The sequence below is a fragment of the Nerophis ophidion genome, linkage group LG06 (assembly GCF_033978795.1).
Source record: "Nerophis ophidion isolate RoL-2023_Sa linkage group LG06, RoL_Noph_v1.0, whole genome shotgun sequence".
Taxonomy (NCBI): Eukaryota; Metazoa; Chordata; class Actinopteri; order Syngnathiformes; family Syngnathidae; genus Nerophis; species Nerophis ophidion.
Genome location: NC_084616.1, coordinates 67,471,973 through 67,594,009, shown reverse-complemented (window position 1 = coordinate 67,594,009; position 122,037 = coordinate 67,471,973). Strand labels below are relative to the sequence as shown.

Below are 122,037 nucleotides of genomic sequence, written 5' to 3'. Positions count from 1 at the left end.
TGTTCCCTCTAATTTCTTTCCATCTGATTTGCAGGTGTGTAATTTGTTGTGGCCCTGCGATGAGGTGGCGACTTGTCCAGGGTGTACGCCGCCTTCCACCCGATTGTAGCTGAGATAGGCACCAGCGCCCTCCGCCACCTCAAAGGGAATAAGCGATAGAAAATGGATGGATGGATAATTTGTTGTGAGTACATGCACTGTGTTTGTGTTGTTCTTTGAACAAGGTTGCATGGTTAATTTTGTGCACTAGCAAAAAGAAAAAACAACAACTTTGTCTTGCATTTGAAAAAAAGACATTTTATTTTTCACTTAAGGCGCATATGAAACTTGTGGGGTTCGGTACCTCCAACAAGGTTAAAAACCACTGGATTAGATAGTACTTTATTTATTCCTTCAGGAAAGTTTGAATTTTCAGCACAATCCCATTCAAGATCAGACAAACATGATAGGGAGACAGAACAGGATCACTGACGGATCTGCTGGGTTCCAGCGCCCCTTACAAAAAAGGTGAGATACAGGTAAACAAGTGGGGGGGAGGAAAAAAAATAGAAGATTACAATAAAATAAAATAAAATAAAAAATCAGTCTAAGCCTGGGCCCTGGAGAGGGGATCCAGACTGAGGCCAAAGGAAAAAAAACAACAACAACTCATAGCCATAGTACACATCCGCTGTGAACGGGACTCTCGCTGCTGTGTTGGATCCGCTTTGGACTGGACTCTTGCGGCTGTGTTGGATCCATTATGGATTGAACTTTATCAGTATCATGTTAGACCCGCTCGACATCCATTGCTTTCCTCCTCTCCAAGGTTCTCATAGTCATCATTGTCACCGACGTCCCACTGGGTGTGAGTTTTCCTTGCCCTTATGTGGGCCTACCGAGGATGTCGTAGTGGTTTGTGCAGCCCTTTGAGACACTAATGATTTAGGGCTATATAAGTAAACATTGATTGATTGATTGATCCCTCTCACATGTGTGTAAGAGGGAAACATCAAAGAAGACAAAGGACATTGAAGACATTAAAGCAGCGTATTGTGAGGCAGACGCACTAACCCAGGGGTGTCAAACTCATTTTAGATGGGGGGCCACATGGAGAAAAATCTACTCCCAAGTGGGCCGAACTGGTAAAATCACGGCACGATAACTTAAAAACAAAGACAACCTCAGATTTCACTACAAAATTAAGAATAATAATGTGTTAATTCCACAACTGTATATATCGGTATCGGTTGATATCGAAATCGGTAATTAAGAGTTGGACAATATCGGAATAGGGGAGGGCGTGGCGAAGTTGGTAGAGGAACTCAAAGTAAAGCCGCTGCTCCTCCACATCGAGAGGAGCCAGATGGGGTGGTTTGGGCGTCTGGTCAGGATGCCACCCGAACGCCTCTCAAGACCCAGGACACGTTGGGAAGACTATGTCTCCCGGCTGGCCTGGGAACGCCTCGGGTTTCCCCGGGAAGAGCTAGACTAAGTGGCTGGGCAGAGGGAAGTCTGGGCTTCCCTGCTTAGGCTGCTGCCCCCGCGACCCAACCTCCGATAAGCAGAAGAAGATGGATGGATGGATGGACGAGAAAAAAACATGATATTGACGACGATGCATGTAAGCGTAATACTAGAGGGATGTGTACTATGGCTATGAGTTGTTTTTTTATTTATTTATTTATTTTTTTCCCCCTTGGCCTCAGTCTGCACCCCCACTCCAGGGCCTAGGCTAAGACCCCCCCCCCCCTTGTTTACCTGTATGTCATCTTTTTTGTAAGGGGCGCTGGAAGTAATCAAGTTACACCACTAGATGTCACTGTGTCACCTGCATTTATTACAACGTTAAATGAATTATACATGGATTTTGTCAATTGGATGTTTAGACGTTTGAACAATTGTGAGATTAAGATTTTTGAGAAGGAAACATCCTTTTTCTGTACTGTGTCCTTTCAGGGTCATCAGTGAGCTGCTAGAATGGCCTATCCCTGGGGTTCATTCTGGACTGGCCAATCAATCAATCAATCCATCAATCAATCAATCAATCAATCAATCAATCAATCCATCAATCAATCCATCAATTAATCAATCAATCAAAACCGTATCAACAGCACATTTCACACAATGGCAACAAAGTGTTTAAAGCAGTTTAAAGAAAAGAAAGAAAAAGTTTGGGATGCTGTATATCGAGCATCCCGGAAGTGTTAGTCCTGCAAGGAGTTCTGGGTATTTGTTCTGATGTGTTTATGTTGTGTTATGGTGCCGATGTTCTCCGGAAATGTGTTTGTTATCCTTCTTTGGTGTTGGTTCACAGTGTGGCGCTTATTTGTAACAGTGTTAAAGTTGTATATACGGCCACCCTCAGTGTGACCTGTATGGCTGTTGACCAAGTATGGGTGCATTCACTTGTGTGTGTAAAAAAGCCGCAGATTTTATGTGACTGGGCCCCCCACGTAAAAGCAGTGCCTTTAAGGAACGCCTCCAATACTGTTGTTTGGATGCAAATGGGGAGATTTTTGGGTGGGGCACTGAAATTTCGGGAGTCTCCCGGGAGGGTTGGCAAGTATGACTGGGAGACGCAACTGCTCTGTACTTCTCCCTAGGTCCGTGTACCACTCCGTAGAGCGGCATTTAAAAACCATCCATCCATTTTCTACCCCTTGTCCCTTTCGGGGTCACGGGGGACAGAGAGAGATAAAAAAAATACAATATACAGTTGATAGTATAAAAAATTATATAAATTAATAATATTAGCCGTAATAGTAATATAATTTAAATCAGGGGTGTCAAATCAAATACAGAGAGGGCCAAAATTTAAAACTGAACAAAGTCGCTGGCCAAGGTTGAACAAATTAACCTTTTAATGGGGACCCAAACAAGTTTTGCATTGAATATTAAACAAGCAAGGCTTATATAACTTTATAGTGAAATGCAAAATCGAGTTTCAAATAATAATATTAATACAAAAAAATTATCAATGGCATATCAAATACAATTTTAATAAAAATTGAATGCCTCTTTTCTATTTGCAGCCTTCTGAGGTAAATATCGAAATTAACTTTTTCCACAGGCTAACAATAAATTTGAAAATAAAATAACAATAATGAATGAATCAAACAGTCAAGCCTTGAAGTAGCAAGATAAAGTGCATGAATAAAATGTTAATTATTGCTCAGTTTGCTACACTGATATGCTTTAACACTGAGAATGGAACAAGCAACGCTTGTATAACCTAATAGTACAAAATCAACTTTCAAAAAACAAATGAAAAAACATCAATGGTATATTAAATAAAATGTAATTAAAAAAATGTGATGCCTCTTTTCTATTTGCAGCCTTCTGAAGTAAATATTTCCACAGGCTAATAAGTTTTTTTTTGGAAGGGTGGGGGGGGGGGGGGTTGTTGGTAGTGGGGGGTGTATTGTAGCGTCCCAGAAGAGTTAGTGCTGCAACGGGTTCTGGGTATTTGTTCTGTTGCATTTATGTTGTGTTACGGTGCGGATGTTCTCCCGAAATGTGTTTGTCATTCTTGTTTGGTGCGGGTTCACAGTGTGGTGCATATATGTAACAGTGTTAAAGTTGTTTAAGGGGGCCACCCTCAGTGTGACCTGTATGGCTGTTGACCAAGTATGCTTTGCATTCACCTATGTGTGTGTAGTAGCCGCATACAGTATATTACGTGACTGGGCAGGCATGCTGTTTGTAAGGAGGAAAAGCAGACGTGACGACAGGTTGTAGAGCATGGGTGTCAAACTCTGGCCCGCCGTGTAATTTAATTTGGCCCTTGAGGCAATATCAATTTAGCATTAGAGCTGGCCCGCGGGTGTTATACAGCGTCTGTGCCGCTGTAACACCGCATTCACCGCTAATACTCATACTTGCCAACCTTCCTAATTTTCCAGGTAGACTCCTGAAGTTCAGTAACCCTCCCGAAAATCTCCCAGGGCAACCATTCTCCCGAATTTCTACCGATTTCCACCTGGACAACTATATTGGGGGTGTGCATTTAAGGCACCGCCTTTAGCGTTCTCTACAACCTGTCGTCACGTCCGCTTTTCCTCCATACTAACAGCGTGTCACACAATATTTGTGGCTTTTACACACACACACACACACACACACACACACACACACACACACACACACACACACACACACACACACACACACACACACACACACACACACACACACACACACACACACACACGCACACACACACACGCACAAGTGAATGCAAGGCATACTTGGTCAACAGCCTTACAGGTCACACTGAGGGTGGCCGTATAAACAACTTTAGCACTGTTACAAATATGCGCCACACTGTGAACCCACACCAAACAAGAATGACAAACACATTTCGGGTGAACATCCTCACCGTAACACAACAGAATAAGTACCCAGAACCCCTTGCAGCACTAACTCTTCCGGGAAACTTCCAGCAAACTGACCAACAATGAACATTTTATTCATGCATTTTCTCTTGCTACTTCAAAGCTTGAATTTTTGGTTCATTCATTATTGTTATTTTATTTTCAAATTTATTATTGGCCTGTGGAAAAAAAATTATATTTACCTCAGAAGATTGCAAATTGAAAAAAAGGCATAACATTTTTATTTACATTTTATTTGATATTTTTTAAATTATTATTATTATCATTATTATTATTATTTGAAACTGGATTTTGCATGTCACTATAAAGTTATATAAGCCTTGCTTGTTCAATATTTAATGCAAAACTTGTTTGGGGTCCCTATTAAAAGATTAATTTGTTCAACCTAATTTGTTCTGTTTAAAATTTTGGCCCACTCTGTATTTGAGTTTGACACCCCTGTCGTAGAGGATGTTAAAAGCAGTACCTTTAAGGCACGCCTCCAATATTGTTGTCCAGGTGCAAATCTGGAGAAATTCAGCAGAATGGTTGCCTCGGGAAATTTTTCGGGAGGGGCACTGAAATTCGGTAGTCTCCCGGGAAAATCGTGAGGGTTGGCAAGTTTGAGTATTAGCGGCACCGCCGCTGTATAATTCCGGCGGGCCAGCTCTAATGTTGATTTGATATTGCCTCAAGGGCCAAATTAAATTACACGGCGGGCCAGAGTTTGACACCCATGATTTAAAATGTTCAATAAAAGGCCCTAGTGTGTGAATGTGAGTGTGAATGTTGTCTGTCTATCTGTGTTGGCCCTGCGATGAGGTGGCGACTTGTCCAGGGTGTACCCCGCCTTCCGCCCGATTGTAGCTGAGATAGGCGACAGCGCCCCCCGCGACCCCGAAAGGGAATAAGCGGTAGAAAATGGATGGATGGAATAAAAGGCCTAATTAATAAGGTATCCCTTTTAACTATATATTTGTTTTGCATATAAACACACTTTACTGTCCAGCTCTCAGGTAGGCTGTTCAGGCAGGTGGGGATAGTATCAAAAAGATAGATAGATATTGAAGTGTTTTGAGTACAACTTCCAGATACTGACAATGTTTTGTGTTTTGTCGTATTCGTACATGTAGAATGTAACCAGACAGTTAATATCCAACCTTGTTTCAAAAACACTGTTTATTGTATTTAAACATTCTCATCATGTCATATATGCTTTTGTGTAACAAGGAAGGGCATGGCCTAAAGTGAATAACGCCTCATGTTAGACCAGTGTTTTTCAACCACTGTGCCGCGGGATACAGTCTGGTGTGCCGCGGGAGATGAGCTAATTTCACCTATTTGTGGTAAAAATATTTTTTTGCAAACCAGTAATTATAGTCGGCAAATGATGTGTTGTTGTTGAGTGTCGGTGCTGTCTAGAGCTCGGCAGAGTAACCGTGTAATACTCTTCCATATCAGTAGGTGGCAGCCGGTAGCTATTTGCTTTGTAGATGTGAAGGTAAAAAGGTGTCTAATGCTTAAACCAAAAATAAACAAAAGGTGAGTGCCCCTTGGAAAAGTCATTGAAGCTTAGGGAAGGCTATGCAGAACGAAACTACAAATGAACTGGCTACGAAGTAAACAAAAACAGAATGCTGGACGACAGCAAAGACTTACTGTGGAGCAAATACAATGTACATCCCAACATGACATGACAATCAACAATGGCCCCACAAAAAAGGATCATAACAACTGAAATATTCTTGATTTCGGAAACAAAGTAGACGCGGGAATTGCCGCTCAAGGGAAGACATGAAACGGCTACAGAAAAATACCAAAATAAGAGAAAAAGCCACCAAAATAGGAGCGCAAGACAAGAAGTAAAACAGGACACACAGGAAAACAGCAGAAAAGTCCGAATAAGTCAGGGCGTGATGTGACAGGTGGTGACAGTACACCTACTCTGAGACAAGAGCTATAGTGATGCATGCTTGAATATGGTTTAACGACTTTTTACTGTCAACAGAGTTTTGTTTTTGAATAATTTCTGCGGGCAGTGTGCCTCCGCATTTTTTCAACGCAAAAAAATGTACCTTGGCTCAAACAAGGTTGAAAAACACTGCCTTAGACAACGTCCTTAAATCATGATGGAAAATAAATATATTCATACAAGTTGGAAGAGTACACATACAGACTGGTATCATTAAGTGTAAGCTTGTCGGGCATCTTCAGGTTGTAAAAATAAGCTTATAAATAGTCCAAAAATGTCATAATATTCTTTTTAACTGTTTCTCATACAAAATGTCACAGTACGCTTTTTGTCCTGACTTTTACACAGCATTGTGTCCACTGGTTCCTTTTTTGTGTTTCCTCTGCAGATACCTTTACTGCCGGTGGGGGGCGAGGCAACGAGGCACACTTGCAGACCTCTCCCAATTAGTAGGGTTTTAAACAGGGATTTTTAAAGGCCTACTGAAATGAGATTTTCTTATTTAAACGGGGATAGCAGGTCCATTCTATGTGTCATACTTGATCATTTTGCGACATTGCCAATATTTTTGCTGAAAGGATTTAGTAGAGAACATCCACGATAAAGTTTTCAGCTTTTGGTCGCTAACAAATAAGCTTTGCCTTTACCGGAAGTCGCAGACGATGACGTCACAAGTGTGGGGGCTCCTCACATATTCACATTGTTTTTAATGGTTCACCTCCAACAAAAAGTGCTATTCGGACCGAGAAAACGACAATTTCCCCATTAATTTGACCGAGGATGAAAGATTCGTGTTTGAGGATATTGATAGCGTCGGACTAGGAAAAAACAAACAAACAAAAAAAACGCGATTGCATTGGAACGGATTCCGATGTTTTTAGACACATTTACTAGGAAAAATCTGGGAAAATCCCTTATCTTTTTATTGTGTTGTTAGTGTTTAGTGAGTTTAATAGTACCTGATAGTCGGAGGGGTGTGTCCATGGGTGTCTTGACGCCAATGTCTCGAAGAAGCGACTTTTTAACCACAATTTTTCTCACCGAAACCTGCTGGTTGACATGTAGTCGGGATCCATGTTCGCTTGACCGCGCTCTGATCCATAGTAAAGCTTCACCTCCGGGAATTTTAAACAAGGAATCACCGTGTGTTTGTGTAGCTAATGGCTAAAGATTCCCAACTCCATCTTTCTACTTTGACTTCTCCAATATTAATTGAAAAAATTGCAAAAGATTCAGCAACACAGATCTCCAAAATACTGTGTAATTATGCCGTTGAAGCAGACGACTTTTAGCTGTGTGTGTGTGCAGCGCTCATACTTCCTAAAAACCCGTGACTTTTTGCGTACACGTCATCATTACGCGACGTTTTCAAGACGAAACTCCTGGGAAATTTAAAATTGCAATTTAGTAAACTAAAAAGGCCGTATTGGCATGTGTTGCAATGTCAATATTTCATCATTGATATATAAACTATCAGACTGCGTGGTGGGTAGTAGTGGGTTTCAGTAGGCCTTTAAACTCTAGGGTTCCTCTAGGGCAGGGGTGTCCAAACTTTTTCAACTGCGGGCCGCAGACTAAAAAATCAAAGTATGCAGGGGCCATTTTGATATTTTACTTTTTTAAAAGCAATACAATAGTTGTTGTGTTTTTTACCTTTATGGCTTTCCTCAAGTTTGGTCCCCGGATCTCAATCATAAAAATGTTAAAAAACTCTTGAATCTCGAGATCAACTTCCGGTCTGTCTGTCGTTATAAAAAAAAAATAATTTTGTTTTTTATGTTTATGGCCTTTTATTTCAAAACCCTTATTTATATGGCAAACACACAAACTATGCAACATTTCACCCCAAAATATTCCAAAGTGGAATATTTGACATGAAGTAATTGGATCCCTGAATAGGTCAATAATTCATAACAATAAAAAAAAGAATAAGTGTTGAAAAAAAGCCAAATGTGTATTTATATTTTTGTTACTTTTATTGCTTAAGTCTGAAGATCTCTTGATTATAAGATTTTATAATGTTTTTCATACTTTTTTTGTTTGTTTGATGCCCTTTTTGTGAAAGAAAACTTTGTTTCTCACAAAATATGCAATATTATCCCCCCAGAATTGTAATTGGAGCCTTCAACAGGTTATAAGTGTCAACATTCGAACTTTTTCTTGTTACATGTCACTGTTTACTCTTTTATTACACTCTTTTATGTCTTACATTTTTATTATAGTATTTTTTAGAATTGACCGGGGGCCATTAACAAATTAGCTGGGGGCCACAAATGGCCCTCGAGCCGCACTTTGCACATGCCTGCTCTAGTGGTACGCCAAATAATTATTTGATTAAAGTACAATGTTTCCTATATTTAAACACAGTGTTATAATTCAAACTGTGTGTAAAATATTGAATATACTTGTTAAATAAAACCTCTGGCTGGGGTTTAATGAATATTTAGGCCTATTACACTACAATATTTTATTGTTGGTCATTATAAATTTACTTGTTGAGCCAAGTATATTCTGAGGTGGTAAAGTTTGAGAACTGCTGGTTTAAAACCACAACGTCTGTGGCATAATATATTGGTGACTATTTTATTTCAGAAGTTATTTTTGTATCAGTTCAACTTAACAAATATATGTTGTTTTGGGCATAATAAAAAATAACCCGAGAAGCATATCTGAAATTGTGTCTTTGGTTATAGAAAGTATTTTGTTTGATACCAATTTTATATTACAGATGATGCATATTTTTAATGTGTTTGAATTATAAGGCATTTTTGAGCAAGCAGTGAGTATCATTTAAATATTTAATTGCAGGGCCGATTTGTCTTGGTTTTGGATCAGGAAAATGTGATCACCCTAACAATACCAAGAACTGAGTGCGCGCATTACTAATGGTATGCAGGCTGCTCCCGGGGATACGCCAAATAATCACTTGATTAAAGTACAGTGTTTTATTTTGCTATACTCAAACACAGTATTACTGTTCAAACTATGTGTTACGTTAAAGTGCCCAAAAGTATTCAATATGCTTGGCAAATAACTCATCTGCCTTGTTTCAATTTGATTGATTGATTGATTGAAACATTTATTGGTAGATTGCACAGTTCAGTACATATTCCGTACAATTGACCACAAAATGGTAACACCCCAATAAGTTTTTGAACTTGTTTAAGTCCACGTTAATCAATTCATGGTAAATACTTAAGCTTATTATGTTATTGTATTTTAATGTTGGTCATTATGGTGGCACTCGGAGAGCCACGTTTATTTCTGAGGTAAAAAAAAAGTTTCAGAACCACTCCTTGTCATTTTGTATACTAAGCAGAATGTTCGCACTTATTCTTTGTCTTCCATCTGTTCTTGATGTTTGGATTTTGTTAAATTTTTGATTTGGTAGCTTTAGGTTTGTCGTTTACATGCCGACGTGAGTTTTGATTGAATATCTTTAAATTCTGTCCGTGCATGCTTACACATACTCTGAAAAGTTTGATGTTGAATTTAATTGTCGGTTGACTGAGGACATCGTGATCAACAACAGTCAAACGAAACCTGAATAATGTCATTAACTACTGTGAGGATAACCGGACAGAGTGAGGATACAACACTTGTTTGCCATTAAGTACGCCACTTTCTCACCTTGCCTTTTATTTTGTATCATTTACCCCTATTGGTTCCTTTTTTGTGTTTCCTCTGCAGATGCCCACTTCCAAAGCAGTGTGAGGAAATGAGACACACTTGCTGCAGATTCCCAATCAGTCGCGTTGAAAAGCCCTAACTACCGACAGTAAGTTGAAGTTAATGTGCCAATGATTGTCACACACATACTAGATCAGGGGTCACCAACCTTTTTGAAACCAAGAGCTACTTCTTGGTTACTGATTAATGCGAAGGGCTACCAGTTTGATACACACTTAAATAAATTGTCAGAAATAGCCAATTTGCTCAATTTACCTTTAATAAATAAATAAATATATATATATATATAAATATATATGTAAAAAATGGGTGTTTCTGTCTGTCATTCCGTCATACATTTTTTTTCCTTTTACGAAAGGTTTTTGTAGAGAATAAATGATGAAAAAAAACAACACTTAATTGAACGGTTTAAAAAGGGAGAAAACACGAAAAAAATTTAATTTAAATTTTGAAACAGTTTATCTTCAATTTTGACTCTTTAAAATTCAAAATTCAACCGAAAAAAAATGAAGAGAAAAACTAGCTAATTCGAATCGTTTTGAAAAAATAAAAAATTGAATTTATGGAAGATCATTAGTCATTTTGCTTGATTAAGATTAATTTTTAGAATTTTGATGAAATGTTTTAAATAGGTTAAAATCCACTTTTGAAATAAGACTTAAATTTGATTCTTCAGATTTTCTAGATTTGCCAGCATAATTTTTTTGAATTTTAATCATAATAAGTTTGAAGAAATATTTCACAAATATTCTTCGTCGAAAAAACAGAAGCTAAAATGAAGAATTTATTTAAAATGTATTTATTATTCTTTACAATAAAAAAATAAATTTACTTGAACATTGATTGATTGGGACGGCGTGGCGCAGTGGGAGAGTGGCCGTGCGCAACCCGCGGGTCCCTGGTTCAAATCCCACCTAGTACCAACCTCGTCACGTCCGTTGTGTCCTGAGCAAGACACTTCACCCTTGCTCCTGATGGGTGCTGGTTAGCGCCTTGCATGGCAGCTCCCTCCATCAGTGTGTGAATGTGTGTGTGAATGGGTGAATGTGGAAGTAGTGTCAAAGCGCTTTGAGTACCTTGAAGGTAGAAAAGCGCTATACAAGTACAACCCATTTATCATTTATTTATGATTTAAATAGTCAGGAAAGAAGAGGAAGAAATTTAAAAGGTATAAAGGTATATGTGTTTAAAAATCCTAAAATCCTTTTTAAGGTTGTATTTTTTCTTGCTGAAAGTTATAGGAAGCAAAATAAAAAAATAAATGAATTTATTCAAACAAGTGAAGACCAAGTCTTTAAAATATTTTCTTGGATTTTCGAATTCTATTCGAGTTTTGTCTCTCTTAGAATTAAAAATGTCGAGCAAAGCGAGACCAGCTTGCTAGTAATGAAATAAAATTTAAAAAAAAATAAAGGCAGCTCACTGGTAAGTGCTGCTATTTGAGCTATTTTTTAGAACAGGCCAGCGGGCTACTCATCTGGTCCTTACGGGCTACCTGGTGCCCGCGGGCACTGCATTGGTGACCCCTGTGCTAGATAGATGTGGCGAAATTATTCTCTGCATTTGACCCATCACCCTTGATCACCCCCTGGGAGGTGAGGGGAGCAGTGGGGAGCAGCGGTGCCGCGCCCGGGAATCATTCTGTGGTCTCCCACTGTCTGCCAGTCGTCCTCGTTGCTCCGCTCCTCCTTTTTGCCAAGTAAATCTTGAAGTGGTAGTTCATAGTTAGTTTTTTTTTCTTCAATGCGTCACTTTTGGTCATCATTTTTTTATTCCTGTTAACTGTGAGTACCAGATTTTTATATTTTCGGGTGTGGGAATTTTTGACAATTCTGTCTTTGCAGTGCTACAAAAAACGTACTTTTACATCCATCCTTCAAATCATACGGCCGTACAAAAACAAAGAACATCTACAGTGTCACATGAAATAAAAGCACTAGCAGTGTGCGTTGATGAAAAGGTGCGTCCATCAGTAAGGTCTCCAAACGGCCTCGACGGCGGCCATGTTTGCAGGTGAGCTACTATGGCTGGACTCCACCTCCACACCCACCCCATTGTTTTGATTGGGCAGAGACGGGTGCAGGAGAGGCGAGCCGGTGGAAGCGTTGGTGCAAGGCGGCAGTATTCTCGGCGGGGAACGTGAGTCTCCTCCCCCCGCCATCATGGAGAACTGGTAGGAGCCGGTGGTGGTGGAGTAGTACACGTGGTACGGCGAGGTGGACTGAAAGGGCCTGTTTTGCGGCTGGTGCGGCGCGTTTGACGGGTATGGCGTTGGCAGGTAGGTGTGGTACCTTCCGGCGGGTGTGGTCGCCATGGCTGTTGCCATGGTGATGCCGAGCGTGCCGTTGGAGACGGGGTTGTGGGGGGGCGTGTAAGTGAAGGTGGCCGCCGTGGGAGGGTAATGTACACGCGGGTCGGAGAAGCGTGGGTCCGGCAAAGAGGGAAGAGAGGTGAAAGGTCGTTCCAATGTCATCCTTGGGTCACCAAAGGTCAGGTCGGATCCTGAATGAGAAAGAATTGTGGTCGGTGTTTAGTCCAGAAATGTATATACCGTATTTCCTTGAATAGCCGCCGGGGCGTTAATTAATTTAAAACCTCTTCATACTCTTGCACTTATTCAAGGCATGCGGTAAAAGTAAGCAGGCGCTAATAATTTTAAAACCTCTTCTCACCGCTACGCTTACCAATGGCATGCAGTAAAAAATTGAGTGTGATAAAAAAAACAAAAAATTCATAAAAAATTATTCTGCGGCCGCAGCCCGGTGGTTGGGGACCACTGCTCTACAACATGTCATCGCGACCGCCTTTACACAACGCTATCTGCGTACCGGCCGGACGGATGAATTTCACTGCTTCTCATATGAGATTGCAATGCATACTTGGTCAACAGCCATACCTTTTACACTGATGGTTGTGATATAAACTACTAACACTCTTACTAATATGTGCCACACTCTGTGAACCCACACCAAACACATTTCTGGAGAACATCGGCTCTGTAACACATTATAAACGCAACATAAGAATGACCCACAATGTCATGCATCCATGACTCTTGGCTATATTATACACGCGCCCCCAACCCCGCCCACCTCAACCGACGCACGGAGAGGGAAGGGGGGCGGGGGGTTGGTGCTAGCGGTGTGTATAATATAGCCAAGAGTCATGGATGCATGGCATTGTGGGTAATTCTTATGTTGCGTTTATAATGTGTTACAGAGCCGATGTCCTCCCGAAATGTGTTTGGTGTGGGTTCACAGAGTGTGGCACATATTAGTAGGAGTGTTAAAGTTGTTTTATATCACAACCATCAGTGTGATCTGTATGGCTGTGGAACAAGACCCCTGGTTTACACATAGTAAGGCTAAAAAAAAAAAAAAAACTCCTCCGCCATTTTGAAAATGACGACAGGGGAAGCGTCACTCATGACGTCACGAATTTGACCCGGCGGTAAAAGTAAGCATGCGCTAATGAATTTGGGGAGCGAGTTTGACCCGGTAATAATTCAAGGCAGGTGAATATTACATGCCCGGCGGCTGTTCAAGGAAATTGTGTATATGTGTGTGTGTGTGTGTGTGTGTGTTTTACCTGTAAGTCGTGAGGACAGATCACCCAGCGATGAGCGAGTTGGTGAAAGGGGATTGGCTGGGTGGACGCTGGGTGTGGCTATCTGGCCCAGGTATGGATAGGATTGGTCGTAGGACCACGATGGCGAGGACTGCAGTGGTCGAGCATCTAAGAGAAATTGAATTAAAGGGGAACATTATCACCAGACCTATGTAAGCGTCAATATATACCTTGATGTTGCAGAAAAAAGACCATATGTTTTTTTCAACCGATTTCCGAACTCTAAAAGGGTGAATTTGGCAATTGAAACGCCTTTCAATTGTTCGCCTGTCGGAGCAATGACCTTTCAGCCGTGACGTCACAACAGGAAGCAATCCGCCATTTTCTCAAACACATTACACACACCAAGTCAAATCAGCTCTGTTATTTTCCTTTTTTTTCGACTGTTTTCCGTACCCTGGAAACATTATGCCTCGTGGGTGTGTTGTCGGAGGGTGTAACAACACGAACAGAGACGGATTCAAGTTGACTTACGTGGAGTGTGCTAATCAGACATATCAATGGTCACGGCATGCTAATCGATGCTAACATGCTATTTAGGCTAGCTGGATGTACATATTGCATATTTGCATCCAGTCTTTCCCTCCACCCACATTCAATGCCAAACAAACACATACCGATCGACGGATTCAAGTTGCACCGCACCAGTGGTCAAAAGACGCGACAGTCCCTCGCACACTTTACCGACGACAGCTATGCTACGACAGAGATGGCAAGAATGTGTGGATATCCTGCGACACTCAAAGCAGATGCATTTCCAACGATAAAGTCAACAAAATCACAAAGGTGAGTTTTGTTGATGTTATTGACTTATGTGCTAATCAGACATATTTGGTCACGGCATGACAGCCAGCTAATCGATGCTAACATGCTATTTAGGCTAGCCACATGTACATATTGCATCATTATGCCTCATTTGTAGCTATTTTTGCATCCAGCCTTTCCCTCCACCCACATTAAATGCCAAACAAACACATACCAATCGACGGATTTAAGTTGCACCAGTTGTCAAAAGATGCAATCATTGGTTAGAAGGCGATCCCTGAATTTGTCCTCGTTGCTGCCGTCTGTCTCAATAGCTTCAGTTTCTTCTTCAATTTCGTTTTCGCTATCTGCCTCCACACTCCAACCATCCGTTTCAGTACATGCGTAATCTGTTAAATCGCTTAAGCCGCTGAAATCCGAGTCTGAATCCGAGCTAATGTCGCTATATCTTTCTATTCTATCCGCCATGTTTGTTTGTATTGGCATCACGCTGTGACGTCACAGGAAAATGGACAAGTGGATATAGCGATCGGGAAAATCAGGCACTTTGAAGCTTTTTTTCGGGATATTGCGTGATTGGTAAAATTTTGAAAAAAACTTCGAAAAATAAAATAAGCCACTGGGAACTGATTTTTATTGGTTTCAACCCTTCTGAAATTGTGATATTGTTTCCCTTTAAAGATCATTTTTAACCTAATTTTTTTATCGCAGTTGCAATCATTATTTTGAGCTGGGACAATGCCAGCTGACACTGAGAGGTGGGATACACCCCGGACCTGTCACCTGTCAATCACACACACTAGTACATCACTCAGTAGAGTACAGACCCTCGCACAGGTGGGCAGATTGTGGCCTGCATGTCGGATATAACGAAAACAAGTGTGTTGCACAACTTATTTCAATTGGCCTTTGACCTATTTTTAGGAACACATATCATGTATCACAACATCACAAAATATGTCAAGTGCCACACTGAAAATACAAATATTATTAATTTGAAAACATTCTCAATTTCAAAATGTAGGTATCTTTCACGATGAGGTGGTGACTTGTCCAGGGTGTACCCCGCCTTCCACCCGATTGTAGCTGAGATAGGCGCCAGCGCCCCCCGCGACCCCAAAAGGGAATAAGCGGTAGAAAATGGATGGATGGAAGGTATCTTTCACATTAAATTGCAAAGTAATCCAAAAAAAAAAAAGAATAATAACAAGAAAAGTGTTTGCTATGTTCCGTCCATCCATCCATTTCTACCGCTTATTCCCTTTGGGGTCGCGGGGGGCGCTAGTGCCTGGCTCAGCTACAATCGGGCGGAAGGCGGGGTACACCCTGGACAAGTCGCCACCTCATCGCAGTGATTGTTATGTTAAAAAATACTAATGTAACTATTAGGGGTGTGGGAAAAAATCGATTCGAATTTGAATCGCGATTCAGAATCAATTCTCATTTTTAAAAAATTGATTTAAAATTTTTTTTTTTTTTTTAAATTTTTCATATTTTTTTATCAATCCAACAAAACAATACACAGCAATCCAATTCCAAAACCAAACCTGACCCAGCAACACTCAGAACTGCAATAAACAGAGCAATTGAAAGGAGACACAAACACGACACATAACAAACCAAAAGTAGTGAAACAAAAATTAATATTATAAACAGTATCAAAATTAGTTATAATTTCAGCATAGAAGTGATTAAAAATCCCTCATTGACATTATCATTAGACATTTATAAAAATTGAAAAAAGAACAATAGTGTCACAGTGGCTTACACTTGCATCGCATCTCATAAGCTTGACAAACAAACTGTGTCCAATGTTTTCACGAAGATAAAATAAGTCATAGTTTTGGTTCGTTTAATAGTTAAAACAAATTTACATTATTGCAATCAGTTGATAAAACATTGTCCTTTACAATTATAAAAATTTTTTTTTTTAATCTACTACTCTGCTAAAATGTTAGCAGACTGGGGTAGATCCTGCTGAAATCCTATGTATTGAATAAATACAGAATCGTTCTGAATCGGAAAATACCTTTTTTGAATCGAGAATCGTGTTGAATCGAAAACATCGATTTATAATCGAATCGCGACCCCGAGAATCCATATTGAATCGAATCGTGGGACACCCAAAGATTCGTAGCCCTAGTAACTATATAATAACTAAAATAAAAAACAAATAATATATACATAATAAATACATCCATCCATCCATTTACTACCGCTTATTCCCTTTGGGGTTGCGGGTGGCGCTGGTGCCTATCTCAGCTACAATAAATACAATTATTATCTACTAAGTGTTTTAATTGGAGATCACAAAAAGTTTTCAACCTGTCTAGAAAATTTTAATAAGCAGGCAATGTAATAATGAATGCAAATATTGTTGCTGTATTAGCTTGTGTTTTGTGTGTAGTTCCTGCTTTGGATATACAGTACTGACCTACAATGTGTTGGCTTCATCACAAGTGAAGACTATCAAGGTGGCTTCACTCTGGTGAAAAATACATCCCTGATCTAAAGGATTCTTTTCAAGTGTAATGTTGTTAAATAGACCTTTAAACACAAAAACTAACTAACTAACTTACAATAAATGTTGCTATTGTGCAAAGTGGGAGTTATTAATAACTGCTAGGAAGGACTATAAGACACTTCTACGTGAGCAAGTACATGATAGACCTCAAGGATGATTTTTGAGCCGTTGTGGTTAATCGAAATAAGAATCAGCTTTATTTGCCAGGTGTGTTTAGCACACAAGGAACGTGACTTGGTAGACTGTGCCGTCTTTGTTCAATGTAATGATATCTTTGGCGGTCATGTACTAAAGATGCTTCGATCCTGGAAGAGTGCCTGACGACTAAGACTTACATTCAGCGTTACTAGCAAGGAATAAGAGGAAACAATATCATATTTCAGTGTCTCAGTGAGTCAGCAAGAAAAAAAGACCTCTCCTGATGATTGAGGGAACCCCTCATGAAACAGTTCTGTAGAGATAAAATAGTATTGCAAAATTTCCCACACATACAAATATATATATATATATATATATATATATATATATATATTACGGGTGGGCAAATTAATGCGTTAATTACGACTTAACTCATCAATCTATTAACGCCGACAATTATTTTATCGTGTATGTTGTTTACATGCTTTTACTTTGTTAACGCCGTTTCTTATAAAGATAGCGGCGCCCGCACGGGCTTCGGCATGGAGGGGCTGTTGGTAAAGATGGAACATTTGGCAAAAATACCGGACAATTCTGCAAATTTCATGGCTGGCTTACGGCGTGGTCACTCCGGGATCACTTACGACCGCCAGACAATTCTGGATGTGGACATATCGGGCCGTTTTGGACTGAATGACGCGTGCTTGCTAGACCGGCTAGTTAGCATGGGAATACTTTGCCGGCTACATCCAGCGGCCTGTGAAGCAGCGGAGTATATGTGTTGTCCGTCTATTTATGAATAATGCAGACGAGGAGTGTTGGCTGAGTTCTTAACGTTTGCTTTCAGAGCGTGCATATCACAACATACAAGATGCCGTCATGGCGACACAACCTATACCGGGCTACCACGCATGCTCGTCACTCCTGTTGCATGCTGGGTAGGGTAGTTCTTTTTTTCCCTGGCTCATAACATCACAATATAGTACCATGTATATGCGTTCAGTTTACCAAAGCACCAAGCAAACAATCGGAAAATTCCCATCATATCAATTCCTAGATATGGTCATAATTATTTCAAGTGTACTACGCATAATAAACACAACATTATTAATATTGCTACTACGGATAATTTAATCAAAAATTCCCTAAAACAGCCCACTACCTATAATATAGGTTTTTTAAACATAAGATCCCTGATAAAAAAAAATGTTCCTGCTGTTACCTCAGAAATTGCCTGTTCGGATGTTATGATTGTGGCTCAGAGATTTGTATGTAGATTATATTTATTTTCCATAACAAACAGGATAACTTAAATACCCTGGCAGTGGCAATAAGCTTAAATGTTTGTATTTACATTTTTTGAGTTGAGTTTGCACAACAAATGTTTTGGCGCTTTTGTTCATGTGGGAGAATATTCCAATAAAGGTGCACTACACACTACTTTTGAATTCATTATTGGGCTTTGCGTATACAATGCAGTTAATCGCGATTAATCAGAGAAAAAGTGCGATTAACTTCGATTAAAATTTTTAATCGTTGCCCAGCCCTAATATATATATATATATATCGTGGCGCAGTGGGAGAGTGGCCGTACGCAACCCGAGGGTCCCTGGTTCAAATCCCACCTAGTACCAACCTCGTCACGTCCGTTGTGTCCTGAGCAAGACACTTCACCCTTGCTCCTGATGGGTGCTGGTTGGCGCCTTGCAGGGCAGCTCCCTCCATCAGTGTGTGAATGTGTGTGTGAATGGGTAAATGTGGAAGTAGTGTCAAAGCGCTTTGAGTACCTTGAAGGTAGAAGGCGCTATACAAGTACAACCCATTTATTTATATATATATATATATATATATATATATATATATATATATATATATATATATATATATATATATATATATGTATATTAGGGCTGTGAATCTTTGGGTGTCCCACGATTCTATTCAATATCGATTCTTGGGGTCACGATTCGATAATATATCGAATTTTTTTTATTCGATTCTCGATTCAAAAACGATTTTTTCCCGGTTCAAAAGGATTCTGTATTCATTCAATACATAGAATTTCAGCAGGATCTACCCCAGTCTACTGACATGCTAGCAAGAGTAGTGGCGCAGTGGGAGAGTGGCCGTGCGCAACCCGAGGGTCCCTGGTTCAAATCCGACCTAGTACCAACTTCGTCACGTCCGTTGTGTCCTGAGCAAGACACTTCACCCTTGCTCCTGATGGGTGCTGGTTGGCGCCTTGCATGGCAGCTCCCTCCATCAGTGTGTGAATGTGTGTGTGAATGGGTAAATGTGGAAGTAGTGTCAAAGCGCTTTGAGTACCTTGAAGGTAGAAAAGCGCTATACAAGTACAACCCATTTATCATTTATTTATTTATAAACTGATTGCAATAATGTAAATTTGTTTTAACTATTAAACGAACCAAAAATATGACCAATTTTATCTTTGGACACAGTGTGTTGTCAAGCTTATGAGATGCGATGCAAGTGTAAGCCACTGTGACACTATTGTTCTTTATTTTTATTTTTTATAAATGTCTAATGATAATGTCAATGAGGGATTTTTAATCACTGCTATGCTGAAATTATAACTAATATTGATACTGTTGTTGATAATATTCCTTTTTACGTTTCACTACTTTGGTTTGTTCTGTGTCGTGTTTGTGTCTTCTCTCAATTGCTCTGTTTATTGCAGTTCTGAGTGTTGCTGGGTCAGGTTTGGTTTTGGAATTGGATTACATTGTCATGGTATTGCTGTTCAGTGGTTTGTTGGATTGATTTAAAAAAAAAAAAAATAATAATAATTTTAAAAATCGATTTAAAATTATTCGATTCATATTCGAATCGAATCATTTATGTTCCCACACCCCTAATATATATGTATATATATATATATATATATATATATATATATATATATATATATATATATATATATATATATATATATATATATATATATATATATATATATAAATTGCTAGTTTGTGAACCTATTCTCAAACAATGGCAAAAAAACTATTCTGATTCTGATTCTGATATATATATATATATATATATATATATATATATATATATATATATATATATATATATTACTGTCATGTTGAGTTCATTCAGTTCTTACCAGCAGACATTTGTGTGTGGGCGGGGCTGGAGAAGGTGGCGGAGTGCAAGGAGGCCGCAGCCGACTGGCGTGTGTTGCTGACGGAGGCCTGGTGATGGTGATGGTGGTGATGCTGATGATGGGGGTGATGATGATGGTGTGGGGGCGTTACTCTCATGGAGCTCCGCCTCAGTTGCTCCAGCTCGGTGAGCCTCTCGGAGAAGGCCAACGACCCGGGCTTGATGTCATCCATCTTTTGGCGATGACCTGAGAGAGGATTCATGACTGAGCTTGTTCTCTAACCTGACTTCCTCTTACACACACTTCCTCGTGCGTGTGTGTGTTTGTGTGTGTGTGTGTGTGTGGTCGTTACAGACGGTAATGCCTGAGCATAAGCCCGGAGAGGAAGTTATTGTTTGCATCAATGACTTTAGAAAGCTCCAAGTGTCTATGAAATACCGCTGACTGCAAACCAAAATGTTTGAACTTTAACTACTTTGTCAGTGACGTGCAGTCATGGAAAGAAAAAAAAAATGTAAAAAGAAAAAAAAAATAATGATATTGTTATATGTATCCAGTGATTATACTATAAAGTTATTTTTCATTTAACTTCACCAGTTTTAAATTTTTTTTTTTTTTCAAAATCGCTTAATTTTCACATTTGCCGTTCAAATACTGAGAATTACTTGCGGTGAGTCACAGCCAGCTGAGCCTCACCGTGGATTGCGCAATGACTCGGCTAACTGCTGGCTGCTGTGCAGTGAGACCGTATTGCTGTATAAATTATATTATACATTTCCAAGTTAGCTGAGGTATATAATGTACAGTCTATTTTGTCAACAACTGTATGCGTGTAACGTATTTCTTGTGCTGGGCAATCATAAAACTGCTGCGAAGACGCACAATGTGAGGCTCCTGTTCTCCGGCCTCCTGGTGGTAGAGGGCGCTAGTGATCCCAGAGATCATTCTTGCACTACTCGGCTAGGCCGAAGCCGGTATGTTTTAAAGTTTTCGTTTGCCTGCATATTGTAAAAACAACATTTTACAACTAATTGTAAACTTATAGGTGCCGACCATCAGGGCCGAGTTGCGACGAAAGAGTGTGTCGATGTTGAGCTATTACGCCGAGTTGGTAAGTGAATTTGTTTGCTAATAGTAGCTACTAGCCGTACCCATGTATTTTCTATGGGCGGTTAGCATCGGGTTTTAATCCCGTTTCCCCCAAAGTTTCTGATCCGATTGAATTTATATTTATGTCGAGTCTGTATTTTGTTTGGGTACTTAAATATGGTGACTGAATATTGTGGCGTTTTAAGGCCATCTGCATTTTTTATGCTACAATAAAGACAATGAATGAACACGGCCGCTGGAGCGCGGTTATACCTGTCATAGTGACAACACTGTGTACTGTCATGTTTGTTATTTTCTACTTACATGTGATTATTTAATACTGTTAATGTTAGCAGTATTATCGCTAATAATGATAATAATAAGTGTAATTTACTTATACTATACTATACTAGCTAAAGTACCTGCTACATTAAGTTAAAGTACCAATGACTGTCACACACACACGAAGTGTGGTGAAATTTGTCCTCTGCATTTGACCCATCCCCTTGTTCACACCCTGGGAGGTGAGGGGAGCAGTGAGCAGCAGGGGCCGGGAATCATTTTTGGTGATTTAACGGCCAATTCTAACCCTTGATGCTGAGTGCCAAGCAGGGAAGAATGCTGGTATGAGCTTTTAAACATAACCCGTTAACTGCTGCCAATCAAATGGTGAATAAGATACTCTATAGCAGGGGTCACCAACACGGTGCCCGCTGGCACCAGGTAGCCCGTAAGGACCAGATGAGTCGCCCGCTGGCCTGTTCTAAAAATAGCTCAAATAGCAGCACTTACCAGTGAGCTGCCTCTATTTTTTAAATTGTATTTATTTACTAGCAAGCCGGTCTCGCTTTGCTCGACATTTTTAATTCTAAGAGAGACAAAACTCAAATAGAATTTGAAAATCCAAGGAAATATTTTAAAGACTTGGTCTTCACTTGTTTAAATAAATTCATTTATTTTTTTTACTTTGCTTCTTATAACTTTCAGGAAAACAATTTCACAGAAAAAATACAACCTTAAAAATTATTTTAGGATTTTTAAACACACCTTTTTACTTTTTAAATTCCTTCCTCTTCTTTCCTGACAATTTAAATCAATGTTCAAGTAAATGTATTTTTTTTATTGTAAAGAACAATAAATACATTTTAATTTAATTCTTCATTTGAGCTTCTGTTTCTTCGACGAAGAATATTTGTGAAATATTTCTTCAAACTTTCTATGATTAAAATTAAAAAAAATTATTCTGGCAAATTTAGAAAATCTGTGGAATCAAATTTAAATCTTATTTCAAAGACTTTTGAATTTCTTTTAAAATGTTTGTTCTGGAAAACCTAGAAGAAATAATGATTTGTCTTTGTTAGAAATATAGCTTGGTCCAATTTGTTATATATTCTAACAAAGTGCAGATTGGATTTTAACCTATTTAAAACATGTCATCAAAATTCTAAAATTAATCTTAATCAGGAAAAATTACTAATGATGTTCCATAAATTATTTTTCTAATTTTTTCAAAAAGATTCAAATTAGCTAGTTTTTCTCTTAATTTTTTTTGGTTGAATTTTGAATTTTAAAGAGTCGAAATAAAATTTTCATATTTTTCGAGTTTTCTCCTCTTTTAAACTGTTCAATTTTGTGTTTTTTTCATCTTTTATTCTCTATAAAAAACCTTCCGTAAAAGGAAAAAAAAATGTGCGACGAAATAACAGACAGAAATACCCTTTTTTTTAATATATATATATAGATTTATTTATTAAAGGTAAATTGAGCAAATTGGCTATTTCTGGCAATTTATTTAAGTGTGTATCAAACTGGTAGCCCTTCGCATTAATCAGTACCCAAGAAGTAGCTCTTGGTTTCAAAAAGGTTGGCGACCCCTGGTCTATAGGGTTCAGATGTTTATAAATCTGACTGTGATGAAGTCAGTGCCTCACCAGCCATGAACCTCACCGCACGTCACTGTACTTTGTGTGTTCATAATTGACAATACATGTGTTCCAAATATTCCCTCAATCAACCCCATTATAGGTTGAGCTTCGCAAAAAGCCCTGCAGGACATCACATTTGATGCGTGACTCACGTCGTGGTTCTCTGGGACCGTCCACAGTGATTTTGATGGCTCTCTGGTAGGTCGCCACCTGGGGGGGGTTGGTGAACACTGTGATGGTCAACGTGAAACTCTTACCTGCCAGAAGAAGAGCGTAAAGAAGCCAAGAGATGATATTTAATACAAATATCAAATATTTACCACATCCATGATGACATGTAGCTTTTGTTTTTGTCCCTTGCTCAAAGTCTAACATATTTAAAATAGTGTGAAGGTAAAGTAGCTCTTGTTATGTTAGTCTTACTCTGTGTGTGGTTTATGCGCAAACTTTAGTCCACCCTTACATGATCTGAAAACGTTAGCATTCCACGGTAGTTTTGCTAGGATTAATCATGTCTTTATTGTCTCTGCAGCCCAACATATCGCATCCCAATACATGAAAGAAAAACGCAAGTTTAGTAGTTTATTAAAGGCCTACTGAAATGAGATTTTCTTATTTAAACGGGAATAGCAAGGACCATTTTATGTGTCATACTTGATCATTTCGCCATATTGCCATATTTTTGCTGAAAGGATTTAGTACAGAACATCCACGATAAAGTTTGCAACTTTTGGTCGCTAATAAAAAAGCCTTGCCTTTACCGGAAGTAGCAGACGATGTGCGCGTGACGTCACGGGTTGTAGGGCTCCTCACATCCTCACATTGTTTACAATCATAGCCACCAGTAGCTAGAGCGATTCGGACCGAGAAAAGTGACAATTTCCCCATTAATTTGAGCGAGGATGAAAGATTCGTGGATGAGGAAATTTAGAGTGAAGGACTAGAAGAAGAAAAAAAAGGCGATTGCAGTGGGAGCGATTCAGATGTTATTAGGCACAATTACTAGGACAATTCTGGGAAATCCCTTATCCACCTATTGTGTTGCAAGTGTTTTTGTGAGTTAAATAGTACCTGAAAGTTGGAGGGGTGTGTTGACGCCAGAGTCTCTGAGGGAAGTCACGGCAGCTGCAGCAGGACAGAAGCTCCGCTGATCTCCGGTAAGAGCCGACTTATTACCACAGTTTTCTCACCGAAAACTGCCGGTTGACCGCTCTGATCCATAGTAAAGCTTCACCTCCGGGAATTTTAAACAAGGAAACACATTGTGTTTGTGTGGCTAAAGGCTAAAAGCTTCCCACCTCCATCTTTCTAGTTTGACTTCTCCAATATTAATTGAACAAATTGCAAAAGATTCGGCAACACAGATGTCCAGAATACTGTGTAATTATGCGATTAAAGCAGACTACTTATAGCTTGGATCCGGCTGGAAAATAATGTCCACGACAACCCGAGACGTCAAACGCACGCGTCATCATACCGCAACGTTTTCAACACGACACTTCGCGGGAAATTTAAAATTGCAATTTAGTAAACTAAAAAGGCCGTATTGGCATGTGTTGCAATGTTAATATTTCATCATTGATATATAAACTATCAGACTGCGTGGTGGGTAGTAGTGGGTTTCAGTAGGCCTTTAATATACAGTAAATACTAGTTTTTACTGTATTTCTACCTTAGACAGACCACGGCCCGTGGGCCAATTACGGCCCCTTATGAATACGATTTTGAAACTGGCATGCCAGACGTTTACAAATAATCTTGTAGCTGCCTTTATGACGTGCGTTGCTGTTTTCCATTTACCGTACGTGAAAAAGTATTTCAATAGTTGTGCTCCGCGCTTTTGAAGGACGTATGAGTTATTGTGGTAATTATGTCACAGCAGCTCAGACGAGGCACCAAGCAGAGATGAAGCAGGTTTTTACAACAAAGTTATATAGAAAAGTGATATCATATCGGATTGAAGGTGTTTTTTATTTTGTTGTGTTTTTCGCAATTTTTTGCAATTTGTAATAGATTTCGACCAAAGAGAATGGTCTCAGAAGTAAATGAGGAGCGACGTTCATAGGTTGTTATTATTTAGTGTTTTATGGTTCATAGTAAAAAAAATTGTAAATCCCAAAATCTTTATTTTCATGTCCATTCTGGATGTCTCATTCAGTAAAACATGTAAAATTCCTTTGCGATTTTTGATGATGTCTGTCATAACATTTTTAGCATTCTGTCAGAAATTATTGTGAGTTTTTGTATTAGTGCTCCTGAAAAACGGGACCCAAGCACCACAAACAAAAATAATTCGTACATAATAAATACAATAATAAAATACAATAATAAATACAATTTACTATTAAGTGTTTTAATTTGTAGATTACAAAAAGCTATCCATCCATCCATCCATTTTCTACCACTTATTCCCCTTGGGGTCACGGGGGTCCCTGCTGCCTATCTTAACTACAATCGGGCGGAAGGCGGTGTACACCCTGGATAAGTTGCTACCTCATCGCAGGGCCAACACAGATAGACAGACAACATTCACACTCACATTCACACACTAGGGCCAATTTAGTGTTGCCAATCAACCTATCCCCAGGTGCATGTCTTTGGAAGTGGGAGGAAGCCGGAGTACCTGGAGGGAACCCAACCATTCACGGGGAGAACATGCAAACTCTACACAGAAAGATCCCGAGCCCGGGATTGAAACCCTGACCACTCAGGACCTTCGTATTGTGAGGCAGACACACTAACCCCTCTACCACCGTGAAGCACTCAATCTGTCTAAAAAAATCTAATAATCAGGCAATTTAATAATGAATGCAAATATTTTTGCTGTATTAGCTTGTATTTTGTATGGAGTTCCTGCTTAAGATATACAGTATTGATCGACATTCTGTTTCTTGCATTTTTGTTGCAATTTGCAACTTGTAAAATATGTCGATCGAGGAGGTGGCCTGAGAAGTAAAAGGGAAGTTGCTGTTATTTAGTGTTTTATTGTTCATTGTTAATATTGTTAATCCCACATTATTTATTTTCATGTCTCGTTCACTAAAACATGTTAAATTCCATTGCGATTTTTGATGATGTCTGTCATAACATTTTTAGCATTCTGTCAGATTTTATTGTGAGTTTTTGTATTAGAGCTCCTGTAAAACGGTACCCAAGCACTCATACTGTACAGCGTATTGTAATATGGATATGTGGATATATATGCACACACACACACACACACACACGCACACACGCACGCACACACGCACGCACACACGCACGCACACACGTACGCACACACGCACGCACACACGCTCGCACGCACACAAACATATACATTTATGTATGTATGCGTAGTAGCTATGTGGGCGGCATGGCGTAGTGGGTAGAGCGGCCGTGCCAGAAACCTGAGGGTTGCAGGTTCGCTTCCCATCTATCGACATCAAAGTCGCTGACGTTGTGTCCATGGGCAGGACACTTCACCCTTTGCCCCCGGTGCCGCTCACACTGGTGAATGAATGATGAATGAATGATTGGTGGTGGTCGGAGGGGCTGTAGGCGCAAACTGGCAGCCACGCTTCCGTCAGTCTAGCCCAGGGCAGGTGTGGCTACAGATGTAGCTTACCACCACCAGGTGTGAATGAATGATGGGTTCCCACTTCTCTGGGAGCGCTTTGAGTATCTAACAATAGAAAAGTGCGATATAAATCTAATCCATTATTATTATTATTATTATTATGTTTCACACAGGTCAGGCATCTATTTGTGGTGGTGAGGTTGGAGCGGCGGGAAAGGGGGGCGGGGGGGGGTGGGGGATGAGGCAGCGGCGGTGATGACCAAGAAGAACGCGGAGTTGGAATATAATTACAACACTTTATGTACACATTTATATACATATTTATATAATATTGACATATTTATATAATATGTAACTACAAGCTCCATTCACAGACAGAGTCCCATTGCTTTTATGAGCGGTCGAGCGAGTCAAAAGCCGGAAAATTAAAAAATATATATATTTATTTGTTATTATTTTTTTTTTAAAACGATTTTTATTTTTTATTTTTTTTATTTGTGGCGGCCGTAATTCTTTCGTGGCGGGCCACCACAAATAAATGAATGTGTGGGAAACCCTGGTAGTATATATTAGGAGTGTGGGTAAAAATCAATCCGAATTTGAATCGGCGTTCTCACATTGTGCGATTCAGAATCGATTCTCATTTGAAAAAAAAAACAATTTTATTTTTTTTAATCAATCCAACAAAACAATACACAGCAATACCATAACAATGCAATCCAATTCCAAAACCAAACCTGACCCAGCAACACTCAGAACTGCAATAAACAGAGCAATTGAGAGAAGACACAAACACGACACAGAACAAACCAAAAGTAGTGAAACAAAAATGAATATTATCAACAACAGTATCAATATTACTTATAATTTCAGCATAGCAGTGATTAAAAATCCCTCATTGACATTATCATTAGACATTTATAAAGTTAAAAAAAAGAACAATAGTGTCACAGTGTCCAACACTTGCATCGCATCTCACAACCAACAGCGCTCCCCTTACTCACCATTGTGTGTTATATTCATCTTTATGTGCTCGACGCCTCAATCATTGGTATGTTTTCATCTACGAAACCATTCTTTGTATCACTCCATCTTATCTATCTTGTCTTTTAACAAAAAAACAAGGAAGTCACAATCTGCGTTCAATGAATGTTCTTCAATTTGTCAGCCCCAAAGTAAGAACTGAACTGGGCAAGAAAGCATTTAGGTTTTCTAATGTTGTAAACGTGATGTTTTATGTGTTGTTTACTGTTTTTATTGGAACCTTTCTGCTGCCCTCTTGGCCAGGTCTCCCTTGGAAAAGAGATCTTTGATCTCAATGGGATTATTACCTGGTTAAATAAAGGCTAAATAGAAAATAAAAATCTCATAAGCTTGACAACACACTGTGTCCAATATTTTCACAAAGATAAAATAAGTCATGTTTTTTGTTCGTTTAATAGTTAAAACAAACTTACATTATTGCAATCAGTTAATAAAACATTGTCCTTTACAATTATAAAAGCTTTTTACAAAAATCTACTACTCTGCTTGCATGTCAGCAGACTGGGGTAGATCCTGCTGAAATCCTATGTATTGAATGAATACAGAATTCTTTTAAATCGGGAAAAAATCGTTTTTGAATCGAAAATGGTGTTGAATTGAAAAAAAAAAAATTTAATCGAATCGTGACCCCAAGAATCGATATTGAATAAATAAATAAAGTTGGCATTGTATATATTTGCATAAATGTGTATATATGTGTGTATGTTTATATGTGTGCTTGAGTGTGTATATATTTATTTATGTGTGTGTATATATGTATATATATATATATATATATATATATATATATATATATACATATATATATATACAGTATATATATATATATATATATATAGGTTTGGTTTTGGAATTGGATTGCATTGTTATGGTATTGCTGTGTATTGTGTTGTTGGATTGATTAAAAAATAAAAAAAATAATCGATTTTTTAAAAATGAGAATCGATTCTGAATCTGACAACGTAAACGATTTGATTCGTATTTGAATCGATTTTTCCCCACACCCCTAATATATACATATTAGGGTATATATATATATATATATATATATATATATATATATATATATATATATATATATATTTATATGTATATATATAAACTCGTTTACGTTGTGCGATTCAGAATCGATTCTCATTTTTAAAAAATCGATTATTTTTTTTATTTTTTAATCAATCCAACAACACAATACACAGCAATACCATAACAATGCAATCCAATTCCAAAACCAAACCTGACCCAGCAACACTCAGAACTGCAATAAACAGAGCAATTGAGAGAAGACACAAACACAACACAGAACAAACCAAAAGTAGTGAAACAAAAATGAATATTATCAACAACAGTATCAATATTACTTATAATTTCAGCATAGCATTGATTAAAAATCCCTCACTGACATTATCATTAGACATTTGTAAAAATAATAAAAACAAGAACCATAGTGTCACAGAGGCTTACACTTGCATCGCATCTCATAAGCTGTCCAATGTTTTCACAAAGATAAAATAAGTCATATTTTTGGTTCGTCCATCCATCCATCCATCCATCCATCCATCCATCCATCTTCTTCCGCTTATCCGAGGTCGGGTCGCGGGGGCAGCAGCCTAAGCAGGGAAGCCCAGACTTCCCTCTCCCCAGCCACTTCGTCTTGCTCTTCCCGGGGGATCCCGAGGCGTTCCCAGGCCAGCCGGGAGACATAGTCTTCCCAACGTGTCCTGGGTCTTCCCCGTGGCCTCCTACCGGTTGGACGTGCCCTAAACACCTCCCTAGGGAGGCGTTCGGGTGGCATCCTCACCAGATGCCCGAACCACCTCATCTGGCTCCTCTCGATGTGGAGGAGCAGCAGCTTTACTTTGAGTTCCTCCCGGATGACAGAGCTTCTCACCCTATCTCTAAGGGAGAGCCCCGCCACACGGCGGAGGAAACTCATTTCAGCCGCTTGTACCCGTGATCTTGTCCTTTCGGTCATGACCCAAAGCTCATGACCATAGGTGAGGATGGGAACGTAGATCGACCGGTAAATTGAGAGCTTTGCCTTCCGGCTCAGCTCCTTCTTCACCACAACGGATCGGTACAACGTCCGCATTACTGAAGACGCCGCACCGATCCGCCTGTCGATCTCACGATCCACTCTTCCCCCACTCATGAACAAGACTCCTAGGTACTTGAACTCCTCCACTTGGGGCAGGGTCTCCTCCCCAACCCGGAGATGGCACTCCACCCTTTTCCGGGAGAGAACCATGGACTCGGTTTTGGAGGTGCTGATTCTCATTCCGGCCGCTTCACTTTTTGGTTCGTTTAATAGTTGAAACAAATTTACATGATTGCAATCAGTTGATAAAACATTGTCCTTTACAAATATAAAAGCTTTTTAAAAAAAAAAAAATCTACTACTCTGCTAGCATGTCAGCAGACTGGGGTAGATCCTCCTGAAATCCTATGTATTGAATGAATACAGAATCGTTTTGAATGGGAAAAATATCGTTTTTGAATCGAGAATCGAATCGAAAAAAATCGACAGTCTATCGAATCGTGACCCCACGAATCGATATTGAATCGGATCGTGGGACACCCAAAGATTCACAGCCCTAATATATATATATATATATATATATATATATATAAATGTGTGTGTGTATGTAGGTAGGTAGGTATTGTTATATACAGTATATCTTATTCACACTTACACACCGACCCCCAGACAAATTATTTTCTCTCTACGTAGTCCCTGAGTCAAAATAATTGCCAAAGTCTGACTTAAAATAACAAACACTTAATTAAATATTATTGTGGGTTTAACAGATTTATATTTTACAGAGTGGCTATCAACAAATATTATGTGTATACTGTATATGTAAGCAGTATATATATATAGAGGGAACTTAGTTTCAGTATGCAGCACTTTTTGTATGATTTGGTCTTTGACCAAAATTGTCAAAACTTTGCTTTGGTTTTTGTGTTCTCCCTCGGTTATTGTACAGTATGTCCAAACATTGCACGCGACAAAACTAGTCTATTTGCATGTGTACAATTTTGCGGTATTGAGTGTCCAAACAAACTCAGTTCTCATTTATTCGTGGTCCACATTGGTTTCTGCCTGTACAAAATAAGTCTTCTGTTTGAAAAGTGTTTGGTTTTTAAAGTTACTTATATGTTATGAGTTTTCACATGTTCTGTCAGTTCTGGCAGCATTTCTAGTGTACACCGAGCCCTTGTTTTAAATAGATATATATTTGCTTCAGAGTAACTGATACAACAGAGAAGGGAAGGATGTTACCGACCATGAGGAAGTTGTTTTGAATACCGCTCTTTATTCATGTGCTCTTGCTTCTACTTGTCTTGTGTGTGACGACTGTGTTGTGCACTTTGTATGTTTGTGTAGTGTGTGGTGTGTGAGTGATGTTTTTTGTGCGGTGACTGCAAGCATACCCCGGCCGCTGCGTCCAACGAAGCGCAGGTCATTGAATCGGGCCACCTGGTTTTTCATGGCAGCTGTGGCGTTGCGCAGCTCCGCTGAGTAGTTCTCGTCGTTTCCTGCCATCACGGTCACCATGGTGCCTTCAGAAACCTCGCCAAGGGCCACCACCTAGGGACGTCCCACGAAAATGATTAAGGATTTCAGAATACAGTATAGGTGTCCCAAAAATCCGGACTGTGACACACAGGCAAAAATGTACATACAGTGGGGCAAAAAAGTATTTAGTCGGCCACAGATTGTGCAAGTTCTCCCACTTAAAATGATGACAGAGGTCTGTAATTTTCATCATAGGTACACTTCAACTGTGAGAGACAGAATGTGAAAAAAAAAGAAATCCAGGAATTCACATTGTAGGAATTTTAAAGAATTTATTTGTAAATTATGGTGGAAAATAAGTATTTGTTCAACCATTCAAAGCCCTCACTGATGGAAGGAGGTTTTGGCTCAAAATCTCACGATAAACGGCCCCATTCTTTCTTTCCTTAACACAAATCAATGGTCCTGTAACCTTAGCAGAAAAACAGCCCCAAAGCATGATGTTTCCACCCCCATGCTTCACAGTAGGTATGGTGTTCTTGGGATGCAACTCAGTATTCTTCTTCCTCCAAACATGACGAGTTGAGTTTATACCAAAAAGTTCTATTTTGGTTTCATCTGACCACATGACATTCTCCCAATCCTCTGCTGTATCATCCATGTATCCATTTTGGTATAAACTCAACTTGTCGTGTTTGGAGGAAGAAGAATACTGAGTTGCATCCCAAGAACACCATACCTACTGTGAAGTTGGGGGTGGAAACATCATGCTTTGGGGCTGTTTTTCTGCTAAGGGGACAGGACGATTGATCCGTGTTAAGGAAAGAATGAATGGGGCCATGTATCGTGATATTTTGAGCCAAAACCTCCTTCCATCAGTGAGAGCTTTGAATGGTTGACCAAATACTTATTTTCCACCATAGTTTACAAATAAATTCTTTAAAATTCCTACAATGTGAATTCCTGGATTTTTTTTTCCACATTCTGTCTCTCTTAGTTGAAGTGTACCTATGATGAAAATTACAGACCTCTGTCATCATTTTAAGTGGGAGAACTTGCACAATCGATGGCTGACTAAATACTTTTTTGCCCCACTGTATTCCGTACAATTGACCACTCAATGGTAACACCCGAATACGTTTTTCAACTTGTTTTTAGTCGGGGTCCACATTAATCAATTACATTCAATTCAATTCATCATCCAGGCCATTAACACCTGTCTATATCCTACCAGTAATCAGATACCCTGCTGTCATTATACCCTGCACTTTGGGAACAGAAAGGACTAGTGAGTGTCACAGACACTGTGCAGGAGAAACAAAACAGGCCTCCAGATTGACGTCAAGAAGAAAGGCTGTCATGGGAAGACAAGCCCCTGCATGGCATGTACCATCCTCAAGTTAAAAATGGGAAAACATACCAGTGGCTGGAAAATGTTGGACTGAAAGACAGCCCAGAGGCACAAGTAACGGCAGCACAACAACAGACCCTATACACAAAATCAGACAGGATCCCAGGTACAGGCTGGCAAGACGCCTCAGAGACAATGCAGCACATTAAAGCAGGATGTAAGACGCTTGCAAACAAGGCATTTACTAAGATCCTAAATCAGGGGCGCTCACACTTTTTTCTGCAGGCGAGCTGCTTTTCAATTGACCAAGTCGAGGAGATCTACCTCATTCCTATTTACAATTTATATTTATTTATTTATGAAAGAGACATTTTCGTTAACAAGTTAATGGTGTTTAATGATAATTCAAGCATGTTTAACACACATAGATCCCTTTCTTTCATGAAGACAAGAATATAAGTTGGTGTATTTGATTCTGATGACTTGCATTGATTGGAATTAGACAGTGGTGCTGATAACGTCCGCATTTTCAAATGGAGGAAAAAAAAGGTCCTCCTTTCTGTCCAATACCACATGAAAGTGGTTGGATTTGGCATCTCATTTGTCCAACTTGCATACTCGTTTTTAAACACTTTGTTATGAGAGTAGCATATGTGTGTGGCCCTTAAATGTCTGGCAGCAGGTGAGTGACGTCAGTGACTGTGCGGGTGGGCAAGCAAGTGAGAAAGCGGTCGCTGAGGGCGGGGGAGAAATACATTGGCATCAAACTCCGTAGCTTGCTAGCTTGTGCACGCTAGCTTTCTGAGACTCTTATTTTGTTAGCACAGGCAGGATGAAACAGGTCTTTTATGGTGAAGACAGGAACTGTGCAGTCGGTCTTTAGAGTTTTGACAGTAGGTACGGAGTCTCTAGAAATAAAATGTGTTTCTCTGCGTCCGCCCTGTCAGTGATTTTTTTCTTAAATATGAGCTCGCAGCAGCCAGCGTCATATCACAAGATCCTCGGGTGCCGAGAATGTCAAACAACTGACGAAAGTGAAGTCTTGGTATGATTGATGATTGCTCATTTTTATGTCTATTTTTTAATGCCTGGCTTGAGATCGACTGACACACCCTCCGAGATCGACCAGTCGATCGCGATCGACGTAATGGGCACCCCTGTCCTAAATGATGTGCGCTAAATAGTGTGTGCAAAGTTAACTTTGAGAATATTATTAGTAGGCATGCAAAAGTGGTGCAGACCAATGCAGACCAATTAATTGCGCACTGCTCACGCACAGAAAATTAAAAACATCCAAAGTCCAACCTAAACTCTAAACAAAATGACCAGTTATTTATTCTAATTTAAGTTAAAGTTAAGGGCAGCACGGTGTTACAGGGGCGTCTGCCTCACAATACGAAGGTCCTGAGTAGTCCTGGGTTCAATCCCAGGCTCGGGATCTTTCTGTGTGGGGTTTGCATGTTCTCCCGGTGACTGCGTGGGTTCCCTCCGGGTACTCCAGCTTCCTCACACTTCCAAAGACATGCACCTAATTGTTTACAAACTTAATTTAGATAGAGGAAGCCACCATAAGTTTTGAAACGTATCTACAGAGGAATATTCAGTATTCAGCCGTACTTCAAACGGTGACTCAAGCTACTCACTGGGATTTGGCTACCTCGTTTTTTGAAGGTAAATGTGGAACAGAGGAGGCAGTAGAGTGTTTAGTTTTTTACATGCTGTGGACGTAATTATGGGGCAGCATGGCTCAGGAGGTAGAGAGCTTATCTCCCAACCTGAAAGTTGCGGATATGATCCTCAGTCCCCCTGTGACCATGTTGAAATATCCATGAGTAAGGAACACTGAACCCCTAGTTTCTCCTGCTGTTGCATCATCAGTAGAGAAATGTATCAATATATTTTATTTAACCTGGTAAAACTAAACGAGACTAAAATCTGTTTTCTCTTAGTGACTTGTAGCAAAACAAAGTTACGGAAATACATAAAACAACAAAAACAGCAGCAGTCAAACATTACAGTTATGAGTCTTAATTAATAAAAACAACATCCATCCATCCATTTTTTACCACTTGTTCCTCTCAGGGTTGCGGGGGTGCCTGGAGCCTATCCAAGCTACATTCGGGCGGAAGGTGGGCAACACTCTGGACAAGTCGCCACCTCATCGCAAGGCCAACACTGATAGACAGACAACATTCACACTCACATTCACACACTAGGGCCAATTTAGTGTTGCCAATCAACCTATCCCCAGGTGCATGTCTTTGGAAGTGACCATTAACAAATAAATATTTAACATCACTTTAAGTGTACCTTCATTGAGGACTGAAGACTTAACTCTGAGTTATTTCTTAAATACATTTACTGTATGTTTCTCACCTTTATAAAAAGTGCTGGCACTCGCAACTTTCTTTGGCCTCTGGCCTTTGCAGTCGTACTCAATCAAAAATGGCAATGACTGAATCATCAGCATGTGGGATTCTTTGTTTTTGGCATTCTTCTTTGAAAATATAACGCAAGAAAACAGATTGGTTGGACCACGCAATAGTCGAGTTAAAAAATGTCGGTGAAAATATTTGTAGAATCAATCAATCAATCAATGTTTATTTATATAGCCCCAAATCACAAATGTCTCAAAGGACTGCACAAATCATTACAACTACGACATCCTCGGAAGAACCCACAAAAGGGCAAGGAAAACTCCCACCCAGTGGGCAGGGAGAATTCACATCCAGTGGGACGCCCGTGACAATGCTGACTATGAGAAACCTTGGAGAGGACCTCAGATGTGGGCAACCCCCCCCCTAGGGGACCGAAAGCAATGGATGTCGAGCGGGTCTAACATGATACTGTGAAAGTTCAATCCATAGTGGCTCCAACACAGCCGCGAGAGTGGCCGGGGGTCGCTGGAGCCTATCTCAGCTGCATTCGGGCGGAAGGCGGAGTACATCCTGGACAAGTCTCCATCTCATCGCAGAGCCAACACAGATAGACAGACAATATTCACACACTAGGGCCAATTTAGTGTTGCCAATCAGCCTATCCCCAGGTGCATGTCTTTGGAGGTGGGAGGAAGCCGGAGTACCCGGAGGGAACCCACACCATCATGGGGAGAACTTGCAAACTCCACACAGAAAGACCCCGAGCCCGGGGATCGAACACAGGACCTTGTTATTGTGAGGCAGACGCAAAAAATATCAAATGTTTCGGTAAAGAAGTTAACACCGAGTACAACCCACGATAAAACTGGTTTCTGAATCCTTTGAAATGGACTGAAATTCCCTCAAAGTGATCAGATCAGGTAATCTCAGATCCTTCTGTAAATCATTCCTAGATCAGGAGCCAGCATATATCTGAGTTATTTTTTCCCCCCAAGATTTGCATTGCCTCTCGGAATGAATATGCTAAAGATGTCCTGTGACCGCAAGCTTTCGTGAGTGGAATCTCTATACATTTGACAATTTATTAAGTCAATGACACGCCATTTGCGTAGATTTTAACCTTAATCTGAGTGAACCGAAATCTAATCCTAACAGGCTGACGCTAAACCAGAGTGTTTGTGTTGTCGCCGTGAGATAAACTCCAACATTTTTTAAATGTATTTATTGGTTTTTACAGCTGACAATGGACCTTTAGGATTCGCCTGACTTTTATGAATTCATCATTTACTGAAGGGACGATTTTCTGACAGTTTGACACCAGAAATGTCCGATAATGGCTTTTTTGCCGATATCCGATATTCTGATATTGTCCAACTTTTAATTACCGATTCCGGTATCAACCGATACCGATAAATACAGTCATGGAATTAACACATTATCATGTTTAATTTTGTTGTTATGCCCCACTGGATGCGTTAAACAATTTAACAAGGTTTTCCAAAATAAATCAACTCAAGTTTGTCATGCCTGTTAATCTGGTTTTATGTTTGATCATGTTTTGTTTTGTTTTCTGGACTCGTTTTGCGTTTGTACTTCCTGTTTTCTTGGTCACCATAGCTACTCATTAGTTTCCACCTGGTTCCTCTATTCACGCCCCGACCGGTTTCTAGTTACCACGGCCACTATTTATGTCACTTGCTTTTCTGTTCATCGTTCTGGGTACTGTGCATTCTGCCTTATGCCTTCATGCCTGCATTTTTGCGTACAAACCTTCACGCTTTGCCACACTGTTAACTATTTGGACCACGTAAGATGTGAATTGTGAAGGGAATTATATTTATATAGCGCTTTTCTCAAGTGACTCAAAGCACTTTACATAGTGACACCCAATATCTAAGTTACATTTAAACCAGTGTGGGTGGCACTGGGAGCAGGTGGGTAAAGTGTCTTGCCCAAGGACACAACGGCAGTAACTAGGATGGCACAAGCGGGAATCGAACCTGCAACCCTCAAGTTGCTGGCACGGCCACTCTACCAACCGAGCAATGCCGCTCCAAGATCTTTGTATTTTTTGCCTCAGTGCAAGTTTTTTGTTTATTGAATATCTTTGATAGTATCTGTTGTTTATTCCTAGTTCATTCATGCCATCGCGCAAGTGTTTTTGTTTCCTGTTCGTATTTTGTAGCCAAGTTTTGTACCTCCTCGTGAGCGCCCTTAGTTTGCTTATTTTTGTATTCATTGTTTAAATAAATAACCATGTACTCACATCCATGCCTGACTCGTCCCACATCATCTCTGCATCGAGGAAGCAAAAACAATCCAAGTCCCGGCTTGACAAAGTTATGGAAAAAAATGCCAACATGGCACTGCCATATTTATCATTGAAGTCACAAAGTTCGTAATTTTTTTTTAACATGCCCCAAAACAGCAGCTTGGAATTTGGCACATGCTCTCCCTGAGAGAGCGTGAAGAGGTTGAGGTGGGCGGGATTGGGAGGGGGCAGGGTTAAGGTGGGGGTTGGGGAATCAGGCGTAGCGGGCGGGTGTATATTGTACCGTCCCGGAAGAGTTAGTACTGCAAGGGGCTCTGGGTATTTGTTATGTCGTGTTCATGTTGTGTTACGGTGCAGATGTTCTTCCAAAATGTGTTTGTCATTCTTGTTTGGTGTGTGTTCATAGTGTGGCACATATTTGTTACAGTGTTAAAGTTGTTTGTACGGCCACCCTCAGTGTGACCTGTATGGCTGTTCACCAAGTATGCCTTGCATTCACTTGTGTGTGTGAAAAGCCACAGATATTATGTGACTGGCCGGTACCCAAAATAAGTACCTTCAAGGTTTATTGGCGCTCTGTACTTATCCCTATGTCCGTGTACACAGCGGCGTTTTAAAAAGTCATACATTCTTCTTATTGAAATCGATACCGATAATTTTGAAACCGATACCGATAATTTTCAATATTACATTTTACAGCATTTATCCCTATTTAACAATGTGGACAAATGCCTGAGTTTTTAATGTAAAATTTGATACACTTTGTTTTGAAATGAAATTGTTGTATGTCCTTTTGTTTTCTATTTGATTTACTTACACTTTAGTAAAAAAAAAAAAAAAAAAAAAGACCTAATATTGTCTGTTTTTGGTATCAGTGTAGAAGCATACTGTACCACTCTTCCATACATCATCAGCCTGATTTGTATAAACTACGCTGAACTGTGAAATATGAACTGTGAAGTATTCACCCATCACATGTATTTTGCTTATCCAAGTAATTAATAAAAAAAAAAATATATATATAATTACAAAAGTAAATTTGGACAAAGCTCAGTTAGTCTGCCTGTGCCACTGTTTTAGAGGCAGATGATTGTGTGGCAGAGGGGTTAGTGCATGTGCCTCACAATACGAAGGTCCTCAGTAGTCCTGAGTTCAACCCCGGGCTCTGGATCTTTCTGTGTGGAGTTTGCATGTTCTCCCCATGATGGCATGGGTTCCCTCCGGGTACTCCGACTTCCTCCCACCTCCAAAGACATGCACCTGGGGATAGGTTGATTGTCAACACTAAATTGGCCCTAGTGTGTGAATATTGTCTGTCTATCTGTGTTGGCCCTTCGATGAGATGGCGACTTGTCCAGGGTGCACTCCGCCTTCCGCCCGAATGCAGCTGAGATAGGCTCCAGCGACCCCCCGGCCACCCCAAAAGGGACAAACGGTAGGAAATGGATGGATGATTGACTGAAAGAATCCTTCTTCTAATTTCCCATCACAGACTGTGTGACACAATATAAGCATCCATTATACAAAGAGCCAAGTGGCACTCCATAATGATGTATAATGCGCCGCTCGAACACACACACACACACACACACACACACACACACACACACACACACACACACACACACACACACACACACACACACACTACATGTGCATAGGCATGTTAAGGAGCGTGAGCAGCAGCTAATGCATCAAACTCACTAAATCAATCAGTTGTGTGGCTAAAAGCCGCTTTTTCCTCAAATGCATTTTTGCCTCCAAGTGCAGGAAAGACATGCACACCCTTAATAGGGAATTAACTCCACACACACTGAAATGTAAAAGTGTGAGACTTCTTTCTTCAAATATAATCTTTGTCTGATAATGTAGCAAAGTTAAATCATCGTCTTATTTTTTTACCCTTGCGGCCTCGTGAACGGCAAGTGTTTTGGTGCATGAGTGTGTAGGTGGGGAAGGACACGGAGAAGACAAATAGTGAAGTGAAGTGAATTATATTTATATAGCGCTTTTCTCTAGTGACTCAAAGCGCTTTACATAGTGAATCCCAATATCTAAGTTACATTAAAACCAGCGTGGGTGGCACTGAGAGCAGGTGAGTAAAGTGTCTTGCCCAAGGACACAACGGCAGTGACTAGGATGGCGGAAGTGGGGATCGAACCTAGAACCCTCAAGTTGCTGGCACTCTACCAACCGAGCTATACCGCACTAATGCGCACACGCAGCGTGGTGTCTTGCGATCGCTCCTCCACAGTTACATTTTACAAATGTTCATAGTGAAAACAAAGACTCTTAATTTGTTCACAAAGTCAAAATAATTTACTGTATATAAATTACTGTAGCACTATGAGTCAGGATTAGAAAAACAAAGTAAAATTGTATCACTCCTCTGCATGTTATATATAGAGGTACACTGTGGACGTGGTGTCCTCCGAAACAAAAAGGAAAAGAACCATCCGGATTGTTTTAAGTGCCAAGTTCAAAAGCCAGCATCTGGGATGGTTTTGAGGTGTTTTAGTACCCAAGGCATGGGTAACTTACACAACTGTGAACGCACCATTAATGCTGAAAGGTACATACAGGTTTTGGAACAACATATGTTGTCATCCTAGCAAAGTTATCATGGACGCCCCTGCTTATTTCAGCAACACAATGCCAAGCCATGTGTTACAACAGCGTGGCTTCGTAGTAAAAGAGTGCGGGTACTAGACTGGCCTGCATGTAGTCCAGACCTGTCTCCCATTAAAAATGTGTGGCGCAACATGAAGCCTAAAATACCACAACGGAGACCCCGGACTGTTGAACAACTTAAGATGTACATCAAGCAAGAATGGGAAAGAATTCCACCTGAAAAACGTTCACAAATGGTAAAAGGAAAATGGAAAGGCCATGGTACACAATGGTAAAACATTTTTGCAATGTGGTGCTCACATTATATATGGAAAAAAAATATTAAGTTTCTCAGTTGAACATTAAATATCTTGTCTGTGGAGTCTATTCTACTGAATATAAGTTGAAAAGGATTTGCAAATCATTGTATTATGTTTTTATTTACGAATTACACAACTTGCCAACTTAACTGGTTTTGGGTTCTGTACTTCAAAAAAACCACATGTCATGTTAGAGCAGACTACAAATTGTCCATAGGTGTGAATGTTAGTGGGAATGCTTGCTTGAATATAATTTAATTTTTCGATTTTTGTCAGTAATCCGTTCCAGAAGGTCATACGAAAGCACAATCGTACAAAAACCAAATTAATTTTTCTCCTAAGAAATACCGTAAATCCAATAAGTCCGTCCAAGACACCCACAAATATCAGACTCAGAATAAAATATGTTTAACACATGGGGACTTTGACTTGGTAGACCAGTGGTTGGCAACCCGCGGCTCCGGATCCGCATGCGGCTCTTTGACCACTCTGATGTGGCTCAGCCGCATACTTGCCGACTGCCCGGAGAAGTCCGGTAGATTTACAGATGTCAGTGTCTCTTAACAGAAATCTACCGGGTTAACATTCTTCGATTTTCACCAAGACATAAACTTTGAGTGCGTGCCGTGATGACAATGCCTCTAACACCCTTTCTACATGTCATCGCACCAGGATTTTCACCATGCTATCTACGTACTGGCCGGCCGGTCACATTTTTGATGTGACCTCGCTGGGAACGCATACGCAACTGCAAGGCATGCTTGGTCAACAGCCATACAGGTCACACTGTGGGTTGTGATATAAACAACTTTAACATTCTTACTAATATGCGCCACACTGTGAACCCACACCAAAAAAGAATGACAAACACATTTCAGGAGAACATCCGCACTATAACACAACATAAACACGACAGAACAAATACCCAGAATCCCATGTATCCTGACTCTTCCAGGCTACATTATACACCCTCGCCTCCCCAACCCCGCCCACCTCAACCGACGCACGGATGGGGGGCGGGGGGGGTGTATAATGTAGCCCGGAATAGTTAGGGATACATGGGATTCTGGGTATTTGTTCTGTCGTGTTTATGTTGTGTTATACTGCGGATGTTCTCCTGAAATAAGTTTGTCATTCTTTTTTTGGTGTGGGTTCACAGTGTGGCGCATATTAGTAAGAGTGCTAAAGTTGTTTAAACGGCCACCCTCAGTGTGACCTGTATTGCTGTTGACTAAGGATGCCTCGCAGTCTCTAACGTGTGGCTGCAATAGCCTCATCAAACAATCCTTTGAGCTGGCAAGCTATATGTACAAGCTGTAGAGGGCGCTAGCGGTAGTGCCATCATTGTACGCCCTTATTATTGTTCATTGGGTAAATACCAAGCATACATTTGAGAGAATAAATACTTTGTAATCCGGGAGTCTCCCGGGAAAATTGGGAGGGTTGGCGGGTGTGACGCTGTCAAGCGGCATTCATACAAAACTCGCGGGCCGCACTAACATTAAATTTTCATGTTAAGGTGCGGGCCGTGTGTCTGAGACCCATGGTTTGTACACAGTAAAAAGCAAAAATAAACTCTGCATGCGGTATTATTTCATTATACATTTCAAAAGAGTTATTTGGGCTCCCATTGTTTTCTTTACTTTGTGAAACGGGTCAAAATGGCTCTTTGAGTGGTAAAGGTTGCCGACCCCTGTGGTAGACTGTACTGTCTTTGTTCAATGCAAGAAACAAAGAAAAACTACGAAGGAGCACAGTACCTCGGCAGCCATCCGCAGTGCCATATATGAACGCGAAATACACTTTATAGAGAACAATTATAATCAGACATGCAGAAAACAATGTGAAGTACATTGCTTTTGGGTCCCCAAGAGTGGGGGGGAGGGGGGGCGGGTTGCCCACATATGAGGTCCTCTCCAAGGTTTCTTATAGTCATCATTGTCACGGACGTCCCACTGGGTGTGAGTTTTCCTTGTCCTTATGTGGGCTCTACCGAGGATGTTGTTGTGGTTTGTGTTGTGGTTTGTACAGCCCTTTGAGACACTAGTGATTTAGGGCTATATAAATAAACACTGATTGATTGATTGATATAAATTATTTGTTGTGATCCGGAGCCCGGATCATATTTTTGATTTAGATTTTTGAGTCTTTTTGTGTTTTCTGTTTGTATTGGACTCATTCGGTTCCGGTTTGTGCTCCTCTGTTTGTTACCATAGCAACGTATAATTTTCACCTGCCGCGGGTTCCGGACGCACACCTGTTTTTATTCATCACTGTCTTGATTTAAGCCTGCCTCCTTGGTCCATTCCGTCTGGTTGCGTAATTTGTGTTCTCACAACAAGTAACGACTTTGGTTCCCGATTCTGTATTCCTGTTCGCTTCCAGCTAGCTTCCACGCTAGGTCCTTTGTTTATGCTAGCTCCCATGCTAAGCGCCTTTTGTTTTGCCTTTTGTGCCGAGAGCAAGTTTTTCTTTGTTAGGGTCTGATTTAATTAAAAAAAAAAATTTTGTTCTTACCTTCACGCTGCATCCCCGAGAGAACGACTGCGCGTCACAATGCGACCCAATCGTTACATTATTAATACATCCATCCATCCATTTTCTACCGCTTATTCCCTTTGGGGTCGCGGGGGGCGCTGGTGCCTATCTCAGCTACAATCGGGCGGAAGGCGGGGTACACCCTGGACAAGTCGCCACCTCATAGCAGGGCCAACACAGATAGACAGACAGACAACATTCACACACTAGGGCCAATTTTAGTGTTGCCAATCAACCTATCCCCAGGTGCATGTCTTTGGAAGTGACCATTAGCAAATAAATATTTAACATCACTTTAAGTGTACCTTCATTGAGGACTGAAGACTTAACTCTGAGTTATTTCTTAAATACATTTACTGTATGTTTCTCACCTTTATAAAAAGTGCTGGCACTCGCAACTTTCTTTGGCCTCTGGCCTTTGCAGTCGTACTCAATCAAAAATGGCAATGACTGAATCATCAGCATGTGGGATTCTTTGTTTTTAGCATTCTTCTTTGAAAATGGCGTGGCGCAGTGAGGGAGTGGCCGTGCGCAACCCGAAGGTCCCTGGCTCAAATCCCACCTAGTACCAACCTCGTCACGTCCGTTGTGTCCTGAGCAAGACACTTCACCCTTGCTCCTGATGGGTGCTGGTTGGCGCCTTGCATGGCAGCTCCCTCCATCAGTGTGTGTGAATGGGTAAATGTGGAAGTAGTGTCAAAGCGCTTTGAGTACCTTGAAGGTAGAAAAGCGCTATACAAGTACAACCCATTTATCATTTAAAATATAACGCAAGAAAACAGATTAGTTGGACCACGCAATAATCGAGTTAAAAAATGTCGGTGAAAATATTTGTTGAATCAATCAATCAATCAATGTTTATTTATATAGCCCCGAATCACAAATGTCTCAAAGGACTGCACAAATCATTACGATTACAACATCCTCGGAAGAACCCACAAAAGGGCAAGGAAAACTCACACCCAGTGGGCAGGGAGGATTCACATCCAGTGGGACGCCAGTGACAATGCTGACTATGAGAAACCTTGGAGAGGACCTCAGATGTGGGCAACCCCCCTCCCCCCCTCTAGGGGACCGAAAGCAATGGATGTCGAGCGGGTCTAACATGATACTGTGAAAGTTCAATCCATAGTGGCTCCAACACAGCCGCGAGAGTTCAGTTCAAAGCGGATCCAAGACAGCAGCGAGAGTCCCGTCCAAAAACCAAAAAGTGGTAGGCATGAAAACTGAGTTAACCACTGAATGAATTGACGTGTCCTGTGATTCCCACACTGCACACATTAAAAGTAAGGGCATGAATTGTTGTCAAAACGAACCCAATCTTGCCTTTAAAACCGAGGTTCGCACCGAACTGGGATTATGATATACCGTTACCATATAATGGTGCCTTCCATTCTGGTGTTAGACCACTAAAGGAGGCTATCCAAGTTCGTCATGGTCTTACCACAAGCAGCATATTATCAAAATATTAATTTTTTCTTTTCAAAACTCCTCCTGACCTTAAACGCAATGGGCAGGGTTTTGTTGCAGCGCCAGTGTGTCGGCAACACAGAGCACAGGAAGTTAGGACTGTCCGTCTTCACCAACTCTCCCGTGTGATCGGAGACCACCTGCAGAAAAAAAAAAAAAAAGAAATCATTTAATAAGTAAATCAATGAATCGATACATAAAGGAGTTCATGATTGAGCTACCATGTCATGGCTGGCCATGCGCAGCTTGTTCACGAGTGACACACCGCTTTCAACCTCCTGGCCGCCCAGGGCCTCAGCTATCTTTTCCCCAGACGCCAGGGTGGTGGATGAGGGGGTGTAGCGCCGGCCATGGGAGGGGTCTGGAGGAAACACTTGTTTTTTAATTCGATAAAAAATACTTTGCTACAAAGCCATTACGAGCCTCCAATTTCAAGGGAATGCACACAAACATGAAACTCAGTGTCATAACTGTTTAAACAAACAAAAAGGCATATATGTAATTATATAAACAAATTCAAAATGTATTTTTATATCTAATAAATTTAATATACATAAATAGAATAAATACATGTATTATGTTTAATGTAATATGTTTTTTTTACCTTAATTTGCAATATTATTTACTGTACATCATCCATCCATCCATTTTCTACGGCGGAGGTTGCTGGAGCCTATCCCAGCTGCACATGGGCTGAAGGCGGTGTACACCCTGGACAAGTCGCCACCTTATCACAGGGCCAACACAGATAGAAAGACAACATTCACACTCACATTCATTTTTATCTATTGTATACACAAATTAATATTTATTTTAACCATTATATAACTGTAATAATTTTTTTTTTCAATGATAATTATTTTGATTTGGTGCTCATTCATTTAATTATTATTGTTATAAGTCACTGTGTACTGTACTGGACTGTAATTTAGAGTGAAGGATTAACAGCTAATACTGAAGTTTAAATGTTGTCATTAAATATAAAAGAACACAAAATGTTGATGTTTTCTATGGTGGCGTGGCTCACATGGTTTGATTGATTGATTGATTGATACTTTTATTAGTAGATTGCACAGTACGGTACATATTCTGTACAATTGACCACTAAATGGTAACTTGTTTTTAAATCCGATAAAAAATACTTTGCTACAAAGCCATTACGAGCCTCCAATTTCAAGGGAATGCACACAAACATGAAACTCAGTCTCATAACTGTTTGGACACATAAACTAAAATGCATGTATGTAATTATAGAAACAAATTCAAGATTTATTTTTTATATCTAATAAATATAATGTACATAAAGAGAATAAATAGATGCATTATTTTTAATGTAATATGTTTTTTTTTTACCTTAATTTGCAATATTATTTACTGAACATCATCCATCCATTTTCTACCGCTTGTCCCGTTTGGGGTGGCGGGGGTTGCTTGAGCCTATGTCAGCTGCACATGGGCGGAAGGTGGGGTACACCCTGGACAAGTCGCCACCTCATCACAGGGCCAACACAGACAGGCAACATTCACACTCACATTCATTTTTATCCATTGTATGTACCAGGGTGTCCAAACTTTTTCCACAGAGGGCCGCACACGGAAAAATTGAAGCATTCGGGGGCCATTTGGATATTTTTCATTTTCAAACCATAACAAAATATATGGATTTTTTTTTTTTTAATCCTTAGGGCTCCTGGGGAGCATAGAGGGTTTCAGTCACTAAAATGTTAATATTATTATTAATACTATTTTCTTTTTTATTTAATGCTTACAGTAAATCTCTATACATACTTGAGGTTGATATAAAGTAAAACAAGTAAGGTTTTATGCATTTTCTGTCAAAGGCAACTTTGTTTTTTATAGTAAAACTGAAATATGCAGTATAAAGATGGATAGATAGATAGATAGATAGATAGATAGATAGATAGATAGATAGATGGATAGATAGATAGATAGATGGATAGATAGATAGATAGATAGATAGTACTTTATTGATTTCTTCAGAGAGTTCCTTTTTTTTAGCAATTAAAGCCCTCAAAGATCAATAATGCAGGACACCATTGATTTTAATTATTTAATATTTTTGAGTAATCACAGTGAAAAGTTAAATAAAAGCCTACTAAATATATTTGAGATCCGAAAGGTTCCCCACTCATTCAATTATACATTTTTATTAGTTTTTTTTTCACTTTTAACACTTACATTTCAAGATCAACTTCCGATATGTCTGTCCATTTTAAGTTTGAACTATTATTTTGTTTGTTTTATGCAATTTTGTCAAAACTTTCATGTTTTTATATGGCAACCACACACCATATGCAATATTTTTTCCACATAAAACACTTTAAACAAATTATTTTTTAAGTAATAATTCATTACAACAAATTTTTTGTCCTTTTCCAAAAGGAAAAAAAAACTGCCTGCATGGCAGCTTTGTGTCAACATTGCCACTTTGTCTCATTAGATTTCACCTCATTCCACTTTTCTAAAATATTTTTTTGTAATTTTTGCAATACTATCAATTTTGCAATTTTTTCAGAATGTGTGGCGGGCCGGTAAACAATTAGCTGCGGGCCGCAAATGGCCCCCGGGCCGCACTTTGGACACACCTGATATATACAATGTAAAATGTATTTTAACCATTATATAATTGTAATCATTTTGTTTTAATGATTACCATTTTTGATTTGTTGCTCATTCATTTATTTATTATTGTTTAAGTCACTGTGTACTGTATTGGACTGTAATTTAGAGTGAAGAGCCATGTAAGAGCAAAGGATTAACAGCTAATACTGAAGTTTAAATGTTGTCAGTAAATATAAAAGATCACAAAATGTTGATTTTTTCTATGGTGGCGTGACTCACATGGTTTGATTGATTGACTGATTGATTGATTGAGACTTTTATTAGTGGATTGCACAGTACAGTACATATTCTGTACAATTTGCCGAATAAGTTTTTCAACTTGTTTAAGTCGGGGTCCACGTAAATCAATTCATGGCAGAGCAGTCCGCCAGAAACTTGGGAGTTGCTGGTTCGAATCCGGCATCCAACAGTCACTAACGTTGTGTGTATGGACTTGACACTTCAACCCACCTTGCTCACGGTGTCACCCAACTTAAATAAACGTAAATTTAAATGTGGAGTTTTTTTTTTTCCTCATGAAAGAAAACCCTATGTAAATATAATTCACTTAACTTCCATACATCCATGCATTTTCTACCGCTTGTCCCTTTTTGCGGTCGCGGGGGTCTCTGGAGCCTAGCTCAGCTGCATTCGGGCGGAAGGTGCTGTACACCCCGGACAAGTCGTCCTAATTCACTTGAATTGAATTGGAATTGAAATATATATTTAAACCTGCACAGTACAACTAAACACAGTTTTTTTTTTTACATGTTGGCAAAGATATTCATGCAAGGCTTGAAAAGGGGTTGGATGAAGCAGATGTTTATAATAACCCGACCCCTCTCACTCATTCCACATTTAACATAAACAATACAATACAAGAACAATACTCTATAAACAAAACAACTTCACTATCAAAATACATGATATGAATAAAAAGTAAATACCGAGTTGTTTTATTTCTATTTCATGTATTTTTCCCCCCAAAGTATTTATTACTAAATTACTTATTTTTGTTGTTACAGTGTGTGTGAGTGTGGATGTCCAGACATTAGACACACACACACACGCACACACGCATGCACACACACTTTCAAATTAAACAATTATTTTCACAAAAAAGTTATATATATATATATATATATATATATATATATATATATATATATATATACACACACATGTATGTTTAGCATTCCGACTGCTGTATGCTTTGTCATTTCTCTGCTCAGTTAATCATGTGCATATAGATAATTTTAAATGACTCACAATAAAGCTCTTTGATGACAAATTAATCAATATCAAAAAAAAAAAAAAGGATACTGATGTTGATAATGATGATGTACCGTATTTGGCGTCCCACAGAAAGACCATTTGTGCAGCTTGCCGAATCCACGTCTTTATAAACTCCTGTTATATCTGCACCTTCTTCAGTAAAAAAAAAAACAAAAAAAAAACAAAAACAAAAAAAAAATACAGCAATAGTAGACTTCCAAGACTTCTGTTAGTTTAGTAGTTTTCTTCCACATGCAATCAAAACGTCTTCTGAATGATACTTGTCCTCAAAGCGTAGCAACATGCTAACATCAGCTGAGGGCGGTAAGTATTTAAAAATAAAAAATACAAGTATTTAAAACAGCACGTTTGTGTTTCCGTTTAATGAGAATTCCGACTGGCAGCGGCTCGCTTTTACTGGCACACCCACCTTTGCGTCTCATCCGGGCAAGTGCGCGCACTTACAGCGAGTACTGCGCGATGATTGGCTGCCGGCAACGGCGCGGTAAGGGGATTGGCCGTTTGGCGGCAAGGGGGCGGAGGAAACCGGCCAATCAGGTTTCGATCCGTGCGGGAGGCAAGGGGGAAGTTGAGGAAGTTGTGCTTCCTTGCATAAAAACAAAACATCGTTCTAATGTAAATACGATGCAAAACATGTTTTATTTTGCTATACTCATCTGTACTGCACACCATGCATTCTTTGAAATGTGATACTGGTAAAATATAATGGAAATGTCACGCTTATTGACTGGAAGTTAGTTGCAATCATGCAGTGAGTACTCGCGACAGCCCATAGGGGGCAGTAAAGGATCGAAACTGTGTTTAATTACATGTTTAAAGGCCTACTGAAACCCACTACTACCCACCACGCAGTCTGATAGTTTATATATCAACGATGAAATATTAACATTGCAACACATGCCAATACGGCCTTTTTAGTTTACTAAATTGCAATTTTAAATTTCCCGGAAGTTTCGTCTTGAAAACGTCGTGTAATGATGACGTGTACGCAAGTCGTCACGGGTCTTTAGGAAGTATGAGCGCTGCGCACACACACAGCTAAAAGTCGTCTGCTTTAACGGCATAATTACACAGTATTTTGCAGATCTGTGTTGCTGAATCTTTTGCAATTTGTTCAATTAATATTGGAGGAGTCAAAGTAGAAAGATGGACTTGGGAAGCTTTAGCCTTCAGCCACACAAACACACGGTGATTCCTTGTTTAAAATTCCCGGAGGTGAAACTTTACTATGGATCAAGCGAACATGAATCAAAACGGAATGTCAACCAGCAGGTTTCGGTGAGAAAATTGTGTTTAAAAAGTTGCTTCTTACCGGAGAAAAGCTGAGCTTGTGCCGTCCATAGCTGCCGTCGACTCCCCTGAGACATTGGTGTCAACACCCGGGCGTGGACTAACGCTTCCGACTATCAGGTACTGTTAAACTCACTAAATGAACATTGATTGATTGATTGATTGATTGATAAAACACTAGCAACACAATAGAAAGATAAGGGATTTCTTAGAATTATCCTAGTAAATGTGTTTGAAAACATCAGAATCCGTCCCAATGCAATCACCTTTTTTTTTTCCTTAGTCCGTCGCTATCAATATCCTCAAACACGAATCTTTCATCCTCGCTCAAATTAATGGGGAAATTGTCGTTTTCTCGGTCCGAATAGCACTTTTTGTTGGAGGCTCCCATTAAAATCAATGTGAATATGTGAGGAGCCACCACACTTGTGATGTCATCGTCTGCGACTTCCGGTAGAGGCAGGGCTTTTCTCTTAACACCAAAAGTTGCGAACTTTATCATGGATGTTCTCTACTAAATCCATCCATCCATCCATTTTCTACCGCTTATTCCCTTTTGGGGTCGCGGGGGGCGCTGGTGCCTATCTCAGCTACAATCAGGCGGAAGACGGGGTACACCCTGGACAAGTCGCCACCTCATCGCAGGGCCAACACAGATAGACAGACAGCATTCACACTCACATTCACACACTAGGGCCAATTTAGCGTTGCCAATCAACCTATCCCCAGGTGCATGTCTTTGGAAGTGGGAGGAAGCCGGAGTACCCGGAGGGAACCCACGCATTCACGGGGAGAACATGCAAACTCCACACAGAAAGATCCCGAGCCTGGATTTGAACCCAGGACTGCAGGACCTTCGTATTGGGAGGCAGACGCACTAACCCCTCTGCCACCGTGAAGCCCTCTACTAAATCCTTTCAGCAAAAATATGGCCATATCGCGAAATGATCAAGTATGACACATAGAATGGACCTTCTATCCCCGTTTGAATAAGAAAATCTCATTCCAGTAGGCCTTTAACTACAATTAGGATTAAAATACTTTTTCTTGTTAAAATGTATTTTATACATACTTATGTTGGAATTATCAACCCCAACCCCACATGGACAACAAGCTGAATGGTTCAAAACACGCTGAGGCCCTCTACAAGAAGGGACAGAGCCGCCTCTACTTCCTCAGAGGCTAGGATCTTTCAACGTCTGTACAAAGATGTTGAAGATGTTTTACGAGTCGGTGGCGGGCGCTTTTTTGTACGCCGTAGCTTGCTGGGGCAGCGGGCTCAGTGTGAGGGACACAAACAGACTGGACAAGTTGGTAGAGAAGGCCAGTAACGTGGTGGGAGTGGAGCTGGACTCTCTGGAGGTGGTGTCAGAGAGGTGAAGTCAAGCAAAACTCCTAGCCATTATGGACAACACCTCCCACCAAATACACTCGGACCTTGCGGAGAAAATGAGCACGTTCAGTGGAAGGCTCAGACTCCAAAAATGCAACACGGAACGACACAGGAGGTCCTTCATACCGACAGCCATCAGACTGTATAATGTATATGTTCCTTGACTGCACTTAAATGTAGAATATATGTAGAATATATTTATACCATTCATATATTATGTATATATATATATATATATATATATATATGTTGTATATTATATATTATTATTATTGTTTATTGTGAGCCAACTGTGGTGCTGAATTTCCCCCAGGGATCAATAAAGTACTTTCTATTCTATTCTATTCTATTTTATTCTATTCTATTCTATTCTAAATCAACTTCCATCCATCCATCCATTTCCTACCGCTTACTCCCTTTTGGGGTGGCAGGGGGCGCTAGCGCCTATCTCAGCTACTGTACAATCGGGCGGAAGGCGGTGTAGACCCGGGACAAGTCGCCACCTCGTCGCAGTCTAAATGAACTTGATACCGCAAACATCAAACACATAGAATACCATATATTCAATTATTAGAATTATTTTAGCATTTATTCGCATTTAGCCACATTTTCTAAGACTCTTTACTATGAATTCAGTGTAGAACCGTTTCAATGTGATATTTGACACCCTATTGAAGTTGAAATTGTTAAATGGTTTTAAAATGAACTTTGACGGTAAAAAAAATATACTGCTTTTGGAAATGAGTTAGCTCACATACCACTGCCATTTTGGGAAAGCAATGTCCTGGATTAGTCACATGACTGGGCTTCACGGTGGAAGAGGGGTAAGTGCGTCTGCCTCACAATACGAAGGTCCTGAGTGGTCAGGGTTCAATCCCGGGCTCGGGACCTTTCTGTGTGGAGTTTGCATGTTCTCCCCGTGAATGCGTGGGTTCCCTCCGGGTACTCCGGCTTCCTCCCACTTCCAAAGACATGCACCTGGGGATAGGTTGATTGGCAACACTAAATTGGCCCTAGTGTGTGAAAGTGAGTGTGAATGTTGTCTGTCTATCTGTGTTGGCCCTGCGATGAGGTGGCGACTTGTCCAGGGTGTACGACGCCTTCCGCCCGATTGTAGCTGAGATAGGCACCAGCGCCCCCCACGACCCCAAAGGGAATAAGCGGTAGAAAATGGATGGATGGATGGATAGTCACATGACTGTCCCATCATAACCACTCCAAAATATTTCCTATACTTGGCTTTTTTAAAAAGTTTTAATGCATGTCTTACTTCTATAGTGGCCTAGTGGTTCTTAACCTGGGTTCGATCGAACCCTCAGGGGTTCGGCCGAGCCTCTGCAGCGGAGGTCAAGACACACCCGACTCATCGTGTAAATAAAAATGTCTCCCTATTGGTGTATTATAAATGCCCCCGAACAATGTTCCCCATAATTTTCCATCTGATTTGCAGGTGTGTAATTTGTTGTGAGTTCATGCACTTTGTTTGTTTTGTTCTTTGAACAAGGTGATGTTCATGCTTAGTTCATTTTGTGCACCAGTAAAAAAAACAACATATAACTTTGTCTTGAATTTGAAAAAAAAACAACATATAATTTTTCACTAAAGAAGGGTTCGGTGAATGTGTGTATGAAACTGGTGGGGTTCGGTACCTCCAACAAGGTTAAAGGCCTACTGAAATGAGACTTTCTTATTTAAACGGGGATAGCAGGTCCATTCTATGTGTCTTACTTGATCATTTCGCGATATTACCATATTTTTGCTGAAAGGATTTGGTAGAGAACATCCACAATAAAGTTTGCAACTTTCGGTGCTAAGAGAAAAGCCTCGCCTTTACTGGAAGTAGCAGACGATGACGTCGCAAGTCTGGGGGCTCCTCACATATTCACATTGATTTTAATGGGAGCCTCCAACAAAAAGAGCTATTCATACCAAGAAAACAACAATTTCCCCATTGATTTGAGCGAGGATGAAATATTCGTGTTTGAGGATATTGATAGCGACGAAATTAGAAAAAAAAAAAAAAACATGTTAAAAAACAAAACACATTTACTAGGATAATTCTGGGAAATCCCTTATCTTTCTATTGTGTTGCTAGTGTTTTAGCGAGTTTAATAGTACCTGATAGTCGGAAGGGTGTATCCAAGGGTGTCTTGAGGCCAGTGTCTGATGGAAGTCGAGGGCAGCTGTACGGACTACACAAGCTCAGCTGATCTCCGGTAAATGGCGACTTTTTACCACAATTTTCTCACCGAAAACTACTGGTTGACATTTGGTCGGGATCCATGTTGGCTTGACCGCTCTGATCCATAGTAAAGCTTCACCTCTGGGAATTTTAAACAATGAATCACCGTGTGTTTGTGTGGCTAAAGGCTAAAGATTCCCAACTCCATCTTTCTACTTTGACTTTTTCATTATTAATTGAACAAATTGCAAAAGATTCAGCAACACAGATGTCCAAAATACTGTGTAATTATGCCGTTAAAGCAGACGACTTTTAGCTGTGTGTGTGCGCAGCGCTAATATTTCCTAATAGTCCGTGACGTCACACGTACACGTCAGCACTTTGCGGGAAATTTGAAATTGCAATTTTGTAAACTAAAAAGGCCGTATTGGCATGTGTTGCAATGTTAATATTTCATCATTGATATATAAACTATCAGACTGCGTAGTCGGTAGTAGTGGATTTCAGTAGGCCTTTAAGAACCACTGGGTTAGAGTGTCCGCCCTAAGATCGGTAGTTTGGGAGTTCAAACCCTGGCCGAGTCATACCAAAGACTATAAAAACGGGACCCATTACCTCCCTGCTTGGCACTCAGCATCAAGGGTTGGAATTGGGGTTTAAATCACCACAAATGATTCCCGGGGCGTGGCATCGCTGCTGCCCACTGCTCCCCTCACCTCCCAGGGAGTGAATAAGGGCATGGGTCAAATGCAGAGGACAAATTTCGCCAAACCTAGTGTGTGTGTGACAATCATTGGTACGTTATGGACCCATCTGGACTGATAAATGTGAATAAAGGATGATGTTGGTCAGTAACAGTGACAATGATCTGTTCAGTAGTTGAAACATAGCTTAGTCGCACAGGTAATGTGTTTAAAATGTCTTGCAAATAGCTGGATGTGTTTCTAAATAAGATACTATGCAGTATGATTGTTAGTTTATGGGTAAATATGAAAAAATGTAGAACAATCTCTTTTAAAATAGTTTAGAAGTCATACATATGTTAATGAATAAACAGCTTGCATGCCAGCTTTAAGTAATCAGCATTACTATTTCAACATTTTTTAGTTACATCACTCATTTGTTCATTTGCTCCTATTTTAATTTTTCTGTAATTGTATTTTGAGCACACTGTACATGTCATGCCTGTAAATCCGTTTTATGTTTGATCATGTTATGTTTTGTTTTTTGGACTCTTGTTTCCCGTTTTGCACTTCCTGGCTTTATTTTGGTTTCCATAGTTACGCATTAGTTTCCACCTGTTCTCCAAGTCACGCCCCTGCCCTCAGCCCCACACCTGTTTCTCATCACCATAGCCACTATTTAAGTCCTTTTTTTCTGTTCCTCGGCCTGGGAACTTTGGATTCTACTTGCTGCTTATGCTCTACTGCTTGCTACATGTTGCTCTTACCTCCATGCCATGCTATTTGTTTTTGTCCACGTCAAGTAAGTTTTTGTTATTTAAGCCATTGTGCTAGTTTTGTTTATAGTTCATTATTCATGCCATCGAGCAAGTGTTTTTGTTTCGTGTTTGTATTTTGTAGTCCAGTATTCGTACTTCCTTTGTTTGCTTTTTTTTATATAGTATATAAATACATTTAAATATGTACCTGAATTCACGCCTGGCTCGTCCCAAATTCCCTCTGCATCAAAGAAGCAAAACAAATCCAAGTCACAGTCCTAACAGTACATGCCTGATTTATCCGAATAATGATAATTTATACTGTAAATTATATATTGCAACAATTATTGTATTAAATACAATTCAGTCAAATCTTTAGTGGCTAAAGCTGTTTCCATTTAGAAGTATCCTGTGCTATGTGAAAGGAAAACAAGATGAAAAAAAAAAAAAATTCACATGCTGTCTCTAAAATAGTGTATACTGTATTTGGGCCTGAGTCTGAATGTTTTGAGTTCAATCAACAATTAATCGCCTTAAAGCTGCTGTCGAAAGAGTTTTAAGAAAACGCCAGTCTGCCTTCCAAGGTCCTGTGGCCAAAGGGGAAATGATAAAAAATGTAAACGCCTCTTTTCTTGACTGACCCAGAGAGAAATATTTATATTTTACTCTCTCGATTTCCTTTATTTATTGATGTCAGCCACTTTTGATACACATTGCACAATTACTAAAACATATTAGTTATTAGTCTATTGGAAAAAAACAACAACAACCATACATTTTAGTGAAACACACATGATTTTTGAACATATTGGTAATGATCATCCATCCATCCATCCATCCATTTCCTACCGCTTATTCCCTTTGGGGTCGCGGGGGGCGCTGGTGCCTATCTCAGCTACAATCGGGCGGAAGGCAGCGTACACCCTGGACAAGTTGCCAGGGTAATGATCATTTAACTGTTTATTTCCAACATACTTAATAAATATGCCAGAAAATGAGTAGCAAAAATGGATAGATGAAGTGGAAAAAAATGACGAAAGAAGAAAAAATATGGAAACAAATAATACCTAATAATAAAAAATCGTTTACAATACCATCCATTCATCCATTTTCTACCGCTTATTCCCTTTTGGGGTCGCGGTGGGCGCTGGCGCCTATCTCAGCTACAATCGGGCGGAAGGCAGCGTACACCCTGGACAAGTCGCTACCTCATCGCAGGGTAATGATTATTGAACTGTTTATTTCCAACATACTTAATAAATATGTTAGAAAAGGAGTAGCAAAAATGGATAGATGAAGTGGAAAAAAATGACAAAAGAAGAAAAAATATGGAAACAAATGATACTTAATAGTAAAAAATCGATTACAATACCATCCATCCATCCATTTTCTACCGCTTATTCCCTTTTGGGGTCGCGGTGGGCGCTGGAGCCTATCTCAGCTACAATCGGGCGGAGGGCAGGGTACACCCTGTACAAGTCGCCACCTCATCGCAGGGTAATGATCATTGCCCTGTTTATTTCCAACAGACTTAATAAATATGCCAGAAAAAGGAGTAGCAAAAATGGATAGATGAAGTGGAAAAATATGACAAAAGAAGAAAAAATATGGAAACAAATAATACTTAATAATTAAAATATGATTAGAATATACAAATATATAATCGATGGGTAAACAAATACATAAATTCAACAGAATGGAAAAATAATTAATTAATTTAAATCTAATATATTTTTAATAAATGTTAGTGCAATTAATATTTTTGTTGGTGACAATCGCATGTACAGCATAATAAACCTGTGACATGTACATACAGTAGTTTTTTCAAGGCATTAATGTCAAATTAATTTTGTGCTTTCAGTGTTTTACTGTATCTGTTGATTATCGAAAAAAAGAAAAGAAATAATTGGGTCCATTAATTTGGAATGTTTTGGATTTTCTCTAGGCCACACAGGGTCAAAATGATCAATATACAGGCTAAAAAAACAAAACAAACATACATTCCCATGAATCTTCTAATTACAGCAATATTGTTTGTATAACAGGCATGGGCAAATCTAACTTTTCTCAATGATAAAACTCCTTTAACACTGAAGTTGTTGTGCAGTAACAGGATTTTCAATCCTATTTTTAAACTTCCAGAAATCTTGGACTATTTGGAGACTCAAAATGACTCAAAATCAAACTAATGGTTTGGTGCTTTCCAAGGATCTAATTGTTATTACCGTTTCATTTAGTGATTGTCATTGACAGCAGTTGAAAAATGTATCTGACCGTGAAAAGGTTATGATTTTACAATCACTGGCCGAAACAAAGTTTTCTCGGTAGGCAGGCCGGTCTTTCTCTCCCTTACAGATAGGGTTAGAAGCTCTGTCATTCACAGGAGCTTAGAGTAAAGTCATTACTCCTCCACATCGAGAGGAGCCAGATGAAGTAGCTCAGATATCTGGTGAGGATGTCCCCCGGATGCCTCCCTCGGGAAGTATTCAGGGCACGTCCGGCCGGTAGAAGACCACTTGGAAGACCTATCTGGCCTGAGAACGGTTTAGGATCCCCCGGGAGGAGCTTGACAAAATAGCCGAGGAGAAAGAAGTCTGGGCTTCTCTGCTTAGGCTTCTGCCCCCGCGACCCAGCTCCGGATAAGCAGAAGAAGATAGATGTATGAATGATTGATCAAAGAATAATAACAATTACATCGTCCTTGAGTCTCAGTGAAGATCTAAAAAAAAGTGAATTGTAGGTTTGGACAAGTTTGGAAAGTCTTTTGGAGATATTTTTAACAACTGCAGATTTTCAGATGGTTCTCAAGGTTAATTTAGAGCAGGGGTCACCAACCTTTTTGAAATCAAGAGCTACTTTTTGGGTACTGATTAATGCGAAGGGCTACCAGTTTGATACACACTTAAATAAATTGCCAGAAATAGCCAATTTGCTCAATTTACCTTTAATAAATAATTCTATATATATATATATAAAAAATGGGTATTTCTGTCTGTCATTCCGTCATACATTTTTTTTTTCCTTTCACGGAATTTTTTTTTGTAGAGAATAAATGATGAAAAAAACACTTAATTCAATGGTTTAAAAGAGGAGAAAAAAGGAAAAAAAATAAAATTGAATTTTGAAACATAGTTTATCTTCAATTTCGACTCTCTAAAATTTAAAATTCAGCCAAAAAAAAAGAAGAGAAAATCTAGCTAATTCGAATCTTTTGGAAAAAAATTAAAACAAAATTATGGAACATCTTTGGTAATTTTTCCTGATTAAGATACATTTTCAAATTTTGATGGCATGTTTTAAACAGGTTAAAATCCAATCTGCACTTTGTTAGAATATATAACAAATTGTACCAAACTATATTTCCAACAAAGACAAATCATTATTTCTTCTAGATTTTCCTGAACAAATATTTTAAAATAAATTCTAAAGACTTTGAAATAAGATTTAAATTTGATTCGACAGATTTTCTAGATTCGCCAGAATAATTTTTTTGAATTTTAATCATAATAAATTTGAAGAAATATGTCACAAATATTCTTTGTCGAAAAAACAGAAGCTAAAATGAAGAATTAAATCAAAATGTATTTATTGTTCTTTACAATATAGAAAAAAAAAAAAAATCTTGAACATTGATTTAAATAGTCAGGAAAGAAGTGGAAGGAATTTAAAAGGTAAAAAGGTATATGTGTTTAAAAATCCTATAATCATTTTTAAGGTTGTATTTTTTCTCTAAAATTGTCTTTCTGAAAGTCATAAGAAGCAAAGTTAAAAAAAAAATGAATGTATTTAAACAAGTGAAGACCAAGTCTTTAAAATATTTTCTTGGATTTTCAAATTCTATTTGAGTTTTGTCTCTCTTAGAATTAAAAATGTCAAGCAAAGCGAGACCAGCTTGCTAGTAAATAAATAAAATGTAAAAAATAGAGGCAGCTCACTGGTAAGTGTTGCTATTTGAGCTATTTTTAGAACAGGCCAGCGGGCGACTCATCTGGTCCTTACGGGCTACCTGCTGCCCGCGGGCACCGCGTTGGTGACCCCTGACTTAGAGCCTTTAAAAAAGTTGTATTTTTGTGAACCTCACATCGCTCTACTACACAAATGAATATGAGGCAACAATGGCGGTGTGGCTATAGAGTTACCACTGGCGTTTTCAGAATGTAAATACTGAACTGGCCTTATTTCAACATCAATGACATACAGTATCTGCTGCATCATGCTCTCTCACACCTGGATGGTAGTAGAGGTAAGGTGAGAGTCCTGTTCTTGACTTCTCCAGTGTTTCCATTACCATCCAATCTTTTGTGTTGAGTAAGAAGATGTTTCAGGTGGGAGTGACAGCATCGACTCTGTCTTCGGGCTCACAGACAGGCCCAATTTGGTGTCGTCGGAGCACCACAGGGAACTGTCTTCTACACCTCAAACTTCCAGTGCGACTCTGGATTGTTCACCCTACAACATTTCGAGGCTCTGCAAGTAAGACATCTTAATGATTGACAGGAGAACAAGTTTAAAGCTCTGGAGGATAATATTGTGGACGGGTGCAGCAGAGATGATACAATCCCTAAACAGTTGTGTAACCATTAGCTTGTGGTGGACTTTTGGAGGCCCAGGATCACCACTAAGCCAACCTTGGGGAGGACGTAGAGGAGCAGTACTTGGTAGTTGACTTGAAGAAAGGACTGGACTGTAGTACAAAAATGGACGCTGTGCAGGAAATTGTTGAAGAGATTGTTTCTTCTAAGAAGACTCAGATCTCAAGTGCTAGGATGGCAGAATCAGAACTAGGAAGCTAGCAGCATTAAAGTGCATCCCGGAAATATTCACATTTTCCACATATTCAACTTGTCATGTCAACTTTCAGCATGGTGTTCAGTGAATAATCTGGCACTGAACACCACAAAAACCAAGGAACTCATCTTTGACTTCAGGAAAAACACTGCAGACCCTGCCCCCGTCCACATCAACAAGGTGAAGAGAGTCAACTCCTTAAAGTTCCTCGGCACCCTCATATCTGCTGACCTGTCCTGGACCCAAAATACAACTGTGGTCATCCGGAAGGCCCAGTGGAGACTCCACTTCCTGAGGGTGCTGAGGAAGAACAGACTGGAGAGACATCTGATTGTGACTGACTTACTGCATAACAGTGTGGTACGCCAGCTGCACTGGAGCAGACGAACAGGCGATTCTGAGGGTCATAAAGTCTGCACAAAAAATCATCGGCTGTCGCCTGCCCTCCCTGAAGATTTACCCAACTCCTGTTGCCTCAAGAAAGCAGAAAACATTACCAAAGACAGCACACACCCTGGCTTCCACCTGTTCGACCTGCTACCATCGGGCAGGCGCTACAGGTGCATCAGAGCCAGAACAAACAGGCTCAGAGACGGCTTCTTTCCCAGAGCTGTCACCATGTTGAACTCTAACTGATAATAATAATAATTCACCCCTATATAATATCCTACCCTAATACCCTACTTTGCAATACTACCCTTTGAGTGCAATATGTCCGAAACTGATTGTTATTTATTACTTCGGTACTCTTGTCTTGTTCTGTATATTGTACAGTATTTTGTATTTCTATAGTGTTTTGTATATTGTACAGGATTGCTTATTATTTTTATTGGATAGCAGTCTGTTTATTTCATTTGTTAGTTTTTTGCTTTATTACTCGTGTGTTATTCATTTTAACCCATATTTGTTCCGCACCTTAAGTTGGAGTCTTTATTCTCGTTATATGCAAATATAATGACGATAAAGTCCTTTCTATTCTATTCTTTTCTACTCCAAATACGCTCAGTTTCTTCACACAATACCCATAATGACAAAGTAACCGTTTTTTGTTTTTTTTAAGAAATGTTTTGCAAACAAATAGAACAAAAAATTAAGAAGTCCCATGAACAGTATTCACAGTCTTTGCTAAATACTTTCTTGAGGCACTTATGGTCGCAATTACAGCCTCAAGTCTTTGAAATGATGCCACAAGCTTGGCACACCTATCTTCACCTATTTGTATTACCTCTCAAGCGGCGTTCACCGCCATTTTCAGATCTCTCTAGATCGGAGTCAAGTCTGTACTCTGGCTGGCCCACTCAAGGACATTTACAGAGTTGTCCTGAAGTCATTCCTTTGATATCTTGGCTGTGTGCTTAGGGTCGTTGTCTTGCTGAGAGATGAACCATTGCCCCAGTCTGAGTTCAAGAGCGTTCTTTCATCCAGGAGTGACCATCGAGTTCTTGGTCACCTACCTGACTAGGGCCCTGTTCCTCCGATCAAGGAAAAGTCCTAGTGGTTACAAACTTCTTCCATGTACAGATGATAGAGGTCACTCTGTTCGTTACGACCTTCAAGACAGCAGATTTTTTTAAATCCGTACCCTTCCCTAGATCCGTGCTTCGAGACAATACTGTCTCGGAAGTCTAGAGACAATTCCGTTGACTTTATTTTTTGGATGTGCCCTGCCATGCACTATCAAGTGTGAACCCTAATACATACACAGGTGTGTCTCTTTCCAAATAACGTCAAACCAACTGAATTTACCTCAAGTGGACTCCGATTAATATGATCTGTTGAAACAGAATGCCCCTAAACTCACTTTTGACCTTCATGGCAAAGGCTGTGAACACTTACAGTGGGGCAAAAAAGTATTTAGTCAGCCACTGATTGTGCAAGTTCTCCCACTTAAAATGATGACAGAGGTCTGTAATTTTCATCATAGGTACACTTCAACTGTGAGAGACAGAATGTGAAAAAAAAATCCAGCAATTCAAATTGTAGGAATTTTAAATAATTTATTTGTAAATTATGGTGGAAAATAAGTATTTGATCAACCATTCAAAGCTCTCACTGATGGAAGGAGGTTTTGGCTCAAAATCTCACGATACATGGCCCCATTCATTCCTTCCTTAACACGGATCAATGGTCCTGTCTCCTTTAGCAGAAAAACAGCCCCAAAGCATGATGTTTCCACCCCCATGCCTCACAGTAGGTGTGGTGTTCTTGGGATGCAAATCAGTATTCTTCTTCCTTCAAACATGACGAGTTGAGTTTATACCAGAATGGATACATGGATGATACAGCAGAGGATTGGGAGAATGTCATGTGGTCAGATGAAACCAAAATATAACTTTTTGGTATAAACTCAACTCGTCGTGTTTGGAGGAAGAAAAATACTGAGTTGCATCCCAAGAACACCACACCTACTGTGAAGCATGGGGGTGTTTTTCTGCTAAGGGGACAGGACCATTGATCCGTGTTAAAAAAAGAATGAATTATTTTCCACCATAATTTACAAATAAATTCTTTAAAATTCCTACAATGTGAATTCCCACATTCCATCTCTCACAGTTGAAGTGTACCTAAGATGAAAATTACAGACTTCTGTCATCATTTTAAGTGGGAGAACTTGCCCAATAGGTGGCTGACTAAATACTTTTTCGCCCCACTGTATTTACATGTGATTTTTTTTTTTTTTTCATATTTAATAAATCTGCAAAAAAAATATTCTAAATATATGGTTCACATTGTCACATACAGGGTATGGTGTGTAGATTTTTAAGTACAAAAATGAATTTTTTAAATTTTGGAATAAGGCTGTGGCATAACAAAATGCGGGAAAAGTGAAGCAGAATGTGTGAGGACTGGTGGGCATGGTAATGCCAGGTTTGTCCCTCCGTGGATGTGATGACGTGAACACAACAAAAGGTAGGATCTTAAAATATTTATTTAACAAAAAGAGAGCTCTGAACAGAAATGCTGGAGCTAATAAAAAGGCAAACCAAAAACGCTAGTTTGAAAACAAGGAAATACAAACAGAAAACTAAACTTGGCATGAAAGCACAAACGAGAAAACAAATCATCAGTATGAAAACTGAAATAATCAAGTGGCATAGCATGAGAGCTAGCGAGAATAAAAGTAGAAAAAGTAGCAGTCGTCACTTGTTGCATGAGAGCAATTTATGAACCCAGGAAGAAATGAACAAAGAGGCTGTCTTAAATAGGAGGGTGATTAGACAAAACAGGTGTGTGTGGACCGGGATTGGCAGGTGGACTGATGAGTTACCATGGTGACAGGCTAAACAGGAAATAAACAGTCACTTGACGGAGAGTGATACCAGAAAGGAAAAATCAATCAATCAATCAATCAATGTTTATTTATATAGCCCCAAATCACAAATGTCTCAAAGGACTGCACAAATCATTACGACTACAACATCCTCGGAAGAACCCACAAAAGGGCAAGGAAAACTCACACCCAGTGGGCAGGGAGAATTCACATTCAGTGGGACGCCAGCGACAATGCTGACTATGAGAAACCTTGGAGAGGACCTCAGATGTGGGCAACCCCCCCCCTCTAGGGGACCGAAAGCAATGGATGTCGAGCGGGTCTAACATGATACTGTGAAAGTTCAATCCATAGTGGCTCCAAGACAGCAGTGAGAGTCCCGTCCACAGGAAACCATCTCAAGCGGATCAGCAGCGTAGAGATGTCCCCAACCGATACAGGCGAGCGGTCCATCCTGGGTCCCGACGAGCGGTCCATCCTGGGTCTCGACTCTGGACAGTCAGTACTTCATCCATGGTCATCGGACCGGACCCCCTCCACAAGGGAGGGGGGGACATAGGAGAAAGAAAAGAAGCGGCAGATCAACTGGTCTAAAAAGGAGGTCTATTTAAAGGCTAGAGTATACAGATGAGTTTTAAGGTGAGACTTAAATGCTTCTACTGAGGTAGCATCTCGAACTGTTACCGGGAGGGCATTCCAGAGTACTGGAGCCCGAACGGAAAACGCTCTATAGCCCGCAGACTTTTTTTGAGCTCTAGGAATCACTAATATGTGTAGATACGAGCAGCGGATCGCAACAGAATGTATTGTATGGTTGGTGAAATCATAGGACAGAAGATGGAAGGGTTGGAATCTCTCGCTCCATCATAAATATTACTTCTCATTCCATCTTCTAACGACAGATCGAAGAAGCAAATGAGATCTTTCTCCGAAGAACTCAAACACCACCGTATCACTTCTTGCAGTAGATGCAAAGTAATCCAGATGGTTACTTTCCCCAGAAAAACCTAAATTTCTCTATCGACTCAAACAGCTCCTATGCAAAAACATTCAGCTCGGTCGGATATTACGAGATTAAGGTTATGTCCACACGAACACGGATACTTAATAAACGCATACTTATCTCTGCCTTTTGGCCTCTTGTCTACACGCAAACCATTACTGTTGTTTTTTAAAAAGCAGACTTTTGCAAACACTGGCTGAGCTGCGTGCGCATGGCACAAACAGATTCTAGTACTCCTCTGATGATATCATGGTTGTCATTTCCAAAGCTCAGCAACACTGCCTTGCTGCTTTGAAAACACACTATAGGAGGACTTACTGTATGTTTGAATGTAAAAATGTTGCTTTTTCCACTGTACATGACAAAAAACACGCAAGAAAATGGGCTTTGCAAGACAACAATGACAGCCAGCTGTTTTGGATACGATTGCTGTCAGACCTCCAGCTGATGGGACAACTTGGACAAGCAGGACTTTATGCTTTGTGTCATGAGAAATGTGCAATATTATATCATGTTTTTAACCCTAATTTGACGACGGATCGTGAAATCAGCTCAAGTGTGTTGGTTGCATTTGTGTAGATCGTGCACGCTTCTAATGCAGCTGAGCGACTGACAAGATTAATTTCATTGCACATGTAATATATCCTTCTATTGATTGATTAATCCATGAGAGTTTTGCAGCGGAACACGCACGTCCGTGTGTTTTATGCACCTAAACATTTGGATTTCCTTGGCTCGTTGTGAGTGTGCGCTGATTTTAGATTAAAATCCCACTTTTGTTTGCATGTTTATATATGTATGTCTGCATGTATATACAGGTATAGTATATGTAAGTGTGTAATATATATACAAACCCCGTTTCCATATGAGTTGGGAAATTGTGTTAGATGTAAATAAAAATGGAATACAATGATTTCCAAATCCTTTTCAACCCATATTCAGTTGAATATGCTACAAAGACAACATATTTGATGTTCAAACTGATAAACTTTTTTTTTTTTGCAAATAATAATTAACTTTAGAATTTGATGCCAGCAACACGTGACAAAGAAGTTAGGAAAGGTGGCAATAAATACTGATAAAGTTGAGAAATGCTCATCAAACACTTATTTGGAACGTCCCACCGGTGTGCAGGCTAATTGGGAACAGGTGGGTGCCATGATTGGGTATAAAAACAGTTCCCCCAAAAATGCTCAGTCTTTTACAAGAAAGGATGGGGCGAGGTACACCCCTTTGTCCACAACTGCGTGAGCAAATAGTCAAACATATTAAGAACAATGTTTGTAAAAGTGCAATTGCAATACATTTAGGGATTTCAACTTCTACGGTCCATTATATCATCAAAAGGTTCAGAAAGTCTGGAGAAATCACTCCACGTAAGCGGCATGGCCGGAAACCAACACCACAGGGGCTCAGGAACACTTCAGAAAACCACTGTCACTAAATACAGTTTGTCGCTACATCTGTAAGTGCAAGTTAAAGCTCTACTATGCAAAGCGAAAGCTTCTCTGGGCCCGAGATCATCTAAGATGGACTGATGCCAAGTGGAAAAGTGTTCCGTGGTCTGACGAGTCCACATTTCAAATTGTTTTTGGAAATATTCGACATCGTGTCATCGGGACCAAAGGGGAAGCGAACCATCCAGTCTGTTAATAACGCAAAGTTCAAAAGCCATCATATGTGATGGTATGGGGGTGCATTAGTGCCCAAGGCATGGGTAACTTACACATCCGTGAAGGCACCATTAATGCTGAAAGGTACATACAGGTTTTGGAACAACATATGCTGCCATCCAAGCACCGTCTTTTTCATGGACGCCCCTGCTTATTTCAGCAAGACAATACCAAGCCACATTCAGCACGTGTTACAACAGAGTGGCTTCGTGAAAAAAGAGTGCGGGTACTTTCTTGGTTCGCCTGCAGTCCAGACCTGTTCCCCATCAAAAATGTGTGGCGCATTATGAAACGTAAAATACAACAGCGGAGACCCCGGACTGTTGAACGACTGAAGCTCTACATAAAACAAAAATTGTATTCTGTTTTTGATGTACACAATGTGCCAACTTCACTGGTTTTGGGTTTTGTACATACAAACACACATACATCTGCACTTACACACAATTATTCATACATACAGTATATACATACATATTTACATTCATTCATACATGCATGGGCACACACCTAAGTACTTACACACATACACAGGTATATACGCACTGACTTATATACACAAATACAGTACATACATCAACACACACATTCATTGTACAAACATACATATACACATACTGTACATATACAAACACTTTTACATATGATCACATTTCATCAAACATATATTAAGGTAAAACATGGCACACTGATAAAGCTATTATTACTATTATTGCTTGTAATCCAGTTTTTTTATTATATTGATTTATTTTTGCATTTGAAAAAAATAAATTGTTGATGATGATTGTTAGTATTCATTATCATTAGCGCTATTTCTATTGGTATTTTTATCACTCTATGTGTAGTGTAATAATGTTCATTGTCATTTCTGTGTTATTGATATTTTCTTCACTAACTGCTTCTTTGCTCATGTTTTTTGTATCATATTTGTATATATCGTATATACTGATGATGCTCTGTTGTTCTTGTTCTTGTTTTGTTGTTGTTGTCTCTCTGTCTTATCCCACTCTCAACCCCACAATTTCCCCCTCTGTATTTGCTTTTTCTCTCTTTCTATGCACTCCTGCACCAAACAATAATATAAACCCATCTAATAAAGTAAAATACAAATAAAGCAGCAAGAAAAGTACCCCACACTTCTCTTTTGTAAAGTAAATCTGTACAGCAAATATGGGCATCCATGTCAACAATATGATTTGCCTGAGTAGCTGAACAAGACAAAACAAATGTACACTTTACTGCCCATGTAATATATCACTATGCTGCTGATTAAACACGTTATAATTCCACGAGTGTTCTTAACGTTCCCATGCAGGGCTCTGTACAAGTGCCGTAAATATAATGTACATGGCATTGTACAAACCCCGTTTCCATATGAGTTGGAAAATTGTGTTAGATGTAAATATAAACGGAATACAATTATTTACAAATCTTTTTCAACCCATATTCAGTTGAATCCACTACAAAGACAAGATATTTCATGTTCAAACTCATAAACTTTATTTTTATTTGCAAATAATAATTAACTTAGAATTTCATGGCTGCAACACGCACCAAAGTAGTTGGGAAAGGGCATGTTCACCACTGTGTTGTATCACCTTTTCTTTTAACAACACTCAATAAACATTTGGGAGCTGAGGAAACTAATTGTTGAAGCTTTGAAAGTGGAATTCTTTCCCATTCTTGTTTTATGTAGAGCTTCGGTCGTTCAACAATCCGGGGTCTCCGCTGTCGTATTTTATTCTTCATAATGCGCCACACATTTTCCATGGGAGATAGGTCTGGACTGCAGGCGGGCCAGGAAAGTACCCGCACTCTTTTACTACAAAACCACGCTGTTGTAACACGTGGCTTGGCATTGTCTTGCTGAAATAAGCAGGGGCGTTCATGATAACATTGCTTGGATGACAACATATGTTGTTCCAAAACCTGTATGGACCATTCAGCATTAATGGTGCCTTCACAGATGTGTAAGTTACCCATGCCTTGGGCACTAATACACCCCCATACCATCACAGATGCTGGCTTTTGAACTTTGCGCTTATAATGATCCGGATGGTTATTTTCCTCTTTGTTCCGGAGGACACCACGTCGACAGTTTCCAAATATAATTTGAAATGTGGACTCGTCAGACCACAAAACACTTTTCCACTTTGCATCAGTCCATCTTGGTTGAGCACGGGCCCAGCGAAGCTAGTGGCGTTTTGGTGTTGTTGATAAATGGCTTTTGCTTTGCATAGTAGAGTTTTAACTTGCACTTACAGATGTAGCGACCAACTGAAGTTACTGACACTGGTTTTATGAAATGTTTCTGAGCCCATGTGGTAATATCCTTTACACACTGATGTCGGTTTTTGATGCAGTACCGCCTGAGGGATCAAAGGTCCGTAATATCATCGCTTACGTGCAGTGATTTCTCCAGATTCTCTGGACCTTTTGATAAGTTTACAGACCGTAGATGGTAAAATCCCTAAATTCCCTGCAATAGCTCGTTGAGAAATGTTGTTCTAAAACTGTTCGACAATTTGCTTACAAATTGGTGACCCTCACCCCATCCTTGTTTGTGAATTACTTAGCATTTCATGGAAGCTGATTTTTTACCCAATCATGGCACCCACCTGTTCCTAATTAGCCTGCACACCTGTGGGATGTTCCAAATAAGTTTTTGATGAGCATTTCTCAACTTTTTCAGTATTTATTGCCACCTTTCCCAACTTCTTTGTCACCTGTTGCTGGCATCAAATTCTAAAGTTAATGATTATTTGCAACAAAAAAAAAGTTTATTGGTTTGACCATCAAATATGTTGTCTTTGTAGCATATTCAACTGAATATGGGTTGAAAATGATTTACAAATCATTGTATTCCGTTTATATTTACATCTAACACAATTTCCCAACTCATATGGAAACAGGGTTTGTACGTCTAGTATATCAAAATAACCATTACAATAACACAGGTGTAATGCTACTAAGTCAGCTCGGGTTGTTTTTTCATTTATGCGTTTGTGTGTAGACTTGTGTGGATAAAGATAGTTTTTACCCCAACTCTGTGTTTTCAAAACGATATGTGTTCATGTGGACATGGCTATTTTCCTCGGTCTGTGAGAAGACTGTCAGAGAACAGATCTTCCGATAAAAGAGAATCAGGATGTTCAGAAACTATCAAGACTCTTGAAACTGGAAATTGCTGGAAGACAATTATCACTGTCCACACTCAAGATAGTTTTTTTTGACTGACGGGATGATAAAAAAAGAAAAAGAAACCCTTTCTCCAAAATAAACCTATTCTGGCTCATAGCAACCCAAATGTGGATTGTGACTAATTTCAATATGGATTTAAAAGTTTATGTTCAGCTCAGACACAGAAGAGTTATTTGTCCACAATGACAGGAAGTATGTTAGTAGGAGTTAGAGTGAGCGTTCCAAAGCTCAGAACACTGCAACAACGGTTAGTAATGTGGTAGCATTATAATCTGGAGATGGTTTGAATATATGCATAGAATAACTGGGGAAGTTGTATGGTTGTAGTGCATGTGCAATAACATAAGTAAAATGTAATGGAAAAACTGAACTTATAAAACAAAAAACATTACCTTAAAACCCGTATTGCTCACCAAGAAAAAAACAACTCTCCGTTTACTGTCAATGGTCCATCCATCCATCCATTTCCTACCGCTTATTCCCTTTGGGGTCACGGGGGGCGCTGGCGCCTATCTCAGCTACAATCGGGCTGAAGGCAGGGTACACCCTGGACAAGTCCCTACCTCACCGTAGGGCTACTGTCATTGGTACACCGTACTAAGTATATTCAACTCTGAAAAATGACGATCTGTAAATGCTGTACTTTCACCTTTAATTAAGAAGTACATGGCTGAAACTTGGACACATTGGTTTTTTTCAAGAGCAAAATGATCTAATCACATCACATCGATTTTCATGCAAGCTAATAGTAATCTTCTGCAAAGTCTCAACATTAGGTTGGGTCCCAAGTGCGGCAATTTGTGTAAATGTGTAAAAATAAATAAATACAAATATATATATATATATATACACACACACACATATACACATATTTACAAACCTATATACATACGAATATACACACATATATGTGTGGTGTGTATATATATATATATTTATACATATATATATGTATATATATATGTATATATATATATATTTGTATATATATATACATACATATACACATATATACAAACATATATACATACAAATATACACACACATATTTATATACATATTTATATATATATATATATATATATATATATATATATATATATATATATATATATATATATATATATATATATATATATATATATGTATGTATATAGACACATCACACTTAAAACACCCTTAAAACAAATTCTCCCAATTCTGCCAAGGAAACTGATCAAATATCTTTTCAACCTATTATTAGTTTGAAATCTAAAACAAATGAAAAAAGTGTGCATACAGTTGTTGTTTTTTTCAGTAATATGAAATATATATATATATTTATATATATATATATATATATATATATATATATATATATATATATATATATATATATATATATATATAATATTATTATTCCACTCTGCAAAAAACAAGGGTTTAAATACATGACTAAGGGCAGCAAGTTGAAAGAACATTCATGCCCATCACAACAGTAAATAATACTGCAAATTGCATACATTTTGTGCATAAAAGCACTCAATGTGAACATCAGACAATCACATAATATTAAAGTTTACCAAAGAGTTCGCCTCCTGTTCGGCCTTTCCTCATCAAGAACATGGCCCAGGACAGCGGACCGGAACCGGAGAGAGCACCCGGGTTCATGCTTGGATCCTGACAGGCTGACGGCTGCAATTCGTGTCAAAAATCAACAACCCGAAAGGTGAAAAGAAACGAGTCTACGTTTTAAATAAAAACAAAGCAAGTAGATGATCAAATCAACTCTGAAGAAAGAGAAGTCAGTCACCTTCATCAGCTGTTTTTATACTCACCTCTCCATCCTTCCCCCTCCAGCAAAAAGAAAAAAAAACCCCACAAAAAAAAAGCAAAAATAGAATCCAGTCAAGCTGAATTCATGGTCTGGTCCAAAGCACATAGCCACAGGGGACACCAGTCCATTTTGCCCCCAGGCACTTCAAGCTGCTAATTTCATTTACAGTTTCCACTCAGAAAAATAGCCTGCATCTTTTAGGGGCGGATCTCGTCTTCGCCAATCTCCTCCCCTTCAGTTTCAGCCGTATTTGAAATTTCTACTGAGAACATAGCTTTTTGGTTGCTTTGTATCATAAGTGCGATGTGGAACTGAATTTAAAGACACACTGAGTTCCATTCTGAGGGACAGGCTGAGATAGACTGGTCACAATTAAATCAATTGTTCAAAGAACAGTAATGTTGAGATACCTCATCTGGCTCCCAGATTATTATTTTTTTTGCCGCACCTAAACGTGGCTTTGCCCCCCAAAACTATATGTTGTGTGTGTGTACCAAAACAATACCTTGTAACAATAATCGGACAATAACATGGATTGCAGTGAAATATCTGTATTTTTTTTAGAATGTATCCGTTATTTGCCAAAACAAAAAAGGCAGTATCTACGAGTGAAGTGTGTGTGTGTGTGTATGTTTGTGTACAGTGAGTGTATGTGCGTGTGTGTGTATGTAAATATTATGTAATTTCTATATGTTGTTTTGACCTGTTCGGCTCATTACTGTCATGTCCTGGTGATCATGTTTAGTTTGGCTATGTTCCGTTGGGTTTTTGCACTCTGTCAGTTCCTGTTTTTTCACTTCCTGCTTTGTTTCCATGACCTCATGTCACCGGTTGTTAATCACATCACCTCTATTTAAGCCTGTAGTTGCCAGGCAGTCAGCCTGGCGACATCACCCCCTACACACCCTAGTTATTCATGCTGATGACCCATGCTGCTCTTTTTCATGCTCTTTTCTCGTTCCAAGTAAGTTTTCTTTATTCATGTCATAGTTTGCAAGTTTTGTTTTATGTCCTTTGTGGTAGTTTTGTTTTCTTAGCCAAGTTTTGAACCTCTGCTGAGAGCGCCTTTCGTTTGTTCCTTTTTTTTTTGAGTTAAGATTAAAATCATGTTTTTGCCTTCAAGCCATGTCCGATCCAGTCGCTTTGCACCCCAGGAAAACAAATCACACCAAAGTCCACGTCATCACAAATACTATCAGATACTAACAATGCTTTGAGGAACACTTTTGATTTTGACACTTCTTCATATTTTGCTCGAGGTCCTCTCCCAGAATGAGTTGTGCTTTTTCTTGCTGCACTCAACATATTGTTTTGGTTTTTTTCTTCATCGTTCACCCTCATTTAAGGAAACATTGAGCAAGTGTAACTCTAACTAACATGATATCAACATAGTATAACTTTTACAAATGATCGGGATAAAATCCTTTCAAACTGCCCTAAATCCTGAACCATTTGTGCAATGAAAGTCATTCCTACTGTTTATGAAACTGCATGTTTTTTTTTTGTTTTCTTTCGATATACTACACATCTGGAAAGTATTGACAGCACTTCACCTTGTCCACATTTTGTTATGTTACAGCTTTATTCCAAAATGGAATCAATTCAAATGTAGTACAACTAAAAAAAAATCACATGTACATTAAAGCATTCGCAGCTTTTGCTTGGTGTACATTTTTAGCAGCAATTACAACCTCCAGGATCAACTATTTTTGAACACGATGCAACAAGCTTTGCACACCAATCTTTGGGCAGTTGAAATTAAGGCCTTTGTTAAACTTTTAAGCTCCAAATGTAATGTTGTTTCCATTGGTTTTGCTACGTCTTTCATTTATTTTGAATGTGACTTTGTCCTATCACCGTTTGTCTGTGTGCTTTTATTATGAAAGGCACTTTTCTTATTCGTGTGATTCCTCTGCATTCTTTTTCGTGTGTTTCCTCTTTAAGAAAACAGAGGAGAATTTACAGTTTTTTCCAATTGCTTCCACACTAAATTTTACATTTACACACAGTTAAAAAAAAGTCTACACACAGTAAGCTAAACCAATGTGTAGATTTGCCTCGGTATAGACTCTGCTTCACAGTTTTTGCGAAACATTCCACACAATGCTTTACACACACCTTCCCATCTTGCACATATGATGAGGATGAGATAAATTAGACGGGCAGGCATAATTAGAATCAGTAACTGAGGCTTTTGAGTATGTTCTTTCATAGAATTGCTGTTGCCTAAGTCTGTACTTGTAGCCTATTCTCTATGCTGGTGGTTCTCAACCTTTTTTCAGAGATTTACCCCCTGTGGACATTTTTTTAATTCAAGTACCCCCTAATCAGAGCAAAGCATTTTTGGTTGAAAAAAGGAGATAAAGAAGTAAAATACAGCCCTGTGTCATCAGTTTATGATGTATTAAATTGTATAACAGTGCAAAATATTGCTCATTTGTAGTGGTCTTTCTTGAACTATTTGGAAAAAAAGAGATAAAAATATCTAAAACCTTGTTGAAAAATAAACAAGTGATTTAATTATAAATAAGGATTTCTACACATAGAACTTAAAGTGCCCTCTTTGGGGATTGTAATAGAGATCCATCTGGAGTCATGAACTTAATTCCAAACATTTCTTCACAAAAAAAGAAATTTTTAACATCAATATTTATGGAACATGTCCACAAAAAATCTAGCTGTCAACACTGAATATTGCATTGTTGCATTTTTTTTCACAGTTTATGAACTTACATTCATTGTAGATTCCTAAAGATTAGATTAGATTAGATAGTACTTTATTTATTCCGTCAGGAGAGTTCCTTCAGGAAAATTGAAATTTTCAGCACAATCCCATTCAAGATCAGACAAACATTACAGGGAGACAGAACAGGATCGCTGACGGGTCTGCCGGCTTCCAGCGCCCCTTACAAAAAAGATGAGATACAGGTAAACAAGGGGGGGAATCGGAGAAAAAAGTAGAAGATTAAAATAAAATGAAAAAATCAGTCTTAGCCTGGGCCCTGGAGATGGGGTGCAGACTGAGGCCAAGGGAAAAAAACAACTCATAGCCCTATAACACATCCCTCTTACATGTGTGTAAGAGGGAAACATCAAACATCAAAGAACACAGAGGACATTAAAGACATTAAAGCAGCAGATACAACCAGACACTTCTACATACAGCTATGAATAAAAAGTAAAATAAACATATACACTGTGGTGGCCTAAAGTAGCCTTAGCTTGACGCTCCTCTACTTTTTCGTTCACTCCGCTTCTTGCAACAACAACAAAACAAAACTCCAGACGTTCCTCTTCGTTTGTATGGTTTACTTGTGAACTTAATAGTTCAAAACATATAAGAATCCCAATGTGGGAACAGATAAATGACAAAGAAAGAGAGCGTTTGTCTCATTCCGAGTTAGAAATAGTAAGGGTAAGAAAAAGTATGAGTGAGGTCAAAAAACTGTGTGTCTCGACCACCGCACCTGACTGCAATTACCCATAACACCTTGCCTCCAAAAACCACCTTACCACACAGATCCTTCTGCCATAAAATGTAAATTAGCTTAATCAGCATTTAGGCTCCTACATTCATATTTTCTTGAAGTATTATTCAACAAATATATATTTTAAAGGATTTTTGAATTGTTGCTATTTTTAGAATATTTAAAAAAAAATCTCACGTATCCCTTGGCATACCCTCAAGTACCCCTAGGAGTACGCGTACCCCCATTTGAGAACCACTGCTCTATGCTGTCGTTTTATTCACCCAGACTCTGCATCCAGTGGCCCCCAGGTAAATTAAGTTTCAGACCCCTGGTTTACAGAGAATGTGTAGCTTCTGTAATTGTAGTTATGTGGTGCTGTCCGCGGTGCTGAATCAGCATTCATCTCGCCATTCATTTTCTTCACTGCTTGTTCTCATTAGGGTGAGCTGGAGTCTATTAAGCAGGTGGAGAAACTTGTCATCAGCCAGAATTTTTAAGAAGAGTTAGTTTATTCCTCATAGTTTTCTTGTGTGTACTTAAATCATCATGTTTTTTTTTTTAAATCAGAATTTCCTTGCTACCCTATTGCTTGTTCCTTCTTGGACTGCCTTGTTGTTCCGGCGAGAACTAATTCGTCTTAGTCTTTTTTTCAAGCCAAATAGCTCAATGGCACACACACACACACACACACACACACACACACACACACACACACACACACACACACACACACACACACACACGCACACACACACACACACACACACACTAGAACTGCACGTGTCAGCATTCACCAGCCAAGCTCAGACCTATATGTGTGTGTGTGTGTGTGTGCATTTGTGTGTGTGTGTGTAGCACCCGTAACTGACACAGCGACAATTTTCCCTCCAATTTTTCATATGTGTGAGCAAACACCAAAACTCCTTGAGCATTCAGTGGCGCACATGTGAGCAACGGCAGACGTGCATACTGTTATGCGCTTATCTTTTTATTCGATTTTGTGCGCGGCCTAGAGGACGCGTGAGCAGTGTGCAATTGCACAGGCATGTACCTTAGAGGGAACGTTGCACGGCGCCTTTTAATACGGTGCGCCCTATGGTCACGCAAATGCAGTATAGTGGCTTCGATAATTTCAACCGGTTCTCAAAAAGTGATTCTGTTAAAAAAGATCGGTTCTTTTCGGGAGAAGCGGTTTCGAACATCATCCCTAGTGTCTGTGTGTGCATGTGTGTGTATGAGGGTTCTGAACTAGTTCACCATCCTGTGTTTAATTTGATTTAATTCACACTCTTCACCTTTGTTACTCATGTAAACATCAGATCTACAGTAGATGACTCAATGAGGGCAGCCTACAACTACCTCAACCTGACGAGTGACAGACGTGTCACCTATTCCCACTTCTGTCACACACACACAGACAGTAACGAACGCACACACACAGCACAAACACACACACACACCTTCTCTATAATTCATGGGGTGTATTGTGCGGATGCAGTTAACTGCCGCTTAAAAGTAATTAATTGATTTTCTGACATATCAGTTAGCAGGAGCAGCAAGTGACACACACGCGCATGCACACACACACACACACACACACACACACACACACAGCTAAATGGTGCTTTAAACTTAAACAAATCATTTCAAAAGGAAAACATTCAGCTAAAAAAAAATCCATACTCTACCAACAATAATTCAATTATTTTTTTCCAAAATGTGACATTTCTGGAAAACCACACATTGATTTTAATGGGAAATAAAATGAATGCCATTTTTAAACATTTCTGCATCAATGCATTCCAGAATAACAATTTTAACACACACAAACCCAATGTACACAGTAGTGATGTGCGATTAGATTCATGATTGGTGAGCCACTGACTTTTCTTTAAACTTTAAAGGCCTGCTGAAACCCACTACTACCCACCACGCAGTCTGATAGTTTATATATCAATGATGAAATATTAACATTGCAACACATGCCAATACGGCATTTTTAGTTTACTGAATTGCAATTTTAAATTTCCCGAGAGTTTCGTCTTGAAAACGTCGTGTAATGATGACGTGTGCGCAAGACGTCACAGGTTTTTAGGAAGTATGAGCGCTGCACACACACACAGCTAAAAGTTGTCTGCTTTAACCGCATAATTACACAGTATTTTGGAGAACTGCGTTGCTGAATCTTTTGCAATTTGTTCAATTAATATTGGAGAAGTCAAAGTAGAAAGATGGAGTTGGGAAGCTTTAGCCTTTAGCCACACAAACACACGGTGATTCCTTGTTTAAAATTCCCAGAGGTGAAGCTTTACTATGGATCAGAGTGGTCAATCGAACATGAATCACGACGGAATGTCAACCAGCAGGTTTCGGTGAGAAACCGAAGCTGCCGTCGACTCCCCTGAGACACTGCCCGTCAAGACACCCGTGGAGACACCACTCCGACTATCAGGTACTGTTAAACTCACTAAAACACTAGCAACACAATAGAAAGATAAGGGATTTCCCAGAATTATCCTAGTAAATGTGTCTAAAAACATCGGAATCCGTCCCAATGCAATCGTTTTTTTTTAACTTGTTTTTATTTTTTTTTCTAGTCCGTCGCTATCAATATCCTCAAACACAAATCTTTCATCCTCGCTCAAATTAATGGGGAAATTGTCGTTTTCTAGGTCCGAATAGCACTTTTTGTTGGAGGCTCCCATTATAAACAATGTGAATATGTGAGGAGCCATCAAAAGTGTGACGTCATCGTCTGCGACTTCCGGTACAGGCAGGGCTTTTCTCTTAGCACCGAAAGTTGCAAACTTTATCGTGGATGTTCTCTGCTAAATCCTTTCAGCAAAAATATGGCAATAATGCGAAATGATCAAGTATGACACATAGAATGGACCTGCTATCCCTGTTTGAATAAGAAAATCTCATTTCAGTCGGCCTTTAACTTCTTGTGCTCTGATCAATGTTAATACATGTTATCACTGGAAAAGAATACACAGTAATAAAGACAATAATTCACATTAGTTAAATACAAATATTTTTTAATCTCATTTAACAAATAAAGAATGTTCATACAAACATCTGCTAGCTTACATACACCCACTCATGGTGAGCCACAGTACTTTTTGTCTCTCCATATGACATTTATACATGTTATAGTATTATTGAGTATCAGAGTCAGAAATACTTTATTAATCCTGGAGGGGAAATAAAAAAAAAAAGACATTATCATGAATAAAGTAACTTATCATGTTTCCTGCAGAAAGTCATAGGACGTCATCTACTAAGGGTTTGAAATGACCAAAATATGTAAAAACTTGAAAACGCACACAACGCTGACGTACTAACCTCATGCATTGAAGATTGCATCTCTCACTGGTCTCTTATAACCATTTAGCACATGCAAAGTCCATCCATCCATCAATTTTCTACCACTTATTCCCTTTGGGGTCGCGGCAGGCGCTGGTGCCTATCTCAGCTACAATCGGGCGAAAGGCGGGGTACACCCTGGACAAGTCGCCACCTCATCGCAGAGCACATGCAAAGTGATTTCTCAAAACTTCAACTGTTTTGTGGCATCTATTTTTTCATCTATTTTTAGCACATTAAAAATATGTGCGCAAACTGGCAATTTTGCACGAATGACTGTGAGAAAAGAGGCGATCGCACCGCAAAGACAGACGATGGAAAGAGACAACGTTTTGTCCGTGTGCGTGTCAACATATTTAAACTATCAGAAAGAAAAAAAAAAATTATATATATATATATATATATATATATATATATATATATATATATACATATATATATATATATATATATATATATATATATATATATATATATATATATATATATATATATATATATATATATATATATATACACTCTATTCAGCAATGGGATTTTATAATTTTACAGCTGATTGATGACTAAATAGGTGATTAAAATATAATCAAAATATTTGTTTTGATTTCTGCTGGCTTTTTATTCTAATCGTGTTTTGTTTTTTTCATTATAAAGACACTTTCCAATCTCCTACTGTTACTTTCTCTCCTACTATTTCATAATAGTAGGAGAAAAAGTCAAACACAATTACAAATAGACAGAGTAAATATCGAAAGGGTAAAAGAAAATACATTTTCTGGTGTGCCATGCGATTAGGTGGCGACTTGTCCAGGGTGTACCCTGCCTTCCGCGTGATTGTAGCTGTGATAGGCAGCAGCGAACCCAAAAGGGAAAAGCGGTACACAATGGATGGATGGATGGATGGATTTCCGAGTGTAGTAATAGATGATAAAATGAACTAAAAATCTCATGTAAAAATGTACAACATAAAGTATCAAGAAACACGTCAATAATGAATAGAGCAAAATATGTTCTGGACCAAAAATTACTTCATATTCTTTACTGCTCACTAGTGTTACCATATCGGAGTTACTGTGCAGAAATATGGGGGAACAATTACAAATGTGCGTTTCATTCACTAACAGTGTTACAAAAAAGATCAATAAGAATAATACATAATGTTGGATATAGAGAACATACAAACCCTTTATTTATAGAATCACAAATATTGAAATTCAAGGATTTGGTGCATTTGCAAATTATGTACAAAGCAAACTATAAAAATAAATATAATGTACAACAATTCTTCTCAACGAAAGAGGAGATATATAACCTGAGAGGAAAATCTAATTTAAAACATTTGTATGCATAGACAACACTTAAAACCTTTAGCATATTTGTATGTGGAATTAAATTACGGAATGGATTACACAAGGAAATTAAACAAAGCCCCAATATGATTCAGTTTAAGAGACTGTTCAAACTACAAGTGTTTGCAATGTACAAAGAACAATAATTATGATGAACATCTTGAACCCTTTTTGTATGTATTTAATATTTGTTTACTTAAGATGGTATATTATTTATTTATCATTTATTCACTGTTCTGTTACAGAGAACACGGAAATGGGATAAAGTAGCTATGATATGGAAAAGGGTAGGGTTAAATAAACTCAGCTACTTCCTAATCCTTTTCCGACGTGCTGGAATGAAACATCTGGAAATATGTGATGCATTACATTGTATCGTATGCATGTTCGAAATACTGCAAAGCTGAAACTGAAACTAACACCCATTTTCTTTTCTTTTTTCCGACGCATCATTACAACACTCCTTAAGCGTGATAAAAGTAAGTTCTGCATGCTGTCTAGATCAGTGGTTCTCTAACTTTTTTCAGTGATGTACCCCCTGTGAACATTTTTTTAATTCAAGTACCCCCTAATCAGAGCAAAGCATTTTTGGTTGAAAAAAAGAGATACATTAGTAAAATACAGCACTATGTCATCAGTGTCTGATTTATTAAATTATATAACAGTGCAAAATATTGCTCATTTGTGGTGGTCTTTCTTGAACTATTTGGAAAAAAAAGATATAAAAATAACAAAAACTTGTTGAAAAATAAACAAGTGATTCAATTATAAATAAAGATTTCTACACATAGAAGCAATCATCAACTTAAAGTGCCCTCTTTGGGGATTGTAATAGAGATCCATCTGGATTCATGAACTTGATTCTAAACATTTCTTCACAAAAAAATACATCTTTATCATCAATATTTATGAAACATGTCCACAAAAAATCTAGCTGTGTTGTCAAAACCTGGATTTTGAGGTTTGTTTTTCCGGAATGCAAAGGAAAGTTGGCACGAGCAAGACGTGAATGTAAGTACATCCTTTATTTTTAACACTCTAACTAAAAAAAAGGCAAACAAAAGGCGCGCACAATGGCGGATAACAAACTTGACTATTGAAAACAAAAACTAGCACAAAGGCAAAAGACAAAACTCAATAACTCTGACATAAAAAAAACAAAACTTACGTGGCATGGGCAGAAGGCAAACTATGGACAGAGTGGTTAACAGGCATGACATGGCATGAAGGGAGTAGAGATAAAGTCGCCCGGCTGACCACCTGGCAACTTTCGTTTTAAATAATACAGGTGCGTGACATGACAGGTGAAACTAATTGGTTGGCATGGTAACAAAGCAAACAAGGAAGTGCAGGAACAGGATCTGATTGTCCAAAAAATAAAACCGAACATGACCAAAACAAAACATGATCCCATAAACGTGATAGCTGTCAACACCGAATACTGCATTGTTAAATTTCTTTTCAAAGTTTATGAACTTACATTCATATTTTGCTGAGGTATTATTCAATAAATATATTTATGAAGGATTTTTGAATTGTTGCTATTTTTAGAATGTTTAAAAAAAATATCTCACGTACCCCTTGGCATACCTTCAAGTACCCCCAGGGGTACGCGTACCCCCATTTGAGAACCCCTGGTGTAGTTTGAGCTTCAATATAGCCTGCAAAAAGTGGTACACATTATAATTGTGTGCTGCATGTCAACAATGTGACAAAATGCCACAGGTTGGACCACAGGCTAGTCATGACTCACATCAAGTGACTTTCTCCCAATGCCACCCACACTGGTTTGAAACATGTAACTTAGATAATCGGTTTTCACTATGTAAAGTGATTTGAGTCACTAGAAAAAAAGCGCTATATAAATATGACAGATCTGTGTTGCAGGGTTCTTGTCAGGACCGACAGACTGTGGCCAGGCTAGTTGCCAAGGTTACAATGTATTTTTATTTTCAGTATTACAAAGTATTTTCCTCCTATCAATTCCCTACCAAAGTCTTTCCTCCTTTCTGCTCTGACTTTTCAGCTCTTTCTAGCTTTTCAGCTCTCCGGCTTCAGCTCCTCTGGCTTTTCAGCCCCCTGCTGCGGCCACCAACGCTACTAAGATGCTAGCTGAGATATCCACTCAGGGCTTTTAGATCTGTCTGCTGCGTTCGACACCGTCAACCACGCCACCTTAATCACTCGTCTTGAGAACTGTGTGGGTATTAAGGGCGCGGCCCTCAACTGGTTCCGGTCATACCTAACCGACAGGAGTTTTTGTGTAAAAATAGACAGTATTATGTCTTCCACAGCTCCTTTACCACATGGGGTCCCCCAGGGCTCAATCCTTGCCCCAATTTTATTTGCGCTTTGCTTGGTTCTATTTTCAGGAAGTACGGTATTGCATTTGATTTTTATGCCGATGATTGCCAGATCTATTTTCCCGTGGCACAAAATAACACGGTTCGACGTCTCATTGACTGCCTGCACGACATCAAAGCCTGGCTTTCAGCTAACTTCCTGAGCCTAAGTGAAGACAAAACAGAAGTTATGTTGTTCGGTCCTAAGTCGCTCTCCCTCCCCCAACGTCGACCTCGGGACTCTGACCCCGTAGCTCAGCGACTGCGTCACAAACTTGGGGGTAAAGTTCGACCCAGATTTTAAATTCGAAAAAAAAATCAGCAGCTTTGTTCAAAAAAGCTTTTACCAACTACGCCAAATAGCGAAAGTGAAACCGCTTCTGTCAGGACATGATCTCGAGAACTTAATCCACACCTTTATCTGGAATGGTTTAGACTACTGCACTGCCCTGTATGTCGGCATTAGCCAGGCCTCCCTCGCCCGCCTGCAGCTGGTGCAGAACTCTGCTGCTCGTCTGCTAACACAGAACTGCAGACCTGACCACATCACCCCTATATTAGCGTCCCTTCACTGGCTCCCTGTGCGTTATCGAATCAATTTTAAACTCCTTCTATTTGTTTTTAAATGTCTAAACAACCTCACGCCAACGTATCTCTCCGACCTCCTTCAGCCTTACTGCCCCACTCAATCCCTAAGATCAGCCGATCAGCTGCTACTGACGGTCCCTGACACAAGGCTGAAGTTTAGAGGTGACAGAGCTTTCGCCGCTGCTGCTCCCAAGCTCTGGAACGACCTACCTCTGAGTGTTAGACAAGCCTCCTGTCTTCCTGTTTTTAAATCTCTCTTAAAAACGTACTTTTATTCCATGGCTTTTAACACTAAGGGATATCCATCCTGCAATGGCGCCCCATTATACACCTGCTGTGAACCTGTTTTTATGTTTTATTTATATATTTTTTATCATGTTCTGTTCGTGTTGTGTTTGCTCGGTTCTCGTATTACCTTTTGTCCTGCTCATTGTACAGCACTTTGGCTACCCCTGTGGTAAATTATAAATAAAGTTGATTAGATTTGATTTGATCTGCTCCACAGCCAGCTCCTGCACATGCCCTGCCCGCGGGTGACGCAAGGACCACGGCCCTTCCACAACAAATATAATTAAATTCAATTCAATTTTACTTCCTTACCAATAGACTTCAGACTGTCAGGATCCACGACACTGTCTTCACCTGGACCACCAACACATCCTGTCTGGTCAGTAAGGCCCGCCAGCGACTCTACTTCCTCAGGAAGCTATGGCGAGCTGGACTTGGAAGCTCAGTCCTTAAGAGATTCTACAACCGTGTGGTGGAGAGCGTGCTCTGCACCAGCATCACTATGTGGCACGACAGCTGCACAGCGGCGGAGAAGGAGGCTCTGCAGAAGGAGGTGAAGGCTGCAAAGAAAACCGTGGGAAGCAGCATTCCCAACACCTCAGAATTTTTCAAGCAGAGATGCAGTGGAAGGGCCCTCAGCAACATGAAAGACTCCTCTCACCTTTGCACAAGAGCTCTTTAAACCCCTCTTCTCAGGCAAGTGGGTGCAAAGCACTCCTCTCCTATTATTGTAAGCGTACTTATTTAGTTAGTTTTTTGGTTATTTGTTGAGCAGGCCTACAGTGTACAAACCCCGTTTCCATATGAGTTGGGAAATTGTGTTAGATGTAAATATAAATGGAATACAATGATTTGCAAATCAATTTCAACCCATATTCAGTTGAATATGCTACGACAACATATTTGATGTTCAAACTGATAAACATTTTTTTTTTGCAAATAATCATTAACTTTTGAATTTGATGCCAGCAACAGGTGACAAAGAAGTTGAGAAAGGTGGAAATAAACACTGATAAATTTGAGGAATGCTCATCAAACACTTATATGAAACATCCCACAGGTGTGCAGGCTAATTGGGAACGGATGGGTGCCATGATTGGGTATAAAAGCAGCTTCCATGAAATGCTAAGTAATTCACAAACAAAGATGGGGTGAGGGTCACCACTTTCTAAGCAAATTGTCGAACAGTTTTAGAACAACATTTCTCAATGAGCTATTGTAAGGAATTTAGGGATTTTACCATCTACGGTCCGTAAAATCATCAAAAAGTTCAGCGAATCTGGAGAAATCACTGCACGTAAGCGATGATATTACGAACTTTTGATCCCTCAGGCGGTACTGCATCAAAAACCGACATCAGTGTGCAAAGGATATCACCACATGGGCTCAGGAACACTTCATAATCCCACTGTCAGTAACTACAGTTGGTTGCTACATCTGTAAGTGCAAGTTAAAACTCTACTATGCAAAGCAAATCCCATTTATCAACAATATCCTGAAACGCCGCCAGCTTGGCTGGGTCCGAGCTCACCTAAAATGGACTTATGCAAAGTGGAAAGGTGTTCTGTGGTCCGACGAGTCCACATTTCAAATTATATTTGGAAACCGAGGACGTGGTGTCCACCAGAACAAAGAGGAAAATAACCATTCGGATTGTTATAGGCGTAAAGTTCAAAAGCCAGCATCTGTGATGGTATGGGGGTGTATTAGTGCCCAAGGCATGGGTAACTTACGCATCTGTGAAGGCACCATTAATGCTGAAAGGTACATACAGGTTTTGGAGCAACATATGTTGTCTTCCAAGCAAGGTTATCATGGGCGCCCCTGTTTATTTCAGCAAGACAAGTGTTACAACAGCGTGGCTTTGTAAAAAAAGAGTGCGGGTACTTTCCTGGCCCGCCTGCAGTCCAGACCTGTCTCCCATCGAAAATGTGTGGCGCATTATGAAGCGTAAAATACGACAGCGGAGACCCCGGACTGTTGAACGACTAAAGCTCTACATAAAACAAGAAAGGGAAAGAATTCCACATTCAAAGCTTCAACTATTAGTTTTCCTCAGTTCTCAAATGTTTTTTGAGTGGTGTTAAAAGAAAAGGTGATGTAACAAAGGGGTGAACATGCCCTTTCCCAACTACTTCGGCACATGTTGCAGCCATGAAATTCAAAGTTAATTATTATTTGCAAAAAAAAATTAAGTTTATGAGTTTGAACAAAAATATCTTGTCTTTGTAGTGCATTCAAACCATTTGCAAATCATTGTATTCCGTTAATATTTACATCTAACACAATTTCCCAACTCATATGGAAACGGGGTTTGTATATAATACACATTTTTGCAAACATGATGTTATTGACAAGCTGACTAACAAATGTGTTTGTGCCATCTAACTCAGTACAGTGCAAAGTGTACACACTGTACACAGTATACTTGTTAAAGTGTATTAACAGGAATTTGTTGAATTTGTTGTAATTTTAACTGTTGATTTCTACACAGTTTTCAACTTACTACAAGCATGATGGAAGTCATAAAAACAAAACTGGAAAAGCAAAAAACACTCTTATCTTCTTTGAGGACCACACGTTTCCCTTTGACCTTTTCCAATCAGGCAGTTCAAAGCTGGAACATTGTCAAAAAACTACTTTAAATATGCAAAAGGGCTCTTTTGAGTGTGTGTGTGTTTATTGAATTATTCAGTCAGACTCGCGCCTCCGTCCTGCTAAACTAACCATTGATTTTCTGACACAAGCAATGAAGGACGGGCAAGAAGGAATGCCAGGATAGCGCTTCAATCATGCACGCAGTCAACGGCAGTTCGAAAGGAGGAAGGCAGGGATGAGATGGAGGCAGACAGAAGGAGTCCAAAGTGAGAGTGCATGTGTCGAGTGACACCAGGGCGCTTTGAGCGGGGGCAAGAGATTGAGGCGGGTTGACGAAGGAGCCTCCGGCAGTGTTTAGTGCAGTTTGAATAGCTGAGCAGGTGCATTAGGGGCAACGACGCTTGAAGGCGCACACGCTCTTTCTGAAACACACACACCACACGTGCACGCCCATGCCTGTCACTTCTCAGGTGATCGTGCATGTGTGGGATATTTTCCACTTTTGGAGCATAGCATCCCAAACATTTTTTTATTCATTGTCCGGGAGATATTTGAGCTACTTGTGATAGTTCATGTGCACCATTCCAGCAATTTTGGGATCTTTATTTTACAGTAATATAAAGTGATTAAAAACATCTGAATAAAAAAAAAACAAAAAAAAAAAACTTGAAATGAAGTCTGTTTTTATAGATTGTTAAAAAAAAAAAAAAAAAAAAAAAAAAATATATATATATATATATATATATATATATATATATATATATATATATATATATATATATATATTTTACCAATTGTTTTCTTAAAATTTTGAAAAAAGGGCTCCTTTATTCAGAACATTCCGACAATTATCCAAATAATCAGTGACATGCGGTGAGGTTCATGGCTGGTGAGGCACTGACTTCATCACAGTCAGATTTGTAAGGGTATCTTATTCACCATTCACTAGGAACGGCGTGGCGCAGTGGTAGAGTGGCCGTGCGCAACCCGAGGGTCCCTGGTTCAATCCCCACCTAGTACCAACCTCGTTGTGTCCTGAGCAAGACACTTCACCCTTGCTCCTCATGGGTGCTGGTTAGCGCCTTGCATGGCAGCTCCCTCCATCAGTGTGTGAATGTATGTGTGAATGGGTGAATGTGGAAGTAGTGTCAAAGCGCATTCCCCGAACCCTTTTTTAGTGAAAAATAAAATATATATTTTTTTCAAATTCAAGACAGTCATTTGTTTTTTTTACTGGTGCACAAAATGAACCGTGCATTAACATCTCCTTGTTCAAAGAACAAAACCAACACAGTGCATGAACTCACAACTAATCAAATGCAGAGGACAAATTTCGCCACACCTAGTGTGTGTGTGACAATCATTGGTACTTTAACTTTAACTTTACACACTTGCAAATCAGATGGAAAATTAGAGGGAACATTTTTGGAGGGGTATGCATAATACGGCGATAGGGAGAAGTTTGTGTGTCTTTTTTCCCAAAATTTTTTTTGTGTTTATTTATAAATTTCAACATTTACAAACAGTTGAGAAACAATAATCAAAATAAGTCCTACAACAGTATGAAACATTACAAAACATTATAAAAACAGTACAAAACAGCGCCAGGGGGTTGTAAATTCAAAGTAACAAAACTGGAATACAAAAAAAAATATATATATATATAATAAACAAAGTGCAAAGCCCTAGGCTTACTCAAATTCAGTAAATAACTGAAATTTGCAACACGGCATCATCGTTTTGACAGCTTTTTTGTTGTTGGAGGTAGAGAGCGTTTTAATGTAGAGTTCAAAATCTTTTTTAAAGGCACAAAAGACAGGTCGGAATTGAGAAACTTACATTTATGAATATAAAACTTAGCTAATACAAGTGACAAGGGACGGCGTGGCGCAGTGGAAGAGTGGCCGTGCGCAACCCGAGGGTCCCTGGTTCAAATCCCACCTAGTACCAACCTCGTCACGTCCGTTGTGTCCTGAGCAAGACACTTCACCCTTGCTCCTGATGGGTGGTGGTTGGCGCCTTGCATGGCAGCTCCCTCCATCAGTGTGTGAATGTGTGTGTGAATGGGTAAATGTGGAAGTAGTATCAAAGCGCTTTGAGTACCTTGAAGGTAGAAAAGCGCTATACAAGTACAACCCATTTACAATAAGTCGGGTGTGTGTTGTCCTCCCCTGACGAAGCCCTGAGGCCGACTCACCGAACCCCTAGGTTTCGATTAAACCCAGGTTAAGAACCACTGCCCCAGTGTGTGAATGTGAGTGTGAATGTTGTCTGTCTATCTGTGTTGGACCTGCGATGAGGTGGCGACTTGTCCAGGGTGTACCCCGCCTTCCGCCCGATTGTAGCTGAGAGGGAATAAACGGTAGAAAATGGATGGAGGGATGTTTGACCAGCAGACGAGCATTCTCCAACATAGATGGCAGTTTGGGAAGGGCTATCTTGGAGAATCTGTCGACGACATTTAGAATGACAGTCTTCTTATGAAACTGTAGAAGACCTGACCTGTATGTGGGCTCTACCGAGGATGTCGTTGTGGTTTGTGTTGTGGTTTGTGCAGCCCTTTGAGACACTGGTGATGTAGGGCTATATAAATAAACATTAATTGATTGATTCGTTGATTTTGTGCACAAGCAGGCAGAAACACATCCTAAGTCATGGACAGCCACCAACATTTCTGGGAGATAAAGAACTGTGTGCGACTTATGCCAGGGTGACGGGCAATCATGGTGGAGTAACCCTACCTGAATACGTCAGTCCATGTCACCTCCGGAACAAACAGCTTGTCTGAGAGACATCCCTCTGGATTGTGGACATCCGTGGCGGCACTGGCGACAATACTTTCCACCTCCCACTGAAGAACTCCCACAAAACTGAACACTGACTATAGAGTGCACTTACCCTGGTCTTGGCCATAAACACTCGATAGTGCTTTTGACTTGGCATTCCAGAAGCCTGGGAGAAATAAAGTCGAAAATGCCTGCTGGGAATTGAGTCTTGGAGCATAGCGGATGCAGGCCGGTGACAACAACGAAGGGTACGGCAGCGCCTTACAGAAAGTGCCTTCTTTCTGCAGAATCAGAACGATGCCCAGGTGCTTACGTCATAATTCCTCTCAGTAGGACAAAGGCGGCGAGACAAAAAGGCGCAGGGATGAAGCTTCTGGTCGATAGGTGAGCGCTGAGACAGGACTGCTCCTACTGCTATGTTTGAAGCATCAACTTCCGCAAAAAATGTAATCGATCGATCAGGGTGAATAAGAACAGGGGCGCTAGTAAAAAGACTTAAGTAGACTTAATGCTGTATGAGATTTGATGGACCAGTTAAAGTTTACTTTGGTAGACGTGGAACTTGACAGTGGTTCCACCTTAGTACTGCAATCGCGAATGAAACGTCTGTAAAATTTGCGTAGCCGAGACATTTGTAGTTGATTCCTAATTGTAGGAGTGGGCCACTCGACCACTTGGCTAAAGTCTGCTTTAAGTTTTCCCTTCTCCACAATTAAACCTAAAACAAATACACACCTGGAATTGAATTCACATTTCTCTACCTTAATGTACATAAAATGTATTTGTAGTACCAAGCGAAGATGCTGGACATGTTTGCGGAAATATCTTGAAAATATTTGGATATCATCTACTGTAAGTACACAAAACAAAACCTAAAAGTAAAGTCACCCAGGACATCGTTGATAAGATTCTGGAATACAGTGGTTGCATTGGTAAGACCGAAGGGCATGACCAATACTTAAATCACCGAGAAGAGTATTGAACGGCTTTTTCCACTCGTCACCCTCTCGAATGCAGACCAGGTGATAAGCGTTACGGAGGTCTAACTTGAAAAAATAATTGCGGAGTGCAGGGAAGCAAATGCAGAGTTCATGAGCGGAAGAGAACATATATTCTTGACCATGATATTATTCAAGCCCCGGTAGTTGATACAAGATTGCAATGACTTATTCTTCTTCTCAACAAAAAAACAACCCTACTCATATGGGCGTGGACCAAGGACAAAAGAGTCATGCGGTGAGTGAAGGAGAAATGTAATCATGAAGAGCATCTTGCTCAGGTTTGGACACATTGTACATCCTAGCAGAGGGTAGAGAGGAACCAGGTAAGAAATTAATCGCACAGTCGTAAGGTCGGTGAGGAGGTAAGGATTGAGTGGAGTCCTTACTAAACACTAAATAAAGATCATGGTATTCAGGGGTAACTAGAGAAAGGTTTATTTTCTTGGGCTTACTTTCTACCATGGAAGGGGAATGAACGACTACCACACAAAGGCAAAATGAATGACAAAAATGACTCCAGTTAGTTATGGCAGATTTAATCCAATCATTGCTCAGGTTGTGAATCTTAAGCCACGTCAAACCTACTGTAAAACTTCCATGGCAGATGGTGAGGACATAAGGAAACAAATAGTCTCATAAGGATTACCAGAAACGCAACGGGTTAGGTCTTAAGGTTAGGTCTTTAGTACCGTGCTTGATGACCGACAGGAGGCGCCTATCCACGTAGTGTACTTCCTTAGCACAACTGAGATGTTGTATAGGGATGTTGTGCAAATCAACAAAGGGAGAGACCAACAAACAATGTTCAGAAGGGCAGTAACATTAACATTAAGTCTAACACCAGTTAGATTCACTCGCATTAAAAGCCTATCATGGGCACCCTGGTTCTGGATGGGTTGTACAATGTGAGGTGAAGCATTGGACTCACATATGTTGTGTGAAAACATGCTGTCCTGAATCTGGAGCAGCACCGGAAGAACTTATCTGACGACCAAGGGGAGCACTCTTGCGCCTTTGAAGTCGGACGGTGCAGTTACAAAGATGGTGATCTGGATTCCCACAGTACAGGCAAAGCTGAAGCTTCATCCACCGCTCTCGCTCTGAAGCAGACAGGCAACCAAGCTGCATGAAGTCCTTCCTAGTGACTGGACACACAGGAATAAATCTATAGAATATCTCTTAATTATGTGTTCAACAATTAGTAATAATATTTCCACTTTTCATAGCAACAGAAAGTAGTGAGTAGTAGTAGTAAGAGGTCAACACAGTTTGTTTTCAGTCTTGGCGAAATGTACTTCTTAGATCAGGGGTCACCAACACGGTGCCCGCGGGCACCAGGTAGCCCGTAAGGACCAGATGAGTAGCCCGCTGGCCTGTTCTAAAAATAGCTCAAATAGCAGCACTTACCAGTGAGCTGCCTCTATTTTTTGAATTCAATTTATTTACTAGCAAGCTGGTCTCGCTATGCTCGACATTTTCAATTCTAAGAGAGACAAAACTCAAACAGAATTTGAAAATCCAAGAAAATATTTTAAAGACTTGGTCTTCACTTGTTTAAACAAATTGATGTATTTTTTTACTTTGCTTCTTATAACTTTCAGAAAGACAATTTTAGAGAAAATATACAACCGTAAAAATGATTTTGGGATTTTAAACACATATACCTTTTTACCTTTTAAATTCCTTCCTCTTATTTCCAAACAATTTGTCAATGTTCAAGTATTTTTTTTTATTGTAAAGAATAATAAATACATTTCAATTTAATTCTTCATTTTAGCTTCTGTTTTTTCGAAGAAGAATATTTGTGAAATATTTCTTCAAACTTATTATGATTAAAATTCAAAATAATTATTCTGGCAAATCTAGAAAATTTGTAGAATTAAATTTGAATCTTATTTCAAAGTCTTTTTAAATGTTTTTAAATATTTGTTCTGGTATATAATAATAATAATAATAATAATAATGGATTAGATTTATATCGCACTTTTCTATTATTAGATACTCAAAGCGCAAACAGAGAAGAGGGAACCCATCATTCATTCACACCTAGAAGAAATAATAATTTGTCTTTGTTAGAAATATAGCTTGGTCCAATTTGTTATATATTCTAACACAGTGCAGATTGGATTTTAACCTATTTAAAACATGTCATCAAAATTCTAAAATTAATCTTAATCAGGAACAATTACTAATGATGTTCCATAGATTATTATTTTTTTTTTTTTCAAAAAGATTCGAATTAGCTAGTTTTTCTCTTCATTTTTTTTTCCAGTTGAATTTTAAAGAGTCGAAATTGAAGATAAACTGTTTCAAAATTTTCATTTTTTTTCGTGTTTTCTCCTCTTTTAAACCGTTCAATTAAGTGTTTTTTTCATCATTTATTCTCTATAAAAAACCTTCTGTAAAAGGGAAAAAAATGTACGACGAAATGACAGACAGAAATACCCATTTTTTATATATATATAGATTCATTTATTAAAGGTACATTGAGCAAATTGGCTATTTCTGGCAATTTATTTAAGTGTGTATCAAACTGGTAGCCCTTTGCATTAATCAGTACCCAAGAAGTAGCTCTTGGTTTCAAAAAGGTTGGTGACCCCTGTCTTAGAGATTGTCAGAACATATTTGGCATTGCCACATCTCCTTTCTGCGTTCGCCACATGTGAGCTAGTTAAAATAAACACCACGCATAGTAGCATTTTCTTCCTTCCAGCAACACTTCACCTCGCACAATGTCCTTTTCCCTGAGTCAGGTGTGGGTGGTTGTTGCTGCAGGTTTTCCTTTATCCGCCTCCTTGGCTGGCATATAAAACTGTGCAAGGTCACTTGCAAGCTCCGTTAATGAGTACACTCATCTCTACTTCACCCCCAGTACATGCCTGATAAAGCACATGTGCATTTAGCATTGCAATATCAATCATAATGTAAAACACAGCAACAGGCCAAAGCTGTTTAATTGAACGCAGAGGTCCATGATATCCACACTGGATCTCCAGCTGAGGGTGGACGCCCTCCTTTCCTCTCCCTTATCTCTCCTGCTTGCTTCTTTGTTTTGTCTTGTCTTAACTTTCTTGTTGCCTCTTTTTGCACTGCTCTCCAAATCTAAACAAAATTGACAAGATTTTGGGTTTGGGGGAACCTGTTGTCGTGACGAAGCGGTTGTTGCTGGACACACGACGGACTCTTGGGAGAAGAAGGAGGGCCGCGTGCCTGGCGACCCCTTTCTGTCGGCGATGTGAAGATATCCAACTATTCGGAATTATGACAACAGGACATCTGCTGATTGGAGTAAGCGTTGCTCTGGTTTGTCGACAAATTGTAAGTTGCTGGCAGTCTTCAAAGAACCCCAAAGCTGTCAAAAATGGAGGATGCGGGAAGAACTGTGGATTACATCGGACTGTCTACCCCGCAGTTTTTGAGGACCATTCATAGACAATTTTAGAGTGAAAAGAAAATGTTATTTTCACTCGCATACAATTCATTTTAACTTGGATTTTTTTCCCTGGCTTCGAGACTCTCCCGAAGATCACTGCCTTTAAGACACAACAAACTCCCCTTTTTTGTCTCTCATGGACACACACCTGTTGTTGTGAACTTTGGACTAGCGGCGGCAAATACATCAGGGTCGCGGAACACAGACACACTATGGGCTTATGCACACACACACACACATCCACAAAAAAAATATACGCCACACATACACCCTCCTGTCCCCCAATCCAACGCCCTCGATGCAATCCCGTAGGGGTGATGAATGGATGGTCAGCGCCTGAGAGCTGCGGCCTACCACCATGACCTTGAACTACCTTCCCTCTGTTGCTAGATATCTCAAGATGTATGTTGTAATATGTATATGTGCTTTGCTATGGAGGTTTTTTACTCATCCTTCCCCAGCGTTGACCTTTTTCCTATCTTTTACGGGGCGCCTTATGGCGACCCATCAGCGTTCTTGTTCTGCAACCCTGTACACTGTTTCTTTGTCTAATCTTGAACAGGTTTGTGCTGAAAACAAAGTTTTGTTGTACTTGTTGCAATGACAATAAAGACCTACCTACCTATAGTCGGTTTTGATTGATTGAAACCTTTATTAGTAGATTGCAAAGTACAGTACGTATTCCATACAATTGACCACTAAATGGTCACAGCCGAATACATTTTTCAACTTGTTTAAGTCGGGGTCCACGTTAATCAATTCATGGTAAATGGTGACTGTGTTAGGCTTTTTCTCCACCACGGTGTGCATGATACTGAGGATGCAGACAGACGTCCTACGTTTGGGCACACAGTCAGTGTGGCAGCAGGAGTTGAAAACACCTGTGGGCTGAACTTCTCACTGTCCAAAGTAATTTTGGTAGTCAGGTGAATTAATTAACTCATGTTTTGCTCATGGTGGATGTTTATATTCATCTTAGACAAAGCGAACCACCAGCGAACATATTTGATGTTCAAACTGATAAAAAATCATTAACTATAGAATTTGATGCCAGCAACACATTACAAAGAAGTTGGAAAGGTGGCAATAAATACTGATCAATTTGAGGAATGCTCATCTAACACTTATTTGGAACATCCAACAGGTGTGCAGGCTAATTGGGAACAGGTGGGTGCCATGATTGGGTATAAAAACAGCTTCCCAAAAAATGCTCAGTCTTTCACAAGAAAGGATGGGGCGAGGAACACCCCTTTGTCCACAACTGCGTGAGCAAATAGTCAAACAGTTTAAGATCAACGTTTCTCAAAGTGCAATTGCAAGAAATTTAGGGATTTCAACATCTATGGTCCATAATATCATCAAAAGGTTCAGAGAATCTGGAGAAATCACTCCACGTAAGCGGCATGGCCGGAAACCAACATTGAATGACTGTGACCTTCGATCCCTCAGACGGCACTGTATCAAAAACCGACATCAATCTCTAAAAGAATACACCACATGGGCTCAGGAACACTTCAGAAAACCACTGTCACTAAATACAGTTCGTCGCTACATCTGTAAGTGCAAGTTAAAACTCTACTATGCAAAACGAAAGTCATTTATTGTGGAGAGGCGGAGTCGACGAGCCGACAGCGGGTTAGGACAGACATCGGTCTTACCCGAAATGGCGGCCAGGAGGCGGAGAGTGGAGGCGGGACGCACTCGAAGCGACGCTGCAGCCAGCCAAGTCAGGTGCGTAAGCGACACACCTGTGCTCAATCTCTGCATCTTCTGCCGCGGCATAAAAGGGGTGAAGGAGGAACACTCGAGGCAGAAATAGGCGAGAAGATGACGGCAAACGACGACCACGAGCACGACGAGCGAGACACAGATCAAGATGAGCCCCCGCAGCAGACGCAGACCCCGGACACCGAAGGGTGCGCCGCGACGAGCAGGAAGAGCCAGCGAGTCAGAAATTGGCACGACAGACTAGCAAGAAACGATGTTTGTTGAAAGAATAAACAAGAGTCAAACCTGCTATGATGCGTCCTGTAACGATCGGCACTGCACCCCACACGACGACGGCGGGAGACGCGTCACATTTATCAACAACATCCAGAAACGCCGCCGGCTTCTCTGGGCCCGAGATCATCTAAGATGGACTGATGCAAAATGGAAAAGTGTTCTGTGGTCTGACGAGTCCACATTTTTAATTTTTTTTGGGAATATTCGACATCTGGACCAAAGGGGAAGCGAACCATCCAGACTGTTATCGACGCAAAGTTCAAAAGCCAGCATCTGTGATGGTATGGGGGTGCATTAGTGCCCAAGGCATAGTTAACTTACACATCTGTGAAGGCACCATTAATGCTGAAAGGTACATACAGGTTTTGGAACAACATATGCTGCCATGTAGGCGCTGTCTTTTTCATGGACGCCCCTGCTTATTTTAGCAAGACAATGCGAAGCCACATTCAGCACGTGTTACAACAGTGTGGCTTCTTAAAAAAAAGAGTTTGGGTACTTTCCTGGCCCGCCTGCAGTCCAGACCTGTCTCCCATCGAAAATGTGTGGCTCATTATGAAACATAAAATACGACAGCTGAGACCCCGGACTGTTGAACGACTGAAGCTCTACATAAAACAAGAATGGTAAAGAATTCCACTTTCAAATATTCAACAATTAGTTTCCTCAGTTCCCAAACGTTTATTAAGTGTTGTTAAAAGAAAAGGTGATGTGACACAGTGGTGAACATGCCCTTTCCCAACTATTTTGGCACGTGTTCCAGCCATGAAATTCTAAGTTAATTATTATTTGCGAAAAAATAAAAATAAAGTTTATGCGTTTGAACATCAAATATATTGTCTTTCTAGTGCATTCAACTGAATATGGGTTGAAAAGGATTTGCAAATCATTGTATTCCGTTTATATTTACATCGAACACAATTTCCCAACTCATATGGAAACGGGGTTTGTCCATTTTTGGACAATCACATTTTTAAGCTGTCACAAAAATGAAGGGTGGATTTTGGACATGACAATATTCATTCCCTGCCTCGGTCATTGCTTACAGTACGTCGCCGTCGACTTTGCATGCTAAGTACCAAAGAAGATTGTGTGTAACACGAGTGAGTCATTAAAGTGGAAAGACCCGTACAAATTAGCCAATCAGACGCTTTGAACCCGACCACACAGGGATGCAGCAAATCCCAAACGAGCCGATGAATAAATGAAAAGGTGCAGTCAATGTGTGGAATTTACAATACAGAATAGAAGGATGGTAATGGGTGGCTGCCACATGCACACACACACACACACACACACACTTACACGTGCACGCACACATCAAGACAACACTTTGCCTTGGCTTTTTTGACCACAAAGTGGGGACAAATGGGGGTGCAGGCAAGGCAGATCGGGTAAGGATGAGTGAGAAATGGGTGAGGCGACTCTTTGCATGTCTTCTTTGATAACCACAGCACTGATGGGACTTTGCCCCGCCTCGCACGGGACACACGTCCCGGCCAGACTCTAACAAACAGCAAGCCGCCATCTCGCCCATTAAGGGTGGAAGGGAGCCGATGCGGTTTAAGAGCGGCTAGAAACATCCAGAAAGCTTCGGGTGATCACAGGCTCCATCGATCGTCAGATGGCTGTTCGCTGTTGGCGGTTTCTCCCGTCGGCGGTACAAAACTTTGACAGAGTTGAAGTCAGCCATGAGGAGTAGGAGCAAGAGTAGAGAAAACACAAAGTAAGCAGTAAGGGTACAGAACAAGTCCAGTTCCACGGACATTTAGCCTTTACTATGAAATTATCCTGTTTACTAATCTTATTTCTTAATTTTTTGACATCAAACCATTCCAATATCCAACATTTAGCTCACAGTATCAGTTTCCTGAAATTCCACACTTTTTGTCACACAGATAATCTTTGATCTTTATTACTTTTGCATTTTTTTAACCGATTTAAATCAATCAATCAATCACTCAATGTTTACATACATAGCCCTAAATCATGAATGTCTCAAAGGGCTGCACAAGCCACAACAACATCCTCGGTTCAGTTCCCACATTAGGGCAAGGAAAAATTCAACCCGATTGTCACGTCTCGGAATAAGGAGTGGACCCAGATGCAGAGAGGAAGTTCCAAAATAAAGCTTTTATTTTGAAATGCCTTTTTTTTTTAACCTCCAGAACAAAAAGTGTTTCGCAAGAATTAACATTAATTACGCGGAAAAGAATTCCGGAAAAAGGTAAATCAAAATCACTCCAAAAAATAGGAGGAAGTAACTAACAAGAGAATGAACTAACAATAAAGTCGTATTAAATGTAACAATAACATAAAGCGCTCCAACCGGAGGAAAAAAACAAAAGGAACTATATATGTACACAAAATATGAATAAACAAAAAAATCACTCATTCAATGAGGCAAAAAAACGGAATTTAGAAAAACATAAAAACTCACCAATTAGGTTGGACAAAGGATAACAAAGGGCGCTCTAAGGAGGAAAAAGTAAACTCAAAATTACAGCAAAATGATTTCTCGATCCAAACAGGAAAACCAGGAAAAAGGCAAGACAAGGATATCAACATGGACATGGGCATGGATGCTAGATAGACACGTAAGCACGAGACGATCTGGCACAGGACAAGAGGAGGCATGGGCTTAAATAGGACATGAGGATAATGGGAAACAGGTGGAAACGATCAAGGGTCAGGGATGACATCAGACTGGTGACACGAGAGGAAGGGCCTGTGATCTGAAACAAGAGGATTTGCTTTTCAAAATAAAACATGTAAATCACAAGACAGAAAAACCAAGACAATGAGAAACCTTGGAGAGCACCGCAGACAGGTCAGCAGCGCAGTGATGTCCTCAACCGATGCACAGGCGAGCGGTCCACCCCGGGTCCCGACATTGGTCAGCCAGCGCTTCATCCGTGGCCACCAAACCTGTCGTGTTTGGAGGAAGAAGAATTACTGAGTTGCATCCCAAGAACACTATACCTACTGTGAAGCATGGGGGTGGAAACATCATGCTTTGGGGCTGTTTTTCTGCTAAGGGGACAGGACAATTGATCCATGTTAAGGAAAGAATGAATGGGGCCATGTATCATGAGATTTTGAGCCAAAACCTCCTTCCATTAGTGAGAGCTTTGAATGGTTGACTAAATACTTATTTCCCACCATAATTTATAAATAAATCCTTTAAAATTCCTACAATGTGAATTCCTGGATTTTTTTTTCACATTCTGTCTCTCACAGTTGAAGTGTACCTATGATGAAAATTACAGACCTCTGTCATCATTTTAAGCTGGGAGAACTTGCACAATCGGTGGCTGACTAAATATTGTTTTGCCCCACTTTATATTTAAATTTAAAAAACGTTATAAAGTCAATAGCAAACTTGTCAAAGCAACCCAATACAAATAATATTAAGCACAAATGCATTAAACAAAATATAGCGTTATGCACTCAACTCAGTTAAAACAAAAGCAAACACATGATAACAGGGCCTGAAAAGCCAGGTAATTACTAAAAGGAAAAGGGGTGAAGGTGGCCCGATTAAGCAGGGATGGTTTCATGCATGGTAAAAGAAAGGTAACTTACGGGCCAAACCAGATGTTGTAGGGAATTAATATCGACACTTATTTTTTTTACCATAGTTGACACGATGCAGATGAATACCGGTGGAATTGAGAGTGCACAGTTCAAACTTGAATTTTCAGTAAAACAAAAAAAGGTGCAAAGGGCTAGATCCAGGCACAGTGTACATTTTGGTAGAACTGCAGGCATAACAGGTGCATTAGTCGCACATACTAACAAACAGACGTGTCCACACATCTGACTTCTGACGCTTCCCAAGGTCCCTTACAGCAGGGGTGTCAAACTCAAAAACAGAGTGGGCCAAAATTTAAAACTGAACAAAGCCGCGGGCCAAGGTCGAACAAATTAACCTTTTAATAGGGACCCAAACAAGTTTTGCATTGAATATTGAACAAACAAGGCTTATATACAGTAACTTTAGAGTGACATACAAAATTGAGTTTCAAATAACATTGCATAATAATTAAAAAATATCAATGGCATATCAAAGAAAATTTAAATACAAATTTAATGCCTCTTTTCTATTTGCAGCCTTCTGAGGTAAATATCAAAATATATTGTAGAGTCCCGAAATAGTTAGTGCTGCAAGGGATTCTGGGTATTTGTTCTGTTGTGTTTATGTTATGTTACAGTGCAGATGTTCTCCCGAAATGTGTTTGTCATTCTTGTTTGGTGTGAGTTCTGTCAAACCTCGGCTTGGACATGGATTGTTTCTTCGATGGAGATGAGAATCAGCACAATTGCGGCGTGGACGTGAGTACATGCTTGTTTATTTAATAAACAAATAAACAACAAAAAGCGCTCGCAATGGAGGAAGAAACTTTGTTAAAGAGTACAAACGTGAAACAAAAACATTTGCTCGATTGGCATGAATGAACTATGAACAGAAAGAGCACGATGGCATGACTATATACAAACAAAACAAAACTAGCACTGTGGCATAAATACATAAACTTACACGGCATGGAACTGTGGACGAGGGTGTGAAGGTTGGGTGCAGCATAGGTAGGGTGCGTTCGAGTGTGAAGATCCCAGGACGAAGACCAGAAAAAGAGTGACTTAAATAGCTGTGATGATTAGTGAAAACAGGTGAGGCCGAGAACACGGACGTGACATGACAGGTGAAAAGTAATGAGTTGACATGGAAACAAACAAAACCAGGAAGTGCAAAACGTGACTGAATGTCCAAAAACTAAACATAGCATGACCAAAACCAAAACATAACTTCCAGGCGTGAGATGTTCACAGTGTGGCGCATATTTGTAACAGTGTTAAAGTTGTTTATACGTCCACCCTCACTGTGACCTGTATGGCTGTTGACCAAGTATGCCTTGCATTCACTTATGTGTGTGTAATAGCCGCATATATTATGCGAGTGGGCCTGCACGCTGTTTGTATGGAGGAAATGCGGACGTGACGACAGTTTGTAGGGAATGCTAAAGGCAGTGCTTTTAAGGAAAGCCCTCAATATTGTTGTCCGGGTGGAAATCGGGAGAATGCTTGCCCCGGGAGATTTTCGGGAGGGGCATTGAACTTCGGGAGGATTGGCAAGTGTGAGAAATTGCGGTGTTACAGCGGTGTCACCGCTGCTGTGTAATAACGGCGGGCCAGCTGTAATGTTAATTTGATATTGCCTCAAGGGCCATATTAAATTACACGGCGGGCCAAATTTGGCCAGCGGGCCAGAGTTTGACACCCATGCTTTACCGGCTTAGTGGCCTCAATCAGGCCATGTCTACACTAAGTCGTTTGACCCCCTAAGAAAATAATTATTTAGCCTAAGCCCCGTTTCAGCCACACTAAACCCGCGTTTAAGATCCCCCTCCTCGGAGAAATTTTTACACGGGTATGTCAGCCGTGTAATTCTTGAGTCTCCGGCACTTAGCTTTGTATGGACTCATTGATAGTTTACAAAGAGAGTTCGGAGAGGAAGTGACGCAAGAAAAACCACGACTCACACAGGAAGTGACGCCAGAAAAAACACGCCACAGCCAGCTTCAAATAAAAGCTTGGTGCTAACCACTGGAAATATGAAGACGACTCATCCAGACATGTCCGTGTTTCTCCTTCTTCTACATGTACAGAAGCTGGTGGAAATCACACTTGAATATCTTAAGACAGGGGTGCCCACACTTTTTCTGCAGGCGAGCTACTTTTCAATTGACCAACTGGAGGGGATCTACCTCATTTATATATATCATTTATATTTATTTATTTATGAAAGAGACATTTTTGTAAACAAGTTAAATGTGTTTAATGATAATACAAGCATATGTAACAAATATAGATGTCTTTCTTTCACGAAGACAAGAATATAAGTTGGTGTATTACCTGATTCTGATGACTTGCATTGATTGGAATCAGACAGTAATGATGATAACGCCCACATTTTCAAATGGAGGAGAAAAAAAGTTGTCCTTTCTGTACAATACCACATGAAAGTGGTTGGTTTTTGGCATCTAATTCATCCAGCTTCCATACACTTTACAAGAAAAACATTGGCGGCAAATTCCGTAGCTTGCTTGATTGACATTCACAACACCCGAGGGTCTTGTGAGATGACGCTGGCTGCTGCCAGTTCATTATTATGAAAAAATGACAGAGAGGAAGGCGAGAAACACTTTTTATTTCAACAGACTTTCGCGCCGTCCCTTCCGTCAAAACTCTAAAGGCCGACTGCACATTTCCTATCTTCACAATAAAAGCCCTGCTTCATGCTGCCTGCGCTAACAAAATAAGAGTCTCAGAAGGCTGGCGTGCACAAGTGATGTGCACGCCAGCTTTCTGAGGGATCGCTTGTGCACGCCAGTTTTCCGAGACTCTGTATTTAGTTAGCGCAGGCAGCATGAAGCAGGGCTTTTATTGTGAAGATAGGAAATGTGCAGTCGGCCTTTAGAGTTTTGACGAAAGGTACGGCGCGAGAGTCTGTTGAAATAAAAAGTGTTTCTCGCCTTCCTCTCGGTCATATTTTCATAATAATGATCTTGCAGCAGCCAGCGTCATCTCACAAGACCCTCCGGTACCGTGAATGTCATTTAAGTGACGTCTTGGTGAAGATTGATGATCACTAATTTTTAGGTCTATTTTTTTTAAAGCCTGGCTGGAGATCGACTGACACACCCCCCGCGGTCGACTGGTAGCTCGCGATCGACGTAATGGGCACCCCTGCCTTAAGAGAAAGCGATTGCAGCTATTTGGGATACAACACATCTCAGACGGCAAGAGATGTTTCCAATGTTCGGGTCAGCTGTAATGCTACTTAGCAAAAAACCTTGTCCATTTGTCGAAGGAGAGACAACGAGAATGCATGCTCTTGTGGATGTGATACAAAATGAAGCGTGTGCTTTCTACTACCTGGCCGTCGAGGAAAACGGCGAATGCTTTTGGACTGGCAAAGCAGTTTGTATCGGTTATTGTCCGCCAGCTATGTCGCAGACTCGACGTGTAGGTCCAGCGTATGTAAAGGCACCAAAAAGGAATGGACATTGAAAGTGAAGGCAAAAGAGTAAGAAGTGTCCTGACCAGATATCTAGATCCCTAGATTAATGTTAAATGTTTTTTTATCACATTGTTCATGTGTCTAATAAATATTTGATTAATTTATTATTCCTAAGGTGTGATTCACTACAGTAGGTCCCCACAGCACACTGGATTCCAGTTAATTAAAATACCACAACACTGGATATTGTTCAGATAAGTTACATTTAAGAACTTGCACACAAAGCAACACTGGAGGTGACTATGATCTGCGCGTTTTCCGCGCATGCGAACTAGGATGCGTTGTGCCGGCGGACGCAGGGGGGAGGGTGTGTCTAAAATGGTGGCATTGTTGTGTGTGGTCGCAGATAAAGTTAGGTGTGATTTACCCTGGATAACCTTATCCAGCTTAGTGCAAACAAGGCCTTAGACTCAGGGCCCCGGAAACCGAGGGTGAGACAAAAAAGCCAAGCTGCCCAGGGATGTCTCGATGACAAGACAAGAGATACATTGTCATTGCTCTTAAAATATACAACAGGATTTGTTTACCGTCTACTCACTACTGAATGGTCGCCAAACGACAAGTAAGAAGACATTGGGTGACCCGTAAGACGCCTAGTGGTTAGAGTGTCCGCCCTAAAATCGGTAGGTTGTGAGTTCAAACCCATACCAAAGACTATAAAAATGGGACTCAGTCCTTTCCTGCTTGGCACTCAGCATCAAGGGTTGGAATTGGGGTTAAATCACCAAAAATGATTCCCGGGCGCGGTGCTGCCCACTGCTCCCCTCACCTCCCAGGGGGTGATCAAGGGTGATGGGTCAAATGCAGAGAATAATTTCGCCACACCAAGAGTGTGTGTGACAATCATTGGTACTTTAACTTTAATTAGGTGTAACCCACCAACAAATCTGTGACTACAGGGAATGACACAGCTCATGTGGCGATAGGCCAACACTCAAATCACAAATGAGCAAAATCTTCCTGATTGTCAGAACGTGGACTTTGGGGTTTGTTTTTCCGGAATGCATAGGAAAGTTGGAGCGGACAAGGCGTGAAGGTAATGACATCTCTATTTTAACACTAATAAAAGGAATAAACAAAAGGCGCACACAAGGGCAGAAGTACAAAACTTGGCTATAAAAACAAAAACTAGCACAAAGGCAGAACTATGGACAAAAACACAAAAGACACTAACTGTGGCATTAATAAACAAAACTTACTTGCAATGACGTGAACAGGGTAGCATGGACTATGAAAAAAGCAGCGTGAACTGAGCATGAAACCTTAAACATGACATGAAGCAGAGTTGAGGTAAAGTCGCCAGGCTAACTTCCTGGCAACTTTTGGTTTAAATAATAGACATGCTTAGTGAAAACAGGTCCGGACTCCAAATGTGACACAGGTGAAACTAATGGTTGCTATGGTGACAAAACAGCACATGGCCAAACAAAAACATGATCAACAGACATGACACTAATATGCTAGGATGACATGGTCTATCCTGCTACAATATAATACATTGTATTTAATACATTAATCGTGGTGAAGTCTAGGGATAGTCCTTTTAAATTTACTCAATTCTTCTCTGAACATTTTTGTTAAGTCCTGTAATAAATATAGAATACATTTTGGTTCCAGTGTTGACCCCTGAGGTACGCCGTAAACTTCATCCAGGCATTAAAGGCCTACTGAAACCCACTACTACCGACCACGCAGTCTGATAGTTTATATATCAATGATGAAATATTAACATTGCAACACATGCCAATACGGCCTTTTTAGTTTACTAAATTACAATTTTAAATTTCCCACAAAGTTTCTTGTTGAAAACGTCGTGGAATGATGACGCGTATGATGACGCGTGAGCGTGACGTTTCGGGTTGGAGGGGACATATTAGCCCAGCACCGCACACAGCTAAAAGTCGCCTCTTTTCATCGCATAATTACACAGTATTTTGGACATCTGTGTTGCTGAATCTTTTGCAATTTCTTCAATTAATAATGCTGTTGGTGGAAAGCGGTGGATTGCAGCTGCCTTTAGCACCGAAACACAGCCGGTGTTTCTTTGTTGTGAAGCTTTAACACAGAGCGGTCAAGTGAACATGTTTTTCTATGTCAACCAGCAAGTTTTTGGATGGGAAAATTGTGATATTAAGTCGGCTCTTACCGGAGACTTCAGTGGATTACGCGAAGTCATCCTGCAGATCAAAAAGTTCAGCTGTGATCTTGGCTCCTCGGCTTCTCTCTGAGACACTGACGTTCACCGCAGCCATCCGACTTTCAGGTATGACTTTACAATCTCACTAAAACACTATTAAAACAATAAGCAGATAAGGGATCTTCCAGAATTATCCTAGTAAATGTGCCTAATTACATCTGAAACGCCGCCTGGAGTAGTCCCTTTTTTTTTTTTTAGTACTTCACTCTAAACGTCCTCATCCACGAATCTTTCACCCTCGCTCAAATTAATGGAGAAATTGTCGCTTTACCGGTCCGAATAGCTCTTGCTGCTGGAGGCTACGATTATAAACAATGTGAGGATGTGAGGAGCCCTACAACCCGTGACGTCACGCGCACATCGTCTGCTACTTCCGGTAAAGGCAAGGCTTTTTTATTAGCGACCAAAAGTTGCGAACTTTATCGTCGATGTTCTCTACTAAATCCTTTCAGCAAAAATATGGCAATATCGCAAAATGATCAAGTATGACACATAGAATGGACCTGCTATCCCCGTTTGAATAAGAAAATCTCATTTCAGTAGGCCTTTATGATGTATGTTTGTCATAATTTCATAATGACTTCAACATTCCAATAACCACTACCTGATGCCCTATGTTTATAATGCAGTGACTAAGATTTTTTAAGTAATTATTATAATTTTTTTTTGTTGAAATTTGAGCAGGCATTTTTTGTTTCTTGGCACCCTCTCGGTCTATGTAAAACAGTCTTCCCTGTGGACAGTGACCGTGGTCTTTAAACGGTTGGGGTTGACTCTATGGGTCTTCTTCCAGACCTTAGAAAAGTATTAAAATTGCCCAGTTTTATGTTGTGTTGCAAATGTTGGACAAGTAGAACTGAACACGAAGATGGCTGCAAAGTAAACTGCACTTCACAACCAAAAAGGGGTAAGAAAAAAAAAAAAAAAAAAGAGTCCTGCTTTAAGATTGAGTTATGATGTGTTAGTGCCAAAGGAGCAAATGAAGTTTGCATCACCTTCAAAATCAAGCGCAAACAGACCTGTTGCGTTTCCTCTGTTCTGCAATGCTGTCTCCTGATAACACACACATACACATACACGTACACACACACATGCACAACACACACACACACACAGCAGGTGTAGCCTCCTGATAACCATAATCTGTACCGGGCGACAAGGCTGAGAACAGTGAAAAATGTCGTCAAGCGGGAAGCTGATTGTGCTGCCCTCCATAAGATGCGGTGAGAGAAATAGACTCATGACAGAAAGTTAACAAAACAAGCAGCAACGTGGTTTGATATACGAGGACGCGGGTACACAACAAATCAACACTTGATGATTAACACCTCCACCAGAAAATAATACAAGTGGAATGACTTGAAGCACAATGGGATAGGAACAGAATAAATTACATATACAAAGTGAAAACCAATAATTCATGAAAGTAACAATAATACAAAATGGCAATAAATAAAAAGATGTATCATTTATACATATTTGAGAACTCACTTTATAAATGTATTTATTATATATCGTATAATATTTTACATGGGTCTGCTGGAAAGTTTGTGAACCTTCCAGGCATGGTCAATGGTTTTGTAAAGAACTAAAAAAAACTAAACATTAAAGGCCTACTGAAACCCACTACTACCGACCACGCAGTCTGATAGTTTATATATCAATGATGAAATATTAACATTGCAACACGTGCCAATACGGCCTTTTTAGTTTACTAAATTGCAATTTTAAATTTTTCCACTGAGTTTCTTGTTGAAAACATTGCGGAATGATGACGTGTGCGTGTGACGTCACGGACTGTCAGGAAATATTAGCGCAGCACCGCTTGAGGCTAAAAGTCATCTCTTTTCATCGCGTAATTAAACAGTTTTCTGGACATCCGTGTTGCTGAATCTTTTGCAATTTGTTCAATTAATAATGGAGAAGTCAAAGTAGAAAGATGGAGTTGGGAAGCTTTAGCCTTTAGCCACACAAACACACGGTGATTCCTTGTTTAAAATTCCCGGAGGTGAAGCTTTACTATGGATCAGAGCGGTCAAGCGAACATGGTTCCCGACAACTAGTCAACCGGCAGGTTTCGGTGAGAAAATTGTGGTAAAAAGTCGCCTCTTACTGGAGATTTGTGGAGTTTGCGCCGTCCTTGTATCTGCCGTGACTTCCCTCAGACACTGGCCTCAAGACACACCCTTCCGACCATCAGGTACTATTTAATCTCACTAAAACACTAGCAACACAATAGAAAGATAAGGGATTTCCCAGAATTATCCTAGTAAATGTGTCTAAAAACATCTGAATCCGTCCCAATGCAATCACCTTTTTTTTTTTTTACTTTATTTTATTTTATTTTATTTTTTCTAGTCCTTCGCTATCAATATCATCATCCACGAATCTTTCATCCCTGCTCAAATTAATGGGGAAATTGTCGTGTTCTCGGTCCGATTAGCTCTTGCTGCTGGAGGCTCCCATTATAAACAATGTGAGGACGTGAGGAGCCCTCACCCTTGTGACGTCATCGTCTGCTACTTCCGGTACAGGCAAGGCTTTTTATTAGCGACCAAAAGTTGTGAACTTTATCCTCGATGTTCTCTACTAAATCCTTTCAGCAAAAAATATGGCAATATTGTAAAATGATCAAGTATGACACATAGAATGGACCTGCTATCCCCGTTTAAATAAGAAAATCTCATTTCTGTAGGCCTTTAAAATAACCTTAATAATCAAATATCCAAATCACAATTCGTAAAGCAGACACGAAAAACTGGTATATTTTCATGATTAAAGTCACAAAGGGTGGTTGATCTGATGCGACCTTCGTGACATCGTAAATGTTCCTCCTTTTGCAGCCTTGATTTCAACCAAACGTCTCCTGGAAGCACTAAGTAGCCACTGGTATCTGCTGAGAGGAAGGTTTGCCCACTCATGCTTGCAGAACTCAGCCATTGAGAGATGTTGAAGGGACATGTGTATGGCCGAACGGATATACCGTATTTCCTTGAATTGCCGCAGGGCATATAGTATGCGCCTGCCTTGCTTCCCAAAATAATTAGCGCATGCTTAGTATTACCGCCTGGTCAAACTCGTGACGTCACGAGTGACACTTCCCCTGTCATCATTTTCAAAATGGAGAAGGCTGATTCCAATTACGGTAATTTGAAATTGCATAAAGAAAGAAGATTAAAAGCTATTCAGTAGGATTTAAGGTCCAAGCTTACTTTACACTTAAATTTTTACTGCATACCATTGGTAAGTGCCCGAGTGAGAAGAGGTTTTAAAATAATTAGGGCATGCTTACTTTTACCACATGCCTTTGGTAAGCACAGGAGTGAGAAGAGGTTTTAAATTAATTAGCGCCCGGGCGCCAATTCAAAGAAATACCGTACTCAGTCATGAACGGTCAGCGAAGCACAAAGCGTCCGCAGCGCAGCATCGTTCACAACCCAGTATCATGGGCCACCTCGCAAAATGGTGTAACTTATGCTGAGACAAAGATGGCTATGCTGATAGCAGGAAGAAACATCCCATTCTCCTCTGCGGATGTCTACAACAAATCCGTGAAGGATATGTTCCCAGATTCAGAGATCGTTCGCCAGTACGCAAATGGCAGAACAAAGGCTACTCAAATAGTGAAACGTAAGTGTTTTTTTTTTAGTAAGCAGCAAGCACATTACTGTTAGTAGAACAACTGTGTTTTTATTACTGTGTATTTGATAGGTGCTGTCGGAAATTCAACTATTTCTTTTATTTATATATATATAATAAAATAAATATATATAGCTAGAATTCACTGAAAGTCAAGTATTTCATATAAATATACATACATATATATATATATATATATATATATATATATATATATATATATATATATATATATATATATATATATATATATATATATATATGAAATACTCTAGTTGGTGAATTGGCTGTAAATATACTCCTCCCCTCTTAACCACATCCCCGCCCCAACCACGCCCCCAACCACCCCTCCGCCCCACCCCCGTGCCAAAGTAGTTGGGAAAGGGTATGTCCCTTTATTTCAAAAATCCTTGAAAAAATTGTTGCGGAGCAGTTAAATGAACACTTAGCGTCTAACAAGCTATGTGAAACCTTTCAATCCGGTTTCAGGGCAAATCACTCCACGGAGACAGCCCTCGCAAAAATGACTAATGATCTATTGCTAACGATGGATTCTGATGCGTCATCTATGTTGCTGCTCCTCGATCTTAGCGCTGCTTTCGATACCGTCGATCATAATATTTTATTAGAACGTATCAAAACACGAATTGGTATGTCAGACTTAGCCCTGTCTTGGTTTAACTCTTATCTTACTGATAGGATGCAGTGTGTCTCCCATAACAATGTGACCTCGGACTACGTTAAGGTAACGTGTGGAGTTCCCCAGGGTTCGGTCCTTGGCCCTGCACTCTTCAGCATCTACATGCTGCCGCTAGGTGACATCATACGCAAATACGGTATTAGCTTTCACTGTTATGCTGATGACACCCAACTCTACATGCCCCTAAAGCTGACCAACACGCCGGATTGTAGTCAGCTGGAGGCGTGTCTTAATGAAATTAAACAATGGATGTCCGCTAACTTTTTGCAACTCAACGCCAAAAAAACGGAAATGCTGATTATCGGTCCTGCTAGACACCGAACTCTATTTAATAATACAACTCTAACATTTGACAACCAAACAATTAAACAAGACGACACGGTAAAGAATCTGGGTATTATCTTCGACCCAACTCTCTCCTTTGAGGCACACATTAAAAGCGTTACTAAAACGGCCTTCTTTCATCTCCGTAATATCGCTAAAATTCGCTCCATTCTGTCCACTAAAGACGCTGAGATCATTATCCATGCGTTTGTTACGTCTCGCCTCGATTACTGTAACGTATTATTTTCGGGTCTCCCCATGTCTAGCATTAAAAGATTACAGTTGGTACAAAATGCGGCTGCTAGACTTTTGACAAGAACAAGAAAGTTTGATCACATTACGCCTGTACTGGCTCACCTGCACTGGCTTCCTGTGCACTTAAGATGTGACTTTAAGGTTTTACTACTTACGTATAAAATACTACACGGTCTAGCTCCATCTTATCTTGCCGATTGTATTGTACCATATGTCCCGGCAAGAAATCTGCGTTCAAAGGACTCCGGCTTATTAGTGATTCCCAAAGCCCAAAAAAAGTCTGCGGGCTATAGAGCATTTTCCGTTCGGGCTCCAGTACTCTGGAATGCCCTCCCGGTAACAGTTCGAGATGCCACCTCAGTAGAAGCATTTAAGTCTCACCTTAAAACTCATTTGTATACTCTAGCCTTTAAATAGACTCCCTTTTTAGACCAGTTGATCTGCCGTTTCTTTTCTTTTTCTTCTATGTCCCACTCTCCCGTGTGGAGGGGGTCCGGTCCGATCCGGTGGCCATGTACTGCTCGCCTGTGTATCGGCTGGGGACATCTCTGCGCTGCTGGTCCGCCTACGCTTGGGATGGTTTCCTGCTGGCTCCGCTGTGAACGGGACTCTCGCTGCTGTGTCTTGGATCCTCTTTGGACTGGACTCTCGCGACTGTGTTGGATCCATTGTGGATTGAACTTTCACAGTATCATTTTAGATCCGCTCGACATCCATTGCTTTCCTCCTCTCTAAGGTTCTCATAGTCATCATTGTCACCGACGTCCCACTGGGTGTGAGTTTTCCTTGCCCTTATGTGGGCCTACCGAGGATGTCGTGGTGGTTTGTGCAGCCCTTTGAGACACTAGTGATTTAGGGCTATATAAGCAAACATTGATTGATTGATTCATTACTGTGTTACATCACTTTTTCTTTTAACAACATTCAATAAACATTTGGGAACTGAGGAAACTAATTGTTGAAGCTTTGAAAGTGGAATTATTTGCCATTCTTGTTTTATGTAGAGCTTCAGTCGTTCAACAGTCCGGGGTCTCCGCTGTCGTATTTTACGCTTCATAATGCGCCACACATTTTCGATGGGAGACAGGTCTGGGCTTCAGGCGGGCCAGGAAAGTACCCGCACTCTTTTATTTATGAAGCCACGCTGTTTTAACACGTGCTAAAAGTGGCTTGGCATTGTCTTGCTGAAATAAGCAGGAGCGTCCATGAAAAAGAAGGCGCTTTTGTTTTTCCAAAAGCTGTATATATCTTTCAGCGTTAATGGTGCCTTCACAGATGTGTAAGTTACCCATGCCTTGGGCACTAATGCACCCCCATACCATTACAGATGCTGGCTGTTGAACTTTGCGTCGATAACAGTCTGGATGGTTCGCTTCCCATTTGGTCCGGATGACACGATGTGGAATATTTCCCAAAACATTTTGAAATGTGGACTCGTCAGACCACAGAACATTTTTCTACTTTGCATCAGTCCATTTTGTAGAGCTTGTCCTGTAGGAGGCGGGGCTGGATGGTATCAAAGGCACTCGAGAAGTCCAGGAACAGGATCCTCACAGTGCCATTTCCCTTATCCAGGTGTGAGTGGGTTCGATGCAGCGGGTAAAGGATAGCATCCTCCACACCAACACCTTCCTGGTACACAAACTGCAGGCTGTCCTGGGCATGTTGCACCTGTGGTCTGAGGAGGCTGAGAAATAGCCGCTCCAATGTCTTCATTAGAATAGAGGTGAGCGCCACTGGTCTGTAGTCGTTCAGCTCACTGGGGCAGTTCTTTTAGGGAACTGGAACGATGCATGACGTCTTCCAGAGGGTGGGCCCTCTTCCCAGCTGCAGGCTGAGGTTGAAGATCCTTTGAAGTTGTTTCCCCCAGTTCTGCGGCACAGGTCTTCAGGAGTCGGAGGCACAGCTTGTCTGGGCCTGCTGCTTTCCTTGGCTGTAGCTTCCTCAGTTGACCTCTGACCTGGTCCGCAGAGATGACTAATGTCTGCGTAGAGGTGGTGGAGGGGGGTGCTGCCATGGCTGAGGGGGAGGTGCGTTGAGGGGAGCAGAAGAGGGGGTGGCTGTGATGGGGAGTGGGGGACGGAGAGGACACGGGCTGGTTAAACCGGTTAAAGAAGTTATTCATCTCATTGGCCCTCTCTATTGTCCCCACAACAGCTCTGGTCTTTGTCTTGTGGCCTGTGATGGTTTTCACACCTTCCCAGACTTCCCTCATGTTGTTCTGAGATTTGTTTAGAGATGTTGAGATGTTGTTTAGAGATTGATGTCAGTTTTTGATACAGTGTCGTCTTTGGGATCGAAGGTCACAGTCATTCAATGTTGGTTTCCGGCCATGCCGCTTACGTGGAGTGATTTCTCCAGATTCTCGGAACTTTTTAATGATAGTATGGACCGTAGATGTTGAAATCTCTAAATTTCTTGCAATTGCATTTTGATAAACGTTGTTCTTAAACTGTTTGACTATTTGCTCACGCAGTTGTGAACAAAGTGGTGTACATCGCCCCATCCTTTCTTGTGAAAGACTGAGCATTTTTTGGGAAGCTGTTTTTATACCCAATCATGGCACCCACCTGTTCCCAATTAGCCTGCACACCTGTTGGATGTTCCAAATAAGTGTTTGTTGTGCATTCCTCAACATTATCAGTACTTATTGTCACCTTTCCCAACTTCTTTGTCACGTGTTGCTGGCATCAAATTCTAAAGTTAATGATTACTTGCAAAAAAAATATATATATCAGTTTGAACATCAAATATATTGTCTTTATAGCATATTCAACTCAATCTGGGTTGAAAATGATTTGCAAATCATTGAATTTCGTTTATATCTACATCTAACATTATTTCTCAACTCATATGGAAACAGGGTTTGTAGAACATGCTATACGTTTACCAAACAATCTGTCACTCCTAATCGATAAATCCGATCAAATCTTCTTCCTCAATGTCGCTTCTAAACAACTCTGCCAACTCCAAAGGTATGCGCCGCTTCCTCTTGTTATTTTCTGCTGCATATTTCACTACGTCCAGTTTGTAATCTGCATGAACATGATTTCCTTTTCGGTGCCATTTTTCTTCAGCCTTTCTCAGTTTTTATAAGTTACCGCCAACGTTTAAATGGTCAATTTTAATAGCTACGGCAGTAGCATATAGCAAATAACAGTTAGCATCCCTTGACCCACAATGCACTTCTGCCACGACCCACCCCCTCCAAATTCTTATTGGTTGACGTGTTTGTGACGATTGCTGACGTGTGTGTGACGATTGCTGGCATTTTCTTCGTCTTTTCCGCGAATTAGATACATAATATAATTTGATATTGTGTAATCTGCAGTCAGTTATTTCCTTTTCGGTGCCATTTTTGTTCAACCCTTTTCCGTTTTTATAATTTACCGCCAATGATGAAATGAACCATTTTATTAGCTACGGCAGTAGCATATAGCATTTAACAGTTAGCGTTCCATGACCCACAATGCACTTCTGCCATGAACCTCCCCCGCCGAATTCTTATTGGTTGACGTGTCTGTGACGATTGTTGATGTGTGCTGACATTTTCTTCGTCTCTTCCGCGAATGAGATAAATAATGTTATTTGATATTTTACGGTAATGTGTTAATAATTTCACTAATATGTCGCTCCGGAGTATATGTCACACCCCCGTCCAAAAAACTGCGACTTATAGTCCGAAAAATATGATAATTCTTCTTTTACAGAAAGTCGAGGGGGCAATAAAAAACAAGCTATGGGATAAAAATGGCCCCAAGCTGCATTGTGTGACGATGTGTGTGCTGGGAGCGCTCACTAGGAGATGCCCCAAGTGCTGACCCCTCTCAGACACAACATAACCTCCAGCTGCAACTTCCTGGACAAAGTCAGACGTACAACAAGAAGTTATTATTTTGGGGGAAAATCACAAAGATCCTGCATGGGATGTTACAATTATGTTACATTATTGGTCATGCTAAATGTCTTTCTTATATGACAATCTTCTTTGATGTCCTGGTTATCCTTTGCAGGGTTTTCCTGTCCTGTCTGCAGCAAAGAAGGCAACAAACCACACTGTTACACATTACATCAGCACTGGCTCTATGGTGGCCCAATAAAAATATACTAGCAGTTTCTCCTCAAGTTTGATCTTCCGCAGTACATAAAGGAAGTGGTCTGTGCTGTGCCTGCTGAGCATAATTGACCCAATCTAACAATCTGAGTTTGATAGGTCAGTGTGACGTTTCGCTGGCATTGTGGTGATGCGGTTGCGTTCTCTCAATTTTGCAGTCGGATAAGACACAGCGTAAAGGTAAGAAATGATTCATTTATGCTAAAGAACAAACTAAGAACAAAACACTTGCACAAAGGCACTATGGACAAAACCAACAGAACTAGCATGTGAGCTAGAAGGAACAAAAGACGCTAGCATGTGAGCTAGGGAAATAAACAAACAAATAGTGTGGAAGCTAATCGAGTTCAAAAGGGTATTTACCACAATGCGGGATCGCAACGTCACCTGTTGCATTAATAGCAAATTACACTACGAGACCGAAGGAACAAAAAGAGCAGGCTTAAAAACAAGGAATAATCAAAAAGCAGGTGCGAGTGACAAACAGAAGGCAGGTGACACAAATGCATTGCTAAGGGTACGGAACAAACAGGAAGTGCCACCAGGAATTAAGGAAGACAAACTAACCAAATGTGATACAAAAACAGAACTAAACCAGAACATGACATGATCCAAGTAGCGGATCGTGACAGTCAGAAAGTGTTTTATCCAGGAACAGATGGGACGGTTTCTCAGCTTCTCCACCAGGATGTCAGGTATGATGGTATTGAACGCTGAGCTGTTGTCAACGAACTGCATCTTGACATAGGTACCCGGGAGTTCCAGATGTTTCACAGCAAAGTAGAAAGCAGTCGCTATGGTGTCTTCTGTGGACCGGTTTGGCCTGTTGGCAAACTAGAGTGGTTCCAAATTCTGGGGGCTGCGGGCATTGATGTATTGGAGAAGAAGCCTTTGAAAACACTTCCAAACACAGGTCAGCGCCACTGGTCTGTAGTCATTTAAGTTTTTTATTGCTGTTCTCTTGGGGACTGGGATGACAGTGGCTTCCTTACAACAGGGTGCGACTTGGGCTTGTGCCAGGGATGACTTAAATGTTCCTGTCAGTACTCATGCCAGCTGGTCAGCACAGTCCCACAGCACCTTGCCCATCCGGCAAAAAGCAGCTTTACTCAGGTTTATAGCCTTCAGTGCTTGCCTCACCTCGTGTTCTTGGAGGATGAGCAGTTGAAGACTAGAGGGTAGGAGGGGCATATGGAGTGTGGCTGGTGATGTCATCTGGGATGTGGTAAGACTGAGGAAACTCGCTTGTAACTACAAACTGTCCGCATTCTGGTTAGGGTGTATGAAGTACTGAGACCATTCACAGAGCAATTCATGTACAAGACAGACTAAAATGCACACAGCCATTTTGGCAAAAAACAACAAAAAACAATAAGGCAACAAACACGGCTCTGGATGTGAAGTTAAATCTTGAAATGCAACTTTAGCCGAGCAAAAACGGTGCATGAATTATCCAGGAGAATCTTAAAATCAATTTCCTTGACACAGCCACATACAGAAGTTGTAGACATCCATGCTTTTCCAAGTTTCCATCTGATTTGTGGAGTAGAATGATGTCTGGAGCATCAGACAGTTGGACATGTCTGGGAACGCGACTGACGGATAATCCTTGAGATCACTGGACAAATCTCATTTTGATATCGTATAGAGATAGATTCTATTGCATAGTTTGCATTTTTTGCTCGTATCTGTTATAAATGGTAAGCTCTAGGCCCCTTGCGCATTCAGATAGTTTGCACTATGTTTGCTGCACAGTGACCATATTGGTTTGGGGGCTTCACGGTGGAAGAGGGGTTAGTGCGTCTGCCTCACAATAGAAAAGGTCCTGCAGTCCTGGGTTCAAATTCTGGCTCGGGTTCTTTCTGTGTGGAGTTTGCATGTTCTCCCCGTGAATGCGTGGGTTCCCTCCGGGTACTCCGGCTTCCTCCCACTTCCAAAGACATGCACCTGGGGATAGGTTGATTGGCAACACTAAATTGGCCCTAGTATGTGAATGTGAGTGTGAATGTTGTCTGTCTATCTGTGTTGGCCCTGCGATGAGGTGGCGACTTGTCCAGGGTGTACCCCGCCTTCCGCCCGATTGTAGCTGAGTTAGGCGCCAGCGGCCCCCGCGACCCCGAAAGGGAATAAGCGGTAGTAAATGGATGGATGGATGGATGGGCCCACCACTTTGTTTACTTCTGTTCAAAGATCAGTTGTCCCAATACAACCTATAAGGAACATTCTACAAAATCAGTGTTATTTGTTTATTATGATAGTCTAAAAATAAACTCAGTTTTTTGTTTGTTTTTTCAAATATAAACCTGGTAATACACATAGTGAACTACAAAATATGTATCGGCCTATCTCAAACAACTTACTTTTAGTTTTGTACAAGGTTCCAAAACCAAACACGACTCATTTAAATAACATGACTGAAAGTAACAGAAATTAGTTTTGGATGTGCAAATGTATTTTCTGTTAAAGAGAAAACATGCCTCTTCAATGTAGCCACTACTTGCTTGTCTTGATAATATCAAGGTCTGGATGGCCCTAAATTTCTTAAATTTCAATGAAAAAAGAGTAAAATAATAGTGTGTGCACACAGTGGAACCTGTGATCCCCCCCTTGTTGACTTTGGCCCCTTGGCTTTGCACGTAAAGCCAATGGTCACCAACCTGGGCTTTCTTATTGAAAATCGTTTTAAATTGGACCGTCAGTTTGGCACAGTGGTGAAAGCCAGCTTTTTTCATTTACATCAGCTGGCCAAGGTTAAAAACCTTCTTTCCAGGCAACAGTTAAGGACAGTAATCTATAACTTTATTACAAACCCCGTTTACATATGAGTTGGGAAATTGTGTTAGATGTAAATATAAACGGAATACAATGATTTGCAAATCCTTTTCAACCCATATTCAGTTGAATGCACTACAAAGACAACAACTATAACTACAACAATAATTTAGAATTTCATGGCTGCAACACGTGCCAAAGTAGTTGGGAAAGGGCATGTTCACCACTCTGTTACATCACCTTTTCTTTTAACAACACTCAATATACGTTTGGGAACAGAGGAAACTAATTGTTGAAGCTTTGAAAGTGGAATTCTTTCCCATTCTTGTTTTATGTAGAGCTTCAGTCGTTCAACAGTCCGGGGTCTCCGCTGTCTTATTTTACGCTTCATAATGCGCCACACATTTTCAATTGGACACAGGTCTGGACTGCAGGCGGGCCAGGAAAGTACCCGCACTCTTTTTTTTAGGAAGCCACGCTGTTGTAACTTGTGCTTAATGTGGCTTTGCATTGTCTTGCTGAAATAAGCAGGGGCGTCCTTGAAAAAGACGGCGCTTAGATGGTAGCATTTTGTTCCAAAACATCGGTATGTACCTTTTAGCATTAATGGTGCCTTCACAGCTGTGTAAGTTACCCATGCCTTGGTCACTAATACCATCACAGATGCTGGCTTTTGAACTTTGCGTTAATAACGGTCTGGATGGTTCGCTTCCCCTTTGGTCTGGATGACACGATGTTGGATATTTCCATAAACAATTTGAAATGTGGACTCGTCAGACCACAGAACACTTTTCCACTTTGCATCAGTCCATTTTAGATGATATCAGGCCCAGAAAAGCTTTCGGTTTGCATAGTACAGCTTTAACTTGCACTTACAGATGTAGCGACGAACTGTATTTAGTGACAGTGGTTTTCTGAAGTGTTCCTGAGCCCATGTGGTGATATCCTTTAGAGATCGATGTCAGTTTTTGATACAGTGCTGTCTGAGGGATCTAAGGTCACAGTAATTCATTGTTGGTTTCCGACCATGCCGCTTATGTGGAGTGATTTCACCAGATTATCGGAACCTTTTGATGATATTATGGACAGTAGATGTTGAAATCCCAAAATGTTTGCAATTGCACTTTGAGAAACGTTGTTCTTAAACTGTTTGACTATTTGCTCACGCAGTTGTGGACAAAGGGGTGTACCTCGCCCCAACCTTTCTTGTGAAAGATTGAGCATTTTTTGGGAAGCTGTTTTTATACCCAATCATGGCACCCACCTGTTCCCAATTAGCCTGCACACCTGTGGGATGTTCCAAATAAATGTTAGATGAGCATTCCTCTACTTTATCAGTATTTATTCCCACCTTCAAATTGTAAAGTTAATCATTATTTGCAAAAAAATATGTTGTCTTTGTAGCATATTCAACTGAATATGGATTTAAAAGGATTTCCAAATCATTGTATGCCGTTTATATTTACATATAACACAATTTCCCAACTCATATGGAAACGGGGTTCGTACATCTCCGCTGGATTAATGTAACTTTTTGTATTTTGGAATCAGTCAGTCCTCCCTCTCACATCTGCAGCTGGTCCAACATGCTGGTGCCGACTGAAACAAGCACAAGTAAAAGAGAGCCCATTACTCCACTTCACTGGCTGCCTATGTCTTTTAGAGTCCATTTTGAAATAATTGTATTCGTTTTTAAATCCGTACATGGTCTTGCCCCACCTTACCTCTCTGAGCTGCTCCACCTCTATACCCCCACCCAGTCTCTCAGATCAGTCGATCAAAGCGCAAGCTCAGAGGGGAGAGGGTCTTTTCTATTACGGCTACCAAACTCTGGAACGGTCTCCTTCTCTATGTGAGACGGACCCCTTCTTTGGCTACTTTTAAGACCCTTCTTAAAACAATTTTTTTACTCACTGTCTTTTAACCCAGCATGAGACTTTGAACTGTTTAAACTGTTTTAAACTTTTTACCAGCCTTTTTTTAAACAAATTGCTCTTAAAATAATTGTATTTGCTAGTCTGATGTGGATATTTTTATCTTAAATTTTTTTTTTAATGTCCTTTGCCTGTATTTTTCTGCTTTTTGTGTGTTTACTTGTTTGTGGTGTACAGCCTTTGTTTTTCAACTGTGGTTGTTTTTAAAGGGATTTATAAATAAAGTTAGTATGGTATGGTACGGTATATATATATCTATATATATATATATATATATATATATATATATATATATATATATATGTATATATATATAAAGAGTGCTATTTGTCTTACTGTAAGTCACATCTAAAATGCAGAGATGCTTACAGTTTAAATAGCCATTCAAAGCCCCCACTGGGCTCCCACGACATCAAATGGAGTCTGACCGAAAATGACTCACATGTTGGTGTCACGTCACTGTGTGTGTGTGTGTGCGTGTGTGTGTTTTTGTGCGTTTATGTGTGTGTGTGTGTGTTTGTGTTCCTCAGCAGCTGCTAAAATACGACAGAACAGATCAACAAACAAAAGCAAACATTAAAGCACAGTCTTTAGGGGAGGTTGAATCAGTGGCAGTTTCAGTGAAGGTCAGAAGTGAATCATCTGGATCTTCTGCATTGCCAGACACTGACTCAAATCATTGCTAACAAAAACCAAAGTACCACTCTCCTCCTAAACTCAACTCACTATGGGTTTGATCGACTAAGAGCCCAAATAACGCACTAAATTGCGTGTGCAAAGTATAAAATTACTTTTACTCTTAGAGGTCGTGTTGTGTGTGTGATCTACTAAGACTGCATGTACAATGGACAGAAAAAAAGTGGGCTGTCACAATGCAGCACACACATATAATCTATGGCCACTTTTTTTGTGCTATAAAGAAGCACAATCTATACAACAAACCTATTTTTATCATGCCAAGGGTGCTCTTTGGAAGGCACCAAGGTATTGTGCCAAAAGCATTAATAAAGACACAAAATAGGTGCTGCAAAACAGCTTCTGTCACAGTCCGCTATGCGGATCGTTTATTGTTTTGTCGTTTATAGGTTCTGATCATGTTTAGTTCTTTTTTTTTTGGTCTCGTCTCCATGGTTTTTGTCTCGTCTCCATGGTTTTTGTCTCGTCTCCATGGTTTCGTCATTTGTTCACCTGCTCTGGCGTCAGGCGCACCTGTGTTCTAATTATTGTTTGAGTATATAAGCCCGCGTTATTCCTTAGTTCGTCCTTGGTCCATTACTTGCTTTTCGCAACACGTCACGTTTTGTATCCTGTGTCCTAGATTATTTTGTGCTAAGTTCCGCCTTAGCTTCATGTGCGTGCGGCACGTCGTTTAGTGTTTTCTGTTTCCTGCTAAGTTGTAGCATTAGGTTTCCGTGCGTTGGCACGCGCTTTGTTTTTCCCCTTTTGCACCAGTGTTCTTTTGTTTTATTGAATTAAAACTTATTTCCACCTGCAATCCTGCCTGACTGGTCGTTTTGCATCCACGAAGTGGCAACTCCGCGCAGCAAATGCGCCGCGTACGCGTGACAGTTTCAGTCTTGAAAAATCACATTACGGCCGCTAAATGATTACATTTGCATCTTTCCCTCGCAGTATTTTCAGCATTTATTCGGCATATTCATGAAGACCGAAACTACAAAGAGCATTTTATTTATATAGCACATCTCACAGAGAGAGCTCACAAAGGGCTTTGCATGATTAAAATACAAACCACATACAATTAAATATCAACATATTACAAGATGATCCAACAGAAACATTGCATATAAAATAATACAAATATAAAAATATTGGAAATTATCAATCAATCAATCAATCAATGTTTACTTATATAGCCCTAAATCACTAGTGTCTCAAAGGGCTGCACAAACCACGACATCCTCGGTAGGCCCACATAAGGGCAAGGAAAACTCACACCCAGTGGGACATCGGTGACAATAATGATCCAGTGGGACGTCTGTGACAATAATGATTATGAGAACCTTAGAGAGGAGGAAAGCAAAGGATGTCGAGCGGGTCTAACATGATACTGTGAAAGTTCAATCCACAATGGATCCAACATAGTCGCGAGAGTCCAGTCCAAAGCGGGTCCAACTCAGCAGCGAGAGTCCCGTTCACAGCGGAGCCAGCAGGAAACCATCCCAAGCGGAGGCGGATCAGCAGCGCAGAGATGTCCCCAGCCGATACACAGGCAAGCAGTACATGGCCACCGGGTCGGACCGGACCCCCTCCACAGGGGAGAGTGGGACATAGAAGAAAAAGAAAAGAAACAGCAGATCAACTGGTCTAAAAAGGGAGTCTATTTAAAGGCTACAGTATAACTGGAATTCAAACCTAAAGGGGAACTGCACTTATTTTGGAATTTTGGCTATCATTCACAGTCCTTATGTAAGACAAGAACATATATTTACTTTTTAATGCATTCTAGATAGTAATTAAATGGGATCAAAATCCGCTTACAATGGTGCTTATTGGATCGTTCTATTCTGCCAACAAAGCTCTTTAAAAAAAATCCAAACACCTCCATTGAGGTTTTATATACATGCTGTAAGTATATATGTAGTATAGTAACAGGCACATTTAGAATAACATTTATTATTTGTGTATTTTAATCATGTTGGGCATACACGGCATATTCATTTTAAAAATGCATCACAATGTTCCCTTTTTTTCCCCCAACATCATCCCTGGTTATTATGCACTGCAGTTTACACTGCAGACCATAATGGCCTGAAAATCTGATTTTTTTCCATCTGAATGTTTCCACTGCAAGTAAAAGGTGATTTTAATCAGACTCCAGTGTAAACATGCATGTAGCATGTTTTTTTTTACATGAAAATAAATTAAAGCAAAGTATGAATGCACATATATGTCATACTTGCCAACCTTGGGATGGGAGAAAAAAATAAAAGAATAAAATAAAACAAAACAAAACCAAATTAAATTAAAAAAAATGGTCTAAGCCTGGGCCCTGGAGAGGGGGTCCAGACTGAGGCCAAGGGAAAAAAAACAACAACAACTCATAGCCATAGTACACATCCTTCTTACATGTGTGTAAGAGGGAAACATCAAACATCAAAGAACACAAAGGGCATGAAAGATATTAAAGCAGCGGATACAACCAGCCACTTCTACATACAACTAATGAATAAAAAGTAAAAGAATGAGGGAGCATGGCCAGAGACAGGAGCAGACCCAACAAAGCAACCAAGAGAGCCGACTCCACTCTCGGCCGCCAACCAACTCTCGGCCAGTGTCCAGTCCGCGTGGATGAGCGAGGATGAGTCCAAGGTGACTGAGGTGTCCGACACCTGCTCACCCGGCCAAGACACCGCGAAGCCTCTCTGCCCCGGTGCTCAGTGCTAGCTCCGCAGTCCTGTCCCCTCATCCGCATCTCCTCTAGTCCCTCCAAACCGACTCCGGTGTGCCAGAGACCCACCAGCTGGTCTTCATAATAAACATTCTCAATTTATTCAGCCATTCATTCTTTGATTCTCAAAATATCAATCAATCAATCAATCAATGTTTACTTATATAGCCCTAAATCACTAGTGTCTCAAAGGGCTGCACAAACCACTACGACATCCTCGGTAGGACCACATAAGTGCAAGGAAAACTCACACCCAGTGGGACATCGGTGACAATAATGACCCAGTGGGACGTCGGTGACAATGATGACTATGAGAACCTTGGAGAGGAGGAAAGCAATGGATGTCGAGCGGGTCTAACATGATACTGTGAAAGTTCAATCCATAATGGATCCAACACAGTCGCGAGAGTCCAGTCCAGAGCGGATCCAACACAGCAGCGAGAGTCCCATTCACAGCGGAGCCAGCAGGAAACCATCCCAAGCGGAGGCGGATCAGCAGCGCAGAGATGTCCCCAGCCGATACACAGGCGAGCAGTACATGGCCACCGGATTGGACCGGACTCCCTCCAAAAAGGAGAGTGGGACATAGAAGAAAAAGAAAAGAAACGGCAGATCAACTGGTCTAAAAAGGGAGTCTATTTAAAGGCTAGAGTATACAAATGAGTTTTAAGGTGAGACTTAAATGCTTCTACTAATCTTATGTATATGGAATAAAACTTACTTCACCAATTATTTATTTATTTATTTATTTTTATTGTGATTACTTATGGAGTATATTGTGAATACATTGAGAACAGGAAGTAAACAAAAGTTTTAGCAACTGTTATGTAAAAGAAAAGGGGGTAGTATTAAATAAGCTTCCTACTCCTTTTCGAACATGTTGAACCGAGAAACTGGAAATTGTGATGTATCATGTTGTATGCTTGCATGTTCCAAATAAACTCAAACTCAAACTCCAACTGAAACTCAAACTCAAACACTAAATCATCTTTAGTATTGGAACCAAATGCACATTTCCCCCACTGTATAGCGGCTTTGTCATGTAATTATTAGTAATATTAAATATTTTTCTTTTGGATTGAACACAAAATGGTTTTAAACCTTCGGAAATGTTCGTTGCAAGCTGGAACTGTCGTCATTTTAAAGCACATTAAGAATAAAGACGGACATATTAATTCTAAAGCGTTTTTATGTGTTGTGATATCGTTTGGGGGAGGGATTGGAGGGTATTGGTTGTTCAGTACAGTAAAATGGATGCTTATTTTGAAAGTAGACACTTATTGTCAGAATGGACTTATTTTTTTTAGCTTGAAGCAGCACAAATGGGTGCATTGTCCACCATATTATAGCATCATTCACAAGGCACATAACGGCATCCCGGGCTAATGAGGTGTGTTTACAGTATCTGTCAGTTAGTTTAGGGTGTCTGCAAATGAAATAATTGGCCCCATGGGTTTTTTTAAAAGTGTAAACTTGTGTGGAGTTGCACTGTCTGGTATTTCTATCTCTTGGCATTTTGTTTTGGGCAGCATGCTTTTTTGAATTAATGTTTCACTTCAACAACTGCAAACTTGATTTAATGTAAATGACCCAGCACTTTAAAGTTGGAAGTGGTTTGTCATGTGACAGTCATGTGACTCTCCGAGAATATTCCCCAAAATGTGTGTCAGGTAGGCTTGTTATTTCCAAAAGCTCATTATTTCATTAAAGCTAATGCAAATATATCTAATAATCATAAATCTTTGATAATGAAACCGGGTAACACATGGCACACTGACAACGCTTAACCTATTTTTACTATAACAATCTACAAGGTTAATATAGTTGGCTTCTCTTTCTTTCCCTCCATTTATCTTTTTTATTTTCTATTACAAGCCATCATTACATATATGTAATGTTGGATCTGAACAATTGTATTGTTGATAATAGAGGTAATTGTTATTATCCATTATCAACAGTGCTATTTCTATTGGTATTTGTAGTGTTCCATTTGTAGTGTAATAATGCTCATTATCATTTCTGTATTATTATTTATTTCACTAACTGCTTCTTTGTTCTCACTTTTACTATCATATTTGTACATATCCTATTTGCTGATGTTGTTCTGTTGTTGTTGTTGTTTTTGTCTCTCTGTCTA

General features: G+C 40.0%; 1 protein-coding gene across 2 annotated transcripts; it reads right to left on the bottom strand.

Moving 5' to 3' along the window:
- Nucleotides 1-11,243: 11,243 nt before the first annotated feature.
- Nucleotides 11,244-70,131, bottom strand: runx1 (RUNX family transcription factor 1). Of its 2 annotated transcripts, none has more exons than XM_061904674.1 (8): nucleotides 69,997-70,131; nucleotides 44,496-44,635; nucleotides 44,304-44,414; nucleotides 31,251-31,407; nucleotides 23,368-23,472; nucleotides 20,202-20,447; nucleotides 13,606-13,752; nucleotides 11,244-12,519 (listed from the first exon to the last, which is right to left on the bottom strand). In XM_061904674.1, the coding sequence occupies exons 1-8, from the start codon at nucleotides 70,082-70,084 to the stop codon at nucleotides 11,987-11,989; spliced, it is 1,527 nt and encodes a 508-aa protein (XP_061760658.1). In that variant the 5' UTR covers nucleotides 70,085-70,131; the 3' UTR covers nucleotides 11,244-11,986. The 2 variants fall into 2 exon arrangements, with proteins under 2 accessions (XP_061760658.1, XP_061760660.1); XM_061904676.1 differs by lacking the exon at nucleotides 69,997-70,131 and adding an exon at nucleotides 48,243-48,579.
- Nucleotides 70,132-122,037: the final 51,906 nt, after the last annotated feature.

What these genes read in the sequence shown, in the direction of transcription:
- runx1 (XM_061904674.1), bottom strand. Translation starts at nt 70,084, where the DNA reads ATGAACCCGGGTGCTCTCTCCGGTTCCGGTCCGCTGTCCTGGGCCATG. An exon ending in CGTTGGACGCAGCGGCCGGG is followed by an intron (nt 23,473 to 31,250) that starts GTATGCTTGCAG and finishes TTCTTCTGGCAG; the next exon opens with GTAAGAGTTTCACGTTGACC. An exon ending in CGGTCCCAGAGAACCACGAC is followed by an intron (nt 20,448 to 23,367) that starts GTGAGTCACGCA and finishes ATCCTCTCTCAG; the next exon opens with GTCATCGCCAAAAGATGGAT.